The sequence below is a fragment of the Prionailurus bengalensis genome, chromosome A2, assembly GCF_016509475.1.
Source record: "Prionailurus bengalensis isolate Pbe53 chromosome A2, Fcat_Pben_1.1_paternal_pri, whole genome shotgun sequence".
NCBI classification, from domain to species: Eukaryota; Metazoa; Chordata; class Mammalia; order Carnivora; family Felidae; genus Prionailurus; species Prionailurus bengalensis.
The window spans coordinates 117,040,112-117,184,290 of NC_057348.1; the positions used below are offsets into that span (position 1 = coordinate 117,040,112).

The following is a 144,179-nucleotide window of genomic DNA, read 5'->3' on the forward strand; positions in this document are numbered from 1 at the left end:
ACTCCAGGAAACATCTTTCCAAACCATAAATCATGTCACTCTACTTAAAATCCTAACAGCAAGCCATTGTCTCTAGCACGGAACATGAAATGCAAAGCCCCTCGAGGACCTAGCCCCGACCTACTTCTCCAAGCTGAGCTAGTACTCCCCATGCATCTGTACCTTGCATTTCCCTCAACCCACCACACTCGCTCAAGCCTCTGAGCCTTCTCACATGCTGTTCCTCTGCCTACAACACTATTTCCAGCCTCTTCTGTTGCCTGATTCCAACTTTCCTTAAAGACTCAGTTGAAGCATCACTTCCTCTAGAAAAGACTTCTCGAATTCTCCCCAGAGGGCTGTACTCAGGGCTTTCCCGTCCACTTCCACTGCCCTTTGTGCACATTCTTCTCATCCCATGTTCTAATCCTGGGTTCTCTTATCTGATTCTTCCACTAGACCATCAGCTCCTTGAGATCAGCTGCTGTAACCATTTCTACTTACCAGCACCCGCTACACTGCCTTGCACATAGTAGATGGTCAGTAAATGTTAATAGGATAAAGAACTATTGGGACTATGATCAAAATACGATTGATCAATTAATTGAATGAATGAATCGATGTGGACGTCCTCACTATGCTAAGGTATCTGCTTTCCTCCTTCCTTGGTTCATTTATCAAGCAACTACTATGTGCCAATCACTATACAAGTCTCTGGGAATTTGGAGATAAATAAGACTTAGTTTTTTCCTTGCAAAGCTTGTGGTCTGGCTGAGGACACAGATCCACTAATTAATCCCCACCTGTCCCCCACCCTCAATAAACAGCCCCACACTTCACCTTGTTGCTCTAATTAAAAACATGGAATTCTTTCTTCATTCATCTCTTCACTTGCCCATCTCATCCAACCCAACAGAAAGTCCCACTGAGTTTATGTCTAAACCATATCCTCCATCTTTTATCCTTCATCTTGATCCCCATTGCTACCAGTATAATCCAAGCCAGAATCTTTCTCCTTGACTCATTGGTCTCCCTCCTTCCACCCTTGCCCTTTATAATCCATTCTTCCTGTTAAATGAAATAATGTCACTTCTATTCTTTTTTGTATTTTATTTTTAGAGAGAGGGGGTGGGTAGAGGGGCAGAGAGAGAAAGAATCCCAAGCAGACTCCACGCTCAGCATGGAGCCCAATGTGGGACTTGATCCCATGAACCCAGAGTCGTGACCTGAGCCAAAATCAAGAGTCAGATGCTCAACTGGCTGAACCCTCCAGGTGCCCTGTGCCACCCATATTCTTAAAACCAGTTTCTTCTTGTCACATTCACTATGATGACCAGGATCTTTGCTCTCAGTACTCACTCTTTCCCTTAATAGAATTTTGTAGCCATACCCTTGCCATGGCATCTTGGTGGGAAGAATGTATTTCCCCACCTTTTAGCCTTGAAAGTGGTCGTGTAACTCCTTCGGCCAATGGGATTTTAGTAGACACTGTGCAAGCGGAGGCTCCAAACACGTTGCGCAGTTTGGCATGCCTCTGTCTTCCCACAGCCCACGGGAGACACCATGCCCCACGAGTGCTTCGTCCAAGGAAAATGTGTATGGAGACATGTGGAGCCAACATGAACCCAGTCTGAAGCCGGGACCACAGTCCTACCTACCCACACCCCTGCAATCAGAGCTGGTTCCACGGGAGCTACATTTCTACTGTAGCCAATTGGCAATTTCCGTGTTTTCACGAATCCTTTTTCTACTGTGAAAATATTTCTTCCAGGTTTGATTTCTGTATCGGGATAACCCTGAAAATACACATTTTTCTGCTTGAATATTTGTGGCTTCCTGTGGAAATCCATGTATTTATAAATGGAATTTCAAGTATTTTTAAAATTTTTTTTAATGTTTATTTATTTCTGAGAGACAGAGCGTAAGTGGGGGAGGGACAGAGAGAGAGGGAGACACAGAATCCAAAGCAGGCTCCAGGCTCTGAGCTGTCAGCACAGAGCCCCATGCAGGGCTCGAATTCACAAGCTGTGAGATCATGACCTGAGCCTAAGTCTGACGCTTAACTGACTGAGCCACCCAGGGACCTCAGAATTTCAAGTATTCTTATAGCTTTGCCTTAAATACCTGGAGTAAGAAAGCTTCTGCTTGCATACTGATTTACTTAATACTAAGCATGGTGATGGTTATGAACTTGAGTATTATCAAACCTGACTGAATTCAAATCTATTAATAAATTGTTACAATAGCTTGTTTAGTCATATACAGGGCTCCTTGTGAAAAGGTCCCCATGCTTGGTCTAATTCCCCTCTCCTGTTACTATTTTGAAATTTTTTTTAATTTTTTTTCAAAAGGCCTCCAGGTTTTCATTTTGTACCAGGGCCCCAAATTATGTAGCTGGTACTCCCCCCAAATGAATGCTGGTTATTGTAAACTACTGAGTTTTGCATGGTTTCACTTATAATTTCTTCCTAGTAGCTATCAACTTCTGAAATTATGTGGCTCACCTGTTTTCTTGTTCCCACTGTCTCCTTCAAACAGTATAAATTTCACAGCAGCAAGCACCTTGTTGTCTTTTGTGTCTCCGTAGGTCCAGGGCCTGGTGCATCGTGGGCTTTCAATAAACACTTGGTGAATAAACGAGCAAACAACCTCTATAGTTTCTGGAATCAGGCAAAGATCTGTGAGAGCTTCGTGGACAAAAACTTCTCCCAAAGGAAGAAGGTTTACAGCAGAAGCAGTGTTCACGCTTGTTCATTTCCCATCTTTTGCCTATTCAGAACGCCCGGCACCTCTGTGAACTCTACTAGAAGTCATCTTATAGAAATCTAGTTGAAGGGAAAGATGAGAAAGGCTTCTTTTCGGGGGCCATTCCAAGGACAAGTTCATTGGCTCAAGGCGTAATGGAGCAGAGACTGTTCACTGTCCCTCTGATTCATTTTTTCTTTTTCTTTTAATAATGCCCAGAATTTCAGCTGGGTGCTGGCCACTCAGCTTGGGTCTCCCCTACAGCTATTGGTGCCATGTGACTCATTCCAGTCAGTAAGATAGAAGCAGAAAGGAACTGTGAAATGACATCCACTTCACAGTCACTCTAAGAATGCAATGAGCTGGTGTTGCACGGAGAGGGCTTAGAACAGTGTCTGACTCAGTGAGCGCTCAGTGTCAGTCACAGTCATTATGACTATCGGAATTTCCAATTTTGTATTCAGTCCGGGATTAATTATGAACCTTCCACTGTTCTTATAACCATGTATTGTCACAAGTTTCTCGTTATCATTTCAGAGGTTGTTTCTTTATCATTGTTCAGCAGAGTTCGTTACCTTTGAGGAGACATCGCAATGGGCTGAATAGCTCAACAGGTGTGTCCCCTACCACATTCCAGTTCCCATTGGCAAAGGTATCCTTGGGGCCTTGGGAAAATGCGTCCAGCTCAGATCTTATGTTAATGCCCAACGTGAGGTTTTACTGAGCACAGGCATTTCCCAGAGCATTTAGAGGCTTATTAGAAGTTGTCTGAAGCACGCACTACTTTTTAGTAATAACTAGATCCCTATTTTCAATATTTCCAAAACACTCTGCTGTAGTGAAGGAAAAGAGAGAGAGACTGAACAAAATCAAATATTTCCCCTTGAAAGCAACTGATGTGAGGGTTGTGTTGTGTCCTCACGACCCTTTCTTGCATCTTTTATGCATGACCAAATGGTACAGAATTAGTAGTGGGAGCACATGACTTTGAAGGTAGACAAGCTGGATATAAGTCCCTGCTCGGTCTCTCCAACTTGGTGACGTTGGGCAAGTCATAGCGTCGCCAAGTGTTTAAGTATGGAATAGTAATGCCCACCTCATGCAATTGTGGTTGACTTAAGTAGTAAATGAGATGATGAATGCAGAGTATTTACAGCAGCGTCTGGAACACAGTGAGCTGCCACGGTCATTACTGCAGCATAGTCCAGAACTAATTGGGCCCAAGTCATTCCTGCCACATAACTTTCAACAGAGCTTCCTGATGACAGATCTGGTTTCACAAGTCACCCACAATCAGCAGACCCAGTGGGCAAACAAGTCCCATTCTCCCAGGGGGACTTCAATTTCCTATCGTCCTGCTCAATTAAAGAATTCATAACTGCCTCCCTCCCGTAGCGTTCAGCATTTTAAACCATGCTCCATAAATAGAACACATTCCATCTTCTTATAGATGAGCCCCTCCCAGCCAAGGCCATCTTTCATGAAACGTTCCCATCCATTTCATTGCATTTTCCAATTTAGAGTCTGGTTCAGAGCCTTGGGAATCACATCCTCCGTTGGTTTCTCACTATAGGTGACTCTCTGGGAACAGGGCTCACAGAGGGGCTCTGACTTATACCTCCTGGGCTGAGATGAGGGACCAGCACACTTGAAACAGGGAGGAGTTCCTTTTGAGCTGCACAGGCGATGGCAAAGGTTCATGAGAAAGTGCCTGAATATGGGCACACTCGGGATTGCTCAACTCAGGAGGGGCAGGAGCAGAGCTCGTGAGAATGTGGGGTAAGTTCAAGGCTCAGGCCCTGCCACGCTTTCAGACATTCACACCCTTCCCTGCATTTTCTCCCAGAGAGCAGCAAAGAGCCGCATGAACCACAACATGCATCAATCCCAGGCTGGACCAAGAAAAGCAAACAAAACAACTCTCTCATGGCCCCGTGCTACAGAGCTCACCGCTTGGCCAGCATAAAATATCTGTAATAATAGAATTCGGGAATAAGTCATCTCGTTGTCTACTGGTCTTTACTATTGAATCAATAAAAGTTTTCCATTTCAAATATATACACCACTTTCCTGAAAATAATGCTTGGGGTGTTTTAAAAATAACTTAAGAATGTTCCTCAGTCGCACATAACCCGCCATGCAAAGAAAGGGAGAAGAATCGGGTTATCGCTCGGACAGAATGTCGTTGCTAAGACAGGGGTCTCAGTGGGTCTCAGTGTTCTTCGAGAGCAATAATGAAGGCATTAAATTACCAGGTCAGAGGCCCCAATTCACAAAGAAATAATATCAGTTTATTATTTCTAATCTTATTAAGTTAGAAAATAGTCTTGAGATGTAATGTCATCCCAGAATGGCTAAAGTATTGATTATGTGAAGCTGCATTCATGGATAATTCAAGGAGCCTGATTTCATCTAATTTCAGTAATTTTTAAAGCATTCCAATGAATTTTCTATAAAGCAAATAATCCTAAATTATTCCCATAAATAATGTAGATATATGGTCAGATTTGCTTAGTAGTTACCAGTTACACACTTTGCATTATGAGTTAGAAAAAAAAGATTATTTTTAATCCTGTTTTCCCAATCCCCAGTGTCTTCCTCAAGGCAAATGGGCCTTAGGAAAAAAAAAAAAAATTGCAGTTTTAAAAGATAAATATGGACATTATCAACATAGGACTTATGACAATCCACTGATGCTTGTCATTTTCTTGTAATTCTATTATGTCTAAAGCTGAAGCCTCAATACTCTGTGATTTGAGATTATGGCAGCAAAGAGAAGCATACAGCCAGGCGTCACGGTGTCGCCCTGTGGCAGCCGGACTTGCAGAGAGCACTTGACTCCCAGAGTCTCATTCTTCCCTGCCCGCTGGCAAAGCTCTCACTAGAGGTGGGACCAAAAAGAAGCTTATCTCCCCAGCCACACACCACATTGTCCCCACATTGTCCCCACATGCTCCGGGAAAATGGCCCCAGGGCCCCGGTCTCCTCTGGGTAGGAAAGCCCAGCTACCGGTGCCTACAGCTTAAGCTAGCATTTAACGAACACCTACTATGTGCCAAGACCCAGGCTAGGCTCTGAGGGATAAAGATTAGCCAAGATTCTATTTCCTTGTTGACGAAGTTTCCAATGTGATGTATGTGTGGGTAAGAGAGGCTCAGGAAAGTGATGTCTAGGGTGGGCTATAGGTCTCTTCTCCCTGAGCGGAGATTATCAGGGAGAGAGAGTACCACCCTCCACCATCAGCACCACACAGAGGCATTGTTTCCAGCGTCCTTTTTCTCCTGATTATAGGCATTTATTTTTTCATTCGCCCAGCAGCTAGTTAACACATGCTATGCCCCAGATGCTGCCCTAGGTGTTAGCAGTACAGCCATCAGTGACATCCAGATTGGGCTCTTGGGGGGGGGGGGGGGGGCTTACAGTCTGGTGGAGAACACAGATAAGGCAAAGAGACTGGTTCTACATGATACTCTGTGTAGGAGGAAATACTTGCAGAAGACCATCTGGGGAAGACGACATTTGAGTCTCCAAACATGACAATACCATGTGAAAGGAGAGGCAGAAGTGGGGCAGGGCGTTCTAGAGAGAGAGGAAAAGCACATGCAGAGGCCCAGAGGTGAGAGGGGGCAGCATGATGGAACTTCTCGTGTCAGGAATACATGATGCAAAGAGGAATGAGAACACGGTCCAGCTCCTAAAGGCCTCACATCTTGGATGCTGTGCTATGAGACCCGCATCCCGGGTGACTTGCCTGGGGTCAGCCTCAGCTCTGTCCCCTCCACCAGTATCCCCTTCTTGGCCTGTGTCCCACAGGTCAAAGAATCCAGCGGACGGTTTCCCCTTTGTCTCTCATTCACATCCCTCCAGGCTGATAATGAGACTTTTCCTATCTCTCTTCCCAAGATCCTGTGAGCAATGGGCAGAGGGCCTTCATGCAATTAATGAGCCTGGAGTTACCGATCCAAACCTGAGACTCACGTCCTCCAGAATGTTTCCTCTCAGGATATTTATTAGCTCAGAAGACATGTGTGGGCAGAGCATGTTATTTAGTGACCTGTAATGCCTGGATAATGATCACAATAAATCAGACCTCATTATTATGTGCGGGAGAGCCGGACGGCCCAACTGGCTAGGTAATGAGGTCTAATTTAATGCCCTTGTATTATTCTCCACATGTTTGCTGGGAAGTCAGGGGTGGGGGCTAGTCCTCATGGGTCCAGATGCCCTGGATGTGCGGCAGTTACACAGGGAGACTTGTGGCCCCAGCATATGTTAGGAGTCAGGAAAAGAGTGATCAACAACGATCTGTCCCCCTGAGTGGGTTACAACCAAGGTCTGGTCCCCTCACACCCACTTAAACAGGAAGAGCTAATGGCCAGAGCTAATTATAACAAACAGCAGCACCCTGGGATCTATTTCTTAGGAGTGAAAGGCAAGGTACATGGGCAGGAAATGCCAGCACAGAGAAATCAGAATCTCCGTGAAAAGAAATATAACTGTCAGAGGGCTAGCTTCATGAGCCAGGCTTCTAAGACTGGTCTATAATAGACTCTGCTCAGAGCGTCAGAGAGGGGAGGAGGTGGCTTTGGGTCCAGCCTTCTTTGAACGTGACCAGCCCTCACTTATTTTTGCTGTGAGGGGCCTTTTGCAACAGCAATCCATTATTGCGCTTTTTAATTCTTCATGCACAGCCTTTTCTCATTGATTACCTAACATCATTAGTTTGGGCTCAGCCCATACAAAAGTCAATGGAGTGATCAATTTTAACCATATGATGTACAAAAATTTGTGCTTAAAGCATCCAGACACCAAAATCGTTTATCTCTTGCCCACCAAACTGTAAATCTTTTCCTGCTATTGGCTTCTTGTTGGGCAGCAGACATAAAGAAGGAGCCAGCCAGAGACCTTTGTGTAGGTGGCCTTCTCGAGATCCCCGAGGAGCTGTCATCTGCGAGGCCCCCGACATCCGATGGCGGTTACCAAGTGTAATATCTGTGTGCGGCCACGGGTGCCAGACAGCCTGTCAGGCTCAATGCTTCGTGTGCTGGAGCTCTGTGCCTGCTCTCTTCGTCCCTTTCTTGTCCTCTCGTTTTTAGAGGTGGAACCTCATCAAACCCAGCAAAGCAGCCTGCACCCCCCACGTCTGGAGATCAGGGCGGTTGGCGTGGCACCCACATAAAAAGCAATGTTTAGTCACACCCTCCTTGTCCTCCAGGGCAGCAAAATAACTGCATTCTCTCTGAGCCACAGCGTGAGCACTTATCTCTATGAGGCCCAGAGGAAAGGTGTTCTCCGTGTCACCTTTGCACTTGAATAGAATTCTTAGATCCGCCTCTATCCTGGGATCTCCGGGCTCATAATCCTACTGGAAGCCTTTTGATAATACAAACTCGGATCCAGGATGATCATCTGAGTATAGGAGAGCAATTGCTGAGGGAGACTTCTTTGTGTTTTAGGTACCTAGAATAATTGGTTTTTGATTTCAACATTTATTCATTTTTTGAGAGACAGAGAAGGACAGAGCATGAGCAGGGGAGGGGCAGAGAGAGAGGGGGACACAGAATCCAGAGCAGGTTCCAGGCTCCGAGCTGTCAGCACAGAGCCCGATGAGGGGCTCGACCCCACAGACCGTGAGATCATGACCTGAGCCATAGTCGGATGCTTAACCGACTGAGCCACCTGGGAGCCCCTAGAATAATGTAAAAAGAATATTTATCCCTTTCAAATTCTGCTGTGTTATAGGTCATCAAGCCGAATATGGCAGGTACGTGGAACATTAAATAAATCTCCGGAAAGGGGCTAAGTGTGCGCTGGGCTAGCAAGGCAGAGTCTTGCTTGATTAGAAGGCAAAACAATGAGATGGAGGGTGGGGTTTAGTAGAAGAGGGCCTATCTGGGCTTCATGGTCACAACGAGGTGAAAAGTGACCATAATAAAATTACCCTTGAATCACTCAGCATGGTGCCCGCTGGAGATCCCATACTGCCTCTCGGGGAAGTTAACCCAGCTAGATTTTCTCTGGCATTAAAATAGATGACTGCGTCTTCACTCGAGCTTGTTTCTGGGACTAGTTGGCATGAAAAATGTTTCCATAAACACTTAGAACGCCACAGAGTATAAAAAGAGGCTGATGCCAAGAGAAGACAGGAAGACTGAGGTCGTCCGCAAAGACTGCAAAGTCACACTTCCCGCTCTAGTGCACTGTGGCATGGCAGTTCTCAAACTTTAGCCGTCATCAGAATGGCCAGAGGCTGGTCAGAAGACAGACTGACTGATGGGCCTGCTTCCAGAGTTTCTGATTCAGGAGGTCTGAGGTGGGCCTGAGAAATTGGCAAGTCCTAGTGACGCTGCTGCTGGTTCAGCAAACACGCTTGGAGGACCATCGCTTCAGGGTGGACCTTGTTTTATGCACTGGTGGGGAGAACCTTCCGGACCAACCACCTCTGTGTGCAGCCACGATGCATTCCTGGTACAATTACAACTACACGTTTTCTCCGATTCCAAAGCGGTCAACTGTCTTTGGCCAGAGTCTCTGCAAGCTCCACTTCATTCTGTTCTTGATCCATTTTCAGGGGGTGAGGATGAATGTATGATGTCCTTCCCAATGTCAAAAGACCTCAGTCTTTAATTCCTTGCTGACATTAGCTTGTAGTTTTCTTTAGCATTTCACCAACAGTGCCTAGATTTGCCAGAACACTCAATATTTTCCTATGTAGGGCAATAGTCTTGTTTCTCTGATCTGAGTCAGGTATGCTCACATGCACACATTGTGTTGGCCATTACCAGTTAAAAGCTACCCCCACAGGGGCGCCTGGGTGGCTCGGGGTCTGTTAAGCCTCCAACTTCGGCTCAGGTCATGACCTCGCAGTTGGGGAGTTTGAGCCCTGTGTCAGGCTCTGTGCTGACAGCTCAGAGCCTGGAGCCTGCTTCGGATTCTGTGTCTCCCTCTCTCTCTGCTCCTCCCCTGCTCACTGTCTCTCAAGAAATAAATAAACGTTAAAAAAAGATTAAAAACTACCCTCAGAAAAAGAAACCACACCGGAGTAAATAATACATGTAGCAGAATGCACTCAAGACAGAGAGCATTTTTAATATGGCACCCTAGCTACGCACTGACTTATGGCAGGATTCAGAACATGCAGGAGACGTGCATATTAATCCTGTGTGTGTGTGTGTGTGTGTGTGTGTGTGTGTATTTCAGAGACAAATAGTGTTAAAGCACATCAGTCCTTCACACGTTAGACTTCAATTCACACTAAGTACACAGTTGAAATCACATCAATTGTGTTCCACTGAATCTGTTTTTACTGTCAATAAGGGAAATAGAGATCACCCAGTTTACAGAAAGAAGAAAGGCAGCTGTCCACCTCGCGTCTATTCCCTGGCTTCAGAAAGTGACATAGATAAAGTTCTCTCCCAGGTGACATGTGCCAATTTACACAGTGGAAAGAAAAAGAGACTGAACACACTTCCCTAGCCTATGGCCTCATTGGCACCAGAAGATCCTTTTTCCCGGAGTCCAGAACTTCCAACTAGGAAAAACTCAGAGTCGATTTTCATCTTTTGCCCAGAATCACTTTGGCTGAGAATAGTTTTGTGCTTAGCTGTTCAAATTTTTTAAATTATATATATATATATATATATATATATATATATACATATATATATGTATACACACACACATACGCTTCTTATATATCTCTAATCTTATTGAATGTAACCAACATTTATAGTGTTTTTTAAATGAAAGATTGTTTTCTTGCTATTACCATGTAGAAATATTGTGTGTATGTCTTGGTCTTTGAGTTTTCCGGGTCTACAGATCTACAGCCGGGAAGAGTGAAGGGTTCAGGCCATCCCAAACAGATGCCACCACATGTATAGCAAGTCTTTCACAGAAACTGTCTCCCAGGAGCAGCGTAACCTCTGGAAAAGCATTCTTGTTAACTCAATCCCATCTTCGAGTTGCAAAGTGATACACCTACCAGACTCTCCAATTATTCAAGAAGGATGTGGAGAATGTTCTACGCCAATAATGTCAGAGTAACTCAAGCGATCACCTCTTCCATACTCGTAGCCACCTCCCTTTGAATTCAGGAAACGGGTGAGGGCATTGTGAAAGCAGAACTTCCTTTCTACTTCTCTAAGAATATGGTAGCTGATGTTCTGCAACATCTCTTTTCTCTGTGTATTTGTCTCCCTCCTACTCTGTAATAAAAATGTCCAGCACATAAATACTTTCTGTCGTTTCCAGTTTTGCATGGGTAGAGGTTGTAATGCCGGGATAGACCTAATTACTTAGTCCACGAAGCACTCCGTGCCAGTTATAAGCTTTTCCATGAATTTCATTGTCTTAAGGTCTGACATTTCCCAAGGGCCCATCCACAAGCATGGTTAGCTCCCGATTGCCTGGAGAGATGTCAATATCTCCAAGTGGCAAGGATTTCACGTTTGGGGGATATGAGATGGACTCTGATTGACCCACACTAGATATTATTCTGCTCCTCTTGTGTTGATCTACACTAATGATAAGCACCATTCTCGACTTCCTACAGACTTCTCCTAGGCCTTATTTCCTTATCAGCTTCATTCAGAAGAATTCCAAATGTCTGTTTTTGTTTTTTTTTTTTTAAAGTAATGCTAACTGGTATGTTAGAAGAACCCAGAAATCTGAGTGGTGCAACAAATATATTTCTCACTCATGTCACAGCCCAATGAGATTGTTCCTCACCAGAAATACCCCTCCATGAGAGGATTCAGGGACTCGGACTCTTTCCATCGTGGGGCTCAGCATCGTCGTTAGGGAACTGCCAACATTGTCCTAAAAGTAATTTCCGCCCCAAAGGGCCAAAGGGGCAGTGAGCATGGGTAACCTCCCACGAGAGGTTTCATAGGCTCAGCCTGGAGGTGGAACAAATCACTGCCACTCACATTGTTCTGGCCTGAGCCCGGGTACGCAGCTACCCATTTGCAAAGGAGGCTAGAAATGCAGTTGTCCGTTTAAGTCCAGGAGGAAGAGGAAGGAGGGTTGGCGGATTCCCCAGCCGCCCTGCCACCATGGCTTTTACAGCCTGTGGACATTCTCTCACGGATGGAAGATGGAGATAGGAAGGAGTCATGGCTGACCTGCTGTCTGTAGCCTCTCTCATTCCTGGTTTTCAGATATCTTCATAAGGAGAATCCTGGGCCTGCCCTTGGGGAGAGTCTTCTAAGAGAGGAAAGGAAAGAGATCACACGGCTCCTTTGTTACTATTGATACGTGTGCATAAATTTGAAACAATTAAGCAGACATGACAGGAAGTTAGGTGTTGGCTGTGAGAAGCTCAGAGAAGTAACTGGTAGCCCACAATGTTTTATCACCTCCTTCGCACACAGCTGGGGCTGGCCTTTTGCTAAGAACCTACGAAATCACTTGCTCATTATTCTTTCTTTCCCTGGTCTCCAGTGTCAAAGGGAGGCTTATCTGAGGAGCTTGATTTTGCTGTGCTAGACAAAGCAATTTTTCGTGTCATCTCATTTGTTAGCAACTGCGAGATGTCAGCAGCATTTATACGGTGGGTCCAGGTGGCACCTTCCCGGACGCACAGGGAGCACAGAAAACAAAACTTCTGAAGAACTATAAGAAAGACTCTTTAGTAGCAATGGCTCTGTGCAATGCAAGGAGCCCGGGAGTTAATAGTCACCGAGGTCCTGGGAGTCATTTGATTTTTATGGTAAATGCTGGAAGGGCTTTTTCTCTACTGTTCCTATTTTTAGTGTAACTTTATCTTGTTTGCTTTTATGGACACTAAAGGCTGGAGACCTTTAACACTGAGAAAGATTTTTTAGATTTGATTTGGTCCTCATTCAGCCAGATGTGCCAATACAAACCGGATTTGGGAACCCCATGGAGGGAAGGAATCTGGAGGCTGGGAGAACGCACAGATGCAATCACCTCTTCCTCCCAAATTACACAGCAAAGGCCAAGGGAATGGAGGTGGGTCAAGGAAAGAGCTGTGTTTTCCCCCCTTAGGCCCAGTTTCCATTCTTCACCCCTGAGAAGGACCACCTTATGTGGGTTTACTCCTTACCCCTAAACATAAGCTGGGTCCCAGAAGAGACTAGAGATCTGAGTGTCCACAGCCTTCAGCCTACCTCAGAAATATTTCATTGCTTTGGTGAGAGACCTCACTAGAGGCCTACAGTCCCCTTAGGAACAAAGCATTCGCACCATTTTCTGTGGCCTGTGGATTACAATGCCCAGTGCTACTCAAGCCCTTGGAAAGACTCCTTAGGACATTATTACAGCACTCTGTGCACTTCAACTGCTCAAGATCCATTTGAGGATTTGTTCATCTTCTTGATTTGCCCCGTTCTTTTGCTTCCTGGCCTCCCATCTCATGTCCCTTCAGGGATTATTATCTTCAAGGTCAATGAGAAGATACAGGAAATAAAAGAAGCTGTCTCCTTCTTTCAGGGACTAAAGAGAGGCCTCCTCCAGACCTTCCTTAATTTTCTCTCCTGACAGACATCTTATTCCAAGTTGATCATGAAGGTCTTAGTTTATAGTAAATACCCAAATGCCTGTAAAGCAGCGTTAAGGAGAGTTTTGTCATCAGTGATGACAAAGAGGGCAATTAGGGAATTTAAAGAAGCTCTACACTATGGTAGAGGTCACACCCGAAAGTTGGGGGGTGGGGGTGGGAGGTGAGGGTTTCAACAAAGTAATAAAGAGTGAAACTGACTGTGTGGACCTGGGGCAAAACAAAGAGCACCTGCTTTATCTGAAGGGGTCACCACCCCCTGGTTCCTGTTGATGGCTGCCAGGCCCAGCGTGGGCCCATGTTGCCAGACCTACCAAGTTGTAAGAAAAACTGGGAATAAATATTTCTATATGAATTATCCTAATTCTGCAATGATGAAAAACAATTTATACTTTTAAAAACGCTTAGCTGGCTTAACCAAACACATCCGATGGTGGATGCCCATGGAGCCTCTGGTCTGCAACCTCTACAAGTTTACCCTTCCACAAGCAATGGAGAGCCAGCTATTGTTAATATTCTCCTTTTGTCCTCTGGTACAATTTCAGGTCGTAGGATGTCTGTGTGCAAAATAAAACAATCCACATTCAGAATTTACCATTAGATTTGGTAGAGTATTTGACTGTAGAACTTATCACAGGAAATACAGATAAGCAAAATAAATTCATTCTACAGTAAGTAGTGGGAGTACAGGTCTTTTTGTGTCTCACCTCCTCTAAAAACAAAATATGATCTTTTCTCAGCATTTTAAATCACTCAACATTACTAGATATCATTTTCAATGAAAAGAGAAGATCGTAACAAGCCATGAGGCAACATGAATGTAGTTAATGCCACTGACCTATACACTTAAAAATGATTAAAATGGTAATTTTATGTTATGTGCATTTTACCACAGTTTAAAATAAAAAGTGCGGGGGAGGGGAGTGGATTACATCCAAGATTTTGGTCTGGGGAAGCCAGGCCACAAATAGTACTAATTAGCAGCCTTGGGCAGGGGTGGAATATTCCACTCAATTAGACCTCAAGAAAGATCTGCTGATTGATTGGAAAAGGGAGAATTGCTTAAATACTACCTCCGCAGGGAAGGGAGAGAGGATTTGAATAAAGGTGCTGAAAACCTGAAACAAAGCCAAAGTCCTGTAAACAGTCTCGAGAATGGAGCAGACAGGGCTGTCTGGTTTATGAAGGAACAGAACCTATCCGTGACCAGTTCCCATGAAAGAGGTATAAGACTTTCACCAGTAAAAACCAGTAGACAGGCGAGTAGCTATACGCCCATTTGGCTGGAGCTCTGAGCCAGACCAGTGTATGAAGTTTGGACTTTGGGGATTAATTATTTCAAACATAGAAGCATAAGCTACTAGACACGTCTTCTTTGGAAACGGACTATACCCCCATCCTACCAACACCCTCCTAGGTCAGGAACCATTAATATAAGTAGTTGACCTGAATTCACAGTCACTGCACAAAGTCATTGGACATCAGCTGATTTCATTATCACGTATTTTTTATCTACGAAATTAAAGACTTTTTTTTTTTTTAAATATAGTTTATTGTCAAGTTAGCTAACATACAGTGTATACAGGGTGCTCTTGGCTTCAGGAGTAGATTCCTATGCTTCATCGCTTACATACAACACCCAGGGCTCTTCCCAACAAATGCCCTCCTCAATGCCCATCCCCCATTTTCTCCTCCCCCCCCCCCATTAACCCTCAGTTTGTTCTCTGTATTTAAGAGTCTCTTATGGTTTGCCTCAATGAATCCAGTTTTTAATAGGCCACATTTCTTACTAAAGAAATGGAACGAGAGAGGGGCCCCTGGGTGGCTCAGTCGGTGAAGCATCCGAGAGGGCATGATCTCACAGTTTGTGGGTTCGAGCCTCACATCAGGCCCTGGAGCCTGCTTCGGATTCTGTGCCTCCCTTTCTCTGCCCCTCTCCTGTTCGTGCTCTGTCTCTCTCTGTCTCTCAAAAATAAATAAACGGTAAAAAAAATAAAAAATAAAGGAAATGGAACTACAGAAAAATTTTAAATACTACCAGAGAAATTGATGATGTTTAATTATCATAAATTCAAGATACTCAGTTGATTGTCTTATGTCTCTTAGAGAAATGTGAAATCAGGCACACACAAAATAATCCAATTCTCCCCGCCCTCATGAAACCTGCCTCTGAGTATTCATTTTTATTTAATTCTCAATGGAAAAAACGTTCTCCCTGAAGGCTTGTTTGCAGTTCCTTCTAATCACGGTGGAGCTTGAGAGTCTGGGAAAGATGGCATTCCTGGTTCTGTGAATTTGAGATCCTGGATCCTCTAAAGGTCAGGGAGAATTCTGCTCTTACTTTTGTTCTTTTTGCTTGAGGTCACTATGAAAGTGCTTGTCTCTAGTTTAACGCCCCCCCTCCCCACCCCCACCATGTAGGCTTTCCAAATTTGTAATTAGTAATTACAATAACAGCAAATTTGTTTTTAAGTTTACAACAGGGTAGAAAACACAGAATCATTACACCCATGTAAAAAAACCAACCTCCCCTTAAAAAAATAAATGCATAGAAAAAAATACAAGAAAGACACTAAAATATTTATAGCAATTTTCCCTAGTCATGGAAGATTTTACAAGTTTCTTCCTACAGCAAATCAAAATGAAATGCCATTTAACTTCATAGAGACCTTTTTCCCCCTACTATTATGAAACCAAACAATGGAAATTAACTAAGAGCAGTTAGTTTATTGGGTTCCACTTTTTTATGCCGAGCATCAATTTTTTGTAATAAAATGTATTTTATAATTTACATAAATTAAATTCATGAAGTAGGGCACGTTTGTCCCCTGGCCTCAATCATCTATAGGGGAGAAGGGAGGTAGGATGTTATGAACTGACTGTCCCCATGGTCACTGGTGCTGAGTGCAATGGGACACGGGTGCTAGGTGCCAGTGTGGTGTCAGTGCTGAGCTGCGTGGTCTCTGAGGGGAATGAGTGATAAGAATATTTCCCTCCACCATTTTTAAAAGCCAAGTTCCTGATTTACACAGAGAATGAGGGGTTGTGGCGGGGGAGGGGGGGTGGTGGTGGTGAGTTTACCATATCACATTTTCACATTTTCATCTATCATAATTTTAGATCTTTACGTTTCTGGAGTTGGTGATGGATAGCCTCCAAACACATAAACACTCCCCACCTGTACAAAATGCACCAGGGACTTTGCTGTCATAAAGGCAAGATCAAGGTAGGAGTGAATCAAATTCTAAAACCGCCTCCTTAGGAGAAATAAGACCCAAGATCGGCTGTGGCCACAGAAGGTGACAGTTTCTGGATGCTGTTAGTTTGCAGCAAATTGACGTTTTGTAGTCTTATCTATTACCAGAAAAGCCCTCCTAAAACAACAACAACAAAAAAAACCCAACAACAACAACAAAAAATGTAGCCAGTGGGGGAGAAGGCAGGAGCCCCATCGTCTCATTTTTAACTAGGACCAGCTGAAAAATGAAGGCAAGCCCCACACAAACCATCTTATGTCTGCCAATTCATTTCCTGGCCCCAAAAGGAAAAAAAAAAAAAAAATCCAAACCCTCGTGTTTCCTCTCAAGCAGGCCAAACATGGCAAAGCACCAGGGGAATTCTGAATGGAATCAATTGCACTTGTTACTAACTGAGTTTTCTTTTATTCTTATATTACCAAGGGCTGGATACTCAGCTGCAAGCAATTATAATGAAGAGTTACTGAGTAATGGTTTCCAGATTGCTCCATGATGGGGCATTAATTGAAAGGGACAATTTAAGAGCTTAGGCCATGTAAATGCATTTCTTATTCTGTCAGATTGAGAAATTTCTGGATGCAAAAGGCTGAAATGCTCAGAACTGATAAAGACTTAATAACGCCCATTTAAACCAGCATTTTCAAAATGAGTTTCATGTTTTTAAGAGAACAAATATAAAACGGTGAACCTGTGGGCTTGTTCATTCAATCAGGAAAATATTCTAAATAGCATATTTGCATGCTGCACTCAGAGGCATATACATTATATAAAATGATACTTGATTAGTCTATTGCTGCATTGCAAAGCCAGTTCAGTTTTCAAACTTATTTTTCAGGTTGCATGCTATTATAATGCATGTTAAGCTCTGTGTGTGTGTATATACTTTAAAATTTTAAACAGCATTTAAAAACACATAAATGAGTTTTATGAGTTTTATGTGCACATGATTTAAAATTTGAAATAGCATTTAGACAGATTTGCATGCATATGAAAATGGACCTCCACAGAAATTACTTACCAAGTCCATATCAGCTTCATTTTATCTTTTTTAAAGTAGATTTTTATTTCCCTGAACCCCGTTAAACAGAAGAATTTTCAAAGAGGTTCTCTGACACGTAGCAATAAGGACAAATGTCAGAAGAGAATAGGAAAGTTAAAGCCAGACAAGTTAGAAAAAACTCCACTCCTTGAAAATAAGAGTAGTGATAGCTTTTAAGGTCTAATTTCAGACTTCTGCATTAGTACCAGTTTTATTTTTGAAAAGGAAAAAAGGAGAAGGGGAGAGAAATGAAGGAATAGATAGAAAAATAGGAAATAGCTGATAGATGATAGATAGATGATTGATAAATGACAGGTGATAGATTTGTTAGAGAGAGAGAGATAAATGACAGATAGATAGGTGGATGGATGATCAGTGATCCAGAGACAGATTGATAGAAACAGAAGCAGATACATTGCAGGATTTAAATTCGAAGTTGAAGGTGAAAGAAACAACAAGGCCACCACTTTCTCATTCTGTTGTCTACAGCCGAACTGCCGTCTGAAAGTTGAACTTTCACCCTTCCTTCTACCTTAAGCCTCTCTCTTTCCCGTGTCTGGCTTTGTGCAGGGTATCTGTGGTGCTGATGGTGAGCTTCCCCTGGAGCCTTGATGCAAACCATGACATGGAAGGCAAAACAGGCAGAAGAGAGTAGTTGTCACCATGGGTAAATTAATGGTGTCCTATCAAAAAATGAGAGGAAAGGACCTCATTATTATTATTATTGTTACATTACCCATTTTCACTCATTCATTCAACAAGCTATGATGTGACTTCCCCTCCCATCTACCACGTCAAATGCTAGCTAAGCCAAAAACCAAGATGAAAGCATCTAACCCATTCACAGGCACACTGTGGATTATTGGTCCATTGATAGATTACTGCTTGGCTCAAAATCTTCTTTCTTACTGGATTAGTCATTCACAGGATGAAAGCCCTGGATTAATATCTGACTCTTCACTTCCCTTGGCTGTTTGGTGACAGTAGTGAAAAATCTGGTCTTTTCTGCAGCTCTAAAGTCAAGGCCAAACCCCAGTAGAATGCCCCCAGACAGCAGTCCTCGCGCTAAGACGCCTGAAGTCAAAAACAAAACTACTTGAATGGCCGATGGTCGGTCTGTTTCAGGGGTTGAGAACCTTCATAAGTATTAATCTAAATTGATTATTCACATGGAACTGTCAAGGATCCAAGATGAGACAGAGGAAAGTGTATTTTTTTGGCCACAAAATAAAACAGGGTGCCGCGCATTTACATGGCTACTGTTACCAAATAGCATTGCCTAAAATGGTTTCCTTTTATCAAAAAAAACAAAAACAAAAACCTACACTATGTATCTGCCCTTTATTTTGCTATCCTTTCTTCTTCCTAAGTTTTTTCAGTCATTGAAAAATCTGAAATTTTAATTGTAAGGTTCAAAACCCCATTATTGTCTCTAAGATTTGAGGAGAAAAATTCTCTTTTTAAACATCCTGAGTTTAAGAATAAACAAACTCAGTAGGAAGATGTAGACAGTTCTTCTCAGCTGCTTTTGTGATTTCTCATGTTGTGGATTGTACTGATAAATTATCCTAAATCACATCGTAATTTCGCCTAAGACATGTAAGCCTCGTGGAATATGGTTAAAATATAAAAGGGACAATTCATGCAGCCACTTACCGGGCTGTGGCAATTCCTAGTAGCAGCCAAACACCTGAACAAACCCAGTGAATTCCGGGTCAGATGGTTCGGATAACAGCAGATGTGGGCGAGATTGATTTGGTGAAATAATTCACTTACCATGCAGTTTAATACGTGTCTTTATTCTCAGTAGTCCACATAACCGGCGGAAAGACAGTGAGGACACATTCTCTTTTGATAACGTAGTTTATTCTGAAGAAAAGTGTTGGAACCAGCACATGCAAGTACCCCCCACTTTTCGAAAGTTTACATTACACTACGTTACTTTAACAAAAGACCTACATTAGTACCTGTCGTCACTAACTGAAAAAATCCAAAGAGGATTTTCACTTTTATTTTTTAAAAAAGGCAGGAGGGGAGCAAAAATAGCATTCAGTGCTGGTTTTGCTGGGAGCTAGAAACAGAGGCGGCGTGCACCCCCAGCAGCGAGAACGGTCCCACCAAACTCCTTCCTGAGAAGCACACTCAGCATCTCAGCAGCAAGCCGCCACAGCTTTGAACTGTGTCTGTGAGCATCTGTGCTTTCTCTTGATTTATTTTGTGTATAGTTAGCAAGATGTGTCCCAAGGTATCAGAAAAGCCTAAGAGAGGTTATATTTTGGGTCTGGGAATGCTCAAAAAATTTTTCATATAAATTAATGGTAATTGCTTATTCGCTTTATGCCATTTCAGCTTATAAAGAGTTTCACAGGAACGTGCTACTTTCGGGTAGCGGGGCGGGGCGGGGTGGGGGTGGCGGTGGGGAACCTATAAATGCAGAATTGAACCACGTATGCACATGACTATTACCCAGAAGGGCTATCACCATAACCTTGGATCCAGGGCACATTCTGATTTCAATAGCTTACAGAAAAAAAAACTCATCTTGAATTTGTAGGTGTGAGTGAAAGGCTTGGAAGTTGATTTAGAGGGGTTGATTTTTTTTTTTTTTTAACTGCTGCAAAGTTGCTAAAACGTAGATAGTGTGCTGCTGAATACACCTGATTTGCCGCGTGACCAAGAATCCAGAGTCGAGGGGCGCCTGGGTGGCGCAGTCGGTTAAGCGTCCGACTTCAGCCAGGTCACGATCTCGCGGTCCGTGAGTTCGAGCCCCGCGTCGGGCTCTGGGCTGATGGCTCAGAGCCTGGAGCCTGTTTCCGATTCTGTGTCTCCCTCTCTCTCTGCCCCTCCCCCGTTCGTGCTCTGTCTCTCTCTGTCCCAAAAATAAATAAATGTTGGAAAAAAAAAAAAAAAGAATCCAGAGTCGACAAGTTCATCCTTACGCTAAGCAGCTTTGCTTGATTCAGTACCTGGAAAAACTAGGAGAATTCCTGTGTTTACATACTCCTTTCAAGCAGGGCAGGAGCAACATTTGAGAGGGATTAGCAATCAAAAATAGAAAACCTACCATCACTACACGAGCCTGCCTTTTCATTTTGGACAGATCATAAAACACATAACATGGGCCAGACCCTAGTCCAGCAAACGCTCGAATCCTAATTTTCAAAAATAGCTTTTATATGCAATTGCTCTCTTTTCAATAAAACAAAGATTTGTTTATAGCTACAATTTAATTAAGAACCTTTTGGAAGAGGAAGATCTGGAAACCAGGGATCTCATTTTTTTTCCTCTTTTTTTTTTTTTTTCCACCAGAGTTGTTTGTTTATTGGTTTAATTTTCCCTGAAGTAAAAATACACTTTGAAATGTAACATGTCATTATGTAATTTGTAGTAACAAAGTGCAGGCCCTTGCACACGACAGCAAACAGGACCACTCCGGCTCACAGACAGTCCCCACATCCACTCCTCCCTCCCCATCTGATTAACAGCCTGTGTAAACATTCAGCCAACCAGAACACTGGCCAGTGCAAAATTTGGTCAGCCATAAAACTGCCAGCCAAACACACACATGAGGGGTTTATACAGAAATCTTAATTTGGGGGAAATGATCAAAACTAAGACGACATGGCCCCAAAGGAGATAGGGAAGGGCTGACCTTTATTTTCATTAATCCCTCCCTTCCCCTGATACAGACAGGGATGATATCACCACCAAGGTGAAATGCAGAAGAAAATGGCCCCGAAATGCAGGGTTGTAGAGGGAATAATCAGAAGCTCAACCCCCTTAAGGAAAATCTAGGAGGAAAAAAAAATAAGCTTCTGTTTTAAGGAGAAATTTTACCTTGGCTGAGTTGTTTGACAAAGGTACTGTTTTGACATATCCAGAATGGATTCCCCCCACCAGCGTGTTTTCTATTGGTGCAGGGAAAACTAATACGTATTCTAATTGTATAGAAATTAATGGAATTGATAGACAAAGGGGTGTTTTGTGAGCTTTTTTTTCCTACCCACAAATCTCATTGCTCTTGGCAAAAGACTTTAGACCCTTCACATAATGGAAAATTCAAAATGTCCAATGTAAAAATAAATAAATAAATAAATAAGAAGAAACTGACTTATTTAATTTTTTTTTTTTTTTTTTTTTTTTTTGAGAATACCCATAGGGAGGGGCACCTAGGTGGCTCAGTCAGTTGAGCGTCCGACTTCAGCTCAGGTCATGATCTCATGGTTCATGGGTTCGAGCCCCACATCAGGCTCTGTGCTGACTGCTTGCTCAGAGCCTGGAGCCTGCTTCGGATTCTGTGTCTCCTTCTCTCTCTGCCCCTCCCCCACTTGTGCTCTGTCTCTCAAAAATAAATAAATGTAAAAAAAAAATTAAAAAAAAAAAGAATACCCATGGGGCACCTGGGTGACTCAGTCAGTTAGGTGTCCAACTTTGGCTCAGGTCATGATCTCACGGTTAGTGAGTTCGAGCCCTGTGCCAGGCTCTGTGTTGACAGCTCACAGCCTGGAGCCTGCTTCAGATTCTGTGTCTCCCTCTCTCTCTGCTCCTCCCCTGTTCACACACTGTCTCTCTCTCAAAAATAAATAAAGATTAAAAAAAAATTTTTTTTTTAATTTAAAGAATACCCTTGCAAGATGGCTAACATTTTTTCTGGCTTAGGGCAGTATTTCATAGCTCACTTTGGAGACTACACTACACCTAATTTTTAACAAAATTGAGTCTTTTTTTTTTAATTCGCCTTTTTAGAAACTACACGGGTGGTAATGGCACTGATGGAATTTACCTGTAACAAAAGCATTAGTCTGGTTCCTTCTCCTTAATGGCTCTTGGGTTACTGGTTATTACGGGGAACTGGCCTTCCCTGTAATTCCTTATAATTTTCACCTTTGTTCTAGCCTTGCTCCTTAATTTTGAATTTCTATTTTGCTTGGAAAACAAGTATGGCCAGCCATTTTATGATGCTCTCTAGGATTTTCTGCTGCTTCTTTGGTATATCTAATCGCTCTCACAAGTGTTGACTTTTGCCTTTCATAAGAATCTCCATGTTTCACTGTGGGTGGTTTCATGATAAAGAAATTAATAACTATACGTAATGTAAGCTCCAAATAGAATCAGAAACTATATAGACTTGGTGAGCATTTTTTTTTTCCAGACACTGGGTGAAGCATTTTCCATTTCATTTAATTACTCACAAAACCCTATGAGTTGGGCAGGAGTATTACTCCCTTTTTATACAGATTGGGTCAAACTGTGATACAAAGAGTTTCAGTAATTTGCCCCAAGTCAGGCAGCCAGAGAACAGCTGAGCTGGAATAGTGGCCCCGAACAGCCTAATGGAAGTCCCTGTCTACTTCCTACTTCCTACTTCCTCTCCCCGGTGTGACAGTATTGCCTTGGTCATGAGGCAGCTCTGTCTCACCCCTGAGAGTCACTGCAAAGAGGCAGATGGGGTGCCCTCCACGATGCTTTCTCGTAGGCAGTAGGTGAGGCAGCCTGGTGCATTGAAGGAGCACCTGTCTCAGAGTTTGAAAGCCGTGATTCCTTTACAAGCTCAGGCACAGATTAATTGTACCTTGGAAAGGTTTACTCTCAATCTCTCAGTGTCTGTTTCCTCATCTGTGAAAAGGAGAGAAGCTTCTGTGAGATTTAAACAAAATAACATTTTTGTGATGCTGAACAGGTTATCAGCTCTTCCTTTCTCCCTCCCACTCTCATCTGCTTACATCATCTTGTGAGAGGCTTTTGTCATCATAATTCTACTAAACAATTTACAAAATTCCATTCCTGGATTGTCGCTGGATGGAGTTTCCTATCTTAAGGAAAAAAGTTTCAACAGAAATGTTTTGTTACATTTTTCTTAAACGCATTGCTTCACTGAACTGCATGCGCTCTAACTCTGAAAAGCAAGTTTGGTTTTCTATTCCAAGTGAGTTATCAGGAGGCAGTCCTGCCTTTACTCCAAAAACCAGCAAGAGAACTTCTAATATTCAACATTCAGGAATGTTCGTTTCAAAAGCATATGGTCCCTGCATGCGGGCAACTGTTTTGTCAACAGGTGACAGAAGATCAGAGATGTTAAAGAAGCCTCCTCTCTGACGGAACATTCACCAGCTCGCGGTTATTGGACCTTCTCCGTTACAATCTGCCTTCAACCAGTTTTCTCAGTGTTGGAATAAAGGCAAGTGAGGATAAATTATGACGCAAAAGACTTCAGATAGTGACCCCAAACACTCTTCCAATTCTGTGAGCTATTTAACCTTAATCTACCTTGAAAACCACAATAGATTTCCATCTTCTTGGGATGACAGAAGCCAAGAGGACAGTCTAAATGACCTTTTGAGGCTTACTTGTCTCTTTCAAAACATTTCAGTTTTCCCCACTTCATCCCGCCCTCCACCACCAGCCACCCGATGAGCACTTGCATAGAGTAAAACCTTACGTGCTTCCAATGATAAATTAGTTGTCAATACACAGAGAAGTCACTTTTTCCAAAGTCGCCCGGAGTAGAGGCACATCCTACTTCCTCTCAAAGGCCCCAGAGCTACCTGCGCATTGGCATATGCACAGAAAAACACGTTTGGTCACAGATTTGAGCTGCGTTAATCTGTTGAAGGGAGGATAGATTCTTAAATGGAGCTTTAAATAACCCTCCCCTTTGAGATCACCAACGCTCCCAGCTGGGTCTTTGTGCGAGATGAAATGATTTACAGAATCGGGCCTGGAAAAATTGGAGGGCAACTCCGAAAGGCAAGAGCACGTTGTGGTAGATCATTCATGCTGCCAGGGAAACTTTTGTAGTCTCCAAGCTACTACGAGACACGGCTCTCAATCCAGGGCAGAGGACTCATCAAAAAGGCAGGAGGTGTGCTGGCTGCACAGAGGGCCGGGGGGCGGGGGGTGGTTGTTGGCAGGGCGTTTCCACCCCAAACGCAGACAGAGTCCTGGAAGGACACTCACATAAACAAAGCAGAGAGACAGCTTCAGCTCTGCAGCGAGGCTCCCCCTTTCCCAGATCAAAGCCCGCGCCAGGGAGACAGCTCCTCAGAACACAGTGTCCTTTCTGGAACATCCAACTCCGGGGGAGAGACTTGAACTGGAGCCACCACCTTGCCACCTGTAGCCAATGCCACTCTCCCGGGGTGGGGGGCCTGCCACTGCTCAAACAGCAGAAAATCAATGGAAAGATAAGACGACACGGGGAGAGGAGGTTCTACCTCAAGCTATCGAAAGCTCAGATCAGCTAGTTTGAGAAAAAATTGCATCCAGCCAACCCTAACCGTCCATGGAGTGTAAAAAGGGGATGAAAATCAGGACAAGGTCATGGTTAAGAACACAAATTCCAAAACCAAGTTATTTGCTTTGGCGCTCCATTCTGCCACTTGCTAGATGTGCAAGCTTGACCACTGGACTCCCTCTATGCCTTAGTTTCCTCACCTGCAAAATGGACCTAATAGCACCTACACATAGGATTTAATGAGTGACGGGCCCCTAAGAAAGCTCTAAAATGGTCGCAATTATTATTTGGAGTCACACAGTGCTGGGTTTGAACAGGTTCTGCTGCTTAGTAGTTTTGTGAACTTGGGGAAACAACACACATCGGGGACAACTTACCCATCTGTAAAATGGATTTTAATACTACCCTGGCCATGTTGCCATGGGATTTGATTTTACATGGCACACAGTAAGCATTCAGAAAATGTCACCTCTGATTATTGTAATCTGTCCTGTTTTCCAGCCCAGGCAGCCCACAGGATTCCTTAGACTGGAAGGATCACAGCCGGTAAACCTTAGAATCCTCTTGAACTCCCAAAGCTTTATCCATATGCAAAAGAGATACATCCCTGGGGATGACTGGGTCCTGGATGTTTAAGATACACAACTAATTTTATTTTAAGAGAGAAAAAGGAACCTGGAAGTGTTCCCAAATTTAACATCTGCAAGCAGAGGGGATGACGAAATGCATTAGTACTGAAGAATAACGTTCTCCCATCTTCTCGGAAAACATCTGGGGTATCGCCCTCCCCTCCACTCATCCCCCCACCTCCCACCACAAAGCTGGTTCTTGGCTGACAGTTTATCAGAGATAAATGGAAACACCTGGGATCCAGATAAGGCCAACTGAGTGTGATCAGCTGAGGAGCCCTTGGGGACATATGCCACTCAGTATTTCTTTTTCCACCCCAGGCAGGTTGGGGACGTGATCTAGCCTGTGACTGAAGGCGAGGCTCCCTTTCACATTCATTCTTTCCTTCATTCATTCCAAACAACCTCCAGAGGTCAGAGGTCAGCCAGTTCAGCTTCCTGCCTGAGGTAGGTCAACCCTGAAACCACCAGGTAAGTTAGATGCTTATTGATCCTGCTTTGAACCATTTCCGCAAAAAGACACTGAGGGGCTAACTCTCCATTTTGTTCCAATCCGATCACCTTTTCCTTTGTCAAACCAAGCCCTCTCTGGCTACAGAGATGCACGGCCTAATGTAATCTTTCATGCCCTCTGGTCATTCAAACAAATATTTTTGTTGCCTTCTCTACCTTCCTGAACTTAAAAAACTTTAAATCTGCCTTGTTTCCCCTGTCTCTACATCGGGCTAGACTAAACAGTCCTGTCTCCTTTAACCTTTCTTCAGAGGTCCTACTTGCCTTCCCTTTAATTAGCTTATTCCTTTTCTCTCAACTCATTCCAGCTTCTACACATCATTTGGAGGCTGAAACCTGACACAGACCTCTAATACTTGACAACAGACCCAGCCGCTGTTAAAGTGAGAGGGTTTCAGTGTGTGCTTTAGCACAGCCACTATCTGGAAGTATGATCCCTAAGCAAGTTGCATAATGTTTCTGGGCCTCAGTTACTTTAATTGTGAGGTCGTCCCAATCATAAAGAACAGGGATTGTGAACGTGGCACTGGGGAGACAAACCAGCAGCCAATAGAGACTTTCTAAAAGAGCTGAATTCAGAAAGACACATAGGGGTGTACTGGGTAAAAAAGGAAAAGAGAAGAAAGCAATCCTACCAGAGGCAACTACCTGTGCAAAAGTCCTGGGGCCCAAACTCCTATGAACCAGTATGACTGGATCCTAGAGAACAGGGAAGGGGGTCATGAAATGAGGAAATTAAGGTGAAGGAGGCAGATACCAGGGCCTTGTTAGCCATGATAAGGATTTTAGTCTATCCTAAAGGCACTGGGGAGATGATACACTTATAAATGGCACATTTGGTACAATTTTGAAAAACAGTGGCTACAGAACAGATTGAACACAGAGAAGACATGGTGTGAATAGAAGACTTTGGAAGTAATCTAGGACTGGAAGTGTGAGAAATTGGACCATGGTGGCAACGTGAAGATGAAGAGGCATGGACAGATTTGGAAATGAGAATCAACAACCCTTACTGACGCAGTGGATACGGCAATGAGGGAGAAAGAGGTGTCAGGGATGGCTGCCAATGTCTGCTTGCTCATCTTTGGATGGTGGTGCTGTTTATTGAGAGCAGGAATGCTGGGGGAGGTGAGGGTTTGAGGGAAAAGGTATGAGTTCAGTTTTTGGCCACGTGGAGTTTGAAGTGCTGTGAGATGGCCAAGTCAAGATGTTGAATAGGCAAATGGATTTATGGCTGGGAGCTCTGGGGAGAGCCTAGGCTGGATATATAGATTTAAGCGTCATCAGCATATAGATAATAATTAAAACCATAAGCATGGACAAGCTCACAGACGGAGGCTGTAGGATGGGAAGAACAGGACACTGGAGCAAGCCTTGAACTTTTCCAATATTTAACAGTCAGTAAAATGGAAGATGAGCCAGGAAAAAGACGGAGGAGAATCCCCAGAGGTAGGAGAAAATTAGGAGAGTGTTAGCTCATGGAACCCAAAAGAAGAGGGTGTTTTGAGAAGAAGGGAATGTCGACAGCAAGGCTGTTACATTTCCTTGTCTTTAATGACCTAATCCAGGTGACATTCTCATCAAACTTTCATGTATGTGTGCAGTGCTGGGTTTTTCCAACTTGGAATTTTGCCATTTTTCCTATGCACACTGTGGCTTGTTGTTGGGTGCTGTGACCACACTTTCTATCCCATGGGACTAGTATAGAACACTGGTTACATCTCATTTATCCCAAAGCTTCTGCTATCCAGAATTAAGGAGGAAAAAAAACACCTGAAAAACTTAATGATTATTACTCAACTCTATCCACTAATATTTGTGCATTTACAAATAGGAGCCCTTACTTAGCTTTCACTTAGAACTTTTATTTTATAAATTCTGAAGAAGTTGATATTTGGTTTCTCGGACCGCAGTGAAACGGAAAGAACCTCGTGGAGAGGGGCTAGGGTGGAGGAAGACAGGAAGATCACAGAGGCACGCAAAAGTCATTACGGTACAGTCAGCCCTCCTTAGGAAGTAGATTAAAGTGTACAAAGGCAAGCAAAAGAAGAAAACATTACAGCAATCTGAGTTCCTGTCGTGAGGCATAAATACACCCTACTCCTCAGTAATCCTTGGAGAAACATCACACTATAATGCCTGATAATTACAGAGTAATTACATAAATTTTAAATAAATGTTTGCTACATCAAAATAGAAATTTAAAAAAAAAGCCTATTGTGTGCTGTTCCATATTCTTCTGTCCCTTGTATTTGCTACAAACTGGTAGAGCTGAAGGATCAATGGGATTCCAGTTGAAATTTTTGGTAAGCATTCATCACAGGAGGCGATGGGAACCTCAGGTTATTGTGAGATGTTAGGATTGGTCTGTTAGGATTGGTCTGATGTCAACCTGGACATCCATTTCGAAGTTCCTGCTGGCCTCTCACCTGATAGTTTTACAACCATTGATTCTCATGGCCTGGATTTGTTATTTCATTAGGAGTCGAAAAATCCAGAATGCGGCAAGCTCTACAGCACCAATCACCTAGTGTCTTCAACAAATTGCAAAGAGAAAAGGGGTGAGGGGGAGCCACAGATTAAAAGAGACACAACAACCAAATGTGGTATAAAGGCTTTGTCCTGCTTATTAGTAAATAAATGTTTATGAGTCAACTGGGGACATTTTAACACTGACCAGAAATGTGATCCTATTAAGAGATTGTTATTTTCAGGCATGGTAACGACGTTGTAATGACATATTTTAAAAAGCTGCTATTAATCGAGATAGGACTGGAGTATCTATGGATGCAATGATACGATGTCTGGTATTTGCTTCAGAATAATCCAGGGGACGGAGCAAGGGGCCATGGATGTGCACGCAGCGGGCCTGTGGAGGGATGAACCCATCAGCCCTCGCGGCGGAAGCTGGATGATGGGAGCCTGTGGGCTCATGTGCCCTGCTCTCTACTTTCTATCAATGCTTGAAACGTTCCTTTTAAAAAACTTAAACGTAGGGGGAGAAAAGTCATTTCTTTTACACCTTGTTATTTTGGAAGAAACTATTTCTAAAAAGCCTTCTCCCGCAGGGCAGAGGAAACAGATAATTTGGCACGTCTGAAGAGGCGTGCCTGGAATATTGGAGGTATGACTACTGTTATCTCCTTACTGAAACACCAAAGTGAAGCCAGCAGCAGGGAAGAAATCACTCCACACCCCACACCATGGCAGCTTAGAAAGCTTCACTGTTTCAGTCAGACACTATTTCTTTTTTTTTTTAATTATTTATTTTGAGAGAGAGAGTGAGAGGGGCAGAGCAAGAGGGAGAGAGAGAATCCCAAGCAGGTTCCGTGCTGTCAGCACACAGCCCAACCTGGGGCTCAATCCCACGAACCATGAGATAGTCACCTGAGCTGAAATCAAGAGTCGGTCACTCAGCCCACTAAGCCCCCAGGCACCCCAGAAACGATTCCTACTTGGAGAATTTTCCAGACTTCAGTTCAGGCTGCAAAACTCTGTGACCCTCAGCAGGCTGACTCAGTACTGTGGCTGAAGGGGGGTGCTCTGAGCCTCTGTGTCCCATGTTTCAAGTCCGAGTCTCTTACCTTTCTCCTTCCTCTGCTCCCTGTTCGTCTGCCCCAGAGAAGTCACCATTTGTTGGCTAACTCGGTGGTGGCATTGAGTAGCGGGGGAAGCTGGTGGCTGGGGGGTGACGGGTTCAGGGACTACCCAGGATCCATGTAAGTGTTTTACACCCCCTTACGTGGATTTTCACCTATCCTGTTCCCTGAGTTCAAGAAGCCCACCACCCACTGAAATCCTACTCATCTTTTAAGTACCATTCTAAACGTCATCAGACTCACAGATCTTTTTCCAGCGTGCTCATCAAAGCTAAGGGACCCTTCCTCTAATCCCCCCGGCTTTTTGCTTGTAGACCTTATACAATATGTTTAGATATCTAGAGCTCTGACCACATGGTTAACCTCTGACGGCTGGAATGTGTCTCCTCCACTTGTATATCTGTCCCTAAGTCACGCCCTGTCCCCAGCCGTTGTCTCCCATGCAGTGGCCCCAGCACAGATGAGCTCACCTGTGGCCTCGCAAGCCTCCTCCACCACCTATCTCTAATTTTCCATCCCCTCTGCCTCCATCCCGCTACCCCTCCTTTTCCTTACTGCCCCTTCCTACACTGCCTCTCTCTTCCCCCAGGTTGAGAAGCAAAAGCATCAGAGAAGAGGAGGATTGATTTCACACCAGGGCCTCAGGCTGTATGGGTGGATTCCCTGCACCAGACCGTTTGTCTGGCAACTGCAGAACTGGAGAAGAAATCTCGGCCCTACCCAGGAGTCTCGGAGCTCCCACCGCCTCATGCGCCCATCCCAGCTTTCTGGATCGACAGCCCCCTCTTTCAGTCAATAGGAGCTTTGTGAGCTAAACAACAGATGCCACAGGGCCTAGAAGGCAAATAAATATGGTTATTCAACGTTCTATCACACTGTGTATAATTCAGGAAATTCAATTATGGTTTCCCCGGCAACGGTAACACAACTTCAGGCCGGGTGCACAGGCCTTGTTTTCTGGTTCACAAGGGGTTGACCCTGACCCCTTCACACGTCGGAGACAATGCAATCTGGCAGACTTACAATTGCTATTGGAAACCTAACTGGGTCCTCCTAATGCCAGCGCTTACAAATTTAAAGCTGTTTGGTTACGAATTTAAAGCAGTTGGTTATAAAGACTTAAAAAAAAAAAAAAGCACTAACATAATCTCAGACACATTTAAGTGTGGAACGATTAAGCAACAGGGGTACAACTCCAGAATCTGGATAGATCTGAGGCATGAAAAGGCAGAGCAAGACTTTCTTAGAATGAGAATTGTCAGGATCGGACCTGCCTACTGTCCAGAGCACGGGTTATAGCCTGAGATCTACGGTGTCCCTAAAGAGAGACCAGTGCCATTGTGGTTGGGAGCGGGATTCTGGTGCCAACTTGGTTGACCAGTCTTCTGAGTAGCTTTATGACCTTAGGCAAGGTATCTACCTTTTCTGTGCCTCAGTTTCCCCATCCATGCAGTGGGGATGATGACATTGGTGACTATAGGGTTATTCAGTTAGTTTGGCTTTGGAGCAGAGAGTATTATTGGACCTCTTGGCAGGATTTACTAATGACAGCACTTAGCTATTTTTCACGACCCCACTTGTAATTCTGTGCCTGAGCCAAGATCAGAATTGGGACATGTTACATATGTACTACCTTGAGTTGGTTCTTTTTTATTTTCCTAGCAAACCGTATTTCTTTTTCCACTCCTCACTCCTCCATGAACTTTAATTAAGCCCTCTCCCATCTAGAGAGCAAGACAAGGGTTCAGTTTTGTTTTTGAAAAGACTCACAAGCTTGTATGGCAGCAGGTTTTTCCACAGTTTGACAGTTTCAGTTCAGCTCGGTGCCGCTGATTTATAAGACACTGAGCTCATTGGCTTTATCCTCTGTTCTCCCCCAGCCATTTCTCAATCGAGCCGCACTGGCTGGAAACATCTGAGAAAGAAATTTACTGAGAGATGCACAAACAGCCTATTCACATTTCATAATTTTCAGGAGCCTTCCCCAGAGGACTCAGTGGTAGCCTGTTAACACATGTGCAACCCCTGGCCAGTGTCCTTGCACCCCGTCACCCCACTCACTGGTGCAGACAGTCCCCGGGTCCCCTCCAAACTCGGCTTCTTTGACTCTAATGCTAAGTGTTGGAGCTAACACAGCACATGCTGTTCTCAAATCTTGCCCAGCCTTGCCTGTGACAGCAGGATTAGACAGGGAAATATGGACGGAAGGCACCCAATGGATTTAGTGATTTAATTGTCTGAGCACTTAAAAATTCAGGATTAATGCCCCTTTAAGTGTGGCTGCTTCTTTCTCATTAACAGGAAGCTGTTTAAAATAATTCACTTGAATAAAGACCTAATGGGGGCTCGGAAGAATGTCTTTGCATGACTCATCTACCTCCTTTCTTCTCTCTAGCCAGCCCCTCTTCCCTGACCAATTTGGTCTTCTCACAGAGAACCTCTAATCTGAAATTGGTGTTTCCCACTAAGCTCTCCATTTGTGCTTGAAGTAATTTGCAGTGGCCACGTTCTGCATCTTGTTCTCAGACGTGTCTTGGTCAATTAGTGCAATGTCACAGCCATGTGTAGTTATTCTAACTCCAGCTGTGAGCTGTTAATAATAAACTTACCCACAGGACAATCATGCCATATGGTTGATGGTCAATCAAGACTAAAATATGCATTAGGAAAAAAAAAATGCTCCTGTCAACAGTGAGGGGGTGTAGGTCATTGGTTAAGGATGCTGGCTTGCAAGAACCAAGTTTGGGTTAATAGTGTATCACCGGCACCCTTACCTTGCTCCTACTCTATGATATTTGTCCTGAGACACAAAGGCATGGTAACTAAAATGACACAGCTGGAATCAGAAGACAAGTAGACAAAACATGGTGAGATGTATAATATAGGTTGGGGAATAGGGATTTGTTGAAAAGAAACATAGCTCAGATTCTTTACTAGGAAAAGGAGACAGATCTGCATTTCGGTCATGGGAAATGATTTGTATGCTACAAGACAAATTCTATTTAATGGGGGTTTGGAGGCAAATAAAAACAAACTGATTTGTGGCAAACGAGTGAAGGAGGAACAATAACCCACTTGGGTGATTCCAATTAACTTCCTGCACAGGACTGAAGGGCTTTAGGTTATTTGGGTTTGGTTTTGAATTTGGGGTTTGGGGCAGAGTGTGGGGAGGGGAGATGTTGGAGGCTCTTGGCAAATAGCTTAACCTTGATCTGTGCTCCTAGTCATAGCTACCCCAGTAGAAAAGCAAATGGCAATGCCAGGAAAGTATCTACTTGTTTTGATGGCAAAACCAATACTTAGGCATCTCTATGTCAGTTTCACCGGAAACGATGAAGGACCAGGGTAGAATGGTGTCCCATAAGCAAAAAGCCATGCCAATTGCTTTATTCAATCGAGCTGAGTTTTAGTCTGTGGGCTTGTTTACATAACCAGTTCTTAATACAACATCTACCATGAATATCTTAATAATACACCAGGGGCCAGACCCAATCTCTACACCATAGCAGTTTTGAGTTAACATGTTTAAACTGGAAACCCAGGTTAAATCAGGTCAAAGTGTCCTTTGAATTTAAACACTCCCCCACCACCTCCTAAGAAAGAGACTCCTCCCCCCCACCTTACTTTCTTTTTTTTTTTTTTTTTTACTCCTGGTCAAGAAGTGAAATAATTCCATTCCTGTGAGGCTCCTTTTCTATAAAAAGGAGGAAGTATTTTTCCACACTAATAAGACCTTCCAATTGTCATTCAAAGGGTAGTCCTCCAAAGGGATCCTTAGCCTTGAGTAATGGAGGGAAGAGAATAAAAGAACGCTAGCTGCAAACTCTCATATACCCCCCATCCAAGATGGTTGTCCCCTTAGTCTTTCAAAAATAGTTTGGATGCCCAGGAAGAGTGTCTTCATGCAGCCCCAGCAAAAATGGTGTTTAGAGATTAGCTGGACCAGGATTCCACAAACACAGGGGTTGTTGTTATGTAACCTCACCCATTTAATATCAAAAGGAATGCAGTTTGAAAACCCTGCCCCTGGCCCCTGTTCGTGTCAAAGGGGTTAAGTACCACACCACCCCACCCCCACCCCCCCCCACACACATTCTAGTTTAGAGACATGACATGGACACACACAGCAGAGAATCCAGAGGAGAAATCAGTTCTGCATTTGGAGGTGATGAGAACAATGATAAGGAAGAGGAGGAAACGGAGAGCATCATCATTTACTGAGGTGTCAGGAAGTATTCTGGGCACTTTACATAGATCTGTGCAGCAATCTGCAATGTTGATAGACCCATTTTAGAGATGGGAAAACTGAACTCCACGAAGTAACTCGCTTAAGTAAGTCAGTGGAGCTAGGATTCAAACCACATCCCCCTGACTGTTCTTTTCTGTGTTGAGGGGATGCTTCATTGAAGAGGCAGGATGTAAAGGAGACTAGAAGGGTGAGTAAGGTTCAGATTGGCAGACCTGAGGGTCTAACCTATTCTAAATAGGATAAAGAGGTGGGAATAAAGGAACAGATGCTGGAATGGGTATGTCATAGTAGAGATGTTCAGAGTTGAAACAAAGGGGCTTTGGAGGTTTACAGGGTTTACACAGGGCAGGAACTGCTGGAAAGTGATTGGACCCAAACATTGCCAAACGCAATCACTTTTAGGAATACATCTTGCAAAGGCTTGACATGTGAGGTCGAATCCATGTGAAAGGAGTGTACCACAGTAAAAATGTTACTGTTATGGCAGCTTTATTCAGAGTAGCCAAAACTTGCAAGCAACCGAGGTAAATGGGTAAACTGGGGTACATCCAGACAATGGAATATCATTCAACACTAAGGAGAAATGAGCTCTTTTTTTTTTACATTTATTTATTTTTGAGAGACAGAGAGAGAGAGAGAGAGAGAGAGACAGCACAAGTGGGGGAAGGCCGGAGAGAGAGGGAGACACAGAATCCGAAGCAAGCTCCAGGCTCTGAGCTGTCAGCACAGAGCCCGACATGGGGCTTGAACTCACGAACCGCGAGATCATGACCTGAGCCGAAGTCGGATGCTTAACCGACTGAGCCACCCAGGTGCCCCAAGAGAGATGAGCTCTTAAGCCACCAGAGGACATGGAGAACCGTTAAATGCATATTGCTGAGTGAAAGAAGCCAATCTGAAAAGCTACATGTGGTATGATTCCAACTATATGAATGTTGGAAAAGGCAAAATCATGGACAGAGTTTAGTGGTTGCCAGGGTTTGAGGAAGGGAGTGGGGAGGATGAATAGGTGGTGCACAAGGCATCTTTAGGGTAGTGAAACCCTTCTATATGATATCGTAATGGTAGATACAGGTGACTATACTTGTATCAAAATCCATAGAATGTATAACATAAAGAGTGAACCCTAATATAAACTACGGACTTGAGTTAACAATAACATATCAATACTGACTCACCATCGTAACAAATGTTCCACACTAATGCAAGATGGTTTTTTCCCCCAAGATTAACTTTTATTTATTTTTTCAGAATTAAAAAAAAAAATTTAATATGAAATTTATTGTCAAATTGGTTTCCATACAACACCCAGTTCACCTCCCACCAGGTGCCCTCCTCAATGCCCATCACCCACTTTCCCCTCCCTCTCACCCCCATCAACCCTCAGTTTATTCTCAGTTTTTAAGAGTCTCTTATGGTTTGGCTCCCTCCCTCTCTAACTTTTGTTTTTCCTTCCCCTCCCCCATGGTCTTCTGTTAAGTTTCTCAGGATCCACGTAAGAGTGAAAACATATGGTATCTGTCTTTCTATGTATGACTTATTTCACTTAGCATAACCCTCTCCAGTTCCATCCACGTTGCTACAAAAGGCCAGATTTCATTCTTTCTCATTGCCAAGTAGTACTCCATTGTGTATATAAACCACAATTTCTTTATCCATTCATCAGTCGATGGACATTTAGGCTCTTTCCATAATTTGGCTGTTGTTGGAAGTGCTGCTATAAACATTGGGGTACAAGTGCCCCTATGCACCAGCACTCCTGTATCCCTGGGGTAAATTCCCAGCAGTGCTGTTGCTGGGTCATAGGGTAGGTCTATTTTTAATTTTTTGAGGAACCTCCACCCTGTTACAAGATGGTATTTTAAAAATCGGGGAAATTGGGAGTAGGTGGAAGAGAGGGTTTATGGGAACCCTCTGTAGCTTTTCCTCAGTCTTTTTTCCTGAGATAAAACTACCGGAAAACCAAAAACAAAACACAAGATTACCAGACTAGGCCCAGATCCTATACCTGGCCCTGTTACTAACCAGCTCTTAGAGCAGATCGTCGCCTCTCTGGGTCTTCTTCCAGGTCAATAGCTTACAACATGGCCCACCTTCACGAGACATTCCACGACTCTGAGAAAATGCACATTGGCCCAAATTTCTCCCTTTGTTGAGGAGTGAGAGACCGAATGTGCTTGGGCCTCAGGGCCATGAATGTCAGCCCCGCGAGGGTTTGGACGGTTGCAGCCAGAGCTCAAGATCCATGACGTCACTTCGCTCTTGTGCATGAGGTCGTTTGCACCTGAGGGCCCCAAGCATCCATGTGCTTGTGGTTGTGGCTGCTGCTCATTTAGAACGGTTACTAATTCTCAACTTCTGCGAGCATTAAAAAAGTGTGCTTTTTCAGCACGAAGTATTTTTGCAGCATGAGAGAAACTGGAACCCACAAACTGTGTTGACCTTAAAGGAGTAGATGTGAGAATTAAAACGTCCTCCTTCCACACCCAGTTTCTGAGTTTATGTGCTGAGCTTCCTGACAGAAAGTTGGCCTCTACGTGCCCCCCAGCTGCCATGTAGATGACGGGGTGCCTGGCCGAACAGATGTGCTGATGTTTGCAGGCAGAGCCGGCCTGCATGTCATTGAAACCCCGCTCCCCTCATTCGACGGTCGCTTCCCTGCCCGCTTCACAGAGCTGCCGCAGGGGAAGACCTGAGCTTACATCCCAGGTCGGCTCTTACCTGAATCCCTCGGGTCCCAGCAGGTACAGTGTAAACACAATCCAATGCGAATATTGCTCATGACCAAGGGGAATGTAAGTCACGTAAATGCCAAGTACGATGGGTAATTTCATTTTATATAAAAACACGCGGTGGAAATACACATCATTTTTAGATTGCACTCGGTTTTTTGACACACAAATGCACTTTTGTTTTAACAGGGTGAGGACGAAAAAATAGTATCGCCAACTTTTACTTGTGTGCAAACTTCGTACACACAGGATTTAAACAGATGTGTGTGTTTATAACCTTAAAGATGCACATATGTAACACATTCCACAGTGTATTTATTTGCACAGTTGATTTGACTGAAAGACCCTGTATTTACATCTTTTAATTGTGTTATGTGAGACAGTGCTACACGCGTTGTTTATGTATCTGACATTTATGATTGAAAACCAAGTGGCTCGTGGAAGTTAGTTCTCCATAGGTTTTGGAAGTATTCCAGACCAAAAAATTAATTGCTGCCAAGAAAGGCATGGGTGGGGGTGGGGTACGGAATGTCAGTTGATTTCCAAATACTTAATTGGGGACGATCAAAAGTAAAAATCAAAAAATAAAGCGCCCCGCTCGATACAAAGCACAAAACTTAAGGCTAACTTCTCCCATTCAGGGAAAGAAAGAAGCTTTCTGTTGCTGTTCATGTGTGATATTTGAAAGGGGCTGCAGCCCCGTGTAAGGATGGGGAGGTGGGCAGACCTCTCCGGAGCCCACATCCAACACTTCTCAACGAGGATTCCAGAAGGCCCAGCCTGTAAATGCCTATATTGTCTTCCTTCCCCGCAGCCACGGCCAGCTGAACATTCTGCTTGGTCTGTCCACAAAAGTTTTCTTCCTGCATCCAAGAGTTCAGGTTTTAAAACGCACTCTTGTTGGGGAAAAATTCTAAAATCAGAAAGGATGTGGTCTGAAGTGTTGAAGTGTTTGGCCACGTATGGAATACACCACTCAGAGAAATGAAGTGGCACATTTATCAAGTCTCAGTGTGAGCTTTTCAAGCTGGGGATCCAGTATAGATTTGTTCGAGCTGCCCTGGCCAGAGCTTACTGAATGTCTTCCTCCGCTGGACGTGTGTGCCTTTTGTATTGCCCTCCTGAAGTACGTAGGTGCTGCTACCCTTTGGCACAGATTATTAATGCCACTGACAATTCTGCTATTTCCCCCTTCTCTTTGTCAATAACTCAGGCTTATGAATCCAATAAATATCTGCCTAGACTTCAATTATGCATGAGTGCATTCTCTCACTCTTCCCTCTTAGTTTTCTGCAGCACTGGGGACAAGTTTTCTGCAGCACTGGGGACAAGTTATCATACACCACGTGAGATGGGCTTGCGCACAGAATAGTGCCTCTAGGGGAGTGCTGGGAGCATCGCTTAGGTCATACCAAGTCCTGCTAGAAATACACACCGTGCTGCTAATCTTCAAATATGGAAAGGAGAGGCTCTCTCAGAAACTACCTTCACTCTCTGTTTTAAATTCCAACGGGTATGGAGACAAACAAGGGTAAGGAATTTTCGGTTCCACTCTGCTGAGCTGCACAAAGTGACTGGTTAGCTTGATGGGCAGAGGGAAGGGAGCATTAGCAGTACTTTGTCTCCACCCCTAACTCGATCTTTGAGCATATTTGTTCCAGTAAAATCAGGTTAAAATAAATGAAAGGCAGCTTGAAGGAGGCTTAAGATAACGGAGAGAGTGTGCATGCACATGAACTTCAAGCCTCCCCTACCTAGCACCTGCCAGCAGACCCGCCATTTGATCCTCAATCACAGCCCAGAACGTGCACCCCAGCCCCAGCCTGGACCATGGACGAGGCTCCACTGGGGAGCACTGGCTGTGTGCTCTCAACATCTAAAAAAGCCAGTAGCCGAGCTCTGATTTCTGTTGTGAAGTCAAAATACAGAAGGAACCCCAAAAATGGAGAGGGAGAAGGGGCATCCAGAAGGTTGTACCAAATGAGCGAATTTCAGTAATTGTGGAAAGATAGAGCCAGAAGTGACAGAGCAGGGGAGCGGTGAAGGGGTAGGGATATATGTTGCAAGAGAAAAATGATATTTTCTCACCCTCCTTTTCTTGTCCCTCCTTCTCTGTCTCTCCACCCCTCAAAGATGGGGTTTGCAAAGACGTAGACTTGTCTCCATATAGCAGATAATGTGGAGAAACCCACATAGAGAAGAGGGGACACGGGGAAGGCCACTCCTACTTCCCCATCGCATATGAACACCACCACCACCGACTCCTCCTCTGGAAGTTTATTTTCCCTACACCTTTTAGGAAAAGGGGGACTTTTCCCTAAAATAAAAGTTTTAAATCTGAGGGAAAGATAATTCTCCATATTTTTGGAGGGCTAAAGCTCGGCTCGTAAGCAGCGTCTATGAAGAGCCCTTTATCCAGAATAGCTAAAAGGTGTGTGGAAGGACATGTCTAATGTCACTCTGGCTTTCTCAAGCTATCCTTGTCTCATGGTCAGCCTGCAGGTTACACATGGAGCACCCCCTCTCCTACTGCTTTGAATGCACTGATGATCTTTGTTTGGGTCATAACAATCAGGTCCTCTCTCTCTGCCATCCTGGGAGGAGGATCGATCAGAATTCTTGTCACACCTGTCCTACTTGAGACTTTCCACTTTAACCCCCATGCCTTTGCTGTCTCATCCAGATTACAAATCACTTCTTCCTTTTTCAACCTGAACTTCGGCATCTTTCGCTCCCTTTGCTGCCCCTCCCCCAATCTCCTCATGTAGCACCAGTCTGCTGTTACTCACATCGCCAGAGACAGCACCAGGAGATTCACCTGCAGAGTCTCTTGTCCTGTGGGTCTCTGAGTCCACGGGTGGGCACCCCAGGATCCTGGAGATGCACTGTGGGTGGAGGGGGGGAGGACACCACAGGCCCGATCGATCCTACCCTTGGAGTTCCACAATACGCTATCGTCCACACTAAAGGTCCTGAGACTTCTCACCGTAAAGAGGCCCGCTTCATGTCTATAAAGTGCCACTGCACAAAATTATTTCAGAACCCCAACTTTTGAGTCAGGCCTTCTACCATTTTGCAGAAGTGCTGTTGTGAGGGGCATGTGTCAGGAGATGTCGCTGGTCCACATGGTGGGTCTATCCCATGGTGCTTGTATGCATGGGCATGGGCCTCAGGAAACGAGCTGCCTCTCCAACCCACCCCCCACCTTGTCTTCATCCCACAAGCTTACAGCAGTTCCTGGTAATGCCCGAGTTACAGATCTGGAGTGACCAGCCCTGGAAGCCCAACCCTAACGACTCACAGAACTTCAAGACGTTCCTCTTGTCTGCCTTCAAGTGGCAAAGACTGATGGCTATACTACAAAATAAATCCTTTCCCCCCTTGTTCTTTGACAAGAAGAACTTGTAATTTGGGGGCTGGACATGTCAGGATTCTGAGTAATCCTGGATAGGTGAGCAAGTGCAAGGAGGGCTGTGGGCAAGATCTAGAACTGTGTTTAATGGGAGGGGGCATGCCATTCTTTCCCTTCTCCCCTTCTCTGCTTCTGGAAAGATGTGATGGCAGGGGCTTGAGCAACCACCTTGTGTCCCATGGTAGAAGCCACACGCTCAACAAGGTAGAAGGAGACCGGGTGCCTGACATCGTAGAACAAGATAGCAGCTCCAGATTGACACATCTCTTCATCTTTTATATGAATAATAATAGAGTTTTTATTAGGCCACCGTTATGGTGAGGTTTCTGCCACTTCAGCAGAATCTAATCTTAATGCATTTGGCTCCTCTCTTCAGCTAAGCCCTCAGATCTCTCCAAGGTAAACTAAACGCCCAAATGATTTCCTCGAACAACCTCTCGGAAAGTCATCTCAACTGGGAACAAGTTAGCTTCAGGGCGACCCCACTGGAGTGTCTCTACTGATGACCTTCTGCCTCCTGTATCTGGACCCTCTCTCATCCAAGATCTTTCGCAAGGAGAGCAGGAGGTGGGAGTTGACTGGACAATCGTCCACACCACCGTGATGAGCACCTTGGCTGTCCCCGCCTGGGTGGTCTAGCCCAAGTAACCATCTGTTTTCTCACTCTTGGCCCCGGATAACTGTTCTTTGCATTGCCAAACTTTCGGTGTTATATGTTCATTTGGCTGCATTCCCATTTACGATCAGTGTCTTCCCCACATGAAGCATCCAATGTGTTCGTTAGTATATACACACCATCTATTCTGATCGGCTCAGTGTCATGTGGTTCAGCTTCAACATCACACAGCATCTAAATTAACAGACACTCCAATACACGACTCTGACCCTGCCAGTCCATTTCATGTTTAAAGCCATAGTGCCAAGGCTAGTAATTCAAAGGAAGGCAAGCAGCGCCTGGGTGGCTCATTGGGTTAAGCGTTCCACTTCAGCTCAGGTCATGAGCTCGCGGTTGTCAAGTTCAAGCCCCCCATTGGGCTCTGTGCTGACAGCTCGGAGCCTGGAGCCTGCTTCAGATTCTGTGTCTCCCTCTCTCTCTGCCCCTCCCCTGCTCACGCCCTCTCTTTCTCTCTCTCAACAATAAACAAACATTAAAAAATACTTAACAAATAAACTAAATGGATAAAAACCCTAACGTTAGAATATCGAGCACTCGGACACGCGAAAAGAAGATTTTTGCACAAGAAAGTGGTGTTGTAACCACTATCTCTGGGGTGTGGAGTCACCTACTTTCTTAGGGTTTGTTGCCAACGAAAAGGTTTTCAGAAAAAAATAATGTATTTGTACAAAGGCTTAGAAAAACCAGAAGCACACCTACATACGCTTTTGACTGCATCTACCTGAGGAGAGGAAAGAAGACAAGGAAGCAGGAAGGGAAGAAGAGAGGCAATGAGATCCGATCCATAATCTTTTTTTTACATGGCATCTAGCATGGAACCTGGTGGCTAAAAACAGATATTTCTCTATGCCCGAGGGGGGGCAGAACAAGGAACATAGATATCAGTTTCATTGTCACTACCACTGTTATCCTAAATTTTGAAATATTTGAGCATACAAAAAGCATCATATTGGATGCTCTTTATTGGATGCATAGATCTATGTTTATAGAAAGTTTTAATGGTTGCAAAGACAAATTGCGAAAATGGTTCATTTTTTTTTAGAGATCTTGATATATCATCCCGCATGCTAATAAAGTTTTCAATACTGGGCTGCAGTATAGATTATAATACTAATGTTTCCCCTGGGCTCCAGTGATTAGAACTCCTTTGGCAAATGTCTTAAAGTTAAGGTTAATGCACCAAAAAGCTGTAATTCACTGACGTTTAATACTGGCTCGTGCAACATGAAAACTTTGGTAGCAGATGCAGGCTGTTGAGAAACTTTTCTTCCAGCTTTGGAGTCCAGACGGTTCACAGAATGTTTTCTCCCCATGCCCTCAGAGCCGTGTGGTTCCAACACCTTCCTCACGGATGCACAATGATTCTGGAAAGACAACAACAAAGTCGGGGAGATAATGGCATTATTGTTGAAGGGAGCCTTCAGGAGGTAATACTCTAACAAGAATTGAAACTTGAACTCTTTGAACTGAATTTTTCAGGAAAGCACTTCCAAACTCTTGAAAGGAAAACATCAAAGTTTTGAAGGGCAGATATGAAAAAGACTTCCCCGCTTACACCAAAGTGACGCAAATTCAACCTGACACACATTTATGGTGAGTTTTGTGCGCCAGTGGAGATGAAACGGAAAAAGGCACGTGCTCGTCCTCAAGGAACGTATGACAGTGATCTTTCAGCTGGTTGAGACCTCGGTTTCTGAATTATTTTTCCCTTCTGTCCTCTGCCTACTCAGAAAGGGCTGGGTGGTACGTGGTTTTTGTAGGTGCTCTCTTAAGGTGCAAAACCTCTTTCAGGATAGTAGGAAACAAACTGTAACTATTACGAGAAAACATTTTTTTCACAGGTCAGTTTGGCAAGACCGAGAAGCTTAAAAATAGAATGTGTTGATACGAGCGTGAGATCATGGAAACTCTCATACATTTCTGGTGCAAGTGGAGAGAGGGGTGGCCTCTACAGAAAACAACTGGGTAATATTTACCTAAAGTTTAAGTGAATATACTGGTTGACCCAGCAATTCTGCTTCGAGAAAGGTATCGCCCTTTGCAAGTACTTTGCTCATCTGTGAAGTGATGTATGCTAGAAATAACTTATGGCACCACTGTGAAAACAGCAAGAGATTAAAAGCAACCCAAATATCTGTCAGTAGGGGATAGGTCAATAGGTGGGTAATAAAGTGGATGATAAAAAGCCGTAATGACTGAGGAAGCGCAGCATGAGCTCCGATGGAATCAGCAGCAGATGTGTCCAGGAGGACCAAACAGGGCACGATGAGACCATACGGTATGTGGTGCTGTGGCAGGTCTGGCACAGGTGTATCAGGACAACTGTCCTGCATCGCTGTCCCTTACCCTCCCCAGGAACCCAGTGGACTCAGCTGCCAACAGTTTTGTCACAGAGCTCATCCCTCTGAGAACCCCAGCTCTGTCTTGATACGGTGAAAACCCAGCCTGTCTCTGGGGGGTTGTGAAAATGAAACGTTCCTGGCTGATGCCTCAGATCTACATGCGGTTCTGGACCACCCTTTGGCCCACCAGAGAGCCCCCAACACCCTGGGAGCAGCTGCCGTCGGTGCCCCTGGCACCTGCTCCGCTGTCCCAGCCAGCTTTAAGCTTACACAACCAAGGCAGGGCACAAGCAAACCTTGTAAGGGCTGGCGTGCATTGTGGCAGGACTCGGGCTCTGCGATTCAGGGTCCGGCCGCATCTGCAAATCTTGCGGACCAGAGGGTTCGCATGTTTGTTATCAGGAAGTAAACAGCCTGGAAGGAGGAAGGTCTGTGCTCTTAGCTCCAGCCAGAGACACCAAAGACCCCGAGGGGAAACCGTGGACCACCTCTCCCCATTTCTCCCTGACCACAAAGTGGCTCTAGTAGAGTGAGAGCTGAAGGAGGCCTGGTAGCTTCTGAAATCTTCAGAAACTCCAATAATCGGTGTCCAGGAATCAGCATTCTCCAGTGCCTTTGTAGGAAACAGGCACCAAAAGGAGCCCTGAGAGCTGTGTGTGAACCCATGGGAAATAGACCCATACATAAGATCAGGAGGCTTGGACAGGAGGGCACAGGTACCCCTGCCATGCGGCCGGAAACAGTCAGGTTCAAGAGCAGGAGAAGACTAAGGAATTTTGGATTACAAAAGCGAACAGACTGCCTGCCTCAACTTGTAGGAGTCAGGGATACAGAAAACTGGACCAAAAGTCATCTATCCTTCAAGAGGACGACTCCTAAGATGTCACGTATGTCGAGCACGTTCTTCTTCATGCTTTCCTTCCAGTCCTGCCAAAGCAAGGCAGTCCAGTCCTGCCAAAGCGGTGGTTTGCAGGGACCGGTGAAATGCCAGTCCTCCCCTGTGTCAGTTGCTCCTAAAAACAACATTTTTCTTGTCCTGGCTACAGACACCTATCAGGATGTACCCAGAGCCTCTGTCTACTATGTCAACAGAGTAGAATGCTTGACAAGAGGAAATAAATCTGATTACCTAAAGCAGAAGCCAAAACCAGAAGGACGGTTGCAGCTTCCAGTGGTGAATAAGTCCAAGGCTGTTTTTGGGTTTTTTGTTTTGTTTGTTTGTTTGTTTTTTGCAACGGACATCCTAGATGTTTAAGAGAAAGTGAGAAGTTACCGCTTCTCTATAGGCTCCAAACTGGTCTCTCTGTCCATCTTTTCTCTGCCCCAGCCAGTCCCATCTCTGCAGTAGGGTTACTTTTCCCCAAAGTCCACTTTGATTGTTAATAAAATAAAGAGGTTCTCCAGGCATCGCATAAGTTCCAAAACTCTCAGCTTGGCTTTTAGGATTGTCTGAGTTGAAGCAGTATTTCCGGGACTATCTCCAACTAAACTCAAGGCCAGCAGGTTGACTCATCTGTTCTCCAACTCTCATCTCATCTGTTCCATCTCTGTGCTTGTCACTTGGCACCTACCCCACACCCACCATCATTTACTGACATCTTGCTATCTTTCAAAATCCAACTCGATGCCACCTCCTCCAGGAAGCCATCCTAATTCTCCCAGCCTTAAGTGCTCTCTCGTTCTTCTGAACTTCTGCAGGCCCTTGTTCCTCATATGGCTTTGTACTACAGTTGCTTTCCAAATGGGCTATGTTCTCCTTAGGAGTTAGATCTTTTATGGATTTTCTGTACCAAGAATTTTCTGGTATCTCTCAGTACTTAGCATTACATTCTACATGTAATGTTGACTCCCAGCCTTTCGATTAGAAGAGGCCTGCTATGGACTGAATTGCATCCCCACCACCCCCCTCCCCCCACCCCCCTCCAAAATTCATTATGTTGAAACTCTTAACCCCCAGCGTGATGGTATCTGGAGGTGAGGCTTTGGGGGGGAAATTATATTCACATGAGATGGTGAAGACGGGCCTCTCATGATTGTATGAGTGCCCTTACCAGAAAAGAGCCATTTTTTGTTTGTTATCCATTTGGCCAAGTTTTGTCTTTTGTTTGGAGAGTCTAATCCTTTTGCTTTTAAAGTAATTAGTATAAGGAGGAACTTCCGCCATATTGTTATTTGTTTTCTTTATGTTTTCTACCTTTCGCTGTCTCTTGTTTTCTCCATTACTGCTTTTTTGGGAATGAAGTTGGTTTTCTACAGTGAACCCGATTCCCTTCTCATTTCTTGTTGTGTGTATCTGTTAAATGCTTTCTTTAGAGTTACCATGGAGATTACATTTAGCGTCCTAAATTTGTAACAATCTGGTTTGAGCTGATACCAACTTAACTTCAGTAGGGTACAAAGTCACCACCCCCCAACTCTTCCCCCCACTCTGCCCCGGAAAGCTCTGTTCTCCCTTTCTGTTACTGATGTCCCAAATTAACTCTCTCCATATTGTGTGCCCTGTAACATGGATGGTTATTATTTTGCATGCCTTTGTCTCTTAACTCGTGTAAGAAATAAAAAGTGGGGTTACAAAACAAAACAAAAACAAAACTCTTTTTTCAAACTGCTCTCTCTCTCTCTCTCTCTCTGCTGTGTGTGGACGCAGAGAAGCCAACCGTCTGGGAACCTGGAAGAGAACTCTGACCAGAACCCAGCCACACTGGCACCCTGGTGTCAGACATCCAGCTTCCAGAACTATAAGAAAAGAAATTCCCATTGTTTAAGCCACACGGTGTATGGTATTTTGTTAGGGCAGCCTGGGCTGGCTGAGACGGGGCCTTAAGAGGTCCTCTGAGCCGGCCTTCTTATTTTACACGGCGATCCAAAGGGACACAGAGCAGAGCAGGGGTCAAAACCCAGCTGCCCCACCCCCCGAAAACCCCGCAGCCCACAGCTCTAGCAAGTATAACAAGGTTGTCAGATATCACAGAGTGAATGAAAAGGCCCAGAGCAATAAGTATATTTTTCTTAAACATGTCTATACCTTTAAACTCTTTTTATCATAGCTTTGAAATAACAAACCGAAGGCCCACGGGGACCTCCAGCAAGGTCTGAAATTGAGAATTGGGCTTAAGAAGCTGCCAGGGATGAGGAGAGGAAGGGGAGGACTGCCTGTTTGGTTATAACAATATTATAACTACAGAGTTGTGAGTTATGCAAAGGAGAACACACGGCAGGATTCACCACCACCTCGCGAGATTTCTTGTACCCGTGCACACACTAAAGCATTTCAGGGCTTGGCTTTCTGTTACTGCCACTACATTACGCTCATCCACGTTTTACAGCTCACAGAGGGCTTCCACATACATGGTCTCATGGAATCCACGCCACAGCCCACGCAGGAACGAGCATCTCTGCGGAGACAATCACCTCCTGGAGCCGAAGTTTCCATAAGTGAGCTGAGTAGGGTCACACAGCTGCTGAGGGTTGGACCTGAGACTGGAATGCTGTGTGTGTGTGTGTGTGTGTGTGTGTGTGTGTATGTGTGTGTGTGTGTGACAGAGAGAGAGAGAGAGAGGAGTTGGGGTGGGCTTGACCCCACTTCACTATACACTCCAGGACTACGTTCCAAGAAGTCCACGAACATTCTCCATTAGCTGGTAGCTGAAAGAAAACCGAACTTCTAATGAGGGTCCTGAGTTTCAGTCACCAATTCACAACTGACCGAGCAAATTACTTAGTCTCTCTAGTTCCCAGTTTCTTTACCGTGAAAGAGGCGTGTTGGATAGCTTTGTCTTTGATTCCCTTTCAATTCAGACAGTCTGTGATTTTCAGAGCTAAACAGGGTTAGATAAAAGAGCAGGCCAACTCACTTCCAAAAAATTCTGATCCCTGGACCAGGTCCCTAGGAGGAAGACATTATTCATAACGCATCCTCCCCACACTCTTCAAGTGGGGAGGGGAAGACAAGACCTGCATCTGGTCTGAATGCAACGGGAACTGAAGCCTGCCCTATCACTCTAGTTAAAAGACTCCGCTGTAGCTGTGAGCGCCAAAGTGGTCAACGTGGCTTTGGAGGTAAATCAAAACCAAGTATGCAGAAGATCAAAAGCTTTACTCCTCAGAGACCAGCAAAAGGCACATTTCCCAGACACTCTTCCCTATGGAATTTAAGATCTTCTGATATCTTGCCTAATTTAGACCCCAAACCCTAATAACTTCAGGCTGGAAATAGTCCTAGATCAATAAATACCCAAATCATAGTAAACCAGAAAACAATGTTCACAGCACTGAAAATCTCTTTATCATGGCAGCATCTATACGTATTAACTGTGTTTATTACTAATAACATATGAAGAGTGCGAGGGTTTAATGTGTCATTCCACGAGTTTTTAATCTTTAACACAGACTCTTTATAATCAAGTTCAAAAACTTTCCTCAGTGGTTCCATGTCTTTAGAGAAACAGAACATCTATCAAGAGAAAGACTTTAAAGCATGTTTTCAACAAGTAAGAAATAAAGCCACTGTGAAGAAAAGATGAGGTTTAAAAAACATTTGTTAAGCTATATTAGCACTGGCTTTCAAACCCCATACTATGACATTCTTATATTCTGTATTAATTCATATTTGCACATGTTATAAAGATTTCGAGGAATCTCAGCCAATAGATTTCTTCTAATCAGCAGAGGTACAAAAGGAGGACAGCAAGAAAACTTATTCATCAGAAGTAATACTATTTGGGAATAAGACAAAATTTTTCAAATTTCCGCATTAGAGCGCCACCTTCGCAATTTTGTGCCTTTCCAAAGTACTCACTAGAATATTAATTACCTAACATTTAATGTTAAGCTCATACTGAACAATGAAATCTATGAAATGACAAGTTCCACATGAAAGGTATTTCTTCTCAAACCCATTAAACTCTATAATAACCATTAACAATATTCAGTTCAGAGCCCCTTAAAATTCCGCGTCATGCACTTGGACATACAGCTGACCTGTAACTTTCAAAGTTTGTTGGCCACCATCTGGCTTTCGTCATCCATCCACTTATTAAGTATTCAGTTAATATAAATACAGAATAAACAGAGATGCAAAGTGAACATCGTACAGTTCCTGCCATGATAGCCATCATAGGGTGGGAAGAAAAACAAAGAATTAAAACCACGGTAGTGCACCTGCTGGCACAATCAAAATGTGTGTAAGACACCTGGAGAGCAGAAGACAGCGCACTTAGCTCTGGGGAAGCTTCCTGAAAGAGGTGGCATCTGAGTTCGGGCATCTGCTAGCTGTAGGATGTTGAGAAATGACTCAGGCTCTCTGAACCATACAGAGTGATAAGCTTTCCGTGACACAATGTATCTAGAACAACAGTGGCTCTCAAACGTTCTGCCTTAAGGGCCCCTTTATACTCTGAAAAATTTACTGAGCATTGCAAAGAGCTGATTTTTATCTGTCGGTACTGATTGTATTAGAATTTAAAACTGGGAATTGTAAAGTATTTACCGTTCGTTAAAATAACAATAAGGGCATGTTAACATAAATAGCATTTTTTAATCTCCCAAAATGAACAAAAATGCATACTAAGTGAAATAAGCTAGTCATAAAAAAAGAAATACTGTGATTCCACTTATATGAGGTACCCAGAGTAGTCAAATTTATAGAGACAGAAGGTAGAAGGGTGGTTGCCAGGGGCTGGGGAGGAGTGAGCAAACGGGGAATTGTTTAATGGTATGGTTTTACTGATGCAGAATGAAAAGAGTTGTACGGATTGATTGCACAATAATGTGAATGCACCGCATTCCTGAACTATACGCTTCAATATGGTGACGACTGTAAATTTTATGTTATACGTATTTTACCACAATTAAATTTTTAAAAAAATTTTGTTTATCTTTGCGAGAGAGAGTGCAAGTGAGGGAGGGGCAGAGAGAGAGGGAGACACAGAATCTGAAGCAGGCTCCAGGCTCCGAGCTGTCAGCACAGAGCCCGACGTGGGTCAAATCCATGAACCGTGAGATCATGACCTGAGCCGAAGCCAGATGCTTAACCGACTGAGTCACCCGGGCGCCCCATAGTTATTTTTTTTAATTAAGTTGAGTAATAGGAATGGCATGATTTTACAGTTTTGCAGATCTAATTTTTCTTTTTGTCTAACTTAGCACAGCTGGATTCTCATATCTGCTGCTACTTTCATTCTGCTGCGATACATTGTTTTGATTGTCTACCATCATGATTAAGTGGTTAAAAGGGAAAACATTTTGGTAATTTTATCAGATAATTGTGGATCTTCTTCTTTGATACTACACCAACATTCAACAAGTGGTAATTTCTTAAAGGTTAGTTATACTATAGAGTCTGAAACCATAAAAATTAACTTTTGATACTTCGTTACATTAAAATCCATTTTCTACTTTGCACCTTACGTGACTCTTTTACCCATGCGTGATTTCTTCACATTGACTGTTGGTTGTTGGGGAAATGTTGGTTCACTCTTCCAAATGTTATCCCATTTAATATTACAATATCCAAGGTATTGCATGCTTTACTATCACCTCTGATGTCATCAGAAAAGTCTTTAAATATTCTGAATTTATCAAGCCCATGGTGCTGAATACAAGTTTTCCAAAATTCCAATTTTCTCTTGAAAGCTTACATTCATTATTAGCCATACATACAATCAGTGACTTCTTTGACATAAAAAGCATATTTTGTTTATTCTCATAAAAAAGACCCACTACATCTGCCAAGTCTAAATATCCACAGTGTGTGTGTTATTCTTGCAGGTAAAAGGGAGACTCCGTGGAGGAAGTGACTGTTCAGCTCCCGGCTCAGAGTATCTCACAAGACCTTTCCTCAAGACAACTGTACTTCAAGGTACAGGAGAAGCCTTAACGCTCATGTTCCATGTTGTCACGCAGAGCATTAAAAAGATGTACACTTAAGGGTCAGGTTTTAATACAATGAATAATTTTTACACCTTCATCAAGGGTGTTCCTAAGTAAAAGTGGCTTTTTTCCCTCTGTAAGTACATGGTGGTGAACACAGGCTCACCAGTACAATTTGGTGCCTGGCCTTGATTTATGCTAAGGAGCCGGCAAGCTGACCCGCCATTGTTTTTGTACCTTCAGTGTAAATGCCAGGACAGTGAAACAGGCAAATAACATCTTACTGTTAGTATGAAAACACTTTGATCTTGTGGATTCCCAGGAAACAGTCCATGGACCATGCCTTGAAAGCCTCTGATCTAGAGGCCTTTTTATTTAAATCTTCATTTTTAAGTATTCTAACAGAAATGTTCCAATTCCTAAGTATACATGAAGATTGCAAAAGTAGATGAAGACCACATGAAGTATTGTAATGCTTGAACACAATTATTCTGAAAGGGATTCTAGACTGAAGATGCCTTAGCATGGTACCTTCGATACTAAGGAGAAAATTAAAGCAAGTGCCATATCAGGCATAGAGCAATAGAACAAAAAACTGTCCAAGCTGGTTACTCTGAGAGACGTCTCTAAGAGAGGTTTATAGTTTCTAAATGTTTCTTTTCTTTAAAAAGAAAATGATGTTTTTCTTCCCCCCAAAAAAGTTTAACCTAAAGAGAGGAAACCCCCCATTGTTATTCATATTATTCATATTTTTTCTTAATTTAGGCAGCAGTCATGGCTTTCACAAGCAATGACAACAGAAACTTTTCTTAAAATAGCACAGGCTTTCCAACCTCAAAACCTATAAGGACTGCTGGATTTCAAGGAATAAAATCATTGGAAGTTTACTACATTTGTCGTATTTCAAACTGAGTGTGTAAATAATAAAGGTCTAACTCAAAAAACAAGGCCGATAATTCCGTGGTGACCAGCCAGACTCCTATTCCCATCATTTATTCGTATGTTGATAGACTTCCCCAGGAAGCCTGGGAAAATAACAGAAGTAACTCAACTTTCCCCAAGAGAGAAGCCTTCATTTTTCCTTGGCAGATTCATTCCTAATCACATAGCAGGGAACCATTATTAACATCTGGATATTCAAAAAGAGCCACTGAATTATTATAAAAATGTTTCAAATCATCAGCCTAAAACTCAAATGATCTACAGTGTGTATGATGCTTTTTTCTCCCTTTAGTCAAGAAGATAAATGGAGAAATTCTTTATATTTCAACTTCCATTACACATTTGTTTTTAATCTGGGAAAATTCATGTCTGCCTACTGTACCTCCATATCAAAGACGGATATGTCAACGTTAGCTTCTGCTCCTCTCACCATGAGTTTCTTTTAAGAATACAATTTTTTTAGGAGTGAGATTACTGCAAAAATCAATTGGTCCCAAACAGTTATAAGTCAGATACTGAGTTCAGTTCTCTTTTAGTGTAGCTGTGTGCTGTTAGACTGAACAGCAATTAGGCAGATCAAATGTCTTCATGTTTCACTAATCCCTTCTCCCTTTTTTTTAAATTTATTTATTTTTTAATTTACCTCCAAGTTAGTTAGCATATAGTGCAACAATGATTTTGGGGGGTAGATTCCTTAATACTCCTTACCCATTTAGCCCATCCCCCCTCCCACAACCCCTCCAGTAACCCTCTGTTCCCCATATTTAAGAGTCTCTTATGGTTTGTCCCCCTCCCTGTTTTTATATTATTTTTGCTTCCTTTCCCTTATGTTCATCTGTTTTGTCTCTTAAAGTCCTCATATGAGTGAAGTCATATGATATTTGTCTTTCTCCGACTAATTTCACTTAGCATAATACCCTCCAGTTCCATCCACGTAGCTGCAAATGGCAAGTTCATTCTTTTTGATTGCCAAATAATACTCCATTGTATATCTATACCACATCTTCTTTATCCATTCATCCATCGATGGACATTCGGGCTCTTTCCACACTTTGGCTATTGTCGATAGGGAAGCTATAAACATTGGTAACCCCTTCCCCTTTTAAACAGTTTCTAAAAATTAATAGTCATGACTTGTCATAAACACACCACAGACACACATACACACACACACACGCACACATTATAATATTCTTTGCAAAGCCTTTAAGTCTCAACATTGGGAGCTACTGATTCTGTTGGGTCAAGATGACAGTTTTGTTGGTGGCACTTGATAAACTTGATAAGACACCCTTCTATTTAAAACCCTCTGATGTCTTCCCATTGTTCTCAGATCACTACGTGAAGTCTTACCATGGTCCACAAAGTTCTGCTTGCAGCCCCATCAAGAGGATATTCAGCCCAGGTGACACACAAAAAAATGTTTTTGGAACCCCCCAGGATGAACAGGTTAAAATCTTTGCAAGCAACTTTGATTTTGGCAAGGCCCATTCCAAACTTTTGTACTACATACTGACTTCCCACCACTCTACTTTCCCTATGTGTATGACCAGCCTGTTTATCACCCACCCCACCACCTGTCCCAGCCTCCTCCCCCACCAGCTGCCCATTCCCACCCTGCCTGAACTACAGCTCTGCCCCAAATAGTCTTCATGTCTGTGTTTCCCAATCAAATCCTACTCAACTGTCAAGTCTTGGCAGAAAGAGTCAATAAAGAAATCTTGCCAGGTTCTGCCTCATGCACCCTCACAGACTCTGTAACCTTCCTCCTCACACTGACCACATGGTAGATAAGTGGCTGTTGAGTTAGTCTGGTTTTAAATGTCTGTCTCCCCACTAAGCCTCATAAAAGCAGAGACTGGATCTGTTTTGCTAGTATAACCTCCCCAAAGCCTAGAAGAGAAACTATACATCGGCCCTCAGAAAGCATTCCTTCCTTGTGGGACAAAGTTCTTAATAAGGAGAAACTTCTCCTAAACTAAACTTTACATTGGAGTGGAAGCCCCTGAAGCAAATTCAGGGAGGGCTTTGGAGGGGGAAAATCTTTATTCTCTGCTGGATGTGAGGGAGAGAAAAGGAAGAGGCTGAGGATCTTTAGGATGGTCCCTCCCCTTAGAGTTGTGAGGCCTGGCTCAACAGGACAGATGGAGGCCCCAAAACCAGCTATCTAAATATTTATAAGCTTGGGGAACCTGGGTGGCTCAGCTAGTTAAGTGTCCAGCTCTTGGTTTCAGCTAAGGTCATGATCTCAATGTTCGTGAGTTCGAGCCCTGCATCAGGCTCTACATTGGCAGCATAGAGCCTGATTGGGATTCTCTCTCTCCTTCTCTCCCTGTCTCTTCCTTGCTCATGCTCACTCACTCTCTCTCTCTCTCAAAATAAATTTAAAAACTTAAAAAATAAATATTTATTAGCTTAAAATCAAGCTAATGAACAATCAAATGAAATACCTTCTATCCTCTTATTCTGAAAAATATGCCTTCAAAGTAAACCGGAAGTCTGAGTAATCAAACATAATGAAATATAGAGACTTCAATCAAGTTGGGGGTTTTTTTGCACCCAAATTATCCACATTTAAATTTTTTTTAATGTTTATTTATATTTGAGACAGAGAGAGAGAGATAGAGTGTGAGTGGGGGAGGGGCAGGTTAGGGATGGGGGAGACAGAATCCGAAGCAGGCTCCAGGCTCTGAGCTGTCAGACAGAGCCCGATGTGGGGCTCGAACTCACAAGCTGTAAGATCATAACCTGAGCTGAAGTCGGACACTCAACCGACTAAACCACCGGGGCACCCCAAGTTATCCACATTGTAAAACGCTTTAATAGGAAACAATTATTTTCTTCATTGTCTAAATACACACAACACACACAGAGTTCATAGATCTCCATTAGGAATGAATGGTGCCCATTGTTTTAAAAAACAAAAACAAAAAACAAACCTGATTTCCAGGACGCTCAGAATCCAGTTCCATTGAACAGTGAAACCAACATGCGTACAAATTGAAATTCCTGCCTGTAAAGAAATTGCTCTTCTCACAATTGTTTTTCCCCTTTCTCCCCAAAAAAGTCCTGCTCTGCTTTCCCCCTTGGACACTTTTCAACTCTGTATCCCGTCCTTGGTGGCTCCCAAGAGTGAAGGGTCTTCAAATCTCAGACATCTATTCACCATGTCCTTCCAAGGACCACAATGAGTGCTTTGCAGGTTATCTTGGGATGAGGGCTCTCAGAAGCAGGGACATTTACCACATGTAACACAGGTATGCCTCACTCTACAAAGGGAGTGTGGTCTGGAAGCCCTGAGTTCCCAGTAGCTCTCGTTCCCCTCTGTCTTCCCTTGTCCGTGAAGAGAATGCTCACCTTCATTTAGGGTGGTCACTTCATCAAAGGCCTTTAATTTCACCCTTTCTCCTTCTTCCTGTCAAGTATTCACCGCAACACTCATTCAAACACTCCATGAAGAACTCTCATAGATGGGTTATAACTAACTCTAAAAGGATCCATGAATCCCGTTGAAAAGTGAGATAATCTGTTGCAACACAAATACCAATCTTGCACAGCACTTGTGTCGTCCAATTCTGACTGGCCAGCTGGGAATACAAGCATGGCCCAGAGAAACGCTTGCCCGTGCTTCTTTTTGCTGACTTGGTACTGCACTTACTACCTTTTTGTGTGTGAAGACGAAAAACACACCCCAAAAATGAACTTGAAAGAATCAGAAATTTCCAAGTGTTGGACTGATAGCAATGATCGGGAATTGCTTTCAATGCCATTTACCTCTGCGGGGGCTACTGGTCATAACAGGACACCTGTTACTTCTTTTCCTTTATAATTTCCCTCCTCCTTAAATTTGTCTGAAGTGCCTTCCCAGGCTGGAACCTGCTACATCACCAGTAAGGGAGGGAAGAAGGATAAAAATTCCAAGGTGAGATGTATTAAACACAGACGTATTTTTCACCTTCTCCTTTTGGCTCCGCCTCCAGAGGGACTAATGCCTAATGATTCCAGGAAGCGAAAGCAATTAAATTTCACTTGGTGTAAAGTTGAAGAAATTGTCCCATGTGAAAAGAATGTTTCTTTGCCACATTCCATCAGCGGCAATAAACAGGCAGATTTCACTGGTTTTGATATAGTAGTGTGAGCTTTCACAAGGCTCAGGTTGATTTCATTTTAAAAAGTGGAATTTATGGGACAGAGGGCTGAAAGGTTTGTACTGACATGTTTAAAACCCTCTTTTTAAAAAGCGGCATATTGCATCGTTCCATTTAAGTGTTCACACCGCAGACTGAAACATAATCTGTTTACTGAAAAAACAACTTTTTATTGCCCTGTGAATAATTTCCCATTGAAAAAGAAAACAATGTACAGTATTTTAGTGCTTTGCAAAACATCTGGAAATTTTTCTTCAGTTGCTAAAGCTATTAGGAATTTGCATCCACATTCAAACTACTGATTTTTTAATTTAATGCAGAACAACTTCAAACATACTATTGAACAAATCTAAAAGCGACAGCTTCCAGAGACCCGCCAAGGGCATTCAGAGACAAAGCAACGAACCCAGCACAAGGCAAGTCTGGTCTCTCAGTGAGCCCGTCAGGGATGCTTTTGCTTCTTTGTTGTCACTTTCCTGAACACGGTGGAGGGTGGATTGTATTAGTTAGGGTGACACCAGCTGCTCTAACAAATAACCCTAGTCTCGGTGGCTTGACATGGTGGAAATTTTCTTCTTGCTCACCGAACAGCCCAACATGGCGTGCCAAGCAAGCTGGATGCTTTCACATGGAAATGCAAAGACCCTAACCGTTTCCATCTCTGACTGCATCTTCCACAGGGCACTTTGCAGCAAAGAGACAGAGCCTGAAGGCAGAGGTGGTGGCCACCAGGCCTGCTCCCATTCCATGGGCTAGAACTCAGTCGCCTGACCAAACAAACCACAAGTGAGGCGAGGACCGCACATCCAATCCGGAGAAGGAAAAGAAAAGGGTTTGGCCAACAGCTTGCCAGTCTGTAGATCCCAGCCAACATATTATAAGATTGAGAAGGTTTCCCTCAAACTCTACCACGTTCGGTGCTCAGCATTTGCTTATCCAACCCCTACGGTGGGCTCTACATAAATCATTCTACTAAAGGTCCTGGCAGTTTCTGGAGGGGACTAATGGTGCCGCAAAGCCATTGGACTTCAGAGGCTTTTTCCTGATCTCAGCTCCAAAGCCTGTACCTTTATTTGTGAAAGCTGTAAAATGGGACAAATGATGAAGACAGCTCTCCACGTGGAGACAGCATATTGGCCAATTCAAGCTCTGGAACTATGTACAAGCTTTACTGTCAGAAATCCCCTTTGCATTTTACTCTATTTTACTTTTCTCCTGAGGCTTTTACTTCTCCACCAGGGAACTTCCTGCAAACTTAAGACTTAACACGTAATTTTGGAAAAAAAAAAAAATCTTTCCACACTGTTTCATTGCCTATGTGTAGGCATCATACTCTGACCTAAAGGGGATCCAGCAGTATGAGCCAGGTTCCCTCAAGAACATGTCCACCCAGAAAAGATAAGTTAAAATATAAATAACTGAAGGTTGTGTGTGTGGGTTCTTCCTCCCCCACTCTGGGCCTACTTCTCCTACAGTCTACGTGAGCAGCCCATCTCTGTACTACCATCGGATACGATCTTACTTGATCATCTTATTATAATTGACTATTGACCTGTCAGCTTCCTCCATTACACTATAAACTGCATGAAGAAAAGAATCTTCTTTTTTTAAGTTTATTTATTTATTTTGAGAGAGAGAGAGAGAGAGAGAGAGAGCAAGGAAGGGGCAGAGAAAGAGAGAGAGAGAAAGAGAGAATTCCAAGCAGATTCCATGCTGTCAGTGTGGAGCCCAACACCGGGCTCGACATCTTGAACCAGGAGATCATGACCTGAGCCAAAATTAAGAGTCAGATGCTTAACTGACTGAGCCACCAGGCGCCCCAGAAAGGGATCTTCCGTATCTGTCTTGCTTACCCCCAGCACATACCCCAGTCTCTGGCTCCTAACAGGTACTTGCGAAGTGTGTGTGGACTGGGATTGAGCTGAATGCAAGTCAGGAAAAGATAGGTTCCATAAGACAGTAAAAGAATCAAAGAGCTACTAGTGTTCAAAAGACAGAACCGTGCATCTGGCTCAAGGGGGGCAGGGAGAGGGGGGACGGTTTCCTGAAGCATTTGAAGTGAACTTTAAAGGAAGGATAGAGTTTCAACAAGCAGAATTTCAGCGGTAGATCGCCCGCAGAGGAGCGGCGTCCGTAAACATTCAGAGGTGGAAAAGCAAAGATGAAATTGAGGAACAGCCAGCATTCTTGCTTATTGTGCACTTAAAGTGTGTAAAGGGAAGGATAAGAGACAGGAATGGGAAGTGACTCTTCTAGAAAGGGCTGGTCCTCAGGCTGGCAAGTTTCAATTTTATTCCATGGGCCAGAGGGAGCTGGGGGAAGCCTGGGTACCAGGAGGAACAGTCTGCCAGGTGGGCGAGAAGTGGAGCGTGTGGGTGAGAGGCTGGAGGAGAAGACGCCTCTGGCCAGGCCTGAGAAAATGCAAGTGAACGGCCCCAGGGCCCTAGCTGAGGCAAGGGGCAGTGAGGAGGCACAGGGCAGGTGGGGCTGGAGGTACCGGCAGAGGAAGAGCCAACTGTTCTTGAAAACAGGTCAGAGTGTCAGGAACGATGACAAGGCCAAAGCGCTAGGGGAATGGCAATACGGTGCTACCTCAAGAGGCACTGGAGACAGACATACTGATATGGTGACTGAGGACAGGATGAAAATGTGGGTTTGAGACACTTTGAGCTTAAAATGCTCAGGAGAGCCCGGGCAGGGATGTGGGGAGGTAGGCCGTCCAAATGGAGCTAAGGGGAGCTGAGAAGGCAGGACAGCGAGGGCCAGGTGGGCCCGGCGGTGAGGGGGGACCACTTGGCCCAGACCTTGAATCCGTGGAATTTTGCAAACTGAGACTTGACGCTGCCTTTAAAGGAGTTTATATGTACAGTCCCTGAGTTTGTGTGGGTGTTGAAAATTTGGTAAGTATAAACTTGCAAGATACATCGCAATTTTGCAGCCCTACCGGGATATTTATTCACTGTCCTCATATGCACGGAGACTTATTTAAAGAAAGAAAGAAAGAAAGGTCTTCTAATAGCTCTGGCTCGGTGTCCCCTCATAACCCACACTCACCTCCAACTGTAGCAATCTCTCTGCTGAACGATAATTGCCGTATCTTCCTCCATCTCCCCGCTGTCTGAGGGATGATGTAGGGTTAAAAGCACAGTGGCCAGCCTGGCCTCTGGCAGAGAGAAGGCAACGCAATAAATAAATATTCAGGGAGGGATGGTGAGGAAGAGAGAAGTCATTTACTTTGAATTAATAACTGCAGTTCTCAAAGTGGAGGAAGGCTATATAGAAGAAAGAAAAGTATCTTCCTTTCAAAAAGGACAACAAAACCATCCTTGTAGCATTAACAATCTAATCGAACATATGGTGAGCGCCATCTTCTGTGGGAAGCTTCCTGACAACGTCATGGAGGTTCTGTCCAATTCGGTATGAGGGTGTGGGGTGAAGAGATGGGAAGATAGGGGGTATTCCACTCCAGTTCTTTTTAACACCTTGAATTCCACTTCTGAGCACAGACAGACATGTCCTGAGAAACTCTCTGACCGCCTTTTCTATTCCTTGCTCCCTTTGGCCCGAGCAAGCATGGATGGAGAAAGAGAGAGGAGGTCAAGATGTGGAAGATTTAAGCAGATCCGAAGATGAACGATGGAAGATCCTGGTTTTTTTCCTTCCCTATTAAACCCTGGGCAGACTGCTTCAAGAAGAAAGAACAACATGTTGCCCAATTATTATAAGAATATACTTCTGATACACCTGTTTTACTTCCCAACGCCGACTTTGATGACCTTAATTTTACCTGCGCTATGGTATAAATTTTCCCTGAGATCTTTATCTCATCCTGACGCCAATTAGCACATGAGTTTCGGCAGAAGAATCCACGGCAATTTATACACACCTTCGAAGGAAAGGAAAGACTAATCGAAATGAAGACCGTCTCAAAACCAATTGAACAGGTGTGCATTTCCATAATGGTTGCACAATTCAGCCACGTATTGGTGTTTGTTCCTTCTGCTTGTGAACTGAATTAGTAATCTTCACATGCCCTGTCCCGGTGATTGAAATAAATTACTTTGTTAAATTGCGAAGCAAGTTGACCCATCTGTTGGCCCATGAATGTTCAGATTCTCAGAGGGTTTATTATTCCAAATAATGACTGCCATATGCAGCGGTAAACAGTTCCTTTAAAACTGACTAAAGGATTTGGTGCGACTTTTGAAGGCAATTTATAAAGCTATTCATGTTCCCCTACAGGATCTGCCCTTCAACTAACTTCCAGAAAAGTTGTCTTGATAGGTTAATCCTGACCAAGACATGTAGTTCTCTTTGGAGAGGACAGAGGCAGGGAAGAGCAGAAACATATGTTCTGTGAATACCTACTATGTGTCAGGCACCAGGACATATGTTAGTGCAGCTCCACGGGGCCCCACACACGGGCCCTGGGCTGTGGGTATAGATCCCAGAGACAACAGGAGGTCAGAGAGGTTAAGCGGCTCATCCAAAGACAAATGCTCAGTTGTGAACTGGGATGCCAACCCCATCCAGTTGGTTCCAACTTGTGCTATCAATTCAGACCCATTGGAGAAAAAAATCAGAGAATATTTATGCCACTGTTCCGATCCTGCAAACAGCCCCATTGTGACAATTCTTGCCCCCTTGTCTCTAGAACATGAGCCTTTCTTGTCTTCCTGATCTCCTTTAAGGGGAGAAGAAGAGGGCTTTGAACTCCCATTGGCAAGAATATAATAGGAATGTTTTGGGGCACCTGGGTGGTTCAGTCAGTTAAGTGTCTGACTTTGGCTCAGGTCATGATCTCGTGAGTCCAATCCTCACATCAGGCTCTGCGTTGACAATGCAGAGCCTGCTTGGGATTCTCTCTCTCTCCCTCTCTCCCTCTCTCTCTGCTCCTCCCCCACTCATTCTTTCTCTCTCCCTCTCAAAATACATAAATAAACTTTTTAAAAAAGGGCATGTTTTAAAGACAAAACTCTATGAGTCCTCTCATATGTGGCTTTCCTTATAGGCCATCCTCATTTTCAGATCCCAGGAGAGAATGCGTGTTCTGCTCACACAAGGTCCATAAACTGCTCTGACCACGGAGCAGCCATGATTTGTTCATGATGTTAGCAGTGACTCACTGTGGCTAGATTACAGATGTTAAATTGCTGATGGATGGCCCAAAGCCAGCACATGGTCGGCTCTTCTGGTATTCAACTGCAGTATTAATCATGTGTGGAAAGGTACTTTTTTCCCTCTGTGAAAAATGAAATGGCTAATATACAGTATGGAATGAGTGCCCTGGAATAATTCCTTTCCTAACGGGAAAAGAATAAAGCTATTAAAAGAATAAACTCTTGTATGTGACATGATGACAGTGGGATTTTTCTGACGAGCTAAATGAGTAAGCTCCCTCTCCTTTGATTTATGCCCGTGCAAGGAGCCTCTCAAAGCTTCAAAAGGCAGAGAGTGCATTTGGAGATGTCGCTGGGTCTCTACTCCCTTTGTTTAAAGAGTAAGAGGCTAAGCCCAAACCCAAAGCAAGCGTTTGACAGGCAAACCTGCAGAGGTGGGTACCTGCGTGCTCAGCAACTCAGAAGAGGAGTTTCCGTGTTGGAAAGGATGGAGACAGGGGGCACCTGGGTGGCTCAGTTGGTTGAGCGACCGACTTCAGCTCAGGTCATGATCTCACAGTTTGTGAGTTCGAGCCCGGGGTCGGGCTCTGTGCTGACAGCTCAGAGCCTGGAGCCAGCTTCAGATTCTGTGTCTCCCTCTCTCTCTCTCTCTCTGCCCCACCCCTGCTCACACTCTGTCTCTCTTTGTCTCAGAAATAAATAAATATTTAAAAAAATGTTTAATGAAAAAAATTTCTTTTTAATTTTAAAAAGGGAGGAGGCAGAACCTTTGGCTGAAGAGCCTTGCTCTCATTTCAAAAAACCAGAGACATCTCTGCATGGGCCAAAGTGTGGCCCTGCCTCTGTGATTGGTCTCCCAGACCTGAGGGAAGCACACCTATTCCTTTGCTGTCAGTTTGAATCCTGAGGAGGGGGCTCGAAATGAGGATTGTTCTTCACCTCCTCCAAAGATGGAACCAGGAAAAAAGAAAAAAAAGCCCACATTAAGAGCCTCGGAAAAGGCTTCACAAATAAAAACTAATTCCTGGCAGAGGTGTATATTTGACATCAGAAAAGATTGCCCAGGTAATGTCCGTCACAGAAAAAAACATTCTTGAATTATGTATTTGTATTTAAATCAAGAGCAATGTGATCGGAGAAGCAGCATATAACATCAGACAAAACCCAAACTGGGAAAAGCACAACTTCAGAAATAGTCTGCAAAATAACCAGTCAGGACTCTTCAAAGGTTATGAAAGATTGAGAAAGTATCACAAATCAGAGGAGAGTAAGAAGAGACAGTAGCAAATGCAATGTGAGATTGTACATCGGATCTGGGACCAGATGAAGAACGTTAGTAGAACCACCAAGAAACTTAGAGATTAATTTATAGTAGCTAACAGTTAATCTGGAGATTAACATTTGGAGAAAGCAACATTATCAGATGTGTTTGTTGCTCAGGGGTGTCCCTGCTTTTAGTGGACAGAGCTAGGACACATATATATGTATTTATCTGTACATATTTACTTCAGTGTCTACTTGAAGGTATACATGTGAAAACAAATGTGCATTTATGTTGATTTCTCTGACTCCAGTCCAACACCGCTGGGTTCATTCTAGCATTACCCCTTTGCTTCTCTATAACCATCCACAGTGAACACCAACCTCTCATTATCTGCAATTGTTCATTGCTGGAATATAATTGACTCTATGTGTTGATCTTGTGTCGAACAAACTTGCTAAAGTCACTTTATAGTTCAAGGAGCATTTTTGTAGGTTCTTTAGGCTTTTCTACATAGACAATCACGTTGTCTAAAAATAGAGACAGATTTATTTCTTTTCTGGGATGTACACCTTCTTTACTTTGTTTCTTGATTACGTGAAATAAGATCAGTAAAAGGGCAAAATGTTGCCTGTTCCCAATCTTTGGTTGAAAGTTTCGAGTCTCTTACCACCAAGTCTGATAACCATAGATTAATATTATTTTATTAGTTGTAGATTTTTCACATATGCCCTTTATCAGGTTGAAGAATTCTTAATTTGTTGAGAGTTTTTATCTCAGGTGATCGTTGAATTTGTCAAATGCTTGCTCTCTATCAAAATGACCAAATAGCTTCTCTTCATCAGTCTGTTACTAGGGGAAACTATATTAGTTGATTTTGAATGTTGATTTTGAATGTTCAACCAGCCTTGCATTCCTGGAATGAAACTCACTTGGTCCTAATGTATTGTCCTTTTTATATTTTATTGCATGCAATTTGCTATTATTTTGCTGAGGATTTTTGTATCTATCTCCATGAGAGATGGAAGTCTATGGTTTCCTTTTCTTGTAATGTCTCAGGTCTGGGTACCAATAAAGGTAGGATATAAAGATAGAAAAGCAGATAATGGAGAAATTGAATGTATGTCTCTATCTATACAAAACTGGTGTGCAAACCAAATTCTGTCCTTTCCTGGAGAAGAACAGGCTTGGGGAAAGCTGACATTGACAAGTCTATAGACTTCTTCTCCCTGTTCTACAATTAGAACAAATTTGGCCAAGATCCTGTTGGATCAGCGACTGCATAATGTTGACAGTAGCATCAACTGCACTCTCCAGAGACTTACTAATTAAATTTCAACGTTTAATCAAAAGAAAACTCACACATTCCCTATTAATATGCGGAGTTGTTTGGAAGTTGGATAAATTTTAGCTATACTTTCAGAATAAGTTTGGGATGAGTACAATAGATACACGATGAAATTGAGGACTAGGATCCTAGAAAAGTCAGAAAATATGGCCTGAATATAGCATGTGTTAATAAATATTTGTTGGATGAATAGGTATCTGTAAAGCTTGTTATATGCTTGGAATGTTTTTCAAGTCTCCTATTACTCAAATTTTCAACATTGTTCTGCTTAGAAAAACAAAATGTCAGTTTATCTTAAATAGTTTCATTTTCTTTGCCTTTCTACCCATTTGTGTCCTAGAGGAAAACGCAACCCAAGAGTTCCTGGTTCAGCATACTTACCCAACATGTTTGTCCTCTGTCCAAAGTGATACTTTAGTCACATTTGTCTCAAGAGACAGCATAGTGCCATTGGCCAAGAGCTAATGAGGTTACAGCCTGTATTGCTCAGCTTCAAATTTAGAACAAGGGGGTTTTCAGTCCATGGGTGTGGTTCTTTCCCAAGACCATCTAGCCACAACAATTTGGTCGGGGAACCTTATGCCATGGGTCTAAAATATCTGCATATGAATAACAGCCAGGGTTCTTATTTCCTTTGTGCCAGACGCCATGCTATACCTTCTGCCTATATTACCTCACTTCATCCGCACAACCAGCCGATGTGATTGCTATCAGCAGCCATCACTTTCCCTTCTTTCAATGAGAAAGCCGCATCTCAGGTCAGTAGGTGGTGGGCACCTGAAATAACATTTCCCCAAATGATGCCTCAAATCTAGCCTCAAGGGAGTTTTTACCATCATGAGCAGCCATGAGCCCAAATCATAACTGCAATTTTGCTGGTGGTCCAAAGGGAAATACTTTGTGTGTGTGTGTGTGTGTGTGTTCAGTTGTACCCAGAGAAAGCTTACAAGAGCCTCTCATACCTTTTTAGAATTGTTTGTTGGAACCTCTAATCAAATTAGACATGGAAAAGTCTTTTCCAAGAGTTTTCGCCTATAAAATTTATGAGCTCAAATGCTTTAATTTGTTCATGATTTGTCTCAAGTACCTAAAATAGTGCTTAACAGAGCAGGCACACAATAAGTATTTATCAGGGAAATAAGGGTTTTGAGGTACAATAATCCATTTAACTCACAAGTACCATGAGTGATATTGCAATAAATAGCTTCTCCCCTACGTATATGTCTTCTGTCAACCCTAAGGTCATAGTCGAAAGAGGGAAATGTTTCCCCAAACTTTGACAGAAGAAGAAGACACCTGACAATGAGTTTGCAGGATAATGTCTGGGATATAGTAGATGCTTAATAAAAACGTGTTGAAGTAATTATTGAAAAGGAAGAGCAACATTGACTCAAGCACACTCTTTGTCAGACATTCTTCCTGCTCTACCTCATAATGTGTGTGGCAGCTACTCTAACATTTCCCATTTTACAAAGGAAAAAAAGTAAAGTTTGGAGAGGTTAAGTAACATGGCTGAAATCATACAAGCCTCAGCCTGAACCGTCCCTTAACACCTGTGAACTTGACAACCCATCCTTCTGCAAGGACTTGGCTCTTCCCTCCCCCTGGATCTCTGTGTAGCTGCCTCCTTATTGTCTGAGCCTCCGCCCAGTATCACTTCCTCAGGAAGACCTTCCCTGACCACTTCCCACCAGCCATTCCCTCTCCCAGGATGCCATTAGATTGTCCTCAGGGCATGAACCACCTCCTGGTAATCTCCTGTTTATGATTCTGTGACTGCCAAGTGCCTCAACCAGAGCTTGAGTTTCATGAGAGCAGGGGCCTCTTTCTGTCCTGTTGGCCACAGTGACCCACAGGCTGGAGCTGAGCCTGGCACATGAAAGCACTCCCTAAATACTTACTGAATTCCCGAATGACTGCTGCAGGCCAGTGTTAAAGAAGATGGCACCTGCTAGGCCAGTCCTTAGAAAAGCGCCTGGTGCCCGACTGGTGTGTGTGTCTCCAGACCTATTAAGTTCAATCCCCATATTGGTGCCTCTTTGCCAGTTCAGGAAAGAAAATTGATTTCCACATGGGCCAGTTGGGCACATTTTTCCATGCAAAGAGGAAGGCTCAGTGACTTCATGTTTGTAGTGGGCTTTATAACATCTCCAACAAAGATTCTTTGCTGAATAAAAATAATTTCCATCCCTTTTAGATTGGAGCCATACACACTCAACTTCTACAAGACCAAAATGTCAGTTGTTTCTGGTTTAAAGAATGTGTCTCAACAGACAGCCCTAAGCTTTATATATCACACAGGATAAAATCCAAAGAAAAAAATTTATTACAGAAAACTCTCTCTGGCCTGGATCCAGCATTTGATGGAGAATATTAACAATATTGCTTGGACTTAAGTCTCTCAGTTTCCCCCGACACATGTCTGAATGAGCTTGATGTATGTGACATGCATCTTGTTTTCGACCCTTGTAAGTGAGCTTATTGTCAGCATAATTGTTTTACAGATCTCCAGCCAGACTCAGACCTCACACGATGCTGCCATGTTTGTTTCTTCAGAAAGTTTGGCGGTTCAGATGACATCACCCTCCTCTCCACCCTCCCCAGCTTTGCGTTTTCTGGACCAGTCCCTTGTAACTGCTCTGATTTCATTCACTTTCAGGTGCTATTCTCCCTGTCTAGAACCCTTATCCTTCTGCCTGTGTCTTTCTCTGAATTCTTTTTGAAGACTTGGATCCTTTGTCCCACCTCTCTTCGCTTGACATCATCTGTCAGATTTACTCATTTACTCATACTTTCCAGGTTAAGCCGGTGCCCCTCCTCTAAATTCTAAAAGAAACTTATGGAGACCTTTGGTCTGGTTATTTACTATTATCCACCAGCCAATGAGCTCCTGGCACATACACTTTATTCATTTTGTATCCCCAGCACATCGCTGTGTCCTGTACACGATAGCACCTAATAACGACTGCAACTGTGTTTACCCTGAATTTACGCTGGTTCACGCATCCCCCTTCCATTTTGTGTGAAGTTGTCTCATAGGGGAAAAATCAGTTTCCTCCACTCATTCCTTAAAAAGCTGATTTCACTCATAAAATGAGAAGGCCAGGTTTTCAGTTCCTGGTGTTACTCTCCCAAACCTGTCTCAAGATCTGCAGTCACCCAAACCGATGGTGAGTGGAGATAGTGGTCCTAGGAGCAAAGAACTCATTGGCATCAAGAACATGAAGGCATTCCTCAGATGGAAGCAACACGGCACATGGACCAAAACAGAACCAGGAGAGGCAAGGATCAAGGAAGGCCCAGCTTTCTCACCTCCACCCAGCCTTCTTCTGATCAAAACCTTATACCTCCATGTACAAGTGTTCCCTTTAAAACATCATAACCATTTCTAAGATATAAAGGAAATAACAGTCGTGCTCTTGGTATGGTGTAACTACACAATAACAAAACCAGTTTTCATTTAGAGCTTGCAGAATAAAGTGCGCACATGGCCTCGTGCCAAATGCAGTCTATTATCTTGTGATATCATAGCCACAGGGAAAATTGATGTGCCTTCTCCTAGAAGTACTGCTACTCTTATAAGAAATAGTTCAAGAACTTGTCAATCTCTGGGCCCGTCTAGAGATTCTACAGTAAAGTTAACTTGGCCAGAGTTTCCATCTGGACAGTGGCTAAGTTCTGCGTGGTCGAGAACAAATGTGACCCTGCACATCTGTTGTATGCATCATCACTTCCTAAACTCTCTAGACTACAGGGCTAGTCTGAAGGGCCAGGCATCTCCTACAACCTTCAAGGAATCCCCAGGGCGGGTTTTCTGTCCCAGACCTTCATTCTTCACTACAATATCTATGCATATGGTATAGGCTAGAGGCAGTGTGCAACTTAGAACCCACAAATGGCTGCCCTAATCTAGTTTACCTGTTGATCCTCAGATCCTTCAACAGGGCTCAGTTGGTGAAGCATCTACAACCACCTGCCCCCAGTGCAGATTTCTGCTTCCAACTAGACAGCACCCTGGGCAACAGGACTTTCTTTCTGGGAATCTCAAAATGGACAGTGAGGTGGAATTAAAGAATTAAAGAAAAAGTGACGTCCTCCCTTGCCCCATGTTTTGATACTTAACTGGGCCAATATATTTTATTATAGTTAGTCTCAATGATGTGACCTCCCCATTAGGTGACATCAAGTCCCAAAATACAAATAATGTTCCAAAGCTATTGGCAGAGTTTCCTTAACTTGAAAAAAAATATGGCACCAATCGTTCAAGAAAAAAATTTAGTGGGAAACCACTTCTGTCACTCAAAAAGTAAAATATCGACTATAAGAAAGGAGAATGCCAAAAATAAAACTTGTGGGAAGTCTACTTAGCAGATCAGGGTAGAGATTGAAAAGCTAAGGACTTATAAGTTAGGTCCACTTTGGAGCTGACAGATCAGAGCAGGCAGGTGGAGTAGGAAACCCCCTCCTCTTTTAAGTCTTACCAAGTGTTTCTTTACATGGGGCCTACTGCACTGGATTTTTAAAATTCTTAGTGTTAAAATAAGTAACATCTTAGCAATCAAAACATTATGGCAATCAACATAATTTAACTATACAAGCTACTACAGGTCTATGGTCTTGAGGATCAACTAATGGGTAGCAGACAATAGGAGTGATTGTCTCCATGCTCTGGGCCACACATATGCTGATATATCTATCACTGGGTTATTTGAGGAATAAATAAAATAATGAAGGGAAACTGTAAAGCTGGAAAGCATTCTTCCAATATAAAAGATTTGACTAGCAGTAGTCCTCAAGTTGTTATAACTGGTTACATGGGACATACTGTTATATCAAATGTGATGTTGTAAAGGATTTACGTTGGTTAGTCACTCAACAAATCTTGTCTTCTTTCACCCTGAGCTAAGTACTGTTCTAAGTGCTGGAGATGCAGTGGTGAGCAAGATGTAGGGAATCCCGGCTCTCATGGAGCCTCTGTTCCAGGGTCAGGGATGGGAAAGACAAACACAAACAAGTCCATAAATGGATACCATGGTATTGCCTAGTGGCACGTGTTAGAGCAAAGACAAGATAGAATGATACAATAAAGAATGAGTAGATGGAGAGTGACAAGCAAGGACAACTAGGATTAGAGTACCTGGCCAGAGAAAACTTCACTGAGGAGGTGACATCGTAAAGGAGACTTGCATGATGAAGAGCCAGTCACGAAAAGATTTAGTCATGAGACAGCTTTGTAGTCAGAGGGAATGGTGACTGCAAAGGCAGAAGCATGTTATAGAAACAAAAAGAAAGTCAGTAGGCTGGAGAATAGTGACCAAAGGAGAGACTGTAGAGTCAGGTAGGGGCCAGATCACGCAGGACCCTGTAGTGTGTTTGGTGGGCCCTTCCTCCCTCCCTCCTTCCTCCTTCCCTTCTTTCCTTTCTTTCTCAGTTGTCTACCCAGTGGCTGAACCCCTTTGTTATTTTTTAAGAACTTTTGGAATTTCTCAGCTTCTGAGTCTTAACAGGAGGCATACCAATCTTGTTATAAAACTTAAAAACATGAAGGACTTTCTCTTCCAGCTTCCCTTGCAGGTGGGTACTGGTGCATGGTCTAATTCAGCCAATCAGATGCACAAGCCCCAGTCTTTAAACCGGAAGGTAGTGATGCAAAGAAGCGTGAATCCTGGCGAATCCACCTGGAGTTCAGGTGATGTAGCATCACATCAGAATAGGTTTCCAGGGGCAACCAGGGCCACAGTTGCAGAGCAGAGCTCAGCATCTCACAGGAGTAGGAGTGGTCATCACACAGTGGCCTGGAATGTTCAACCGTGGCAAGAGCAGTGTGCTCACTAAATGCCTGGTGGTGAGATGTTGGCTATGGTCCTGGCTCTACCTGTACTTCCTTGCTCTGACTGCTTTCTGAGCCTCTTCGGCAGCCTCCCTAGGGGTTCTATGCTTCCCACTCCCATCACTTTCTAATAACTTTCTTCGCTGCTAGAACCAACCACAGTTCACTTCCCTTTCTTGCACCTAAGAACTCTGACTGACACAACAGGGTCAGAACTTTGAATTTTATTCTAAGGTCAGTAGGAAGCTGCTGGAGAGTTTTAAGAAGAAAAACAGCGCAGATGAAATGAGAATGTCTGGGAAGAATTCCTGTTTAATCTTAGGACTACATTGTAATTCTCCTAAACAATTGGTTTGTTTGAGGCTGTTGGACATCCTCATTTGGGTAATTGACTTTTTTTCTTTTTTATGTGTTCTCTGTTAGAAAATGTAGAGTTCAGGTCAGGGCCAGTCCATAATGGAAGTAGATAACTCTGGTATATATTTTGAACCTTTGTTCTTGGCTCCACATTGACTCACTCTTGCTTTTCTTTTAAAGATTGTACTATATGTCCTACCTGGCTTCAAATTCTTTGTGGAAAAAGCTTATGTGTGTGTGTGTGTGTGTGTGTGTGTGTGTGTGTCTGGCTACCTGACACAGTAGCCACCAGCCACATCTTGTGATTTTAATTTTAATTCATTAAAATTAAATTAGGCTACCCTACGATCCAGCAATCCTGCTCCATATTATTTGAAAATGTATGTCCACACAGAAGCCTGCACATGGATGTTTATAGAAGCTTTATTTATAATGGCTAAAATGTGGGAGCAACAAAGATGGCCTTCAGTAGGTACATGGATAAACTGTAGTACATCCAGACAATGGAATATTATTCAGTGCCAAAAAGAAATGAACTATCAGGCCATAGAAGAAACTGAAACTGATATTATGAAATGAAAGAAGCCAATCTGAAAATGCTACGTATTGTGTGATTCCAAATATGTGATATTCTAGAAAAGGCAAAACTATGGAGACAGTATAGAGATCAGTGGCTACCACAAGTTAGGGATGGGGGGTAGGACACAAGATGAATAGACAGAGCACAGAAGATTTTTAAGGCAGTGAAAATACTCTGGATGATACTATACTGATGGATACATTTGTCATTAAATATTTGTCCAAACCCATAGAATGTACAACACCAAGAGTGAACCCCGGGGCACCTGACTGGCTTAGCCAGTACAGCATGTGACTCTTGATCTCCGGTCGTAAGTTCAAGCCCCACATTGGGCATGGAGCCTACTTTAAAAAAAAAAAAGAGTGAATCCTAATATAAACTATGCACTTTTTGTGATAATGATATGTCAATCATTATTAGGCTCATCAATCATGAGAAATGTTCTCTGATGGAGGATGTTGATAAAGGAAGGAGGCTATGCATGAGTCAGGGCAGGGGGGGTGTATGAGAAATCTCTGTAACTTCCTCTCAATTTTTATGTGAAATAAAACTGCTCTAAAAAGAAGTAAGTTCTTAAAAATTTAATTTAATTAAAAAATCCAGTTCCTCAGTCATACTAGCCACACTCCATGGGCTCAGTAACCATGTGTAGCTACCTATCCTAATAGGTATAGAACAGATATTAAATACTTCCATCATCATAGAAATTTCCATTGGATAGTGCTGCCATGTGCTATCATCCATATAGTATACTATAATATTACTTAATATAATGAATATCTTTTTTGTTCTGTTGCCTCTGAGAATTTGTCAGTTGAACATTGATCTCCACTTAGGAACCAGTAATGGCAAGGGTTCTAGAATACGTTTGCATGATGATGTGCACAGAAAAGAAATATTCAAGATGCCGTCTCTGTAGAACCGATCCTAAGACAGTGAGAGCCGTGTCCCAATCATGTCTGGGCATTGCACAGGCACTCAGAAAAATACAGAGGATGTCAGAAACTGTCCCTTTGGTCTAGCATGGAACAGTGTCTTTTCTGAAGACAAAACAAAGCAAAAATTCTAGTGACCTCTAACATAAGCCAGAGGCTCCAGTTGGATAACTGACTAGAATCGGAGGTTATTGTTTCACAAGACCATCTCTTGGGAAAAAAAGCGAAGGTTTCTATACCGAAATGGAAAAAACAAATACGTTCTCTCCCAGTGGTTAATAATGTTTTCTTTATTAAGCAAAATGCACACACGGTGTTGTTTTCTCCACTGCTTCAAGGTCAGCAAGGCTGGGAACTGATTAGCAAGAGTCAGTGGTATCTCTCAGGCATAGGAGGACAGGCCAGACGGGAGGGGAACAGTTTTCAGAACAGCAGACTCTCTTCCACCAGCGAGCTTTGGGCAAGAGAAAGGAGCTCTCGGGACAATTATCAACACAGTAGCAGCCTGGTGGTTTTCTTCTCCTCCTCTGGGGAGCTATTTTCTTTGCAAAACTACTGTAATTTTAATGGGCTGCCATTCGCTCATTAAAGTCATCTGGGAATTTAGTCAGCATACGGACCACAAAATAGAACTCTGTATAATGTTTAGGATTTTGTCGTTTAATAAAACATTTTATAAGCTCAGTGTGTACCTATTAACTAATAACTGCCCTTCCCAGGGCCCAGCCTCTTGCCCTGTGGTCTACAGTGCACTAACTGCTATAGGTGAGTTATGGAGAGATCTTTCCCAAGTTCCCATTCATCTTTATTATGATACTCAACTAGCAGATGATGAGTAATCAGTCACTGTTAAATTCCATCCCTGGGAATTTGATCGGGCTTGGCTTCTTATCATTCAAAATCTTTTTGAGGGCCGTCTCCTTTGGAAAAGGGAGGCCTTGAGCTTCTAATCCTATGGAGGGATTTATTATCTGCTGGGGAGCCACAGCATGTATGGGGGTGCTGGTAATTATCACTGATAGAGCAATTCCTAAATGCTGGTCCTTGACCTGATTCCATCATTAGCTCGCAGGACAGATGATAAAAATGGGCATCTCTAGGCGCCAGTCCAGACCCACTGAATTATCCTCAGGGCCAAGGTCCAGAACTGTTTGAAAACCACTGCCCCCATTTTTTTTTCCTGAGATACAGCCAGATCTGTGAGGCACTCGGAAAACAGAATACTAAGCATATTGAAAGGCATATACTGCATCCCCATAGTGGAAAAGTTTGCTTTATACAAGAAAAACAAAAGTCAAAGCGCAAACCCTGCCATGTTTCCAAGCCTAACGACCCATTTAGTAAGAGTTTATCACAAAGGTAAAAATGTGGAAGATGCAACACAACCTATCACCAGGCTTAGAAAACTCAAAAAAGGCACCAGTTACTGGTAGGCTGTTTTCTTGAATTTTATTACAATTTTTTAAGCACCTGTGTGTCAATTTACCTTCATTTCCAACAGCTATGGGAGAGGAGGCTTATATAGCCCTAGGTCCCAAATAAAGCATGACTCAACCCTAGGAAAGCACAGGGAGAAAAAGGTGGGGGACTGAGAGCCCAATACTGGGAGGCAGAGGGTCAGAAGTGTTCAGATAACAGTGGGATGAGCTGGGGGTGCAGCAGGGGGCAAGGACCTACACCAGGGGTGGGTGACAGAATGCATGTGAGAGAACTTCCACTCTAACTTGACTGTTCTAATGCCATATTTCTCTTGGCTTTGTCTAGTATCTTTCCACTGTAAATAAACAAATCTCAAGTCAACACGTTAGCTTAAAATGGGTTGAAAACATAGCACTCTTTTATGATTGTGCTTAAGAGAAGCAATGATTCTTTTTGCCACCGTCCCTACTTTTGCTTCTGATTGGCTGGAGGAAACACACCCCCACAAGTTTCCAAGGGAAAAAAATCAGTGAAATGAATTGGGACCCATAGAGCCCAGTTCTACCTGTCCCATGACAATCTACTGTCAACTGACTCTTGGGCCTGACTCTGCTCAGGCACTGTGCTCAATATTTTGCAAGCATTATCATATGTGTTCTTCCCAAATGCCTTATAAGCTAGGTATTATTGTCCTCCCCATTTGAGAGATGGGGAAAGGGAAGCTTAGGAGAGGTAAATAATTTGCCAAAGTTGTAGCCGCAATATTTTAGTCAAGCTACACTTCTAGATTCAAACAGTACCATCTGGGGCATTGCAAGCTGTCAAGCGTTCTTTCCTAGTGAGGGGAATAGCCAAGAAAAAAGAAAAAAAAATGTTATCTGCAGCAAAAACGTTCTTCTGCCCTTAACCAAAACCTTCCAGGGAAAACCAAGCCAGTTTGTGGTGGACAGAAATAGTAAAATACTTATTTAGAACACGAATTGCTTTCACCCAGTCGATTTGCAGAGGAGTTTTGCAGTCCATCTATGACCCACTCCATCTCCCCCCATCCCACTCCTGCCCCTCGGCAAATACAAAATTAGAATAAAGACGAAGAAATAAAAATATATTTGCTTTTCCTCAAACAACAAGCTTTTTCCTAGAACTTGTCTTCTCTGAAAGCGAAGCCCTCCCAGGAAGCATCTAAGATCTTGGGCCCCTTCACAAAGGGTTGACGATTCAGGATTCAGCCCCCTGCATTCCTTGGACAGCTTTTCTGCAGGGAATCCCACCCACACTTGAGATTTCTCTCAACTTCTCCATCCTGGATTCTTCACATCAGAGAATATCGACATTCAGGAGGAGGCAAATTTGAGTCTGCTGGAGTTTCTAAGAAGCTAGCTATGATCCAGCAGCACATCAAAGAAGCTGACATTTGCCCTGCACAGACCCTTCGTGCCCTTTCCAAAAAGCACGCACCCACTTTCTATGACGATTAGGATCGATACTTAGTGAGCAGTGACAATGCACCCTGAACAATGAGACACACAAAAGCTCCTTTACCTTCCACCCAGCGCCCAGTGTCCTGCAGATAAAAATAACAATAGCTGCCACTCACAATAGTGCCCTGACCACAGTCCAGATCCTACGCTAACAAACTGGCAGCTAATCTTTATGACAACTTTAGTAGGTGAGAAGACATAGGTGTCCCCATCTTACAGATGGGAAAACCAACACTCAGAACATTACCAAGCTGGTAAATGGATGTGCTAAGAACAGCAGGTTCCAAAGCCCAAGCTCTTAACCGCTATTCTGTAAGTTCTCCTAATGGTTGGTTACTGTTCTTGGCTGGAACAGAGGAAACTGTGGTACACGTTTCTTCTTCAGCTTATCTCCCATCTTGTTTTTGGTTGAACTAATAAATATTTTTTAAAGAGAGTCAACAAGATGGAAAAAACGTATGTGATTCAAGAGTCTCTGAAGATTCTACTGATAGCATGATTTGCAGTCGTTCCTTCTGGAGGCTTCTCCTTTAGGCAGGCATTGCAAACATGGTAGAAAGGTAGATAGACAAGTCAGAGAGGAGGGGGGAAACACCACCGAAAATGCAGATCTCCTTCACAGTCAGAACTATTCCAGTCAAGTGTAATGAAATCATTGAACAGGATGCGAAGTGGGATTCAAGTGGCCTGTTATCTTCTTCTCTACAGATGTCTTTCTTCCAACATGACATTCCCACGTCTGGGTCAAGATGAGGAAAAAGCGACATTGCAAGGAGCCTTATAAGGTTGCATTTGTTTACTTTAGATGGTTATTCTTTATTCTGAAATTGTTTTCTTCTTTTTTTTTTTTAGTGTTACAATACCCTTTCTTCTAAGAAAGTGATAGAAAAATGTTCATTTTCTTTTTCTTTCTCTCTTTTTAAAAATTGTCTTTATATGGGGCGCCTGGGTGGCTCAGTCGGTTGAGCGTCCGACTTTGGCTCAGGTCATGATCTCACGGTTCGTGGGTTCGAGCCCCGCGTCGGGCTCTGTGCTGACTGCTTGCTCAGAGCCTGGAGCTTGCTTCAGATTCTGTGTCTCTTCTCTCTCTGCCCTTCCCCCGCTCATGCTTTGCCTCACTCTGTTTCTTAAAAATAAATAAATGTAAAAAAAATTTTTTTTTAAAAGATGTACTTAAAAAAAATTGTCTTTATTTGACCAAATAAAGAGTTGGCTACCTAGTGTCCATTGAAAACACGAAACAAAACTACTTTTTAAAACTTTCTACTTAGTCGAGAAAGTCTTGGGATAACTGCTTCTGAGTCCTCTCATTTTTTCTGATCAGTATGGATTATTTTGTAAAAACGAATAAAAAATTATTTTGAAAGAAATAAACCATAAAATTTAGGGGAATCACATATATATACCTATCCTCCTTCCTATAACTTTATTTTTTTTAATTTTGTCTTCATCCATCCATGTCTGATTCTTTGTATTACTTACTATCCCTGATGGAAGAGTGTAGAAAAAGCAAGGTTTCTTGGCGACACTGAGAGGTTTTGGTGACAAGGGAATAATTAGATGCACCAGTGGATAAAGTGAAATTTAACAAAATAATAATTTAAAATTATTTGTTATGAAACCATAAGAAATTTGTTTGTTGAGCAACAAAGATATTCCTTCTTGGTAGCAGAAGTAAAAGTTTTAAATACATTATATATATGAATAAATATTTATATATTATATTATAAATAAATATTTATAAATAAATATATATAACTAAAATATATACATTAAACAAATAAATATATAAATATATATAATATATATAAATTTATATATATATATATATATACATATAATTCTACCAAAGTTTGGGCTGCAGCAAATAGTGTTATACATTTGAAAATAAAAAAAAAATCTGCAGCAAATGATCTGACCTCATGGAAGATAGCCCTGACACTCAACAAACAAAACCTCTATTGTGAACAGACTCTATTTCAAGAGCAGACTGACGGGGGATTTGGCAAAATGGAGTTTAGGCTTAGACTAATTTCACATGCTAATGAGAATCTCTGGATAAAAGCTGCTTTATAATGGGTACTAACCATTTGGCAGATTAACAAGAGTCAGACCAAACAGAGCAGGAATTAGTCATGTTTGTCATAAGACCATATGGCTGGAAGGAAACTGGGAGAGTGTGGTTTTTAGCCTGGCCTGGAGGGGTTTTTTGGGCATAAGATAGTTTAAGAATCCCAGGCAAATCAGAATATCACACAAGGTTCATGTGTAACCTCTTGTAAGTCTTTTCAGCCTCTTACAATTCTTTTGTAGCCATCAAATCAGATGCTAGAGTTTGTGTTCCTTCCTTTTCCTTTGGGGCAGAATCCCTGCCCCAGATGGAAAACACGTGGCAAGGAAAAGAATGCAGGTTTTAGAGGTGTACTAATATGGCACATGTGGCCATTCCAACTTAAATTTCAGTGGTAACAGCCACATTTCAATAGCCACATGTGGCTTGTGTCTACCATATTGAACAGCGCAAATACAGAACATTTCCATCATTGCAGAAGGTTCTAATGGACAGCTCTGCTCTACAGTCAAAGAGCCCACTACCATGAACTTGAGCTTCACTCAATATCCTTATCTGAAAATTAGGGAACTAATAATATCTGTCTCACAGGAATGTTAGGAGAATCCAAAGTATATAAAAGTTCTTTGGAAGCTATAAAACAATTGTTAGCTATTTTGGTGATGATGATGATGATGATGAAGAATGACTTCTACAGGGGAAGCCTCCATATAGTTAGAAATCATAAGCAATCTCATGCTTCACTCAGAGTACACAAGTCCAAGTCATGAGGGGTTTTTCTGCCTCCAGATTTATGCTCTCTCTTTCTTCTTCTAAGTTTCTCCTTTACTTCATGACTAAGGACAAAGAACTAGACAATGTTTAAGTGAAAAGGTCCTAGAATCCTATTTGAATACTAATGAGGTATGAATACTAAGCTTAAAAAAAAACACCCATCAAACATAATTTGTAGTATACATCTTATTTAGTGTTTCCCAAGCTAATGTCACCAATCCCAAGGAGCCTTTGGAAGTCTAAGGAATGAGCAGAGCAGGGCAGATTAGGGGAAGGGTACATGGCAGGTAAGGTGGTGTCAGAGCGACTGCCATTACCACAAAAGTTTTCCCAGAAGTTATATGGTTTCCAAGATAAGGCTACCTAGGCCAGTTGACGTATAAAGTGTCGGTTTTGTCTGAAATGATATTAATTCAATCCAATAATTTTTGGTGGAACCATAATTTTTTGGTGGAGCCATTGCCATTTTTGGAGATCAAAAATAGTCAAACGCTAACAATTCTAGACGTTCAACCTAGTACTATCTCAATTTGACCCATAACACAGGGGCTAGGAGTTCAGATTTCAATCAACAGACACACCAGGGTTTGAATCTCATTCTGCCACTGAATAATTGTGTTTTTCTGGGAAATTAATAGAATAATGGGAAAAACAAGTGCAATTTGCAGATCAAATCTTTTGAAACACTGGGTTCATGAGAAAAGAAAATAATGAAGTGCTTTCAGTTGGCTGAAAGTTTGAGACCACGGATATATAACCTTCTCAAGGTAGGGCTATTAATTGGCCACATACCACCTAGTTCAGGCAACTTTAATCATGTAGAACAGAGAGTAATAAAGATAAGTAAGCAAAAGAGATCTCCTTAAAACAAGAGCAACTTATTAGGGTGCCCGCGTGGCTCAGTGGTTGAGCATTCAACTCTTAGTTTTGGCTCAGGTCATGATCCCAGGGTCATGAGATCGAGCCCAGCACAAGGCTCTGCACTGAGTGTGGAGCCTGCTTACGTTCTTCTCTCTCCATCTACCCCTCCCCTCTGCTTGCGCTCTCGCTCTCTTTCTGTCTTTAAAAAGAGAGAGAGAGAGAGAGAGAGACTTATCAAAAGCCCTTGCCCCTCCTACCTCAAGCATGATAAAAAGCACCTTCAAGTTTGTCTAAGGCAATTGCACATGAAAAGCTACACTGATAGCAGAAAGACAAGGTATTAAGTGCAAAAGCCAGCAGAGAGATAAACAAAGCAACAGAACTGTCAAGAGGCTCTTGGTCTTGACCTTCTTCATGATCTGACCATATTAGGACATTGCTTCACCATATTATAATAATTTTAATATTATTGAGAAAGCAGAAATGTGTATTGTACTGTCAGGGTTTTTCTAAGTAAAAAACAAATCCCTGCACTAAAACTATGGTGCAGATAAGGGTGACCCAATACGTTCTGTGGACCAGGAAGGCCGGAGGATAGGGGCTGCCTCCAGAAACACTTGCCCATCACAGGGACGCGTGATGCCTGGGAGCAGGTCTGTGTCGGCACCGAAAGAGAGGAAAACCAAACCAGGTTGTTCAGACCAAGGCAGATAGAGAACAGTGGCTAAGACAGAGGATCCAAAGCACCAGAAGGAGAAGTTGGAGAACAAGGAATCTGAGAGAAAAAAAAAAAAAAAAAAAAAGAGCAGACAACCAATAAAAGGGCTAGATGAAATGATGAAATGTACATACCTGGGGTGGGTTTAATACAAATGGGCAAACAAACAGGATCCCTTTGAAGGGACAAAAAGGGATGAACTTCTTTGAGCAGAAAAACTCCCAGATAGGAATGCCTCATCTCAAGTCACGGTAACTAAATTCTAGCTCATTACTGGAAATGAAGAAAACAGTTTTAATTTTAAACAATAGCCTAATAGGTCCTCGGACCAGCTGTTTCTGTGATAAAAGAACACCGGATCCAGATCCACACAAACCGGAGTCACCTGGCTCACCGTTTATTAGCTTTGTGCCCAAGGGCACGTGTCTGCATCTCTGTGAACTTCAGTTTCTCATCTTTAAAACAGGAGCAATCATACCACTTTCCCGGCATTGTGGTAAAGACCATACAAAGCCACACGTCCTAGGAAGTGCTGGGGTCGTACTTGGTATTTAGTAGGTACGTAAGTAAGGTTTACTCAGTAAACATTGGATCTCTTCTCTTCTCCACAGCGACGGTGATTTATTAGCAACTGGAACAACGATGTATAGATTTTCTCCGTTACATGTGTGCTTAGTCAGTTATTCCCCTTTTGTACCTGCTGGCCATACATCCCTTCCTAAGAAGGCTGCTCTGTTTACTCTTCCAAAGCAATGTGAATTGCAACCTTCACTTTGAGACTTACTTGGAATGAATATCGGAGCCTTATTTTGGGTCTCAGTGTTGATAGCATCCTTCAGAAGGATGTCAACACCAGAAAGATTTTATTGTCAGCTGACAGTGGCAGGGGAAAGAAATCCGCAAAAAGCAAGAGTCACCTCCCCCCACACCTGCCAAAGAAACACAAAGCCCAAAGCTGCAGCCCTCAGTCTCCCAGCGTGAGCAGCTGCTCTGGGGCCCAGCACTTCCCCCGGCTGCTTCTTCACCCTCCAGTGCAGCCCCTGATGGGTCGCCTCCTGCCTTTGGTCTCCACACTTATCAGGAGCAGACATCTGCAACCATGTCTTCAGGGACCACCCAGAGGGCAGCCAGAGAACCCTGGGGCTCCCCGCGAATTTGCAGAAAGGTCAAGAGTCACTTGTCAGCCAACCAGCTCCCTGAAAGCATCTCAGGGAGACCCGGTGGAAAGGTCATCTTAAGATAGTGACAGGGCACAGCTTGAGGGGGGGAAAGAAGAATTTCTTTTTTAAGTAGCAAAAAGTACGTCTGTTTCTGGCTCAGCTTAGACTCTGGAATCTGATTTTTATTTCCATGGCATTTCCTTGGCTTTTCCCATTCATGTCTAAATCACAGAATGTGTCCATTGTGCACTTCTGGCCTTGCATATATGTGCCACGAAGCACAATGCCGCAGATGCATTTTCTCACTTCATTAAACGTTGCTTTAAAATGGCATCCAAATGTCCGCTCTTCCCATCACATCTAGAGGAGGTTGTGTTACCTTCCCCCCACTCCCCCACCAGTGAGAACAGAGGGAACGCCTAAGTCACAAACTACGGTGTTGAATATTTTTCAAGTTTGCATGTCCGACTTTGTAGGCTGATTATCAGGACAGCCGTGCCACTGCAAGCGATGGCCCTCGTGGGCCTGGGCCAGGGCCATTGGCCTTGCAAATCTCCAGCCTCCACTGCAGCAGCTGAAACTGGCCTAAGCCCCAGGGAGCCCTTTCCACTTCAGTGGGTGAGGTGCTGACTCCACCTCCCACAGGCAGGCCAGGACGCATTCTGCTGACTTAAGAAGATGCCACGTAAATTAGAACTCATGTAACCATATGGCTCAAACCTGCAGGTCATATTTTATACACAAATGACTATGACAGGCGGTATTTTTGTGCTGACAAGTTGTATTTCATCGATGTTTACTTAAAATTCATGCTATCATTAAAAGCTGAGCAATAGAACTTTATCATCTATTGATGCAAAAACTTGACTGAGTTTTCTTACTTAGAAAAAGAAAAAGAAAAAGAAAAAATTCACCAGGGGAAGCTTTCGCTTCTTCCTTAACTCTTAGCCGGTGTTTGAAGGTATGGTGGTTTAGATGTTCCACAGGGGTTTGAAAGGAGTTCTGGAGCCCTGGCTTCCAGAGTGACCAATGTTGAGTGTGTTAAACATTTTACTTGGATCCCCAAGTAAGTGCTTTAGTTTACCAACCACCCAATGCTGTGTGACCTCTTAGATACAGAGCCAACTGACTCCAACTTTCTTGCGTCTACCTCCTCTAACATGGTAAGTAAGAGAATCTCCAATACCGTGATCCGTAATCTCTAAAGGCCTAAAAGTTGATAAAGAAAACAGTAAACAAAATACTAGCTAGATCATTCCATGGCCTCTGGTCCTTTGAAGACAAACCTTAGGAAAATATCTCTCAAGCTTACTAGAAGTCTGATTAAACTCACAACTCAGTAAGCCCTAGAGATTCTGTGGCTATATTAGGATTGCAAGAACTCAGAGACTTTCAGCACAAATCTTGAAACCAGACTGAAATATCTAAGTCTATATCTGTATCTATATCTATAGATAATTGTATCATTCTTTTCTTTCATTCTATTACTATGAGGTATCATAATGATTGGTTTGTATATATTGAGCCATTCTTACATCCCAGGGATAAATCCTACTTGGTCAAGGTGAATGACTCTTTTAATGCGCTGCTGAATTTGGTTTGCTAGGATTTTACTGAGACTTTTTCCTCTATATTCATCAGAGATATTGGCCTGTAGTAGTGTCCTTTTCTGGTTTTAGTATCAGGATAATACTGACCTTATAAATGAGTTCGGGAGGGTTCCCTCCTCTTTAATTTTTTGGTAGTACTGGAGAAGGATTGGTGTTATTTCTTTTTCAGATGTTTGGTAAAATTCATCAGTGAGGCCATCTGGTCCTGGGCTTTTCTTTTTTGGGAGACTCTGATCTCTGATTCAATCTCCTTGCTAACGATTGGTTTGCTCAGATTTTCTCTTTATTCCTGACTCAGTCTTGGTAAGTTTATGTTTCTAAGAACTTTTTGATTTCTTCTAGATTGTGCAGTTTGTTGTTACATAGTTGTTCATAGAAACATCTTAATGATGCTTTGAATGTCTGTGGTATCAGTTGTCTCCTTTTTCATTTATAATTTTGTTGATTTGGGTCTTTTCTCTTTTTTCCTTGATTGGTCTAGCTAAGGGTTTGTCAATTTTGTTTATGTTTTCAAAGAACTGACTCTTAGTTTGGTTCATTTTTTCTCTTGTTTTTTCTGTTCTCCATTTTATTTATTTCTGCTCTAATTTTTATTAGTTTTTCTTTTTCTTAGGCTCAGTTTATTTCTTAAGGTATAGATCTAGGTTGTGTATTGTGGATCTTTCTTGCTTCTTAAAGTAGGTATTCATTCCTGTGAACCTCCCTCTTAGAACTGCTTTGGCTGCATCCCACAAGTTCTGGTACATTGTGTTTCCATTTTTTGTTTGTCTTAAGAAACTTTTTTATTTCCCCTTTAATTTTTTATTTGACCCTCTGATTGTTCAGGAGAATGTTGTTTAATTTCCATGTGAACATAAATTTTTCAGTTTTTCTTTTATTGATGTTTAGTTTCATGCTGTTGTGGCCAAGAAAAGCTATTTGGTATTTCAGTCTCCTTGAATTTGCTAAGACTTGTTATATGGCCTAACATATGGTCTATCCTAGAAAATGTTCCATGTTAGCTTGAAAAGAATGTGTATTCTGCTGTTGTTGGGTAGAATGTTCTGGATGTGCCTGTTAGGTACATTGGCCTCTAACATTGTTCAAATCCACTGTATTTTTATTGATTCTGTCTGGGTGATCTATGCATGCATTGTTGAAAAAGGGGTATTAAATGTCTCCAACTATTATTGTATTACTGTTTGTTTCTCCTTTTAGCTCTGCTAGTGTTTGCTTTATATATTTAGGTGCTCCTACTTCAAATGCATAAATGTTTACAATTGTCATATCTTCTTGATGTATTGACCTCTTTATTATTATAAAAGGACCTTCTTTGTCTCTTTCTATCATCTTTCTATCATTTTAAATTTAAAGTCTATTTTATCTGATATAAATATAGCTACACTGCTTTTTTTTTTCTTTTGTCACCATTTGCTTGAAATGACTTTTTCTACCCATTCACTCTCATTCTATGTGTGTCTTTAAGGCTAAAGTGAGTCTCTTATAGGCAATGTATTGTTGGATCTTGTTTTTTATTATTTTTTTTTATTTTATTTATTTATTTTTTTGGGGGGGACAGAGAGAGACAGAGCATGAACGGGGGAGGGGCAGAGAGAGAGGGAGACACAGAATCGGAAACAGGCTCCAGGCTCTGAGCCATCAGCCCAGAGCCCGACGCGGGGCTCGAACTCACGGACCGCGAGATCGTGACCTGGCTGAAGTCGGACGCTTAACCGACTGCGCCACCCAGGCGCCCCGGATCTTGTTTTTTAATCCATTCAGCCATTCTATGTCTTTTGAATGGAGAATTTAATCCATTTACATTTAAAGAAATTATTGACAGGTAAGGTCTTACTATTTCCATTTTGCTAATTTGTTCTCTGGTTGCTCTATAGACCTGTTATTCCTTGTTTCTTACCCTGCTGTCTTTTTTGTGTTTTGTGTCTTTGATATCAGTATGCTTTGAAACTTTTATCATGTTCTTTTGTGTAATTACTACAAGATTTTCCCTTATGGGTATCATGAGGCAAACATAAGCTATCTTAAAGTTATAACGCTCTCTATTAAACTAACAACTTAACTTGAATAGGATTCAGATACTTCATGTGTTTACTTCTCCCCCTCACATTTCAGGTTATTGCTGTTACAATGTACATGTTTTTTATATTGTGTAACTAGTAAGAGATCATTGTATTCATGTTTATTTTTGCTACGTTCATTTTTTTTTAACTTTTAAACTACATTTGTGAGTTATGCACCTCATTACCATATGTCAGAATCTAACTATGACTATATATTTACCATTACCAATGATACGTATGCTACCTTTTGAGTTTTTATGTTGTTAATTAGTGTTCTTTTACTTCCACTCAAATAACTCCCTTTAGAATTTCTTATAAGGCAGGTCTGGTGGTAACAAACTCCCTCAGCTTTTGTTTGTTCAGAAAAGTCTTTATCCCTCCTTTGTTTCTGAAGGACAGCTTCAATGGGTATAGAATGCCTTGGTTGACAGTTCTTTTCTTTCAATATTTTGAATATGGCATCCCATTTTCTTCTGACCTGAAAAGTTTCTGTTGAAAAATCTGCTGTCTTTCAGGGGTTCCCTTATGTGTAACTTCTCTCTTTTCTCTTGCTGTTCTCAAAATTCTTTCTATGTCTTTGAGTTTTGACAATTTAATTATAATGTGTCTCAGTGTAGCCCAATTCAGATTCAATCTACTTGGGATCCTTTGGGTCTCATGGATCTGCATGTCCATTTCTCTCCCCAGGTTTAGGATGTTTCAGTCACTATTGCTTAAATATGTTTTCTGTTCCTTTCTCTTTTTCTTTTTCTTCTCCTTCTGGAATTCCCATACTGCAAATACTATTTATTTTCATCGTGTCCCAGAATATTCATAGGCTTTCTTCAATGTTTTGTTTTGTTTTGTTTTGCTCCTCTGACTAGGTAATTTTCAATGTCCTAATTTTCAGGTTGCTGATCCTTCTGCATGTTTGAGCCTACTTGTGAAATTTCTCACTTTAGTTACTGTATTTTTTAACTCTAGGATTTCTATTTGTTTAATGGTTGCTATTTTCTCGTCAAATCTCATTTGGTTCATGCATTGTTTTTCAAATTCTTTTTAGTTGTCTGTGTTCTCCTATCGTTCTCTAAACCTTCTTAAGAGGATTATTCTGAATTCCTTGTCTGACTATTTATAGATATCCTTTTCTTTAGGGTCAGTTATTAGAGCTTTATTAGTTTCCTTTGATGGTGTCATAGTTACCCAACTTTTTTGTGATCCTTGATTCTTTGTGTTGATATCTGTTCATTTGAGTAATGGAGCTACTCTTAGACACTTTACAAGTTTGCTTTGGGAGAGATAGCTCTTCACCAGTCAGCCCAGTTTGGGTTTCTTGGTGTGTTTTCTGGTAATGTCATTGGACAAGTGGGGCCTTCTGTTATGGTCTATTTGGGGGGCAAGGCAACTGTTCAAGCTCTAAGGATAGGGATAGAGATGGGGGTTTATCCACTGGCTGAGGGCAGTTAGATGAGTTTTCCTACCCAAGTGAGGCTGTAGGATGCATTCTGAAGTTGCCTGGATTCACTGGTCAGGCATACTAGATGGTTGAGACTGGGTATTATATTCAGTAGTAGATGTGGCTATAAATTATTTTCCTTCCCCCAGCAGAGCAGCAGACTGGAGCCCAAGACCTATACAGCTCATTGTTTGAGGTCCTGAATCAATCTTGAGTGTGCACTGAATTCCCTAGTCAGGTAAGGCCACCAATTTTGCTCTGCAGACAGGGGAAGCCACAGGTTGTGCTCTCTGTTGAAGTGCCACTGTACACAGGCCACTGAATGGGCTCTGCAGGTCCCCCTGCGCTCTACCTAGGTTCCCTGTTTAGACAAGATAAAGACTGTGTTCAACAATGACTGAAGCTATGAATTAGATTCTTTGCCTGGGTGCAATGGGAGAAGCAGCTCTAAAATCACTAATGCTCTTCACTGTCTTAACTCAAGCCAACCCACACCCCAAGTTCCTTGGCTGAACAGGACCACTGGCTTTGCTCTGCAAACTATCAGCTATCTCTGCCCTTCTCTCAACTTGAGTACCACTGGGTTGTACAGCTTGCAGGCATTTTCACAGCGCTTCTTGTCAGATAGGGCCAGAAAGCACTCATCACAGTAGGCATGGCTGTGTTTCAGCCCCCAGCCTGGGTACTCCAGGCTACTCTCAATTTTCCAAACGGGCTTTCCAGTTGGGGAGGGAAAGAGCTACCCTCCAATTTGGCTATGAATTAATCCCCCTATCTGTGCTTAGCATGGGAAGACTCCACCCTTGGTACTGACTTTACTCTGGAGGTGATCAGCTTTGCTTGCCCACCTTTCAGCTGGGCCACACAATTTCCACCAGTTGTCCCCAGCCCTTCTGGTCAGATGGAGCTGGAAGGCACTCATAATAGTGGACGGGGCTGTGACTCAGCATCTTGCCCGGCTATGAGCAAATGGGGCTTCAGGCCTGGCAAAATTCCTCGTGTGAGGATCCAAATCAAGCAGACCTACACTCCACCAAGTTCCCTGGTCCGTGTGAGCTGCCAGCTTGGTTCTGCAGATGACCAAAACCACTGGTGGTGTTACTACTTGGGCACTGCAGACGTGAACCCAGTCTGCAGAGACCCAAGTGCTCGCTGTTGCAAGTCCCTCCCCCCCCCTTCTCTGCCACAGCCAGATTCCCAGTGGCCAGGCCCGGCAGATTGCAGGGTAGTCCCCACAGTAGGAGATCAAGGCAAGGGTTTCCTCAAAGCAGCCCACAATGCTGAGGGAGGTCGGTTGTCCTCCACTGCTGGGTTCTCTTTTCCCAGAGGAGGAACCAAACATTCAGGGGTACCTCTCTGTGTAGAGCTCTGTGGTCCTGGGGGAGGGGCAGTGTGGTCAATGAGAAGCCTCTCCTCTTAACTTTCTAATGCCATCTGTCTTGATCTCTGTAAGGTGCTTCAGCCTTACCCCCATGTTCTAGGATTCTCCCAGCAGTGTCTTCTTCATGAATAGGAATTAGTTGTTCTTGGGATGGGGAGCAAAGTCAGGAATAATTCATGCCACCATCTTGGTAATGTCGCTCCAGCACTTTTCTGATTCATGATTAAATTGATAGGAAATATTCTGACCGGGGCACCTGGGTGGCTCAGCTGGTTGAGCGTCCAACTTCAGCTCAGGTCATGATCTCACAGTTTGTGAGTTCGAGCCCCGCGTCAGGCTCTGTGCTGACAGCTCAGAGCCTGGAGCCTGCTTCGGATTCTGTGTCTCCCTCTCTCTGCTCTTCCCCTGCTCACATGCTGTCTCTCTCTCAAAAATAAATAAAGATTACCAAAAAATATTCTTTAATAAAAAAAAAGAAAGAATTCTGACCAACCTACTAACATTATAGTCACATTTAGTTACATATTTTTTAAATGGCTTTTCTTAAAAATAATGCAATTTCTTTTAAATTAGGACTACTCTGAACATTCCAGGCACATACTTGCCAAACCTAAAGCCCTTCCAGAACATTGGGAAGCTCTGCCCCTGTGGTCTAAGGGGCATTTCTGGAAGTTCAGGGAGAGCAGATCACCTCTGTCCAGCCAGGCAGGGTTGGATTTGAATCCTGACCACACCTCTGACTTTGTTTAAGCAACTCCAAAATGCCTCCAAAGCTCAATTTCCTTGCTCATAAAATGGGATGGAATACACAATGCCTGACGCACTTATTAAATGTTTATTTCTTCCTTCTATATCCAGGTGAAAAAACACCTGTGCCCCCCAAAACATTGAGACTGTCCAGAGAGTAGCTGTTGGGGAGTGGGAAAAGTGTGCTGCCGCTGAAGTTTGATTTTGGTTCCCTCCCATGCTCCTCCCTCTCGGCATCACCTCTTTCCCCAGGTGCTTGTCTTTCAAGTCTTCACTGACAGTGGCTTAGGAACTGACTCATCCCACGTGCGTTTTAATGACAGACTCTGCAAAATCTTAAAGCCTTTAGAGATTGAAGGGAATAATTTTTTTTTAATGAACATGTGTCATTCTATTTTAAAAGTAATATGTGATTACTACCAAAAAAAAAAAAAAAAAGACAAATGCAGAAATAGTACAAAGCAGAAGAATTACCTGTCAGCCTGCTACCCAAAGACAAGCACCATTAATATTTTGTTGTTATATTTTGTTATATATATATATATATATATATAGTTGTGTATATATAATATTTTGTATTAATATTTTCTTTTCATCTTTTCTGTATGCCTATTTATTGTAACCTTTATTTATGTGTGTGTGTGTGTGTGTGTAAAAAGATGATTACATTGCTGTTTTTAGTTTTAACTTAGAATACATAGATAACTTTGTATCTTTCTTTTCTTCAACATTATAACCCAGGAGGCATTCTCCATATTATTATAAATTTCTCATAAATAATAACTCTTAATGGCTACAAAATAAGGGATACATTTTTTTAGACAGGGAGGGCACAAGTGAGTGAGAGGCAGAGAGAGAGAGAGAGAAAGAGAAGTGGGGCTCACCTGAATTGGGGCTCACGTTCACCCCAAGCTGGGCACGAGCTCACCCAATGTGGGTCTCTAACTCACAAACCATGAGATCATGACCTGAGCTGATGCTTAACAATGGAGCCACCCAGGCAGGCCCCCAATAAGACATACGTTTTTAAGGGTAAAATCCCCAACTGTATTAGGTCCTGTGCGAGATAAATGTATAAAACTAAACTAAATGTAGATTCTCTGAGGATGGTGATTTTGTCTCTTTTTATTCTCTGCAGATAAATATGTGGAGTCCCAGAGGCCGCGTGTGGAGTCCTAGAGGGCTCTGGGACTCCCTCTCCAAACCAGACTATCCCCTGATTTGCTATGAACTCATTCTTCATAATGACAGACAAGCAACTCTCTCTGGCTTCTTCTATGATCTGTTGCTAAGGCACAAGTAAGAGTAAACATATGAGTCATAAAAATAGAAATAGGGTTTTTTAAAGCACCTGTTTCCTATTTAACACCCTCATAAGCATGTTTTGAAAACTATAGGGAAATCTGAGAATGCTTCAGATTTTCTTAGCATTTTTTAGGAATTAGAAATACAAGTTATAATAAAGTCATCTATGTGATTGTCTGATCCTCGCATATGTAAAAGTGTTGGAAACTGTACAAACAGATTAGATCTCATTTAAAGCAAAAATAAATCCTAAAAAGTACATCAGTTTGTTTAGTCAACAGCTTTGATGCCCAAGAAAACAAGGCAAGACTTCGCCCCGCCCTGGTAGCATTTGAGTAAAGTTCTGGCAATGGTCGTATCTAGTTAAAGCTTTAAGGTTTTATCACCAAGAACAAGGTTCCACACAGGGTTCCACACAAGGATCAGTGGTTCCACACAAGGAACGGAAACTGACTCGTGGAAAATTTCTAATAAAAATTGGGCAGAGCTGAAAGGATGCTTTGTGAAGTGCGTATACCTAACAGAAGGAGTCCATGAGAGAAAGTCTATTTTTGCTCACCTAAGGGCCACCATCGAACCTACCTTTGTGTTCTCCTGAGCAAGTCTTTGTATAGTGTATTCATGTACTCTCATACTTCTTTTCGGCCTCTCTAAAACCTTAAGATATGTACCCCTACACATGTCCACAGACCTGATGTATGAGACAAATTTGATTTTGAAGACAAATATCAAGTGGACAAGAACAATGTTTAAGTTGTACATCGTCACTACTGTTTAGTCTCTTACATCAGCTCTGGCAGGGGCAGCCCAAGGAAATGAGGGAAGGACTACACTACCACATTCTTTCTTCTCTCCCCAACCACAGCCAAGACTGTAGGCAACAGAGGAAGGTTCTGAGGCTACAGCAAAGGTGGGGAAGAGACTGGGAGGCGGATCCCCCCAGGGAAGGCTAAAGGAAGGGGGGAGCTTCGATGGGATCAAGAAAGGAGATACAAAACTTTCTAGATTCAAAGAATTTTTACTTATGTGAAAGGATGTTTATGCAAGAGGATGACCTCTTTTTTCTCCATTTCTTCCGGGGTAGGTCAAAAGAAAATGGGCTTAAGCTGTAGCAGAGTAGGTTTAGGTAAGACAGGAGAAGGAATTTCCTGAATGTGGAGGTCGTTAAAAACTGGAATGAGTTACTAAGGGAGTCGGTGGACACTGTTCCTCTGGGGAACATTTAAAAATAAGATAAATTTTCATCTGTCAGGGAGGGTTTAGAAGTAATCCAACCAGAAGGCCTCTCAAAGCATTTTCCAGCCCTACAACCTGAAGGCCATATTCCCTCCGATTTTATTTCTACAGTTAACTAGATGGGCGATGGACGCCTGGAGCACAGCTCAGGATTTCAGATGCGGTAACTGGAGGCGGTTACTTTTACTTCTATAATAAGACACCACTTTGCATAAAAGACTAAGGTCATAATCCTTCCTGGAAGCCGCATCGAGAAAAACATTCCGAACTCAAAACCTGGCAAATGACTGCATAGACACCTTCACTCTCATCCTCCCAAATGCAAAACACCACGCTCTCCTCTCTGCCTTTTTGTTCCCTTAGGTCTGCGGGGCTCACCTTTCCAGTTTTTAAGTTTATCTTTCCCAGACGGTTATTCCAAATACTCCGTTTTACAACTAGTCAGTTTCTCCAAACAGTCTTTCAAAACCTAACCAAATATTTTCCCTGCAATTATTTGGCTAAGTTTCAATCTTAGATATAGCAAGCTAAAAAACAAGGTTTGGAAAAAGTGTAGTCAGGCACATTCTTCTCTTGTCCTTTTCTCTTGAGTTGGAATCAAGCCATGGGCTTGGGGCGGGGGGGCGGGATTTCCACCCACCCTCCGTCCTGGAGGACCCACTGCCCTGATGCTCTCTCTCTTGTAATTTACCAGCTTTGAGCTCCGGGGCTTTCCTTTCTTTTACATGCTTCAAGTCGTCTTTGTTGCCTGGCGAAGCAGGAATGTTCAAAGGAATTGATAACCGAACCCTCCTCCAGATGCCCCGCACCTCCTTTTCATTCTTTCCCTAACTTTTTTTCCCTTTAGCTTCTCCCGCCTCCTGCTCACCCTTCACACCGAGACATTTGTCAGAAGGTCCCTCTGCGTTCTCCAACCCCTTTGTCCAGCATGAACTCTCTGAATTCAAGTGGAAAGAGAAGGAATTTGGCCTAGGTAAGAAAAGGAGAGGCTGGCCAAGGATAAAGGGAAGCACAAGGGGGCTTTAGCTGCCCCGAACCCTGGGCTAGATGCTGTCTAACAGTTCTCTCTTAAGCAGGGAGAGAAAACTCCTCCAAGAACTCAGTTTGGCACATCTCCTGGCAGGATTTGGGCAAAAAGAGATAAATGATGTCCAAGGGAGACAACTTGGATTTATTCACTGACAGTGAGTTAAAGTAGATCATATAACTAACACTCTTCATGAGACCATCACATGTCTACAATTTTGCTGCTGGTTCTAAATTAGAGTGGCCAAATAATAATGACAAAAATTGTTAAATCATCATTATTATTACTTCCATAGAAGCTTCACAGAGAACTTTAAGTCTTGATGGGGATAACGTGAAGAGGGGGATCATCTCAGTCTTTATACAAGAGTAAAAGAGGTGTATTCTCTTCTTGTACAAATGGGGAAAACCAAGAACAGAGTGACGACATAATTGACCCAGGGTAGCCAAACAAAGCACAAGGTTCTGTGCACCCATATGTAATATATCCTTCACCAGGATGCCCTGTTAGGATGAAATCTACTTGTATAGCTAAACAGGTAGTAAGGTTTAAAAAAAAAATAAAAAACACGTGCACAAAAAAATATTAAACTGAATTTATGAGTAACATCCTCCAAATAATAAAATACATCACTACCTATGTAACACAGCGAGAGAAGTTTACTGACAGTCTGTCTTCTTGGCAATAGTTGGTTCATCCAGGTCTACAGCCCCAAGTTTGTATCCAGGTTTATCTAGAGAGTCGACCAGAACCCCAGGCCCCTTCAGGCCACTCAGAGTCCAACTCTCCTTCATCAAAAGAGAAAGAGGGATGGAAATGGAGATAGAGAGAGGGATAGCGATACAGATAGGAAAGTCAGAAAAGATCATTTGCATTGGTTTTACCTCCAGGGACCTACACACTCTTTACCAGAGACAAACTTTCCTTGGGTATTGCACATTGGACGGTTAACCCAGCCCTTAAGTGATAGTCCCGTCCTCCATGGAACAACCCCTGGCCTAAACGTATCCTTGTTCTCTGAAGTGTTGAGAGAGGAATATAAGCATAATTCCTCTCTTTCAGCCCACCATATCCTTACTCTGATTCAACCAAACACCATGCTTGCTAGCAGATGAAAATCTTTATTTTCGCACATGTCCTGAGCCTTCACCTTAATTCCTGAAGACAACCGACTGGTTCTGCCTTGGTCCTTCTCCTTCCCTAGACAGGGAGAACCCACAAGCCCAGCTCACAGAAATGTGCAGCATGGTTACCAAGGTTCTGCGAAGGCTCGGGATACCACCGGGTGTCAGATCCTCCACTCAATGTGGCTGGTTCCACTACGAAGAAACAAATCATCCCTTTGAACAAAAAGCTCCAAAACTTGGAGGGAAGAGAACACAAAAGCTGCAGATCTCTGTAAATTACGTATTATCTGCGCCTAGAATGCCCAGAGGGGTCATGAATTTGGAGATCTCAACAAGAACAACAAGCCAATATCTGACACCTTCTGTTCCTAAAACTCATTACAGCTCTGGGAATGAAAGTATAGGGAGACAAAAACAAACAAACAAACAGTGAATAAATTATTTACAAGAGGAAAAGCCTTCATTATCTTCTTGAGTGTTTCCCAATAGCTTCAAAACCGATAGAGAAAGACAAGTCTTGCCTCCTAAACTGTCTCCTGAATTCAAATTATCTCTGGTCTGGGATTGAAAGGACTCTTCGTGCCTTCGTGAATTGGCCTGAAAAATACCGAGTCCCCCAATCTTAAGCCTTTCTTCTCTTTCTAAAATGTCATAAGGAAAAGCAATAAGAAAATTTAAATCACATATCCTCTAAGAAAGAGATGTCTGGGGACACCTGGTCGGTTAAGTGTCTGACTTCCGCTCAGGTCATGATCTCACCATTCATGGGTTCGAGCCCCGCGTCGGGCTCTGTGCTGACAGCTCAGAGCCTGGAGCCTGCTTCGGGTTCTCCATCTCCCTCTCTCTCTGCCCCTCCCCCACTCATTCTCTCTCTCTCTCAGTCTCTCTCTCTCTCTCTCTCAAAAATAAATAAACATCAAAAAAAGAGAAATGTCTTTTTTTTTAAATCAGCCTTTCAAATTATTGAAAAGTCTGTTCTTTATGTTGAATTGGGAAAATGTGCTGATGCTTCTGTGATACCTAAAATCTGACTAGTGCTCTCACACTTTATTCAGAGAAGATTCTGCAGCACTTTGCTCCTCTGGACAGCAGAGCATCTCCATCGCGCTGGACTGAACTGAGCTTGGGGGTGGAGGGGACAAATTTAGAGTGGATCTAATTCCTTCGCCGTGAACCCCTCAAGACCTGAGGCTTATCTTGATAGCCAACATCTCACTCCTAGTAAGCACTCAATAGAGCCTGGCTAACTCAATTAACAAATAAATGAACAATCATGTCTAAATCACTAAGATTTTCTCCCTCTTTCCCCCTCCCCACCCTCCATATCAGTCTTTCCCGAGAATCACTCCTTGCCCATGTTCTTCCCCAAAGACATTTTAGTAAAAGGAATGTACCATATTCTGAGAGTCTTACACATTCTGTTTCTTATTTCATCTGAGAAAGAATTTACTGAAGAGTCCTCCCCACCACATGTGGATTGAATTTCCAGTCTCTTCTCCCCATTTCCACCTTTCTTTTATTTCTGTCTCCATCAGAGCACAGCACTCAATATGCTGCAGAAATAATTTTCTGCTGAATGAAGTTCGGCCATAAGTCAAGGGCAGATTTATTAAGGCCCCCGCATAGCCTGTTCCCCCAGCTTACTGTCGACATGACAGTTTAAATCTTTGATCACTCTTGCGCGTAACCCCTTCCCTGCTGGAGGGTCCAGACCTGAGATGAGCACCCCGCTCCAGCACGTGGGCTGTGTTGAACATGATTCTGAGCCCGTGCAGGCAGGACATCTTCGACAAGACCGGGGAGTGTCTGGTGTTTTTGGGGACGGTCAAGGTATTCCCACATATGCACTGGTTTTTCAACCTGCCTCTGTTCCCAGAAGACAGTTTATCGTCACCACGGCCATGCCTTGTCTTCCACTTCTTCCTTACAGCAAGGAAACACCACTGCAGTTGGGTCACTGGAGAGCTATTTCATCCAGCAGATTGGCTGGGTGTTCCGTGAGAGACAGCTGTTATTTCTGTTTGCTTTTGGTTTCTGTTTCTAGTGATTTTTACCTTTCTGTGACAGCATACCAAACCTCTGGCCCCACATAAAACAGTCTTTAAAAACCCCTTGAATCAGTCAGGTAGTGGGGTTTTATGTATTGATTACCTTTTTTTAAGTGTTTACTTATTTTGAGAGAGAGAGAGAGCAGGATTAGAGGAGAAGCAGAGAGAGGGAGAGAGAGAGAATCCCAAGCAGCTTCATGCTGTCATCACAGAGCCCAAAGATGCAGGACTCGATCTCACAAACCACGAGACCATGACCTGAACTGAAATCAAGAGTTGGATGCATTAAGGAAGACACTTGTTGTGATGAGCACTGAGTGTTATACATAGGGGATGATTCACTGGAATCTACTCCTGAAATTATTATTGCACTATATGCTAACTAACTTGGATGTAAATTAAAAAATAAATAAAATAAAATAAAATAAAACTCAAAAAATAAATAAATAATAAAAATAATAATAGGGGCGCCTGGGTGGCTCAGTCGGTTAAGCGTCTGACTTCAACTCAGGTCATGACCTCACAGTTCGTGGTCCTAGCCCCGCATCGGGCTTTGTGCTGACAGCTCGGAGCCTGGAGTCTGCTTTGAATTCTGTATCTCCCTCTCTCTCTCTGCCCCTCCTCCACTTGTCCTCTGCCTCTCTCTCCCAAAAATAAATAAACATTAAAGAAAAGTTTTCAAAAAATAGTAGTAGTAATAATAATAATAAAAGAGTTGGATGCTTAACCAACTGAACCACCCCGGCACCCCAATGATTACTTTTAAATGTTGTTTGATGTCCCTGTGTATTACATGTGGGCACTTTGGTTATCAACACACACACACACACACACACACACTTTCCCTTCACAAAACAGTGCTGGAAGCTGGTACTAAGAATATTAAACTGCTTGCACAAATTGGAAGGCTCCTGGAAAGGGTTCTTCCATCCATGCTAACCAAAGTATAATATTGTGTGTTTCAGGTCACCAGGGTGCACATTCCCTTGTTGCAGATTCTTTGGTCTACATTTGCCCCATTGATTCCTTGCAAACAAATGATTGCTATTGTTGCTCCTCCCACTGAGGAGCACTTTACATGTATCATAGTCTTCTCCATACGTCACGCCATTAGATTCTCGCCATAATTTCTACCAGTGTAGGTTTTGGTCTTATCTTACGTGAGGAACCCTAACTTATCCAAAGTGATGCCCTAATGTAGGTAGCAGACTAAGCCCTTATACTCAGATCCTCTTTGGAGACATAATCTTTTTACAAGTAACCCCATTAAAAATCACCAAAACACTGAGAAGCTTGTGGAAAGGGTTGTTGGCAAAATACCCACCACCACCCCCCGCCGCCTTTTTTTAGTGTAAGTACTAATTCAGAATATACAGAAACACATTTAAAAAAAAGAAAAAAAATGACCCTAACCCCCTAAAGATAACCATCTACCATTTGGGTATATCTCCTCCCAGGCATGTTCCTCTAAACAGGGAACAGAGTATGTTCCTTTAAAGTTGCAATTACTTCTAGAAAAATATTAGAAACCAGCCATAGAGTGGCATCATTAGAGAAGAGCTGGCCAGAAGCGCTAAGAGAGGTCATAGATATTCTGTTCTCGTTTAGATAAACACAGGTTTCTGCCCACACCCTGTTGTTGCCACAGACACTTGAAGAGAAATAAGAATACATTTTCCTTTCGGCAAAAGATTAACTGAACATCCACCGACTGCAGTGTCGGTGTGGTCCTCGGGGCCTCACAAACTCTGGTCTAAAGAAGAAAAAGAAAACAATACAGAAAGTACACAAAGAGCTGAAGAGGGCAAAATTTGCAGGAACCGGCTCAGCGCTGTCAGGAAAAATCACAAAACGTTAATCAAATTTCCAGGAAGTTGGGTGTTTGTGGAAGATCCTAAGTGCTTCTTACCGGGGGTGACCCACATAAGACAATGTGCTCCTGTTGGGATGTCATATTTGCCCTACAGAAACAGCCAAGATCCCACACTGTCTCCTCACAGGCGCTCGTAGATTTGTCCAAGGGGGCTGCCTTTTTCTCCTGGCAAAGCTCTCAGTTGTCACCTAACACCTGCCAATTGTACAAGGTCATCCACCCGGGATATTTTCATTATCTGCTAGATAAGCTGGGGGAGCTCTTACTTACAGAGAAATATATGTGTTCCCCGCCCAATCGCATCCATCCATCTCCTGCTTGGATACTTTTACTTGGGCATAGCCATGGTTTCAGGCAGGCATTTATCTTGGAGTTTTTGAGAAAATTGGCCTTATCTGCTAATGCTGCAAGCATTTTTTTTTTAAATCTACCTGCTTTAATCTGCAGTTGTAATAATATAGGTGTGCCATTTTTCAAGTGTTTTTATTTTTAAGCATTGCAAAACAAATGTGATTTCTGATAAATTCTTATTTATGAAAAAAAAATGGCTATACATGATATGCTTAGAAATCCACTTTCTCAACATTTCCCCCCAAACATTTTAAACACCACAGGCAGAGTATGACAGCCACAGTGGGACAATGGGGATAACTGACAAGTTTTGAGCATGCGTGGGGTTTTTTTGCCTGTGCCCCAAAGTTTCTGAGCCTTCGGGAGCTTGCAGAGACAATGACTCTGGCTTAATAACTGTGAAATGCTATTGAACTAGCAATAAAATATATTCTCTACCGCGGAACAATATGATACTTACAACAGCCAGCCTTCCTGCCAATCACAGGACATTCACAAAAAAGTGACTCGAGCTCCTTTAGCAACGGGAAGGGCCCCGTGTGAAATGTGTGTACACGAGCATGAGGCTTTGGCAAAGCCACAGGAGCTCTGAGGCCGCACAGCACAGTTTGGGTTACACTAAACTGTTGTGTTTATGTACACGTAGAAGAAGAACATCTCTCTTATTTACAAAAGATAAACCCAAACATCAGGGTTGCATGCTAGTGACTATGGCCTTTCCCACACGCATTTTTACTTTCAGCCCATCGTGCATATATTAGAGCACTTACTCTATAGGTCCGCTAAGGCATTCCCAGGCTTCCTTATACTGACAGACCGGTTTGGCAAAATAGCAGGTTATTTCACATGAAGGTGACTTTTTTAAGTAAAAGGAGGAAACAGGACCTGAAATAAAGAAGGAAAGAAGAGAATGCTGTTTACTCAAAGCTGAGAAGGACTCCCTTCCTAGGAAGAAGTCCTCAGGCCCCAGTGAGTCAGCAAAGGAAAGCTAACCAAATGGCCGCTCAGAGAAGGGTAAGAACCGTGCTCTCCGTGGGTGATTCTTCTCCTACGTGAGATCAGCAGCCAGCCTGATTTGGGCAAATTGCAAGGCTCTGGCTCTGTCTTAAGTACACATTATGTGCAGGAGAATTGATGGACAAACATCCTGAAACTGAGGTATTTAGAATCAGCCGTCACACCAGACTGCTGCACCATGTCTAGAAATCTACAGCAAGAAATATGGACATAAAAATGCATCTCAAATGCCACATCGTGGGACAACCCAGTCACGTGTGGGTTAAAGTCATAGCAAAATTTGCATTATTCGTTGGCTGTGTCCCATTATTATTCTTCAGCCTCTGCTTGATGTAAATTGGGGATTTGAGCCAGCACAGATAAGAGTTTAAGTTGGTTCTTTCCCAGACAAAAGAGACAAAAGGCGAAAATTCTCATGCAGACAGGGTGAATCGGCACAGAGATGACTGAAAAGGCATCTTGTGTTCAGCATTTTCCTTGATCCTTGACTCTTTTGGGCTGACGAGTGACAGTTCCAAAGGGATTCAAAGAGAGAAGTTGCAAAAGGAGGGGTTCTAGGAAGTGTGATGTCAGAGTTCTTTCAGTTTGACACTATCTACATCCTTCTCAGATTGTACGAGACACATTTCACTGATAAAGATGAAATCTTTAAAAAAAAAAAAAGCCAACACTAGACTTTTTCAATAGTTTCTAGGGTAAGGCCAACACTTTAGCAATGGTTTCTTAGTAAGTTGTGTGTCCCTCACTGGCTGTGGTCTCCCTGAGAACAGGGACCTTGTATTCTCCACCTTTAATTCCCCCACAGCCTCTAGCACAAAGCCTGTGCATAGTAGGTCCTCACAATCACTGTTAACCGACAACGGGGTTCTACTTGCTCAGTAAACGAAATCTGCTAGCAGTTTAACCACATGAAGCTGCTTCTTTTATAGGACAAAACATGATCATATATTGGAAGTTTCATAGGATTAAACCCAATACTATCCCTGTATTATTAGCTACTTTCCACATACATTATTCCTACTATTCCACATACATTTCCTAAGAGGCGCTGTGTGCCCTCCACCGTAGCCACACTTAACTCCACTTACAAGTGAGGAAAGAGGTATGTAGATCAGTTAAGAGATGGCCAAAGCCAAGCCATTAGTTGAGGAATAGCTAAACCTTGTATGTACTATTGGTCCCTAAACCCTATATGTTAGTCAGGCACCTTTCCATCAAAAGTGAAAGAAACCTGGGGTGCCTGGGTGGCGCAGTCGGTTAAGCGTCCGACTTCAGCCAGGTCACGATCTTGCGGTCCGTGAGTTCGAGCCCCGCATCGGGCTCTGGGCTGATGGCTCAGAGCCTGGAGCCTGTTTCCGATTCTGTGTCTCCCTCTCTCTCTGCCCCTCCCCCGTTCATGCTCTGTCTCTCTCTGTCCCAAAATAAATAAATAAATGTTGAAAACAAAATTTAAAAAAAAAAAAAAAAAAAGTGAAAGAAACCCAATGTAAACAACCTTACACGGAGGAGTAGATTTAGTGGCTCATAAACTAGGACGTTAAAGGGTGGGGTTTTTTCAGGCATGGGAACTCAAATAATAACAATGTCCTTTTTTTCTTTCTCTCTCTCTTTCCATCTCTTTGTTCTGCTTACCTCTCTTCGTTTGTATATTGTATACTGGCCTCATTCTCTTATCACAGGCTTTCTCTACACACAAAAGCAAGAGGCCCTAAATCTGTCCCAGTGCCCATATACCAGCTCCCATGGAAGGATATGATTGACCTCACTTAGGCCGTATGCCCAAGGCTGGGTCCAATCCCTGTGAGAGAAAGATTGGATTTGGCCGAAGCCTGGGTCATGGGTCTACTCCCAGGGTCAGCATCATGGACTGAATATCTGCATACCCCCAAAACTCATATCTTGAAACCCGCCTCCCAGTGTGGCGGTGTTGCGGGGGGAAGCCTTTGGAAGGTAATCAGGATGAGAGGACTTTGTGAAGACAGAGCCCTCCTGAATGAGGTCAGTGCCCTTATAAAGATCACAAAAGAGCTTGCTCGTCTCTGTTCTCTGCCATGTGAGGATACAAGTCGGCAGTCTACAACCTGGAGAGGGTTCTCACCAGAACCCAACTGCGCTGGCACCTGATTCCAGACTTCCCGCCTCCAGAACTGTGAGAAATAAATTTTTGTTGCCTTAAAGCCATTCAGTCTATGACACTGTGTTACAGCAGCACTAACTGCCTAAGACAGCCAGGGATGAGGCTCTATTATTAACAAACAATCCAGTGGAAACACCTAAGATAGAGACGAAGAAATTTCCCAGCGGAAGGAGAAGAGAGGCAGACAAAACTACGATGTCCAGTATTGTCTCGCTCATTCGTCCTCAAGTGCCCCCACCATCCTGCCCGTGAGCTCCAAAACACTTCATTTGCTGATTAACGAACTAGGTCCTTATTACAAAGTTGGTATGCATGAGGCTGAAAGACCAGCTCACCACTTACTCTAATTTGGACAGTGCCACCTTCCCCCACTCCTCCTGCCCCCCTAAGAACAGGATGGATCCATAGCTTGCTTCCTGTTGGGAGGAAAGGGCTACAGACTATCCTGTGCCCAGGTCAGACCTGGTCTAGGTTCAAACTCAAGCGCCCCTTACTTTACCCCAAACCAAACAAAGCTGTGTATGGGCACCAGTCCAAACCTACCACACCGAGGCGAACCTGCAAGAGGTGAGAGCTAGAGGGCAAGCCACATTCCATTTCTAGAATGAGCCAAAAACCACAGGCACTTCCGAATTCGTTTGGGGAGGACCAAGGTTATCAGAAAACGACGTTAAGGTAGTCTGGTTCTGCAGATGTTCTTGTTTCACGGCAATATGTACCCAGCGATTTATTGATAGGAAATAAAATAAGTGATTAAAGGCCTATAGAGGTGTTCAGTGAATATTTGTTGAATTGAACTGGATTAAATTCAGCGCGGTCTGGTCTTTCAATTAAACAAGCCAGCAGGCCACGCCTGGCAGGTTTAGCTGTCTTTCTGAAAGGCGAGTGGCAGATCTGGTCGCAGTTAGGAGGCAGTGGGCACAGTGTCCTGGCAGAAGTCGCGTGTGCTTTGCAGCCCAAAGGGTGTGACTTCATCCACTATGCAAGATGGTCTGAGAACACCCCAGGGCGGGCCAAGGAAGGGGTTTTGGCTTTCAAGAATACCCTTACTAAGCAACCACACTCTGCTGTGTGCCCTGTTACGAGATCTTCTCTAGTTTCAAGACTATTTTCTTAACAGAGGGTGCCACTTTAATATCCTGCCGTGGCACTAAACAGTATAGATCAAGGGCAGCCTGGGGGAGAACGAAGACAGGTTTAATGACCAGGGTCAAACATCTTGAAAGAATATGGCCTCAAGAGCCGGGCCCAGCACTTCTGAGACTGCACAGTGAGAAGAACACACAGGGATCCAGAGAACAAGGTGCCATCCTGTGGCTCCTCAGAAGTTTTCAGCCACTTCTAGGGAACACTACGCTGCACAGGGGATTCACTGAGCATGACTCTGGGGGAATGGCTGTCCCTTCAGGGTTGTCTGCTCACAAGGGAGTTTTCCCCAGAAGCTTTTTCAAAACCATTTCCTGGGGCGCCTGGCTGGCTCAGTGGGTTAAGCGTCCAACTTGGGCTCAGGTCATGATCTTGGAGTTATCGAGTTCGAGCCCTGCATCAGGCTCTGTGCTGACAGCTCAGAGTCTGGAGCCTGCTTCAGATTCTGTGTCTCCGTCTCTCTCTGCCCCTCCCTCACTTGCATTCTCTCTCTCTCTCTCTCTCTCTCTCTCTGTCTTTCTCTATCTCTCTCAAAAATAATTTTAAAAATTAAAAAAAAAAATTTTTTTAAAAACCACTTTCTCACAAGAAATTCACTGCCGCCATTTTGGAGCTGTTTTATACACCAACAGAACAGTTGGAGGATGGATAGTGGTCAACGGTCAGGCCAGTGCCTGATGTTGATAAAGAATGCTAGCCCTCGGAGAGCAGGGCACCCAGGCTTCCAGTTTGGGAATGAATAAGTCATGGGGAGGAAAAAAAAAAACGCTGTTCTCATTGGTGGAAACCACGTCTTGAGTGATTAATGCCGGCTGCACACAGTGGAACCAAACAATAACAAGTAACAGCACTTACACAGCACTTAGGACGTGCCAGGCACAGTTCTAGAGGCTTTCCACATGTGAACTCATTTAGTTACACAAAAGCCCTGTGAAGTGCATGCCATTATCACCCCTGTTTTATAGATGAGGATCACACGCGGTAACTGGCAGTACCCGTGTTTGAAAGCACACGGTTTGTCACCAGAGGTCATTCCCTTAATTGCTGTAAACACCGCCCCCAAACAGGGGTCTTTGTGGTGTAAGTAGGATAAGCATAGAGAATGTAGGTGGAGTGCGTCCAGCATATATTATTACTGTTACACCATAATATAATGTCTAATCAACATATTACAATTAATAAACATTACTAAAATTATTATTTTCAAATAACCGATGATAAAGATGATCTGATTTGACTAGAAGTCACATAAGAACTGGGGCGCCTGGGCGGCTCAGTCAGTTAAACGTCTGACTCCTGATTTCGGCTCAGGTCACAATCATGGTTCATGAGTTCGAGCCCCACATTGGGCTCTGCACTGACAGTGTGAATGAAGCCTGCTTGAGATTCTCTCTCTCTCTCTCTCTCTCTCTCTCTCTCTCTCTTTCTCTTTCTCTCCCTCTCTCTGCCCCTCCCCTGCTCATCCTCTCTCTCTCAAAATAAATAAAACTTAAAAAAAGAAAGAAAAAAGAAAGAGAAAGAAAGAAAGAAAGAAAGAAAGAAAGAAATCATGTAAGAACTGATAACAAAGGAACTGGACGAGCGGTGGCCAAGTTTCTTGAGTCTGTTGCCAATCCCGAGTCACTGACGTACTGATTTGCAAACTTGCGTCTCACTTCCCCAGGCTCTGCCCATGGAGACAGCTCCTCAGGCTTTTTGGTAATCTGGTTTTGACATCTTCAGATGAAACTCCAAGAGCGCATTATTGCAATTCACACTAAAGTTGCTGAATATTAAAATAGCGGGACTTTTCAACCACCTTCAAATGCGGCTTCCAGTTGCTTCCATGTACAACTCTAGGAAGGAAACTGTGTCATCACGAATGAAAACTTAGCCGGATGTAGGTTTCATAAGAATCATTAAATGTGAAGGCTGAGAAATGTTATGGCCAATATGTGACTGCTCTGTCCAGCCACCAACAAACCGCAGGACGGGCTCCATTTGCAAGTGAGGGGACAGGAGATTTGGGTCATATGTGGGCACCACCAGTCCAACGCTGAGAGTGTCACCACGCTGCCCCAGGGCGTGACTTACCAACAGGCTCTGCCTGTCTCCATCCACAGCTGTAGACGTGGCCCGGGAAGGATGAGAAACTGCTCCTCACTGGGCTTTCGCTGAACTTGGGGAGAAACTGCCAGAGAAACAAGTAGGATTGGGGTTTATTTTTGTTTATTTGTTCGTCTGTATGTTTATTTGCATTTTAGCCAGAGCAGCTTTCTGACTGCCACCTACAGAGAATTTGGAGGGACGAGGGCTTTATCTAGAGGTTTCTCTTTCCCACTAGAGCACACACTGCCATTTCAAGAAGCCTTTCTATCAGCTGTAGGGGCTTGCTGGCAAGTTTTTGTGTAGCCATTAATGTTAAAAACAGAAGCCACGGTATCCGTTGGCATTTCAGGCATAAAGGAAAACTGTTTCCCTTGTGAAGAAGGCCCCTGTGTTTCCAGCAGTGCCCCAGATGCAATGTTTGTTTTAGGTGGAGGGAAAGGAAGGCAGGCAGAAAGGGAGCCGAGAAATGGCTTTTTTTCTAAGAGTGGCAGATCATTAATAATCGGTGAAGGATGAACTCGAGAAGCCTCAGTGCACATATTTCTAGGGCTGAAGTTGAAGACTTCATTAATATTCTAGAGGAAGATTGCTCCCGTGAAGTTTCCTCTGGGCCTCCGATCTAACTCAGCACCATGTAAACAGCAGAGGAGCAATAGATTCTGAGATTAGCTTCCAGCACTTTATCAGTGGACGCGGGAGAAGTGGGGTTCTCCACCCGAATGCAGAAATAAGCTGGTTTGCTTTGCTGTTAATCAGTTCGGGTTTCGCCTGTTTTGAGTCTCCAGGCTTATATATTGTAGCAAAATGCTGGACATCCATTTCTTTGGCAAATGTTTAGCTCCGGTAACATAAAGTGTGCCACATTTGTTTTAACCATGTTTAGAACTACTTCAACATGACAGTTTATCAGCCCAGGCCAGAGGCCTTTCACATCTTACTTTAATTCGTCGAAAATCGGCTTACCCCTAGAGGCCCGAATGCACGGATAGAAGAAAACACAGCCTCTCTGTTTTGGCTAGAGAGGGATGGAAGGAGAGAAGAGGGTGGGGGGATTTCTCATCACACAATGAACACACACAAGTATCAACAATGGCCCCAGGGATGGCTAGGAGGTGGACACCCCGATACCTGGCTCTGGGCATGGGGTGAAAAGGGGAAAAAGAGGAGAGACATCATTTTCTGCTCATTCTGTGTATCTTGGGAGTTGTGCATTGGGAGGTGGAAGATGGCATATGGAAGAAAAGCCAACTGGGGAATGGGGAGAAATTCCTTTGTTTTGTGCAAAGTCTCCCAAAGAGAGGCAAAAAAGCAAGCAAGTAATAAATAATATGCCCACGTGTACCCCTGAGCCAAAACAACCCTCAGAGTTGAGACACTCCTGTCCCACCGACCCCTCCGCCATGAGCAAGCCACTTGTCCGGGTCGGTGGGTGGCTTTCCTGCCCTAACACTCAGGCCTTTGGCCTTTGTAGAAATATCTGCACTGGTACTTTGTAGCATTCTGATAAGAACAAGCCCTGTTTGTTTAAATATTAACTTCCCCACCGCTTCTGCCCCATTTCCATTCTACCCTCATCCTCTTCCAACTTTTTTTTTTAATCCCTTAAAGGAAATGTCACTGAAACATAAGGAATAGATCATTAGTATGTCTAACGGTAGACATTTTTTATTATGGAAAGCTCTGAATCCATACTGAACAAAAGCAACTGTTCAGAGCTCTCAAAGAAAAAAAAAAATTGCCCAGCAATTTTAAGTTAATGGGCAAGATTAATGGATTGTCATATAATGTGAAGGGAAAGTATTAGAAAAAAACGAAAGTGGCTCTGCAAAATTGGTTTGGAATTGGAGTCTACGTGAAGGCCCTTCAGTTGGAGGATTACTGTCTGCAGGGCTCGCGGCTAAGCGGGATATTAATTTGAAAGCCATGCCTTGTACCGATACCCAGCACTTAGTGGTTGGTTTTATGTTAAAAATGCTTAGTCTGAAGCCTGTGCTGAAAGTTTGCCCAAACATCTCATAGTTGATTGCAAACCCGAGTGCCTGGGGGCTCTGAGCCCACACCTCAAGAATGTGGGTGATTGGGTGACATTTTGGCTCCACACCTGGATTTGTCAAGGCCTCTTAACGGCTGCTGGGAATGTGCCCTGCCTGGGGCCCGCTGCCCTCCCCCATCACCCCTCTGACAGATTAAAACACAACAGGGTCTGTTGCCTGACTGACACATTCCTCTCCTGTCTGCCTCTGAAAGGACTTTATTTAACAGTCCTGGAGTCGGGCTTTTGACTGACAGATTGTGAAGGGTAAAAGTCATTCGGTTCCATTAAGCCCTGTAACTGCTCGGGAACAAAACACCTTTAAAAAAAAGTGTCGGGGGGAGGGGAAAATAGAGCTGTGGAGAGTGGGGGCATGAGCTTTAGGGAGAAAAAAAGGGGATTCTTTTCAGGTTCAAAAACAATCCTTCTCTTTGCCTTCTGTCTATCAATTAGGGCGGCATTCCCAGAGGGAATACAGGCCTGGCCTCATTGGTGTCATTCAGCCGCCAATCTCCTGACAGGGACACCAAAGGGCCTCATGTAGCGCTGCGGAAACTGTCTGTCAGGCCATCAGCAGCTGCTATGACGACATCACCTCTGTTTTTCTAGGACTATTATAGAGAAAGGGGGGGTGGGGGGTAGGCAGGGGGCTCACCCATCAGAGTCTAAGTCTCAGCTCCAAATTTCTGTTCATATTTTCCTTTTACAACCCCCCACATCTCTTCAACCCCAGGGTGAATTGCTTCACAAAAACAACATCATTTCCTTGCCTGGCTGGGCTACGGGGTAAATAACTTGCCAGCCAAGGACACGGTCTTAGGTGTCAAAGAGGGGTTCTACTTCTGGGAAAACTGAAGTCCTGACTGAATACATTCAATGACTGGTTCACACGAGCCCAAAGAAATGCTATTTGTGGTGGAAGGTGGACCCACCACCGAAAGGCCGGCATAGGCAGAGCTGTGTGAAAAGCCCTTGGCCCCACAAAGGGCTTCCTGCCAAGCCTTAGCCTTGTTTAGGTTCCTGTGGCTTTCGTTCCCCCTTGAGTTTTGCTTGGAGCCCAAAGGCTCAAATGGAGTTCAAAACCCTAAGCCAAACTCAGCTCCAAGCAACCACTTCCCACTTTTGTTTTTCTGCCTTGCTCTCTCCTTTCCTCAAGGCCAGACACACACACAAGCTAACTTGGGTTCGCCCCCAAAGACTCCTCGGCCTCAGCCGATCACCCCGAAGACCCAAAACGACAAAGAAGGGGTGCGTTTACCTGAGCTTCCTGGCTTCGCTGGCAAAAATTGCCTTATTGCCTCTTACCCCCTCCTCTCCTCTCTCTACCCTCTCTGGATTCTGCCTCAAACAAGGGAGGTAAATCCGAGCCATGATGGCCTCCTACAAAGATACGTGGTTGTCTTTCCGTGTCCTGTGATGGCAGCATTTGTGACTGCTAGCATTTTCCTGGTAGCCTTTGCACATTACAGGGAGCTACATGCAAATGGTAATGGCAGCACTTTGGACCAAACTGAGTGCTGGAGAGAGCCACTGCCAAGCCCCAAGGCTGGCTGGCCTTTCTGTTGCAATACTTCTATGGCGCTTCAGGGACAGGGATTACAGGGCTTCCCACTTTCACATAAACCGTACACGATGTTTAGCCAAATCCTGTAAGAACATGTACATAAAGCCCTCTCTGTGCTGCCAGGGCCATGATATCTATCTCTTTTCTATCTCTTATTTCCTCCTTCATTCTGAAGGCTCTGCGGGGGTCCCATACTTCCTGAACATAAACCCCATCTGGAGTGGCTGAAGTCCATCCACGCAGCAATACCCTGGTCTCAGGCATCCAGATGCTGGGTCTCGGAATATGTACCACCTACATGAAGACTGTGCCTGGGGATATTTGGAATGAACTAGACTTTTGGCACTGGGGCTCTATGCAGAGGAGCAAGTGGGCAGCATGATAAGAGAGAAAGAGATGACTTGATTGTCATCTTCCTGCTCTATGGCCTCAGGAAGACACACTCAGGAGCCAGCCCTTTGCCATCTGTACCAACAGAAGTTGCAGCAGTCATGGGAGGCACTAAGCGTTCACTAACGAATGAACATTTCCAAACTGCTTTGCAGGTCTTTGGTTGCGATGTCTGCACATTTTCATCGCGGAAGCTGAGAGGAAACCAACCTAAGGGATTGGGCGGATAGGCAGGGATGCACGCAAAGAGCTCTAAATTCCTTGGGTGGGGGGGGGAGCGCCACCGAAAAAAGACTTCAGTTACTATCTAAAAAGATACAGGGAGCATTTCTCTCAGGATGGAGTACTTCAAAAATGTCACTTGGAGTAGCCCCGAGTGAGCAGATGCTTGGAGCTCCTGGGTGCTGAATGGCGACCTGGGTTCCCATCCAGGGGCTCCACGTCACCCTCCAAAGCGCCATAACCCCATCCCTCCTCCTCATGATTTTTCACAAGGATTTCAGATCCAGTGTTGTGAGATGCTCACACTTCTGGCCTTACCACAGACAACGGGTTCCAAATGTTTCTCAGTGGAAGGCCCAATAGTATGAGATCTGAATATCAAATCATCTGTGTTGGAAAGACAACCATCTTTGTTTACTACTTTCTCAACGAATTCCTGACTGCACCCAACCAAGAGGTTGACATAGCCCTCTCTGGCCCCACATTCCACCATCTATTTATATCAGGGACTGTGTCTCTCCCGTTTTTTCTTTGCAGTGTGCTAGCAGGACTTAAATGGTCCGTTGGGTCCTTGATGACAGTAAGGCTTCCTTCCTGGCGTATAATAGCCATTGGGTACTATCTTTGTGGATTGTATATTCTTATAGTAACTTCCACTGACCGGTTACATTGGGAATAACCTTAAACCAAACCTGCTACAGTTCAAATTCAATGGAATAAGTGGTTGCTACCATTTAGACTCTATATATATAAAGTTTAGACAATTCACTCTTACTTATGTGTGAGGATACCCCCACTGTGAACCAGCCTACGCTTGTCAGATTCTTATAAAAGAGCAATAAAATCTGTCCTAAACACCACTCTTCTGTCTTTCATTTTGTCTCCCATGCAAACCAAGAGACTCGGTAAGAGGCACTCAACATAATAATACCTAACTTCTTCCCTACTCACCAACTCAGGAAAATGCTGAGCCAGAAACATAGATGTTTACTTAGCAGGTTGCCTTGTGCTAAGAGTTCTGTCTTTCTGTCTCTCTCCACAGTGGGACAGGAACTGATGATTTGAATGACCACCTGTAACCCCCACTGGAACAAATCCTGTGAGGATGGCTCTAACATGTTCCTTGGAATGTTACGAACTTCTAAAACATCATATATACCCATATTCAAAGGTAAATTTCATTACTTTTAAAATTATCCACGGTTTTCTATTAGCCACATTCACAGCCCTCATGACAAAACAGCAATAAGTTGGAAGGAATTGAGATACAGAATGAGTCGGAAAAAACAAAAATAATTGACTAAGAAAAGAAATCCAATATATCAGCCTTAAATTTAAATATGAGAAGTACATTCTTGGCACTGCACAGAAGCATTTTGGAAAAGCTCATTTGAAAAAATGAATGAATTGATCTGTTAAAAGTACAGAGACAGCTGGCTGTCAGATCCTTAAACAGTAATAAGGCTAAATTTTTCCAAGACCCTGAACCTCAACAATGATCTTAGACCAGGGATTAAAGATACACAGGCACATTAATCTTTGCTTCACTTTCCCAGACCTCATGGATTATAATGAATTTACTAGAATAATCATTATCTAGGAGAAGACTGGCTTTTTAAAAGGGAACTTAACTAAGAAAAGTAAAGTCATTCTAAAGATAAAATTAACTCTGGTTGGGAGTAATGAGCATTGAGTGCCTTCTTCATAGCAGTGGACTATAAATTTAATCCAAATATGTAAGATTTCCCTCGTTTCTTTCATACAGTTGACTGGCTTTGAAAAATATCGTGCCCTTTAACTTTCAAACACTTGTTTTGCTCTTAAATATACAAGGAGAAGGAATGGAAGGAGATAACGGAACAAAGGAAGAGGTAAGAAAGTAACATGGCTCAGCTTGTTACTAAGGTTAATAATGATGCATCCCTGATATGAGCATTCATCATTAGCTCAGCTGAGGGCTGAACAAGCCATGGAGCCCAAAAGCTGGATTGAAACAGCACAGAAATGAACCAGCCACAGATGATTTTTCTCAAGATGCTGGTGTCCAGTTAATCCTTAAACTAAGTAATGAGAAAAAGTTGATCTTATTCCAAAATGAAGTTGAGTATCATGGTGCTTCCACAGCCAGAAAGAGCTAATCGTCAAACAAATTCTGTCCCATGATCTTTTTTCTCTAACGTTTAACATTTCTTACGGTTTATGCATTTAGAAACTGAAGCAGTTCATGTGAAAGAGCTATTTAACCTTTTGTGAGAAAACAAATTCTCACAAAGCGCAACGCCCTGGAAAAACATGTGCTTAATTGGGACCAAAAGCCTAGCATTGTTGTATATTGGAAATGAATGTGTTTCATTGAATTTCATGGTATTTTTATTATAATTTGAGAGGCAGTAATAGATATTAAAGATTCTTTGGCAGAAGATCTTTGTTTGAAAATGTTCCAAGGTTCAAAGCTCGGTTTTCTTGCTCTGCACCATTTGCTTCTCTGTCAAGTAGTGTTGACAAGTTCACAACACCAAATAGCCAATTGTTGTTCCTTTCTGGAACCTCCTTATCTTTCTTGGGAAACGGAGAGCTTTTTGAAATTTCCAAGTTTCTTCTAAGACTCTGGAGATGAAAGAATCAAGAGAGAAGAATCTGGCTCATCTTGGTTTCCATTTGTTCCATACACTTGATCAGAACGTGATAAATTCTCAGATTTCCATGAGAACTGATCAACACATCACCTATCATTTCAGCAAAGGCTGACAGGTGAGATGTTAAAAGATATCACGCCTTTAGGGCACCTGGTGGCTCAGTCAGGTAAGAATCCAACTGTTGATTTCGGTTCTGATCATGATCTCTCAGTTCATGCAGTTGAGCCCCACATCAGGCTCTGTGCTGGCAGAGCTCTGTGCTGGCTCTGTGCTGGGATTCTCTCTCTCTTCCTCTCTCTTTGTCCATCAGTGTTCTCTCTCTCAAAAAAATAAATAAATATAAGATGTCATGCCTTTCTTTCTAACAGTCTCTCCCACAAGGACACCATGGCTTAGGCCCTGTCCTTCTTTGTAATTCCCAACTACATCATGTGAATGGTATTTCATATTGGTCTTTCCAGGACAGAATATAGCTGTGGCCTTTCTCTGAATGCCTGATCAAGATTTTCTATGAAGTCTTCATCGTTTTCCCTCTTTGTTCCAGGACCCAAGCTACAGAAAAAATCAAAATCCAAGCTGGGAGCCAATCAAAAACCTAAAACCATTGTTTTCCAAACTGATAGGTTTGGAAACGTTGAGCAAAGTAAAACTTTTCTTCAGTTCTTTTAGATGCACATTCATTAAAGCCAAGAGTTTTTCTACCTTAAGTACTCGAAGTATGTATATAATTGGCTGTTGTTCTAGAACAGTCACCACTCATGCAGTTTTAAACGGGTGTCAGAAAACACTATCGTGCTCTTACTGTTGGTGTGTCATTGACAATTTGGGCTGCCTGTGTGCATGAGTGTCTTTCCTGCTGCATTGATGCGTTGTCTTTGCAGGTGAATGTATGCTGTGCTGACTGTAGTGCCATGATGAAGCACCTGCATTCTGAGCATCAGATCCTCAACTGTGCTTGAAAAATACTTGGGGGTGGGGCACCTGGGTGACTCAGTCAGTTAAGTGTCTGACTTCAGCTCAGGTCATGATCTCAAGGTCCGTGAGTTTGAGCCCCGCATCAGGCGGTGGGCCAACAGCTCAGAACCTGGAGCCTGCTTCACATTCTCTGTCTCCCTCACTCTCTGCCCTTCCACCACTCGTGCTCTGCCTCTCACTCTCTCTCTCTCTTTCTCTCAAAAATAAGTAAACATTTTTTAAAAACTACTTAAAAATACTTGAGGGACAACTGTGTGGCTCTGTCAGTTAAGCCTCCGACTCTTGATTTCAGCTCAGTTCGTGATCTCACTGTTTGTCTGGTCGAGTCCCGCCCTGGTCTCTGTGCTGACAGCACGGAGCCTGCTTGGGATTCTGTCTCCTTTTCTCGCTTCCCCTCCCTCACTTGCTCTCTGTATCTTTCTCAAAATAAATTAAACTTAATTTTTTTAAATGAAAATACTTGAAAGAGAGTAGGATCCCCAACATAACACAATTATGAATTTAAAAAATTTCTATATAAATCAGGGCAACTCAAGCACCCACTCCTTACCCTAAATATTAGCCACCACACAGAGGAAAGTTCAGGAACCATAACATCTTCCTTTTAGGTTTGGACTGGAGCTTATCCTATCACCAGAATTTTTTTCTTGTAATTCATTCCTCTTTATTACTGGTTTTCTATAAGTATTTGAGTATAATTTCAGATCTTTTTTAAAAAGCTCATTTTTTTTTCAACGTTTTTATTTATTTTTGGGACAGAGAGAGACAGAGCATGAATGGGGGAGGGGCAGAGAGAGAGGGAGACACAGAATCGGAAACAGGCTCCAGGCTCTGAGCCATCAGCCCAGAGCCTGACGCGGGGCTCGAACTCACGGACCGCGAGATCGTGACCTGGCTGAAGTCGGACGCTTAACCGACTGCGCCACCCAGGCGCCCCTAAAAAGCTCATTTTAAGCAAACTCGTAACAATGGCAGAGAGTCACTTTGAAATCAGTAAGACACCAGAGCACAAAATATACACGTACTAATTAACCTTACCTTCATGTTTATACTACGTCTGTAGCCAAGTCTGAAATGTTTTATGTATCATGACATTTCTCCTCCTGTGAAGAGTCTATTATCTTTGCTGAAACTTTATTTTCATCTCCATTAGTTAAAAAGCAAATGAATTTGGCCCAAAATCCAAAATATTTTAAGAAATGGGGGTGCCTGGGTAGCTCAGTCGGTTCAGTGTCCAACTCTGGCTCAGGTCATGATCTCACGGTTTGGGGGTTCGAGCCCCACATCAGGCTCTGTGCTGACAGCTCGGAGCCTGGAGCTTGCTTCGGATTCTGTGTCTCCCTCTCTCTCTGCCCCTCCCCTGCTTGCAAGTGCAAAAAATAAACATTAATAACAAATGTAAAAAATAAACATTAAAAACAAATGTAAAAAAGAAATGGGAATCAGCTGTTTAAAAATACATACACACCACCATCAGGAGCACTTATAACAACACAATGGCAAGATTGGGGTAGCATGTCTTTGGCTGTTTCCAGAGTCCCAATGTGAAGTGGAGACATTGAGTTCAATTATGTAGCTATTTTGGTTTGGTTTGCCTAGCTTGAATGATTGGGATATCTGTCCCAATTATTCTCTAACACTTTGTACATGCAGATGTAGGCTTACCTTGTGATTGGGTGCAGAACCTTCAATGGGGAGATGGGAAACTCAGATTCTGTGTTTAAGTGGCCCAATGATTAAGCCTGTAATGTTGACCAAGTTACATCCACTGCATGCCTCAGTTTATTCATCTTACAAATAGGCAAAGAGAGAGAAATCCCATTTTATTAAAGCCAATCAAGATGACTGGACTTAAAACCCTCTTCTGCAGCTTTGAGAGTAAATGGGACATAAACACAAAATAATGTGTTAGACCAGGTTTCCTAGTAAACAGAGCCAGAAGCAGGAATTAAGTTCTGTTGCTTTCTTTGGCAGGTATAGTCTCGGGGCAACAGAAGTGAAAGGAAAGAGAAGCAAGGCAGGGAAGGATAAAAAGCAAGGCCAAGCAATGCTTCACGGTGGGCCTCAAAGAATCTGGAGCGGGAGGAGGGAGAGGAAATGTTTTTACCAATTTCCTATCTCCTGTTTGCCATTGGTCAATGAGTGCACCATGGGGAGGTAACACCCTGAACTTCCAGGTTGAACCATCTAGTCCCTATGACACAGCCCATGGCCTGCAGGGCAGCATTCCATCGGAGCCAGGATGTCACAGAGAACCAGAGAGGTGGGTGTGTGACAGCATGGCATCAGGCTGCAGAATGATGTCAGCCCTCAGCGAGTGAAAGCCACAGGAGGGACTCAGCAGAGAGAGCGGCTGAGAGCCTGGAGGCAAAGCCCAGAGAATCTGAAGATATTCGTGAGATGTGTCCAGTACAAATGCATTTAGCCAAGTTGAATCCCTACTATAACTACAGGTTTGGCATACCTATAAGTTAGGAAGAACTACCAAAGTGCCAATCACTTTGCCAAAGAACATAGCGTTGGTCGAAACCAAGGCCGTTGACGTTTCTGACTTTGAACAGCAAAGTTAAAATACATTCTTAAATACATTGTTTAAATGGAAGGGACACGATGCCAAAAGCATAGATGATTTTAAACCTTTCCAGAAGCCACCATGTCACCAATATCAAGGGTGTGAAAACCTCACACTAAGAATTAGCCCAGCTGTTCCCATAGCTAGAAATTCACAATAGTCACCATGTATGAGTCTCTGCTTCCCTGGTCATGGGTAGGAATGCCCTAGGAAGCAGGGCAGAAGCAAAATTCATGGGCACTGTCTTTCTATTAAAGAGCTCACGTTTGAGTTGGGAGGGCAGGAGATATTTATTTTTCTTTGTATGCTCAGCTTCTGTTCTTCCTCCTTCCTTTTTTTTTTAAATGTTTATTTATTTTTGAGACAGAGCATGAGCAGGGGAGGGGCAGAGAGAGAGAGACAGACAGACACAATCTGAAGCAGTTCCAGGCTCTGAGCTATCAGCACAGAGACCGACGCAGGACTCGAACTTGTCAACTGTGCGATCATGACCTGAGCCGAATTCGGACGCTCAACCCACTGCACCACCCAGGCAAACCAGTTCTTCCTCCTTTCTAACAATGGTGCCCTAGATATTGTTTGAGCACCCACCCTCCCCCTCACTCCTTGCAGTTTAGGTAGGACTGACCCCATCCCCAGCTTCAGGGCATGTGCCCCACAGCTGGCCCGTTAGAGCCACATGACTTGTTCAGGAGTGGTTCCCAGCCAACGTGAGCCAATTTAGCAGACAAACGTGTCTTATTTTTTCTTCTGGATTTGGAGCTGGGGAGATCTATTTGTAGGGCTGCTGGCAGCCATTTGGCCTCACCAGGCAAAGCACGCCTGAGTAATAGAGCCAGCTCAATGGAAGGCAAAACTGAGAAACAGAGAGAGACTGGATCTCAAGAGCATTGTTAAAGCCCCTGGATCCAGCTGAACTCTTTGGTTACTGAGCCAATCAAGTCCCCTTTTTGCTTAAAGTAGTGTGAGTTGAGTTTTCTGTTACTTACAGCTGAAGAATCTGAACGCACAGGGAGACAGACTCGTGAGTAATCATGATGCGATGTGATCAATCCTCACATGAAGAGAGAAACTAAATAAATGCTTGGGGAGCCCTGGACAGAAAGTACAGCTTCTTTGGATCTCTATTAGTAAAATGACTAGGTCTGCATAGATAACCTTTAAAGCCCTCCAGTCCTGACCCCATCCCAACACTCTATGGCTCCTGCGGGCCTCCCTTCGGTGTCCAGGACTGCTACACAGGGCGTAAGCACACTCATGACCATCCATATACTTTTCTCCACGTTCTAGAATGTTCCATCAGATTATCAACACGGTGGGTCACAGTTTGTAAATGTAAACCCAGAGCCAATTAGTGGAAGAGGAGGTGAGCCTGCCAATCGAGAATCATCAGACCACCTCAGACACTTCCAAAACTTACCTCATGACATTCCTGGGTCCTTAGGTAAATCCTTAGACTTGAGGCTTAAGAAAATGAATCACACATGTGTCTTCCTCTCTGATGTGATGTGCAATGGTCTGGGTGAAGCATCGTAGCTGTCCTATATAAATACAAGAAGGATTTGAATACATAAGATGATGAGCAAGGTAGGAGGGAGAATAAGAATCAGAGAAAGTTCCAAGAGTCGTCATCATTCTGGCAGTGGACTACTTTCTGGGGTTCCTTTCCTGTAGCGCCTACAATAGTTTATTACAAATAAACACAGAGTTAATCCAGAAAATGGCTTAGTCTCCTTCCCTGAACATGCAGATCCTTTAGCCAGAGACGGGGGTGGGGGGGCTCGTCCACACACCAGGTGTCATCTGGACAAAGAGGGTTTCTGCTCTCCTCGCTCTCCAGGCTAATTGCACATTTCAGACGCAGTGGAAATAAAAACCCGTCATCCAGTCATCCACTGCTGCTGTCGACGCCAGCACTGCAGTTCTCAACAGAGGCAACTGGCTTCCGGCCATCCACATATTCCCACCTCTCACTGCGGTCATCATTCTGGTCATTAGATCGCAACAATAGTAGCCAGATAACCACAGTCAGAACAGAGAGAGAGCATTCTTTAATGCATTCCCAGTATGGACCTCCCCAGTGTGGCTGGTCACACTGAAGAAAAATCATGCAATTATTTGTACCACCACCTCTGTGTGTGTGTGTGTGTGTGTGTGTGTGTGTGAGAGAGAGAGAGAGAGAGAGAGAGAGAATGGATGGGGCAGGGGCAGCACCTACTAGTAGCCAGGTATTATGTTAGTTACTCTGCATGCATTATCTTGTTTTGTTTTCACAATCATCCTGCCACATAAAAGCTCTATGGTCTCTATTTTACATACAAACTAAGGCTCAGAGATATTTGCTAACTTGCCCAAGGTCACACAGCTAACAAGCAGTGGGAACTGGCCTCAAACCTGGAGGCGCATTCTTACCCATTACGCTCAGCTACCTCCCCTAGCTTTTGTTCTTTTCCCAGAGGTGATGTGATTCAATCCCACAACTGCCCAGTTTGGGGGGTTTTTTTGGCCTCACAGAATTTCTTCCATGACCCCACTCCCAGTTTGTTCTGCTCCCAAATCCCGAGATGGAAAAGTTATCAGATGAGACAGTATACTTGTAACTAAAATAGCAATGTCATTCCCAGAGTGCTGCTGGGAATATACAAAAGTGCTCTATATTTATCAGTAAGCAGATGGTACATACGTGAACTCAACCTCTGACAATGTATGCGCATATGTATTTGGGTAGATCCGACACATGAGATCCTCTCAAAAAAGATCTTGAGAGAACTTTTATCCATCCAACACATTTTCATTGCCTATCTCCCACGTGACACTGGAACAATACTAAATGACTAGTTTGATCTTTGCATTTCTGGGGCAGACACGTAAGCAGGTGCAAATAGAGGGAAGAACAGACAAACTTCACAAATGTGCTGCCAGCCAAATCCTTTGACTGCCATGTGGAAAGACCAGAAATATAGGGAAAAGTTTTGAAGGCAGTAACATTTTAATTATGCCTTGAAGGCTGAGAAGAATTTTGACAAGTGTCGAAGGGCAAGAAGAAATTCCAGGGGACACTGGGGGTAAAGAAAATAAGGTGGTAAGCTGAAGTCAGATCTTCACCAGAGAAAATAGTCTAATCTGATCGGTAGGTAAGAGGCCATTCGGGACTCTTGAGAGGAGCTTGACAGACAGAAGGGGCCAAACCATACAGGACCTTTACAGAAGACAGGGGGTGTTTTTGTACACCCGCCACCCATATTGCCTTTAGACAGCTGCTCCTCCTTCACTACGTGTGGTCCCAGTGGGTCTGTCATCACTGAGACCAGTCATCCACAGTCGTGGGGTGGGCACATGGCTCGGGAGGACCTAATCAGAGCCGGCATGAATGACTGGTCTAAGGCTGGACACAAGATCCTAGTAGGGTCAATCAGGGCTTCCCTGGCTTCACACGATAACAGAAAAAAGAAGTGCTTCTTTCTTCCTATGTTGAAAGATTATCAGTTTGCATGTGGGCGGCCATCTTCCCCACTTTCTGAACAGACTGTGCCTGTAGAGTGAAGCCATGACAATGAGGGACCTGAAGCCAGGAGGTGACAGACAGAGACAGGGCCCAGAAGACGTTGATTGAGCCCCTGCACCCACCTCTGTCTGAGGCTCTAGATCCATCCTTAGACTCCTCAGTCACGTGAGCCATTAACTGATCTCCCTTGAGCTAGTTTGAGCCAAGAGTCCTGACCGGTTCGGCTACGAATGTTATACTAAGGAGTTTGCGCTTCCTGAGGTAGGGCTGGGAAGCCACTGAAAAGCCTCTCCTCTTCAATGCTTAGAGAACAGACTTGTACTGCAGACGGAAAGTCTATGGAGAGATTAAACAACCTTTCAGGGGTCAGAGGCAACATCCACAGAACCTTCTAACTCATTATGCAAATGAAAGCAGTTAAACCCTTTCCACAGCCACTGTAGAATAACACACTTTGCTACCAAAAGCTACCCAAAGAGCCACACTAAATGATAAACCTGAGTTAGAGCTGCGCATTACTCCCAGTATCGTCAGCAAAATCTGGATAGTAGACGTCTCACCCCACAGGGTGACAATATCTCAAGAGGAGCAGGTGACTTGTAAGGTCAAGGAACAGGGCCTGAAACAGCATTACTGTAACAAATGTGAAGGGTCCGGTTACCTCCCTCTCTGAAACCCAAGACGTTTGAAGGAAAAGAGGTGCTGAAATATCTGCCGCTGGCAGTGACACCTGAGAACACGGGTGACCACCCCTGCCCCCACCCCGGGCATGCAAGGGCAGGGATCGGGCCTTTTGCTGCAAATAGCTTTGAACCTTCTGCTTACCTCCAGCCCTCGCTTCTATCTCTGAGAAAAAAAGTAAACCACTTTGCTCTTAGCCCAGGCCGAGTGTATCAGGTTACTGTCACTTTGGCAGGTCCCTGTCACAAGATGAACCCTGACCAAACAGGAGCTACTCAGGGCTGGGAAAAGACTCAAGTGGGCACTTGATCTTCCAGTGCCTCTGGATAAGAGAACATATAAGCCCAGGAATGTGCTTCCTCCGATCTGGAAGGCTCTGCCTCTGGGGCAGTTTCTTACCAGGCTGACTTAACATAGCAACAGGGTGGCGGGGGGGGGGGGGGGGGGGGGGGGGGGGGGGGGGGGGTGCCAGGGTGGCTCAGGTGGTTAGGCATCCGACTTCAGCTCAGGTCATGATCTCACAGTCCGTGAGTTCGGGCTCCACATAGGACTCTGTGCTGACAGCTCAGAGCCCGGAGCCTGCTTCGGATTCTGTGTCTCCCCTTCTCTCTGCCCCTCCCATGCTCATGCTGTGTCTCTCAATAATAAATAAATGTTAAAAAAAATTTTAACATAGCAACAAGGAGACAAAGTGGGGACAAAGGGGGTGGCATCGCCTGTCGTCACCCTCTGCCCATACCAACTCCTCCTCCCACTGCCCTTATAGGACACAGAACAAAAAGCCTGGGAGAAGCAGGACGTCAGCCAGTGGCCACTCAGCCTAGGAGTGCTTAGCAGCATGTGTGTACAAAGGAGGCCGGGGCAGGGGGAGGGGGCACGGAGATCCCAGGACCCACCACGGCTGGGGCTTAGAAGACTCAAAGCAAACTCTTCCGGCCATCACCCCACTGTATGTGACTAATTCCCAGACACTCATTTTTCACATTTCAACAACTCTGAAGCAGGAATGTATCTGTAATCAATGGTGTGGCATACTTGAAAATTGTTAGCTTTTCCTTTCTTGGGGATTTCAGAAATAATGGTGTGTTTTACAGCTGATGTTTTTGTAGGTTCAAAAAAATAACGATATGCAAGACCACCTGCTCACACTGTTAAACTAAAACTCCCAGTCTATTCCCCAGAGACATTTTATAATCCAAAAGACCCACTGCAGCAGTGAGAGCGGGAGTCACAAAAACCAGAAGGGACCCTGGTGCTGCAAGAGAGGCAAATGGTCTACGCCACTCAGTGTCCTCAGAAGTTGTAATGTACAAAAGAAGGTATGAGCTACAAGTCACTCACATTTGGAAAATGACAGATTGATGCCTCCTATAAGAAGTCATCAGCTCCGATAAGCATTTCTCATCTTGATGCCTGAGTTGAGGGCACATGGTGGCAGGGGTGATAAAGTGATTGGGATGCTGGTAATATGATGATGACAATGATAAGACCTAACATTTAGATAGACCTTTATAGTTCTCAGAACATTTTCCTGCACATTACATGACCTCATGACCTCAGCTGGTATCACCACCCATTTTTTTAAGTTTATTTCTTTATTTTGAGATTTATATATAGATATAGATATATACATAGATAGATAGGTATAGATAGATATAGATATAGATAATATAGATATAGATATATACAGAGAGAGAGAGAGAGAACCGGGGAGGGGCAGAGAGAGAGGGAGAGAAAGAATCCCAAGCAGGCTCTGTGCTGTCAGCGCAGAGCCCAACATGGGGCTCGATCCCGTGAACCATGAGATCATGACCTGAGCCATAATTAAGAGCCAGACGCTTAACCAACTGAGCCACCCAGGCACCCCTCTTCCCCCTTTCTATAGATGAGGACACTGAAGTATAAGACATGGGTGTCTCACCCAAAGTAGCATGGTTAGTCAATAGTTAGTCAATGGTGGAGATTTTACCAGACTTCTCAGCAATACAATCTTTCCTTATGACCCTTCAACTATTCCACCAGGAACGAGGGAAAGTTTGGGCCTGAGGCAGACCTTTCTCCAATCCTTTCGAGCTCACAAAGTAGAAATGAGTATGATAAGTTTACTTTTTTACCAACATTCCAGAAAAGAAAATGTTGCTTAAGGAGAGTTGAAAGGACAAACTCGTGTTTTAAATGTTCATGTTTAAAATGATGTGTATAGGGGCGCCTGGGTGGCTTAGTCGGTTGGGCGGCCGACTTCGGCTCAGGTCATGATCTCGCGGTCCGTGAGTTCAAGCCCTGCGTCGGGCTCTGTGCTGACAGCTCAGAGCCTGGTGCCTGTTTCGGATTCTGTGTCTCCCTCTCTCTGACCCTCCCCCATTCATGCTTTGTCTCTCTCTCTATCTCAAAAATAAATAAATGTTAAAAAAAAAATTAAAAAAAATAAATAAAATGATGTGTATAAATAAACAATTAAATAAACAAATCTATGTGTGTATTAACACTGAGATTTGAAATTTTTGTATAATAAATTATGTTTGCCTCAAAGGCACTTTTGTTAAAGTGGTACAAATTTAGAAAATAATAAAAGGTTCAAAATGTTGAAAAGTAGTTACACAATCAATTAGCCCCCAGTTAAGGAGTGCCTTTAGCAAGCAATACACACACACACACACACACACAGAAAGAGAGAGAGAGAGAGAGAGAGAGACAGGCTGTGATGGAACTTTTCCCTCATGGGAGCAGACAACGCAATTACAATGCAATTAAGGGGACAAGGCAAACATTAAAAGATATATCAACACACAATAGTAAGTGACCAGCCCAAATAGGGGAAAGAGGACTATGGCTGGGATTGTCAAAGCAGGCTACCTGGAGAAAGAAGGACTTGAGATAGGCCTTAAAGGATGTCAGGATTTGGCTCAGCTGGGAGGAGGGAGAGCTGGCATTCCTGTGTCCAGCGAACAGGTGAAGAAACAAACAAAATGTTATCTAGGGCTTGGCAGATAGCAGGGTGCTCACTGAGGGTCACTGAGGGGAAATGGAAATGAACAGCCGTTTCTCTAGAAAAAGTACAAGCCCGGCTAGAAAAGCGGAATATAAATAGAGTCTTATAAATAGAGTCTTAAGAGTCTTAGGAGAGAGTTCCAAGGAAAGGTTATAAAGTTCTTTAAAAACAAGACTAAGGCATTTGAATTTCAACCTATAAATAATGAGGAGCCACTGAAGGTTTTTGAGCAGCAGAAAAGGTGGTAGGAGTAGACTTTACACAGCACGTCAGTGATGGACCCCCTAGAAAATTTCCATGTAAAACAGTGGGAGGGGATCGTTGAGATAGAGACCTTATCTAAAGTGGATCCTGAGATGGGTACAGCTGACTTCTGTGATGGCCCAACCGCTCGGTCCTCAAGGACACACGACAGAGTTTAGGCTGTCAGTGGGCATACAGGCAGAAATGTCCCACAGCAGTGGAACTCAGGTCTCTCACTCAGGAGAAAGGCACAAACTGCATTTATATATAAATAGATGGAGACGGAAATAAATGCGGATGTTAGTTTTCCACGTTGATTAATAAATTTCAACAGCTAGTTTCATATACGTGTGTATATCTGCATCAGTAGACGATACATAGATGAATGGTAGACAGACAGACAGATATGTTTGGCATTTGCGCTTCTGATTCTCTCTCCTCTCATTCTCTAGTCTTTCTCTCCTCCCCCTTCTACAATCCAGCATCACATGTCACTGAGATAAGTTCTGAGGCTGACTTTTTCAGATAATGACAATGTGCCTTTCCAGCAACGGAAAAACTCCAATATTGCCTTGCTTCGGATCTGCAAGAGTACTGAAGATAGAAACACCCGCTGGAACCATGATTGGCACAATTCATTCATTTGACAAGTATTTCTTGAGCACCTCCCAGGTGCTGGCACGGTGCTTGGTGCTGGAGGTACAGCTGTAAATAGGACCTTCTTCATTCATTCACTTAACAAGTGTTTCTCGAACACATTCTATGTATAAAGCTCTGTGCAAAGAGCTGTGTTGGTCGTCGTTCCTTACTTCAAACGATCACAGCCTCGCAAGAAAGAAAATAAACCCCTACTGGCAATATCAATATACATGAAGTCATCACCTTGCAGGGAGTACATTCACGACTCTGGTCTCAAATAAAGTGTTCCACTCCATACACCCGCGGGGGAAGTAAGGTCTGGGGAGGAAATGAAACCTTTATAACTGTCCTGAGCATGTGGGATTAACAAGTGCTCTTGTAAAAGCAAATGCCAACTGCGAAGCTGCCTATTGGCCTGTTGCCTCCTCAAAGGCATTTATGTTTATTTATTTATTTGTTTATTTATTTGCTAGATTTATCACATTTGCAGGCTGTGCCATTTGGCCTCAGGGTCAAATAAATCTCTTTTAAAACCTTAACATCATTCTTAAGCATTGTGTACCCCTGCCTGCCCCTGACGGACCTTTCTAAAGGCTTTACAAGAACAGAATTAAATCCATTTTACAAATAAATACACTGGGAACAATAGAGCTTAAATGCATCACAGAAGGCAAAAATAAACTCCAGGAAAAATCTGGAGGTAAGGCGAAAATGTCCTACCGCCCCTTTTTGAATCCTCAAAGTTAAAAAAAAAAAAAAAAAAAATGGTGGTGGGTAGAATTTTACCTCTCTTCTTCTTGGCGCATGTCCCGGTGTAGAAGGCATTTTCTCCGCGAGGATTTGTCACAAGGTCCAGGAAGACAGCCAAGAATCATAACAAAGTGTGGAATGGAATGGAATGGAAATACATTTTTAAGAAAGCTGGCCATGTCATTTGAAAATTCAGCCGAGGCAGATTCAACTCCCAAGGCCTAAGGCTGTCTCTGGGAGACAGTTAAACAGGAAAGAATAACTGACTGCTTGAGACTCCGATTCATGTTATTATTCTACTAACATCGCTAATATTGTGTTAAATTATCCTTTCATTTATTCGTCAAACATTTATCCAGCACTAGGTACTCAGCACAGAATTAGCTGCCATGGAACACCCACAGAAAAAATAAGGCAGGTCTCTGGTTTTAAGGAGTATTCATGCAAATTAAAAATCACAGAGTAATAAATCCTAGAAAAGTTGCCATCACAGCCTGAGGAAGGTGCTCCATATGAGCAGATGACTGTTACATTGTCACATAACCTCAGTCTACCATTTTCTCATTTTTTTCTCCTATGCCCTAGAATATAGCAAGACATATTCATTCTACTATAGAAACAATTTGCTTTTTCTACAAGGTGTTGACTTATTTGGGGTAAATTGGTGTATTTAGAAAGACATGGTGATATTTGCTATTGAAAACGTGTGGTTTTTTGTTGTTGTTCCCGTTATTACCTTAAACCACAATTTTAGATTAACCAACAGACCCCCAGCCCCACCTCCATTGGGTAAGGGAGCTTCTACCCTACAATTTGTACCACAATAACTAAAAAAGACCAGAAGCCAAGCCTTAAATATTTATGATTCTCTACCCTCCCCCTGCCCACCCCCCTAAAAACAGGACTGATTAATAGGAGTTCAATAAATACTTTAATAGATTAGATAAACAGTTGCAGGATCTTGTCATCTTATAGCCAACATCTCCTCTAAAATTTCTAATCAAAATGTAGCAAAATTTCTATACAATTGACATTGTGAAGCTAACCTTACTTCATCATCCATTTATAATGTACCTTTATTATTTTTTTTTTAAAAAGAGTGTTGACGAAAGTTGTATGTTCTTGGACAAGCCAGTGTGCCTCTCTGAACTGTAGATTCCTTCTCTGCACTCCCCACACGGGCTGGTTTTGAGGCTGTAATTGGATAATGTATCCAAAAGCACCCTATAAACTATCAAGGATGTGAAAGAGTATCAATCTAGGAAAGCTGATCTATATTTAAATACAACAGTAATTTGGGGCAGCTGGGTGGCTCAGTCGGTTGGGCGTCTGACTTCGGCTCAGGTCATGATCTCGCGGTCTGTGAGTTCGAGCCCCACGTCGGGCTCTGTGCTGACAGCTCAGAGCCTGGAGCCTGTTTCAGATTCTGTGTCTCCCTCTCTCTCTCTGACCCTCCCCTGTTCATAGTGTGTCTCTCTCTGTCTCAAAAATAAATGTTAAAAATAAAAAATTTAAATATAACAGTAATTTAAAATTTCTATTCACCATTAGTGTCTTCTTATCTTTTCATAACAAAAATTCTTATTAGTGTAATTGTATTGTTGGCTTAATAAATGTTAGCTACTGTTCAGCTACATTTTGTGTCAACTAAGTCTGATAAACTTGCCTAAAGACCTAACAAATGACATGGTCATTTCTATGGAACTATGCAAATTGTTAGGAACTATGCAAATAGGTTTAGGAAGAACAAACTGCAGACATTTTCTTTCTGATTCTTACAGAATCCTTTTAACCAGAATGGCAAATTCCTGTTGGTGGCGGGGGGGGGGGGGGGGGGGGGGAGGGCGGGGGGGGGGGTGGAGGGAGGATCACCAGAGCAGTCACCAGTGAAAGATCCAATGTCAACCCCAAGACATGACTATTCAGCTATGGAATGAGCTTTCTCCAAAAGTATTTGAAATCCTCTATCCAAGAAAAAAAACCTAGACAAGAATTATTGAATTCCGTAAAGCTCACAGAACTCCTAATTTAATGGAACGATCTTGTCTTGCCAAAATGAACAGTCCTGTTCATTGCCTGCCCCCAGGGACCTTCCAACCTCCTACCTCACCAGCCCACCCCATAAATGCTTGGCCTCACCCCCTAGTAAATGCCCAACAATCCCCGGAGACACTATGGGCGCGCAAGACACGTTTTTCAGACATGCTATTCCTGACTCCCGTCTCTGCGGTCTCCTGTGAATTGTTCAAGATCCAAGTTCACCTCCTTCCTTCCCCACAAATTCCAGAGACAGTTGCTCCTTCCTTGGGCCTTTTACCATGTCAGGCACTGACTGCTTGTGTGATGATTCCCTTCTGCTTGCTTGTCTACTGACTCTAAGACCAGAAGAGCAGAAATCTCTTCAGGCACTCTTCTGAATGCTTTAACATCTATTAACTAAGTTAATACTCATATTATGTCCTATGACAATGATGCCTACTTTCACTAACCCCGCTTCACAGGCGAGGGGACTGAGGCTTAGAAAAGTTAAGTAGCTTGCTCACGGCTCACACCCATAAATGGCAGAGCTGAGATTTGAATGCAAGGTCTGTGTTCTTCTTCACTACGCTATCCTGGCTCCCAAAAACTGCACAGAGCAGAAGCATAAAGGTTCAGAAGCTGGCCTAAAACTTGACAAGAATCGCCTTTCCTCACAAGGAAGACTATATCCAAAGGCAGTCCGAGCACTTCCTTGGGTGCAGCCTAGCTTCGGAGCGGCTCCAAACAGAAGGGGTAGGAAAATTCTCATTTTGTAGCTAATTGAATTAGTGCCTCCCTCTCAAACGTAATGAAATTCAAAGCCATTTTATTAGTCCTCTTGGGACTCTTTGCAAAAATTCTTCCTCCGCTGTATTAGATTAGACGCCCTGTATAAAATAAGGTCAGAATCTTCCAGGATATTTATTTGTTGCTCCTGTCTACACCAGGGCGCATACAGGCCCCTCACTTTAGTCTCCCAGGTTCCCTTCAAACACCCCAGGAAGAGATCAGAATATCTTCTAAACACAAGAATCAAGCTGATGCTCATCTACCAGCACCTACCTCATCATGCCCCAGGGGCTAGTACTATGTGTTTCTGGATGCACCATTGAAACCATTCGCTAACACAGCTCAGGGTGACAGAGGTGGCCCATTTTAAAACAAATTACCTTTGTCCCTGACCACCCCATAGATATGAACAGCCTTTGAAAAACTTGGCTGTGTCCTAAAAGGTCTTTTGAGGACACCATGGTGTCCTCTTTATTAAGCATGCGACTTGGACAGAAGGTCAAGTCTTCCTACCCTCCCGTGGATTTGTCTACACATCCTCAGGCTGGAGAGAAACCAAAGAAGGGCGTTTCCTGACTGCAAATTGGTCTTTTCAAAAAAATATTCCTAATGATAACTACGTTTCTGGAGTGCTTATTCTCTGTGTCTGGCCCTGTGCTGAGCACTGATAATCTAGGGAGTGAACATTGAATGCTGATTCTCAATATAATGTAAAAATTGGGCTCTAGAACTGGGTTGCATGGATTTGAACCTACAGCCCACATTTTTACTACACTACACTAAGAATCAGCATTCAATGTTCATCTGGAAAATGGGTTTAATAAAAGAGCCTAACTTATTCAGTTGATGCAAATGTCTCATGTGTTCATATATGCAAAGTTCTTAAATCAGTGCCTGGCACTTGGTAAACCCTGTGGAAGGGTTAGTGATTTGTCTTTTTCCCCAACATCAGTTTCTCCTCTCTCTCAATGTCCTGGTTAAAGCAATTCACCCTGATTAGTCAAGCTGATGTTCCTCAACTTTTTTTTTTCCATGTATCAAGTTCACTAATAAGTTTTCTGTCTTAACCAAGTACATGCACAAATACATATAAAACCTTTAAAAAGGTTTCATGAAACACTGTTCATGTTTATCATATGCTACACGCTCTGAGATTCTCTATTCACTACTGTCCTATTTTGTTTCTTTTCTCTGTGGCTTCAAGATAGCCACAATCCACTAAATTTATTTCATGACTTACCAATAGGTTTCTGCAGATGGTCTAGGAAAACAAAGCAAAACACTGATCTAAGGTAACCATCATTCATTAAATTCTAACACCACCCCTATGAGGTAAGTACTATCATCTAGTTCATTCAACAAAGGCGGGAACTCAGGCACAGAAAGATTAAGGGACTTACATAAGGTCTCACAACTTTCCAGCAATTCACACAGGCACCTATGATGATTGCCCCTGGTTAAGGAGCAGGCACTGGCCTAAGTTGGCTCAAATGAAGTGAATATGGATAAAGTCATGTGGACATTGACATCCATGCTACAGCGGAAGTGGAACAGGTCTGAGGAGAGTTGACACTGTGAACAGCAGGCTAGAAACCAGAAGAGAGATGCCCCTTGACGAGATGGCTCCACTTGGAAGCTAGTCTACTCTAAAGTGCCTCTGTTACAAGCTAAGGAGTTCCCCATTTGGTCAGTTTGGGTTGGGTTTTCTGCTACTTGCAGACAAAAGTATCTACATATCTGAACTGATATGTTGCCTTATTATACCCCAATATCATCACTATTTTGCAGAAAAAGAAGCTCAAAAAATTTACCAGAGGAGACCTACTAATAAAAGGCAGAGCCAAGATTCAAACCAAGGTCTAACTTCAAGACACTATACCAAACAGCTCACAGTAGATGGTGTGCTAAATTATAAAGGACAAAATCAGGGGGGTGGGTTATAATATACGTTGCCTTTTTCCAAGAAAAGTCATCATCACCTGCACCCCCCCCCCACCACCCAAGCACGCTGCCTGCATGCTCCCAAATGCTCTTACCTCCTTTTCACTTTATCTCACAGCTATTTATGCTCCCATCTTAGGTTTTCCAGGAGACTCTAAGCTCTTAAAGGACAGGGTTCATGGGATGCAGCTTTATAGCTCCGTGCCTGTGTGTTGAAATCACATAAGAAATACACAAGGAACTGATTGTCCTTAAATCACTCTTTGTCCCACTTAGAAGTAACAGGGAGTGGGGAAGAAACGCTGCAATATTTAGTGGCAAGTTTTACACAGATTTCACCCAACACGACTCGGTCTCAGGTGTGTGCTACGTGCTGCTCTTTTTAACTGTCTCTATCAGAAGGGCAAAAGGCGAAAGCAAGATGGGCAGGATCATTTTCAAAACAGATAAACTATTGGCACTGCCCCTGACTCCAGGACCAGACCCGCTAAATCTGGCCCCTGTGAGTTTTCAGGTCTGATCAAATCCTACCCTTAAAGCCAACTCGCATCCACTTTGGACTATGGCCTGGCTCTGAGTGCATTTTGAATCCCAGGACTGATGGCTTTGCCAACATTTTATGTGTTCCCTGGGAAACTCCTGGAGCGCCACTGTGTTCAAGAAGCAAACAGCTTTGACCATGGCGTTCACCACTCACAGTCCTTCAGTGGCTTCCCCGCCTACCAGATCCAGTGGAAACTGGAATGCTTGGGGGTGCTCCACAATACAACACATGTTTTCTATCTTAACCTATAGATTTCCTCTGGCCTTGGCCAACTGGCTTAGTCACAGTCGCCCCAGACTTGCCCCACACTGGCTTACTTCCTGGTCACTGTGTGGGTCACGTCCATGCTGGTGCCCCTGCCTACATGCCTTTGCAGCCTCCCTGTCTGTCATGATCACATCTTTTCCGGAAGGCCCAGTTCCCAGACCACCTCTCTCATGGAGTCTCTACCCATGCTAGACGTACTGTCTTCCCATGTGGAAACCTCATAGCATTTTTCTTATACCTCTCTTAGAGAAAATATTACAATTATTAGGGGACTGGCTTCTGGCAACCAATTATAATGTAATATTTATTATTATTACTAACATTTACTGAGGTTTGCAAATGTCAAGCATTGTCTTAAGTGCTCTATATACATTAGCTCAGTTAATCCTAGCTATACCCTATGAAGGAAGTAAAAATAGAGATAACAGTAGCCTATTTTTTCAGGTTATTATGAGGATTGAATGAGAAATACATGCTCTTAGAACTGAGCTCCTTGTGAGCCTGGCACACAGTAAATGCTCAATATGTGTTTATTACATCATCATCAACATCATCACCACTGTCAAACCCACTTTACAGATGAGGAAACTGAGTTTTAAAGTGGTTTGCATATAATTACTCGACTAGTAAAACCTGGAACTTGCATACTGTGTTAATCACTGCATTTTAATATTAAGTCCCTTTAGGGTTGGCATTCGACGAACACATCTTTTTTCCTGTTCAGAGTTTAGCACAGAACCTTACCGAGTTGGCCTATAAGTATATGCTGAAATGAATAGATTACATCTGAAACCATCAAGAATTTCATGATCTTGCTAAGGGGTTTCCATTGGTAGCCACTGAATACTGTATTTTCCTGGATAAGGCAAAAACTCGCATACCTGCTATATACGCTTTTCTGAATGTAGACTGACTTCTTAGTCTCCAATCCTTGCCAGTGAAGCGCTTTCCTTCGGCTCTTAAAAACGCCCTCTTCCAATGCAGGAAGTAAACAAAGACTGCTATTTCTACAGTTTTAATGTGAGCAGAACATGTTGCAAAGACCCCGCGTGCCGAAGCCATCCCTCCCGGAGCCCCGTCACAGGAGGTAAAAGGATGTTAATAGCATTATCCACGCCGACGCTTCTCTCCTATCACCTTCATCTCTGATTCTCAGTCCAGGCTGCTCAGGTTTGTTTATGTCGCCATAAATTAAAGGACACGCTTTTTACACGCCCTGAATCCGTGTCATTCCAGATGACAGAGGAAGGGAAAAATGGTTTCCCATAACCCTCTCGAATGTCCTGGTATGAAGTTGCACCAAGGAGCGTGCTTCCCAGCCGGGCCTCCCGATACCTGGACGGGAGCGTGGCCGCCTGAAAGGAACAAGCCACCCGCAGCAGGCTGCCCCCTGGGCCCGAGCGGGATCGCTTTCACCCACGCATGAGCTGAAGCTTCTCCCCCCAGGCGAGGGCTAACCATGAAAATCGCTCAGATGTGTGGCTCCTCGACTGGACCACAATGTTTCAATTTGTTTCACCAACACTTGCAAAGTGACCTATGGCTTCACCCAAAGCCCCGGATAGTCCTGCTGTGCAGAGCGCCTCCCCCCGCTCCCCCCCACCGAAATCAACTACAAGGGCTGAATCTTGACTAGCCAGGGTCCCCCGCCCATCCTGACTTGGCCCCTGCTGTGCTGAAACCGGGGCAGACCCCAGGCTCTCAGCCACAGGAGGCTGACGGCAGATACTGAGCTGCCCACCTGAGAGGAGAGGCAGAAGGTGAGTGCCGGAGGGTGAAGAAACCCCTCCCCGACCACTCACAGAGCCCTGCGTTTTTCACACACGCAGATTGCAGAAGTAACAGGGGTATGGCACGCGCACATTCACGCTCACCTACCTTTCCACACTCATTGCATGGCACACCTCATCGTCATCATCACGGCAATCTGAGGTCCCCCAGAGATGAGAACGCTGAGCCTCAGAAAGTTTCAGAATTATGTGCCTAAGGTTTTTCAGCCAGTTAGCGGCAGAATCAAGACTCAAATGACAGTGATATCACTGGACTAGGACCTATGTTACATATATATATTTTAATGTTTATTTATTTTTAAGAGAGAAAGAGTGCAAGCGGGGGAGGGGCAGAGAGAGAGGGAGACACAGAATACCAAGCAGGCTCCAGGATCTGAGCTGTCAGCACAGAGCCCAACACGGGGTTGAACCCATGAACCGTGAGTTCATGACCTCAACAGAAGTCAGATGCTTAACCCACAAAGCCACCCAGGTGCCCCATGGACCAGGACCTATTTTATGTGCAAGGAGAAGACAGTGACTCTGGCAGTAGTCCTCAACACTGATCACATGTGTGTCACCAGAGATCTTATAGAAATAACAGTCCTCTGGCCCACCACAGGGCCAACTGCATCCTAATGACAGGGAAAAGGGTCCAAACATGACTGCTGTTATTAGTCAGCATTCTCCACAGAAACCAGTAGGATGCATATACATAAAGAGAGAGATTTATTTTAAGGAACCCTTTCATGGGATTATGGAGGCTGGCAAATCCAGTATCTGCAGGGTAAGTGGTCAGGCCGGAAACCCAGAAAGCCAGTGCTGCACTGGAAGTCCAAACGGTGCCTGCCGACAGAATTCCCTCTTGCTTGGGAGAGTTCAGTCCTCTGTTTGATTCAGGCCATCACCTGATTGGATGAGGCCCACCCACATTATGGGAAGAGTCCACTTTGATCAAATTAAGTGTCAAATTCATCCAGAAACACCTTCACAGAAACACCCAGAATGATGTTCAATCAAATACCTGGGCACTGTGGCACAGCTAAGTTGACACGTAAAGGTAACCGTCATGGGTCATTTTACAGCTTCGCAGATACTTCTCCTGTGTAGCCAGGGTGAAGACCCACTTACCTTCCATTCCACATATCCACCACTGCATACAGTCTCTTCAACACCAAAGACTGCCTAGCCTTTAACAAATTGCCCAGGACAGAAAAAGATAAGGTATTTTATGTCTATACCAGGGAAACTACTTTCAGAGAAAGTAGCAAGGTGATTTCTGTAGGTACACATGTAGGTGTAGCCAAGAAGTACAATCACACATTTTCTAGAAGATACCTACATCAATCCCATCTTCCACAGACCACTTTGACCATGGGTGCCAAATGGTTTCTGGTGAACGGCCGACATTCGTTCTACTTATTCTCTTCTCAAGCCCTTTCAAAGCAGAATTCCATATCTTACAACGAGGGCTGAATTTTGAAAACTTAAGAAAAGCCAGAAGAAAATGGTTCATTTGCACCTGACCTATGGCTTGACAAGAGGTACCAGAGGCTTGTGTTAAAAGGCAGTAAATCTCACCAAGATGGCAGGGAAGTTTGTAGCCAGAGCTGGGCAAAGCATTTTCCATAGTAGTGAATTCAGAAAAGCTGAGAGTACTGGCTGATTATATATTTGTAAACTTTATAATCCTGCCCCCCCCCCGGCCCCTGCTTGTTGGCTGAGAAATTTGAGAAAATGAAACATAATGCAGCAGAGGCATCAAGAGGCGGGATGCCTGTCTAGTCTGGCTTAGTTTTAAATATCAGAACTTTGGTATTTTTTATGGCACATTGTTTTGAAAATATTTAGATGCATTTTATATGTGTTTAATTAACAAACTCAGAATTAGGTGAGTACTTACCTGTGTATCAGACCAGCAAAATCATTTGCTGGAGGTTGGGACTATAGGGCCAGGAGTCCCAGGGAACAGAGGGGCATCTCCTGGGAACTTGATCCTGTTCAAGAGGTGCCACACCCCTCTCAGCTGGTCCCCAGGAACTCGAGGGCTGCCGCTGAGTCCAGGCCCAGGGATAACTGCTGAGTGGGCAGAGGTGGTCTTTGCCCCCTCCCCTCTCTGCAGATTTCCTTTTCTTTCCATCCCCTCTTCTGGCTCAGTCTTCTTTCTGCTCACTTCAGATTTTAACAAAGCTGATCTCAGTTGAAATCTCATGAGCCTCTTGTTAGCTGCAGTTTGACCAGTTGCCTCTGCCTATAATAGTGTTATTTTTTTACTTCGGTGTCAGAGTGTTGGCTTTCTGCTGGCTAATATAGGTTGGCTTTGACTGGGATAACTTGGCTTTCTTCATTTACCTCATTTCCCAGCAGGCAGTTTTCCAGCATGTTCTTTTCAAGGCAATAACCAAGTGCAAGAACACAAGTGGAAATAAGCAAGTATCCTTTTCAAGCCCTTGTTTGCATTATGTGTGCTAATGTCCAATTTTCTCAAATAGGTCATATGGCTAGGCCCCTTGTAGGGCACTATAAGGTTACAGAAAAAGGACAGCTAATGCAATCAATCATAGCACTGGTTCCAGTTTGGGACTAGGGCAGTAAAGGTCACCTAAGAAAGCCCTTATCATTTGTTCCGGTCCACCCAGAAGTCTATCTTGTTCAAGCATAGCCTATCCATCCATCCATTCAAACTTTTATGGGGATTGACTCTAGGCTAAGAGCTTTATAGGATACAGAAATAAGAAAGGCCAGAGTTCTACCAAGGAGATTAGGATACCCAAAGGCATGGCAGCATAGTGAGGACCTTGAGAAAGGCCAAAAAAGAACCAATAAATTGTTACAGGGCTGAGATTGTTACAGGTTGAGATCCCACTCTCTGCAGGGGGAATATAAGCCCATAGTGTGTTTTTCAGCAATCCAAGGTGAAATGAAGCAAAGAAAAAAAAAAAAAAAAGGACAGCACAACAGATTTCTTTGTAAAGTTAAATTTGTTGTATTTAAAAAGCCTTTGTTTATTCTGGAAACGTGTTCTTCCTACCTTTGAAATTAAAATATTAACTTTTATAAAATTAAATAACAATAGTTTTGGTTGTGCATTTTAAAATATCCTTACTTAGTAACATAAAAGTTGTCCATCTAAAACCTACCCTCTCCAAGACCTCACATTGTTTCCTTCTCTGTTTTTATTTTGCCTTCACCCCAACAGTCAGGGCAGCGAGAGCACTGTGAGCTGTGTCACTCCAGGGAGAAGGAGTCCTTTGAGATGGACCTCAACGTGGGCTGGATTCCAGCACGTGGAAATGACTGTGGTGTGAGTGGAATCTGCAGAGAAAGCAAGGAAGGAAGAAGGAAGCCTGGGTCATTCTATCCACAGTCTAGAATCAGGTTTATCTGAACGCCCTTGAGCAGCCTGGAGCTGCTAGACAACAGAGCTCCTGTCCTTCACCTTGAAACCCACCTTCCCACCCCTCACCAGGCCCAGTCTGGGCCCGGCTGCAGTTGGCTCTTGAACACTCTCTTTTCCCAGCCACACATTTTTTTTTTTGAATTATTTATTTATTTGAGGGGAGAGCACAAGCGGGGGAGGGGCAGACAGAGGGGTACAGAAGATCCGAAGCGGGCTCTGCGCTGACAGGCTGACAGCAAGGAGCCCGATGTGGGGCTCGAACTCACAAGCTGCAAGATCATGACCTGAGCCAAAGTCAGACACTCATCCGACTGAGCCACCCAGCTGCCCCTCCCAGCCACACCTTTTGAAGTGTTCTCCCCTTTGCCTGAAGGTTAGGTGACAATTTTTCCTCCATTCCTCTTCTATCTGCCAGTAGACCCTTCCGGAAACCAACCTTCCACACACCTACTTCCCAGGTGATTCTCCTACAAGACAGTCAAGCTGATAGGATGAGGCCAGAGCTAATTCTTCCTGTCTTGAATCATCCTCCCTCAAGCACCCTCCCAGGTTTGTCTCATCATGAGCCACCCAGGCAGGCATCCTTGACACAAAGACCACATTCTCATCTCAACTTAGCCAGCATAATTATATTAATTATTAATATGAGTATTATTAATTCAGTAATCATTAATTCAAAGTCACAGGTAAAGAGCTCTTTAAACCCAGGGTAGTCTAACTCTAAAGCTGACGTGCTCCTCCATCCTCCCTACACACACACACACTCTCTCTCTCTCTCTCTCTCTCTCTCTCTTTCTCTCTCTCTCTCTCTCTCTCTCTCAGAACCTCCATGATGTTCTCAATGCCAAAAATACTATTGAAGCAGTAAAATAGGCCCCACCCAACGTCCTACCCAGCCCTCATAGCCCAGCCCTCATAGCCCAGGCTGAAACATCATATAAGAATCATAGAATTGGATCATTTTCTTTCGAGCTTGAATTTTGAGGCGTTTTTAGGTAGTGTTGCCTCTGTCCATCCGGAACAAGGCTTTTAATACTTTGTGGTAGTTTAATCTTTGGAGCAATACAGCTCAGAGTTACCATCAAGTGGGCCCTGTGTGAAGTCGAGGGCATTTGATGGAATCCAAGGATAGAGAATTCCATTGTCTCCGTTCCCCATGTGCTGTCTCAGGGCTCAAACTTCAGGACTGCACAGTGAATGGAATAATGACATTAGCCAAAAATAACAGCTATACCACACATGTGAAATCGAGTACTGATGCATCATAAGATTTTGAACACAAATCCAGGATAAGGTTAATATAACATTCTTTTTAAAAGTCACCAAAAGAAAGCATTTTCAGTACAAAGACTTCCATCTGCATAACATTTTACATTTCTCAGCATGCTTTCACCTCATTTGATGTAAATGAAGCAATATTTTCTCCATTTTATAGACGAGAGAGCCAGGGGTGGGGGAGAATTAACTGGTCTGTATAGTTATAAGGCCTGTCAGTAATGTATATGAGACTGGAATTCAGGACAAGTACTTCTGTGACCAAGTCTACTCGGATTAGCACAATTAAACGAGTTTTGCTGGCTCATTTTGTTCTGTTGGAGAATCCAGGTTAGCTAACTAAATTATCTGGAACTCAAGGTGGTTTACAAATGGAACAGTTGCCTATAGCAAATACAGGTGGCATAGATGGAGTCACCCAGTTGGCTCAACCAGTAAAGAGGCCTGAACTGCAGAAATGGAAAAGAAAACCTAACCTACTCATTCAAATATTTGGATATTCTTTCATGACTGGGCAACCTCATGACCACACGTGTTCTGACCCCCATCAGACAGAACGGTATCCCTGCCAGGGGCATAATGAAAGCCCTATGGGCAGTGGGAACTCCAGAATTCTATATAGGAGGAGCCTCACGAGGACAGACCTTTGGGTGAAAGATGTTTGGGTGATAGGCACAGTTTTTTTTCTCTTGGATTACATGTTACAGATCAGAAAAAAAAATTTTTTTTTAAGTAGCTTTCAGTTACCTTTGCCTAAAGTTGAGACAACTTAAATTGTACGTGACAGAGAAGACTAGAACCTGCAGTAATGATGATGGTGACAGTTGCAGGAGTTAACAGTGGTAGTAGGGTGACTAATTCATTCCAACATGCTCGGGACTCTCTCTATTTTATTTTTTTTTTAATTAATTAACTTTTACTTTATTTTATTATTTTAGAGAGAGAGAATGCAAGTGGGGGAGAGGGTCAAGGCGGGGAGAGAGAGAGAGAAAACCTTAAGGAGGCACTATGTTCAGCTTGGAGACCAGCATGGGGCTCAATCCTACAACCCTGGGATCATGACCTGAGCCGAAATCAAGAGTCAGACGCTCAGCGAGGAGCCACCCAGGTGCCCCTCCCTCAATTTGAAAACTGAAAGTCCCAGGTTCTCCTTGCAATCCATCTTGGCAAATTGAGAGAGTTGGCCACTCTTAAGTAATAAAATCGTCATCATCGTCATCATCATCATTATCATAGAGACTAGAGAAGAATCAGATGGGATTGTGAGGTACTTAAACTTCTAAGCTACCCATTCGGTGCCACCATTGACTGTCTGAAATAGGTTATGCAGTGCCAAGATGTCGGCATGCAAGGAAATTATCCTCAGTGTTGTCACCCATCCCCAAGAACCATGTTCCTTGTCCCCATCTGGATTTCTGGAATCAGCTTACTCAAGTGATCACCAGGCATCACTGCCAACCTATTGCAAAGTTTCATTGACTCTCGTCCTCTCTCAGAAGCACCTGGTCCCCTCTGAGTAACAGGAACTCTTGGGCAATTCCAGGTAGTCATTTCCACTCAGGATTCTTGATTCTTCTCCAGGGCTGTCCCCAGGACCTCAAGATCTCCCTGCTCTCAGATTGCCCTAACCATAGGTGGAGTTTCTGCTGGCCCAAAAAGCACAAGGGGAAAAATAAACACTACCTGTGTCTGGAAGGGAAAAAGATACGGGCTGAGAACTCTGAAGGAGATGGAACTAGACACATATCTGAAGAAGGGGAAGGCTTTATACAGGAACAAGCAAAAAGAAAGGCGTCAAGGGAGAAAGACACGTGACCAAAAAGAGATAATAAACAAAGTATGTATCATGGGGACTCGTAGATAAACATGCCTCAAGGAGAGAACAAGGGAGGTGGGGTCCAAACTTTTGGTGGTAGAGAAAGAAATACCTATATCCTTCATTGAAGAGACTAGTTCTCATCTGAAGGCAGTTTTGCCCACCATGGAAAAACATTTGACAATGTCTGTAGACATCTGTGATTGTTACAAGCGAGAGTGGGGATACCTCTGGCAGCTGGTGGGTAGAGGCCAGAGACACTGTTAAACGCCCTACAATGCCCAGGATGGCTGCCCACAAGAAAGAATTATCCAGCCCCAATATCAAGAATGCCAAACTTGAAAAAGCTTGTGGCAAGTGGTGGGGAGACACCGGAGGTTTTGAGCAAGGAAGTTGGAGTTGATACCCCATAAATCTGAGACAAAGTTAGCCAGCACAAGAATACAAGAATATCTCACTTTACGCAATAGAGACCTAAAACAAACGAACAAACAAAAACTTTGTGGCAATCCAAGTTTTAGAAATTAAATTCTATTTTAAATGTATTGGAGCAATCCACTAGATAAATGGAGGCGAACACTCTTAAGAAGTGAAGAATCCTTTCCCAAAACAAGCACCATTCCTACCAGCATCCTTTCTGATATATGCAAAGAGTTGCACTTTAGAGCCTCTTCACATGGGGTACACCTAGTTACCTCTTTCAGACACAGGAGGGCAATGCAGGCTTCCCTCCCCAGGAATGGAAGATGAGAAGCCAGATTCTCTGACTCCTGCCCACCGTCTGACCCCAGAGCGGTTCCGTATTAGATCACTGATTAGTTCCAGGAGCAGTTTCTTTTTCTTCGTGATTCATCGGCTCTTAAAAGCAACCACTTCTTCACCCTGTCATTGGGACACTTAATCCAAAAATATTGAAATCAAGAGATATTTTCCATGCTGTTAACGTTGGAAGCAGAATATGATTCCTTTGAAAACTTCAAAAGTTCATTTTTGTTTCTTGGTGACTGCTTTCAAGTCTTCAAACAATGAAGGATTTCGTTTTCCTCTAGATAAAGCTTGTTTTTACCCAGTCTCAGTTTTCTTTCCTTTCCTTTAAAACCCCTCTACACAACTAAGTGCACCAAATATTTCTGAATATAATTTATGAGCTTTGGCTGTTTGTTTACTTCTTGCCAAAACTAAAAAGTATGTCTGCGTGTGGCCTGAGGAATCTCAGCTATGACAAAACTAAAACCGAGAAATGAGCATCTACTTCATATTTGAAAGGGGGGGAAATCCTTTATTTCCTTTCCCGCACAAAGGAAAATAAATAAACTAACTTCTGCAAGCACCTCGTCCTATCCGTCCTACCTCAGATGGCCATCGGTAAAAGCTTGTTGAAAGCATCAGGAGGGAAGATAGGCCAGACATCTGAAGGTGGAGGACTGTTGCTTGCTCAGCGGACAGGGCTGAAGGTCCTGGCCAACTTGACCTGTCCCTTGAAGCCTTTTTCAGCTGCCTGCCTTGAACTCTTAACCATGTGCGCCTTGGTGGGGTGGGGGGACCATCAATTCTCTAACGAGTTCCTGACCCGCCTGCAATCCTTCCCTTCCTTGCACACATCGCTTTAGAGTATCAAAACCCAACATCTGGAATTTGGCTTTTCACTGTCACAGGATGTCTCAAATGCTGGCTGGTGTTCCTAGAGTTACATAATTTCTCCTAAGGAGCTTTTTTTTTTTTTTCTCACTTCAAAAAAAAAAAAGAGTGAGAGAAATTGTGGAGGAAATGCCTATGATATTAAAAAGTCATAAGTACTCATCTGTGATAACGAAAAAGCAGCGGCATTGGATGTACATAGATTCTGATAGTTACCCATGAACTCGAGGGAATGGAGCCTGGTGGAGCTGACCATAAACAGGCAGAAATGAAGAGTGTGGGGAAAAGAGGTAAATGCCTCATGATGTGCAAACATTGTGGTGATGATTTTAGCGTCTCAGGGAAGAATGAAGGAATCAGTGGTTGGAGGTACATCTGGTTGTTTCAGACCATCTCACCCAGCTAATCTTAACCAACCTTCAATCAATGGTTGACTTAACATGTTCAAGCCTCGCCACCGGACACCTCTTCCTACTGCCGGAGGGCCACCCTGGAGCCACATGCTGTGCTGTTCAAGGAACAATCTGAGGGAACTGCAGGGGCCTGTCTGCAGCAGCCAGACCCCAGGCTGGCCCACAGTGACTCATGGGGCAGACTCTGGCCCTTCACCCAACGTTCCACTGGCCCTGCTTTGAAATGAGCTTTGAAAACCACTCCTTGGCCTCTTAAAAGAGGCAGTTGACCCAGTGGTTGATTATTTTCTTGAAATGGCCCATTGAGCTGGATTTCCATGCTCCCTGTTAAAGGAGAACTGGTAAATATAATCCAAGAATCATTATAAACAAGAGTTTCACTACCTCCCTCCACATCCCACACCCCAAAACTCTTACTGAAGCTCTTAAGCATCCTCATGCAGAAGATTCTAGAAAAAATAGATCCATTTTTCAGTTGTCAAGTATTTTTAATCTCAAAAGGCATGTAGGTCCTCTGGCCCATGCAGGAATCTGAGCTGACAACCACTGTGTGTGTGTGTGTGTGAGTGTGTGTGTGTGTGTGTGAGAGTGTGTATGTGTGTGTGTGGGGGGGGGGGTTGGGTGTGTGTGGTGGCATTATTCTCACTAGAGTGGATGACCACTGAGTATTTCATCCTGTTCAAGGAGGCCAGTAATGAGAAACAGACTGGGTTGTGCTTCCCTGGAATGTCAAGACCTCTTTCCATTCAAGGTGCTTAAAAATAAAAAAGGTATCTAAAGTCATCATAAAATTATCAAATTTAAAACTGAAAACTGTGTGTCTGGGGCTAGGAATTCAAGAAATAGCAGATGTTGTCCTTATCCTTAAGAAGTCTGTGTTCTAAGGGGAGATACAGATGATGAAATAGGCAACTATAGGGGCGCCTGGGTGGCGCAGTCGGTTAAGCGTCCGACATCAGCCAGGTCACGATCTCGCGGTCCGTGAGTTCGAGCCCCGCGTCAGGCTCTGGGCTGATGGCTTGGAGCCTGGAGCCTGTTTCCGATTCTGTGTCTCTCTCTCTCTCTGACCCTCCCCCGTTCATGCTCTGTCTCTGTCTCAAAAATAAATAAACATTAAAAAAAAATTAAAAAAAAAAAAAGAAAGAAAGAAAGAAATAGGCAACTATAGTCCAGGGTAATTAGTGTCTCAAGAGGAAGTTCAAGAATCTCTGAGAATATATATAAGGGTCACCTAGCTCAGTTTGGGAGGTCAAACAAGGCATCATGGGAAAAAATGACATCTAAGCTGAGATCAGAATGACAAGGTAAGAGATAACAAAGAAAAGAGATACAACATCAAAAGAGAAGTAACATCATTCACAAAGCTCTAGAAATTGAAGTACATGGCATTTGGCTAACATATGAGTGATGAACAAAAATTGATTTTGTAAACCAGGATCAGCAAACTTTTTCATAAAAGACAGATAGTAAATATTTTAGGCTTTGTGGTCAGTACAGTCCTTGTCAGAACTACTCAATTCTGCTGCTGTATCAAGGGCATACCTACAGACAATATGTAAATGAATTTGTTCCAATAAAACTTTATTTATAAGAACAGGCAGCAGGCTGGATATGGCTCGTGGCCTTACTTAGCTGGCATCTGAATCTTCACTCTTCTCAGTGTGATTCCCAAACGAGTAGCCTCAGCCTCACCCAGGAGCTTGTTAGAAATGTGGACCAGCTCGTGGACCAGGACCATGAGTCCATGGTCTCAGGACCAGCTCATGACCTCCTAACCTAGAATCTGCATTTTATGTTTGACAGCTCCCCAGGTGGTTTATGGGCACATTAAAATGGGAGAAGCACTTCTGTAAGCCTTAAGGCCTTTGGACTCCATCTTTGCGGCACTCATATTTGCATGGTTGGAAGATGTGTCTGACTGTGGTATTGCAAGCACCAGAGAGTGAATGTCTCCTTAAATTTCATGCCCTAAGTGCCTACCTTGCCTCTCTGGGGTCCTGGCCCTAGTGAGGAAAATGGACAATAGAAGACAAGACTACACGATGGTTTCTCTCTTCGCCCAGCCTCGCCAAATCCAACTCCCACCACAAAAGGCTGGTCTTCAAAGGTTTTAGGGGCTTATCTTCATGAAGCTCTTAAAGGCTAACCCTTGGGGTGTATTTTTAAACCTCACTTGAAGCCAGTTTTCTAGGGACATTTTCTCCAAACTAGAGCTGTATATCATGTTTCTTTACTCTCCATTATGTTAACATTTGTTCCTGTATAGATTCCAGAACACTTTAGGGGTCCAGTCTTCTGTACTCACCCTACCTCTAGAGGCGTTTTCTGGCCACATGGGTTTGATGTTAGCTTCCAGACCAGCACACAGGCAGCAGCTCTGAGCGTGAGCAGAATAAGGTCCCTTAATTAGGCAAGAGAGGGACTCTGGACCAGCTGTGCACACTCTGAGGGAAGACATCAATCAAAGAATACATCTCCCTCTCCTACCTTTTATTTATGCTTTAGAAAATTCAATTAAAGCAGAGCCTGGCATTCTCCTAATTTTTCAGCCACTTAACACATACAACAGAGTTGCTGGTCATGAATTTAAACACTCTCACACATTCTCATGCAGGCACACAAAATAAACACACACATGTCCTTTTTCTTCTTTGTCAACTTAGGGACTTGGGTTGTGCCTGTGGACCCTGTAGCCAAAAAGATGATGGAAAGCTGGTTAGAAAATGTCACACAGCTGGCTTTGTCAATTTGTCCTGTCTTTTCCTCTGCCTCTGATGACTGTACGTCATTTACCTGCCTTCCCTTACTCATTTTGGCTTGTCCTTGGGGTTGGTTCACCCAGATTATGCTGATGTGAGCAAACTCTGATATAATGTTGCCTTGCTGTTTCACTGGCTTAAGGTTAGACTGGTGCTTTATAGTCCAACCTTCACTTTCTTTGCAGAGCCTTGGTAATGTATGGCCCCAGGAAAGACATCCATGGAAATCACTGGAATGATCCAGCTTGGACAATATGGAGCCTGGGCATTTTTTGGTGTCAATATCACTGTGCCACTCATGTCTGTAGATGCCCCTTTGCCAGGTCAACTGCTCTGCCACACGAGTGAAGGTGGTAGAACCCACACACACTTGTGCACCAGAGACCCAAGGGTATCTCCCCACATCTAGAACCAAATTAATGCTTTATCAGTCTTACCATTGTACTTGATACATGATAGAGTTCAACATTTCTTAAATGGGAATGTTTTTAACAGGATATATCTAGGGGCATAGTGGTTGGAATTGGGGTTCTAGAACACCTAGAACTTCAGCATGAATGCCAGTTCTACTTACCAGCTGTGTGACCTTGAATACATTGCCTAACCTTCTCTACGACTCGGTTTCCTCATATTTTAAGATGAGGGTAATGCTAATACTTGCCCCATAGGGTTATCATGCATGAAGGTTATATAAGCCTACACAGGAAGGCGTTAATAGATTGCCTGATTCATGGCAGCACTAATAAATGTCAGTCTTCGTGCCTATGTTAGCCATGGCTTTGCTTGAGTTTTTGCTAATCCATGTGTGTTCCTCCCTTACAGCCCAGCTTAAAACTCACCTTCTCAGTTTGATAAAAATTACAACATATTGATTGTGCGAGCATGACCAATATCCACTTGACAAATAAGTTATGTAAATGGTATAATTATTTTTCCTGAAACACTATCCTTAGAGGATATCAACTCTGCTTCTCCTCTGGAGACTCACCTCTTTGCCTCCATGTGGTCCTGGTGAGACTGCCTATCCCAGCAACCAGCACAGCCCATGCTGTGCTCTCACCGTCTGTGGGAGCACATGACCAAAGTGAGCCAACATGAGTCTTCCAGGAGAGGTGATTTGTGGATCCTGAAAAACAAAAGTTCCTCTTCCTCTAGGATTAAGAGCTGCATGGACAAGACAAGCTGGAGATGGTAGGTGGCTACCCTGAACACCTTTGAGAATGGAAGAAAACTATAGATGGACGCCAACGCATAGAGCTGAGAGATGGCAAGAGAAAGAGAAAAATCTAACAATGCTTGATGAGCCTCTGGATCATGACATAACTGGAGATGACTCTGCCTCTACACTTGCCCCATGGGAGCCAGTAAAATGCCTCTTTGCTTAAGCAAGTTGGTACTATCTGTGCTTTGCAACCAGAGGAGCCCTGACTGAAACACTTTTAACTATATGAGTCATGTGTCCATTAAAGTAGGCCCAAACAGGGGCATCTGGGTGGCTCAGTCGGTTAAGCATCTGACTTAGGCTCAGGTCACGATCTCGTGGTTTGTGAGTTCAAGCCCCGCGTCGGGCTCTGTGCTGACAGCTCAGAGCCTGGAGCCTGCTTCGGATTCTGTGTCTCCCTCTCTCTCCGGCCCTCCCCCACTTGTGCTCTGTCTCTCTCTGTCTATCAAAAATAAATAAAATGTAAAAAAAAAAAAAGAAAAAGAAAAAGAAAAAAAAAAGTAGGCCCAAACAGGGAGGGGCACCTGGGTGGCTCAGTCGGTTGAGCATCCAACTCTTGATTTCGGCTCAAGTCATGGATCCCAGGGCCATGGGATCGAGTACCACCTCAGACTAAAAGAATTTACATTCAGTTAGTTAGCATTATGTGAAACTGATAAGTTATTTTATTTTTTTCAACTCTATAATTTGATTCTTAATTTGAATTAAGGATGGTTTACTGAAAGGAATTGTTTTCTGTTTTTTATTTTAGGCACTCATAAGTAGAAGTTTAAATAGAAAGGCTATATGGTTCTTTAGTGAATACAATGGTAAATATTCAAAATAAAATTGAGTAGGATTTGCTGTCTATCTGTCTATAAAAAGTAAAATATTATATTTGGAAATATATATATTTACACACACATGTACACATACATGTAGCATATATATGTATATACTAAGAGACAAAGAGCAGGTGAATTTACTGAGTCCCTGCTATGTGCCAGGTACTACTCCAGTGTGATATGTGTGTTATTTCATTGAGTCTTTACAATAACTTCCCTTAGAGGTACACGTTGGTATCCCTGTATCACACATATGAAAACTGAGACTCAGAGAGGTTATGTCATTTTTTCAAGGTCACATAGCTGCTGCTAGGTGACAGAGCCTGGATTTAAACCCCAGCTCTCTAGTTCCAAAACCCATGATGTCTTTCCACACTGGCTACCTCAGAAACAATTGGCATTGTTACTGCTGCTTTCCCAGTGTCCAGAACGAATAAACGTGAGTACGTAAGTGCACTTTATAACACTTGTCTCCAACACTGTGTTCTCAAACACAAAGCCCCATGTTAGCTAATCCCAGCACACAGCTGCTCCAAATGCCAGCATCTGCAGGGGAGGCCGCAGGAGAGGGGACCCCAGCTGGGAAGCCATCAGGACTCACCCACGGCCACCTTTGTGCCCCTCAGTGATTCGCAACCTTGCTCTGCAAAATAGATGAGGATCCCTGGAAGACAGCAACCATGCTATTGGATTCGAAAATAAGTGGCTCAAATATAAGCACATCATTTAAAAATAGTGAGTCAAAATATTTTTTAAATGATAAGATCATCAAGCACATTAGAACACCAGATATTTGGTGATACTAAGGAGATGATGGTATGTGTTTATGTTAAAAACAAGATTCCTTATTTATAGAGTCATAGTGAATTATTTAGAGATGAAATGACTCAGTGACTTGAACTTGCTTTGAAATAGTCTGAGAGTGGAAAGAGATAAAGCGGAGAGAGAAACAAGACTGGCCATGTGATGATAATGGTTGAAGCCAAGTGATGGATAAGGGGTTTCTCATACCATTCTCTCAACTCTTGTGTCTGAGTCTTTTCTTAATAAAAGAAAAAAAAAAGAAATATGGACATAAGAATCTATAGCTTGTAAAAGGTGGAAGAGGTTTGCCTCTGGAGAGGGAGCCAGGGGGCAGAAGGCAGGACTCCAGTATGGGGAAAGGTGAGATCAGACATTGCTCTCATTAAAGCCCTGTAGTATCATCGCCTTTTCCCATTTTGTAAATATATTCCCTTGAGAAAAATTAAAATTAAATTCTAAAGGAAATCAAGAAAGAAAGAGCCCATGTGGGTCAACCAGCCCTTCCCTGCTCCACAGAAGATGTCACTAATCAGTTGCTGCCTAATCTCGCACCAACCCAGGAAGACCCTCTGGAATCTTCCATTTATCTTGCAAAAGATGAAGCCCATGCTGGAATTAGACCTTACTTAATGTGTATCTGCCTCGTGCTTTGCCTGTAACTTATTCTCACAGTTTAAACAGGCTTGTATTGACCCAGAATGCTTGTCCTCCATTACTCCAGGTCAAGTTGAACACCCTCCCAGAGATGCTAGGGCTCCCAGAAGCTCCCACCCAAGCCCTAAAATGACTCTTTATTCCTGATTTGCCCTCCACCAGCCTGAGCCGACGTTTCCATTTCTGCCCGAGTTCCTGCTGAGTCCCAACCACCAGCCCTCCTTCAGTCACTGGCAATAACATTTTCCTCTGATGTGCTTTACTGCAAATCTCAGAAAGTGATGAGTGCTAACAGATCCCAGTCCTGTGCAAAAGTAAAACACTAGAATTATATTTGGGTCGACTCCGGATGCGTGAGGGCCTTTTCCACGTTTGGACACAAGCTGGAGTGCCCGTCAGGTCTTTCCTGGTTGTCTTACAATTCTCCTGGGTTGAGTAACTGCATCAGCATCACCGAGGGTAATGGGCAGGGTCTAATATTGCTGTGAACGGGCGCTTGTTCCTTTTGTGAGAAAACTTTGCTGTTGTTCACCGGCAAAGAGCCATGGACCCCAATCCTCTCTATTCCCGGCCTTATTCCAGTGCTGGGATCTTCTGCCAACCCCACACTCTGTGTCTAACATCAAAGCAAAAACTAGGGTCGTTCTTCAGTTTTTTCACTTAGGACACTAGGAGAGAAGGAGGAGGAAGAGCATGTGTTCATTTTCTCTATAGCCTGGCACAGTGCTACTAGCTTCCTACTCATTTCCTCCTAAACGTAAGTCCTGTGAATCAAGTTTTACAGATAAAAACATTGCGGCTTGGATAGCTTGTGACTTTGCCCTTGCCACATAGCAAGGAAGTGCAAAAGTAGGATTCAAATCCAGGTCTTTCTGAATTCAAAAATCTTTGTTCTTCCCCAGCGTGATGCTCCAAAGAGGTCTATGCTTGCTTGTTAACCCCTCACTGGTACCAAGTCCAGAGCCATAGACAATTTGGAGTCAGCATGTACACCCATCTGGAAATGTTCACCACGTAGAAACAGGTTTGGGGGAGATGTTTGAGCCCATGGCTCAGCCAGTGTCAGGTCCCCCAAATTAGAAATTGCTAAGGAAGCAAATCTCCATATAAAAGATAATTACCATATACCCACCCTCCAGCATCTATGTTATTCCACATTCACATTCACATTCTTCAGGATCTTCACACAGAACTTGGCCGGGGGTCTTAGTGTGTACTCTGTAGCCTGGGAAAAGTGGTGTTTTTATGGCCTGACTTAAAAAAGAAATAGCACAGCGAAGAAATAAAAAATCCAACCAGAAGCCAACTATATAAACGACAGAGTTTGACTTGTCCTTCAAATATGGCACTAAATGTTTCACAAAGGCCTCGGGCTCATCTTGAGATTGTCTAGCCTTTAGAAGCCCAAGTCCTAGGTTGACGTTCATTTTCAGCCGAAGTTCCAACCCACACCTTC

The 144,179-nt window shown here is 43.4% G+C and overlaps 3 long non-coding RNA genes across 3 annotated transcripts; 1 reads left to right on the top strand and 2 right to left on the bottom strand.

The window, feature by feature from the left end:
* Positions 1 to 16,002: 16,002 nt before the first annotated feature.
* LOC122488015 lies at positions 16,003 to 24,399 on the bottom strand. The gene is made up of 3 exons (XR_006298530.1): positions 23,982 to 24,399; positions 22,962 to 23,158; positions 16,003 to 18,225 (listed from the first exon to the last, which is right to left on the bottom strand). It is a non-coding gene; the product is annotated as an uncharacterized LOC122488015 (long non-coding RNA).
* Positions 24,400 to 25,473: 1,074 nt separating this feature from the next.
* LOC122486454 lies at positions 25,474 to 30,385 on the top strand. Its single transcript, XR_006298163.1, has 2 exons — positions 25,474 to 25,852; positions 30,107 to 30,385. It is a non-coding gene; the product is annotated as an uncharacterized LOC122486454 (long non-coding RNA).
* Positions 30,386 to 41,530: 11,145 nt separating this feature from the next.
* On the bottom strand, positions 41,531 to 113,315 carry LOC122488017. Its single transcript, XR_006298531.1, has 3 exons — positions 113,203 to 113,315; positions 95,774 to 95,888; positions 41,531 to 41,950 (listed from the first exon to the last, which is right to left on the bottom strand). It is a non-coding gene; the product is annotated as an uncharacterized LOC122488017 (long non-coding RNA).
* Between the last annotated feature and the right edge of the window lie 30,864 nt (positions 113,316 to 144,179).